The sequence below is a fragment of the Zootoca vivipara genome, chromosome 3 (genome assembly GCF_965207765.1).
Source record: "Zootoca vivipara chromosome 3, rZooViv2.hap1.1, whole genome shotgun sequence".
Classification (NCBI taxonomy): Eukaryota; Metazoa; Chordata; class Lepidosauria; order Squamata; family Lacertidae; genus Zootoca; species Zootoca vivipara.
In genome coordinates, this window is record NC_142586.1 from 1,864,510 (window position 1) to 1,974,525 (window position 110,016).

A 110,016-nucleotide genomic window follows, 5' to 3' on the forward strand; every position below is an offset into this window, starting at 1 on the left:
TTCCATTACTTTTAATGGGAAAGTTCGCTTCAGTTTATGAACGCTTCAGTTTATGAACAGACTTCCGGAACCAATTACACCCATGTTTCAGTTTATGAACGCTTCAGTTTAAGAACTTCACGGACCCGTCTGGAACGGATTAATCCACTTTCCATTACTTTCAATGGAAAAGTTCACTTCAGTTTATGAACGGTTACTCCGCGGACCGTCTGGAACAGATTAATCCACTTTCCATTACTTTCAATGGGAAAGTTCGCTTCAGTTTATGAACGCTTCAGTTTATGAACAGACTTCCGGAACCAATTGTGTTCATAAACCGAGGTACCACTGTACTTCTGTTGATGCAGCCTAGAATAGCATTCGTTTTTTTGCTGCTGCTGCATCATCATATTTCTGACTCATGTTAAGCTTGTGGTCCATCAAGACCCCTGTATACTGCTAGTAAGTCAGGTGTCCCCCATCCCATATTTGTGCATCTGGTTCTTCCTGTTTAAGTGCAGAACCTTTGTCCCTATTGAAATGGATTTTGTTAGCTTGTGCCCAGTTCTGCAATCTGTTTTGGTCATTTTTGAATTTGATTCTGTCTTCTGCACCATTAGCTACCCCTCCCAGTTTGGTGTCATTTGAAAATTTGATGAGCATCCCCTCAATTCCTTTATCCAAGTCATTTATAAAGACGTTGAACAACAACAGACCCAGGAGAGAACCCTGCGGCTTGTGACTTTTTTCCAGGATGACAAGGAACCATGAATAAGTCCTCTTTGGGTTTGGTGAGTCTACCAGCTACAAATCCACCTACACATTTTACCAGGTTCCTTGCAAGACTATTATGGGGAACTTTGTCAAAAACCTTACTAAAATCAAGATACACTATGTCTACAGCATTCCTCTGATCCCCCAAGTTTGTAATTCCATCAAATAAAGCAAATCCGATTGGTCTGGCATGACTAATTTTTGAGAAACCCATTCTGGGTTTTAGTAATCACAGCATCCCTTCCCAAAAGCTCACAGGCTGACTGTTGAATTACCTGTTCTACAACCTTCCCTGGTATCGATGTCAAGTTCCCTGGTCAGTAGTTACCTGGGTCTTCCTTTCCCCCCCTTTCGAAGATGAGGACATTTGCCCGCCTCCAGTGTGTAGGGATCTCACCTGTTCTCCAATAATTCTCAAAGATAATAGACAAAAGCTCTCAACTTACACCCACAAGCTCCTTTAGTGTCCTTGGGTGCAGCTCAGCAGGCCCTGGAGATGTGAGCTCATTTAAAGTAGCTATGCGTTCCCTTACTACCTCTTTTCCTATCTTGAGCTGCAGCTCCCTCCTTACATCTTTTATTCTGTCATCACCAGGTTGGGCATAACTTTTCTTTTGGGTGAAGACAGAGGCAAAGTGAGTGTTGAGTAGTTCTGCCTTTTCTCTGTCACCCAATAGCATTTCTCCATATTCCCCACACAGAGGACCTACCACTTGCTGGTTCTTACTCTTACTTCGGACATAGCTGTCAGAGGGTCGTCGTGGCTACTCTAGAGTAACTCCGCTTGAGTACAGTTTGTCTTTAAATACTTTTATTGTGCATTTATTGTGTATTTACAGTGCAGAGATAGCTGAAAACATGACCTCAGTCCGAACCAGAATCTGGCAACGGCGTACGTCTGTTCCTACGCCAGCAAAGTAGTCGGGGCACTCCAAAACGCCTCCCCCTTGACCTGTGTCACGGTGCGCTGACTGCTCTCTCCCTCTGAGTCTCTCCCTTCCCCCCTGGCTGCTTCAGACCCCCTGCTGCTCCCTCTGCTTGGCGAGGTGGACGTTAGGATGATGGGGGCTGGCTCCCTGTAGGGAGTCACCCTTACAATAGCCAAATAAACTTTTTTAAACAGCTCTCTATAAATTTCAAGAGCTATTGCCTTATTTGGTTTCTGCTGATGAAATACAGTATCAGGGGCAGATCTCCACTCGTTCTATGCTGTACAACTATATTGTTACCCAAGTTGAAGAGAGCACTGGGTGATAGAGATGTATGGTTACTGCCCTTGAACTGACTTAGCTAACCATGTCTACTTTACTGAAAAGTAGCAATTGCATTGAAAATGGACAATACTGCAAGAGACCTTTCAGAAAATATGCGCCTCAGTTTATTGTACAGGTAAGTATGGTCCTCTGAACCCAATGGCAGCATCAAATTAATGCATGTGCATTCTGCTCTATTGATTTGTATGCAGAGGTCCCAAATAAAACAGGATTTTTTCCTTTCTATCCCTGCACATTACACTAATGTGCAATCATGTACACACTTGGGAGTAAGCTTAATTATAATCATAGTGGCTTACTTCTGAATAGATGTGTAACAGATTTCATTAAGAATATAACAGCTGTTTTTTTTAATTCAGCTTATGACATTTATATCCCACCTTTCCTAGCTCAACATGGGTTACATTGTTCTTCCCCTCCAACTCTGCAAGGTCAGTTAGGCTGAAAGAGTGACTGGCCAATAGCCATCCAGTAAGCTTCATGGCTTCAAAATTCAAAATTGGGAAAGGAGTATGACAAGGTTGTATATTGTCTCCCTGCTTATTTAACTTGTATGCAGAATTCATCATGCAAAAGGCTAGACTAGATGAATCGCAAACCGGAATTAAGATTGCCAGAAGAAATATCAACAACCTCAGATATACTGATGACACAACCTTGATGGCAGAAAGTGAGGAGGAATTAAAGAACCTTTTAATGAGGGTGAAAGAGGAGAGTGCAAAATATGGTCTGAAGCTCAACATCAAAAAAACTAAGATCATGGCCACTGGTCCCATCACCTGCAGGCAAATAGAAGGGGAAGAAATGGAGGCAGTGAGAGATTTTACTTTCTTGGGCTCCTTGATCACTGCAGATGGTGACAGCAGTCACGAAATTAAAAGACGCCTGCTTCTTGGGAGAAAAGCAATGACAAACTTAGACAACATCTTAAAAAACAGAGACATCACCTTGTCGACAAAGGTCCACATAGTTAAAGCTATGGTTTTCCCAGTAGTGATGTATGAAAGTGAGAGCTGGACCATAAAGAAGTCTGATCGCCGAAGAATTGATGCTTTTGAATTATGGTGCTGGAGGAGACTCTTGAGAGTCCCATGGAGAAGATCAAACCTATCCATTCTGAAGGAAATCAGCCCTGATTGCTCACTGGAAGGACAAATCCTGAAGCTGAGGCTCCAATACTTTGGGCCACCTCATGAGAAGAGAAGACTCCCTGGAAAAGACCCTGCTGTTGGGACAGATTGAGGGCACAAGGAGAAGGGGACGACAGAGGACGAGATGGTTGGACAGTGTTCTCGAAGCCACCAACATGAGTTTGACCAAACTGTGAGAGGCAGTGGAAGACAGGAGTGCCTGGCATGCTCTGGTCCATGGGGTCATGAAGTCGGACACAACTAAACAACAAGAAGCTTCATGGCGGAGTGGCAATGCTGATCTCCCACACCCAACACTCTAACTAATAAATTACACTGGCTTTTTTCAATGGTGACAGACTTGCTCAGGACAAATTGTAGAGGCAATTGTATTAGTTGTAGGTTCTGTTGTTACAAAATATTAAGGTAGCTTAGAAGACTGACCTCGATTTATGGTACAAGAGCTCATGTCACCAGCAGCATGAACTGATGTAAGTTCTGACGCCATTTGTTTTAGGCGTTTAATGAAAGCTGAAATGAAAACATGTCGTCTCAGCTGAAGCAAAGATGTGGAATTACCGACAGACGAGAAACAGAAATTACTTCCATTCTTATCCAGAAAACCCTTTGGCTTGTCTTCTGTTAAGTTTGACTTTGAGTTTGAAGCTACCATGGCTTGCTGCCTAGCATAACTATAAACGTTTTTAAGTGACTGATCAGTTGAAATCAAGAATGGCAACTTTGGTTTCTGTGGCAATACTGGCTTCTGCAGATTCTACATGAGGGATGAGGGAGTGGCATCCCTCCTGGCTGATGGAAGTTGGGAATTCAACAGCTGCAAACTACTGCAATGCACTCTGTGGGGCTGCCCTTGAAGACTATCTGAAAACTGGTGGTATAGAATGCACTCACCAGGCTTCTGAGCAATACTGTAAAGTGGGATCACATCTCACTAATGGAAGCGTATTTACTTACTGGGTCCCATTTCAGATTCTGACTCCAATATATAGCATCCTGTATGGCCTGGACCAAAGTACTTGGAAAAGGACCCTGGTCAGTCCAGGCCTTAAAATCTGGGAGACTCTGCATATGCTTATCTACAACTGTGGGCCTTCTTTGTTGTGGCACACGACTCGCAGAACTCATTCCCAACCCCCTTAAGTACCAGCATTTTGTTGCCAAGTGGAAATTTCTTTTGTTCCATCCAATATCTGAGCAGGGGTGGGCAGAGAACAGTTTTGTTCATTGTAATACTCTATACTTTGAAATTAAGTTTTAATGGTTTCACTGCTGTAAAATAATTGATATGAGATTATACTTCTATACACTGCCCTTGAGATGAAGGGTGGTTTAGAAATTTAACCAACCAATGAATAACTAACAAATATACATTGGAGAACCACTGCTTTCCCGAACCTGATGAACATTGTAGAGCAAATGTTTTTAAATAATCTACCATTGGGCAACTTCTTATACATCTCTTTGTCTGAAATCTCTGCATGCCAATCAAGGAATCCTTGCAAATTGCAAAGGGATTATGGGGCATGCCAATTACACCATAGTGTGTATGCACAAAATACCTTCTATTCCAGGCACCCCCAAACTGCGGCCCTCCAGATGTTTTGGCCTACAACTCCCATGATCCCTAGCTAACAGGACCAGTGGTTGGGGAAGATGGGAACTGTAGTCCAAAACATCTGGGCTGAAGTTTGGGGATGCCTGTTCTATTCCATTGCACCTGCAGGGGAAGAGCCAGGTCCACTGTTACTAATCTTTTCCTGTGGAAACCCATAATTTTGATTACCCTCAGCATTCCTTACGGTGTGAAAGCTACCAATGTAGCAAATATTCCAGAACGTGACGAAATCCCCAAATGTGAAACTTTCAGCATACCGTATTAAAATTGATTTGTTTTTATTCTGTCTTAACGCTCTTCAGTTTTAACTCTAACAGTATCAATTGTTGTAAACTGCCGGGGGGCAGGGGCGCTTTGTTTAGCTATAAAGACAGTGTAAACAAGATATGCCTTGAGAATTTAAGGTTTTATTAATTTAAGTTGACAAGTATACATGAAATGTAACTGGGAGTTATGCAGATGTCCAATGAAGGAGCTGCATTCCAAACTTGCGACACTGTGCTGAGCTGCACTGTCTGTTTCTTTAGTCATCTCATCGAGTATTCACCTGCGAAGAGAACAGAATGGTATGGAATGACACATTTAACCATTACCTTCAGATGTCTCTGCATCACCAACATTATTCTGTATCAGTTTTTTATCCAGCATTAATCTACACTTTCACTAAGTTATTTGTCTCATTTCATTAAATCTGAACAGCAACTTTAGTTACAAATGCAGCATGTTAACTTGCAGTTTCACATCATGATATAATAGGAATTGTCATTTAACATTTGCTAACTGCTATGAAATATCCATTTGTGAGAATGTTAGCCTTTAAGTGTAACTTACCACATCATCAATCTTAAGAATACTGCGGACTGTTTCTGTCGCTAGGGTCAGAGCACTGATAGAAACCAACAGAGGCTGGACCACCAATTCTTCCAGAATATTGGAAATTCCACCCTACAAATTAAGAATGGAAACGTCAGTTTATAAACAAATTATCAGCATAAATTACATGAAATTATGTATCTCAACATTTTCATTCTGGGGAAATGCACTTCTGCCTCATCAGTTGGCCAATCAACTCACTTAATCATATTCACAACCAAGATTACAAGTGTTTTTGAGCATGCTGTACATGATCTCAGCTTGTAGGAAAGAACAAATATTCTTGTGCAGTAAGTATATGAGGCACTGATGGCATACAGCCAAGGAATATATTTAATTATACTAATTCTAGTTGAAGTAGCCTTAAAATAATCAAATATTTTATAGTGCTGACCGTTAATATTTACCATTTTTAATAAAACCGCAATAAGCTGTGCAAGCAAGTTATATATAATTATTTTGTAACACCAGTAAAATGTCATAATAATAATAATAATAATAATAAAGACTTCTCAGTTGTTACATACAGTAGTAGGTTTCCATCAAAGATTAAATTTCACAACATGAAAATAAAAGCAAGCCACTTTTTCTGTTGCTTAACTCTGGGCAATCAAAAGGTCACTTTTGATGGATCTACAGACAGAGCCAAATATTTAATTCTTGGCTCCTTGGATCAGTAAGCCCCAACAATCAATTATCTCTAGGTACATTCCACTATCAAGCTTCAAAAACCACACTTGACATTTTTCAAACATACAGGTAAAACTCAGAAAATTAGAATACAGTATCATCGAAAGTGCATTTATTGTACTTCCGGTCTACCACCAGCACTGATCGGCGAGGAATCCTTAAACTCTGATAATCCTGGCACTGTGAGGGAGGGGGGAGCTGCGAGAGCGCCGCGGTTCCCCGATAAAAAACCCCCGATTGAGCTTTCTGGGGACGTGAGAGCTCAGCTACACCCAAAAGTGACTCCTCTGCCCCCCGGTAAGCTCTTTTAAGAGCCCCGAGAGCGAGCGGAGTGCAGAGTCACGGGCACCATTTTCGAGCAAATCGCTACCCTCACAGAGCGAAGCTCCGAGCCAGCAGCGGAGGAGCAGTGGATTTTTCCCAAAACAAAGGATCTGAAGACATTGGACACCGTGGGTAAGGGAAAGAAATTTTAAAAAAATTAAATTGAAAGGAATTGGCCACGGGAGGAGAGGAGTCTGTCTCCCCCATTGAGAGAACGGTGATGCAGTTAACTTGCCTGCAGCCAGAGAGTTTGACAAGAATTTAATAACTTCCAAGGACGGGACTTAAAACCTTCCCCCTGAGGCAGGGTAAAGGGGAGAAGGATTAATTACATTAAAATCCCTGTAAAATTTTTAAGTTGGACTGAGGAAAGCCCCCCGGGAACTGGAGTCGGGTCCCTGGAGAGATCAGCCAGCCGCCATTGTGACATCACAATAGGAAAGAATTTGTTTACCTCTTTGAGGCTGAGAACTGTTAACTTTGAAGAGAACGCAATATAAGGCTGTGTACAAGAAGGTTGACAATGCTCTTTTCAGAAATGGATTCAGAATTCAGCAAGATTTTTAAAATATGAACAAGAATTAAAAATGAGAGTTGAGAACCAGATCGGACATAAACTTTGTTGCTGAGGTTTGGAAATATGAACAGCGCCACTTCCTGCATTGTAATCTGTGCAGTCCCCATGGAATTTGAGACGAGCAGGATGACAGTAGACACATCATCATCTGGCTCTTTACTTTGTGGACTTTCAAAAACTTCTGGAACTGGTTTTGGATGTGAGAGATGAATTGCGGCAGAATAATATACAGATTCGCAAAATAAGACAGAACTGTGTGGAATGTGAAGGTGGATTGGTTTCAGTAGAGAATGAAGAGAAGCAAGATGAACAAGCACCAGCTGGGGACAATGTAAATGACTTTACAGAAGAGGAGGAAGATCCATCAGTCCTGGACAATATAACTGAACTTAAAAAAGAGGAAAAAGTATGGAATATTGTTCCCCCAGTGGGAGAGGGGGAAGAAGACTTATGTTCGATTCAAGGAGTCCTCAAAGAAGTACCAGCATGGAATAATGTCCTCCCAGTGAGTGAGAGAGGGAGGGCAGGATCCATGCTGGGGCCTGAGCTCAAGTGGAATAAAAATTGAGATACGGCTGAAAAGTGGAAACATAGCTGGATGGTACTGTGAGTTAGAAAATTGGGGGGGGCAGCAGGGGACAAAGAAGGGAGAGTGGTGGATAGGTGGCAAAAAGTGGGAATAGGGTGAGAAGCAACAATGGGTTATTTTCTGATTAAGATGGTCCGAAACTGGAACGTTTTATGGAGCTGGTTGATGCATCTGGGAGACCCGAAGTCCAGGGGAAGGCGGGGTAGAATTAGACAAAAGTGGTTAAAGTTATTCTGATAGAAGAAATAATATTCGAATGTATGGAAAAATTTTGGGGTATAAATTGTGAGGCTAAAGGAAGAATTAGAGATGGATGGGAACTCTTGGCGCAGGCTCTGGCTCTGGCAGGGGCTCTGGCTCTCACATTCGCTCCATAGCATGCAGCGACTTTTTCCCTTCCATTTTAGGAGGGAAAACATGCATGTTATGGTCCGAAAAATGCAGCAAATTCTATGGAATAATATACAGTAATATGTATTTGTTTTGTCTCACCACTTTGCATCTTACCTTTCTGACATTAATTCCTGCAGTTCTCTCCCCTTGTGCATGTCTGTTTCTCAACTCAGTCACAGTAGAAATAGGATTAAGGCCTGCATTTTCAGCCAGGGTGGATGGAATTATTTCCAAGGCCTCTCCATAAGCACGTACACAATAAGACTCCATGCCACTCAAGGTGCGAGAATATTCATCCAAGCGTAAGGCCAACTCTATTTCTGGTGCTCCACCACCTGCAATCAGGGCTCTGAAATTAGAATTTTGCAGTTTGAAAATGTTAACAAAAGGCATTTGTAAAGTTGAATGGTGACTTTACTGGTCTATAAATCTTATCCATTACCTTTTCTTTACCAAACAGCGTATGACGCATAAAGCATCATGAATTGAACGTTCAGCCTCTTCAATTACTAGTTTGTTGGAGCCACGGACCACAATTGTTACCGTTTTTCCAGGGCTGGCACAACCTGTAATCTGCAGGACAAAAACAGGGTCACTACAATATTTAGAGAATTAACAGCACTGCTCCTATGGACAGCCCTGCCCAAAGAGAGTCAATAAAGCTTCCCCAAAGGCCATTCGGGATCTCATTGAGCAGAAAGAATTGACTTCAATGTCCAGACAATCCCAATGGAGATGAATAAAGTTCTTGATCAGATGGATAGAGGATGACAATCATGCATGTCCACCTAAAATACTGTGTGGTGCCTGCTTGGGGCTGCTCTTCAGATTGTTGGAAGCTTCAACTGGTAAGAAATGTAGCAGTCTATTCGCCTATAGGGCTGTATCAGCAGAAGCTTATTACCCCAGTGTTCCATTAATGGTGTGTTGTACAGGCTAACAATGTTATAAGTGGCTTGGCCCATCACAAATTAGAGATGACTGTCTTCCCCAAGTCCCGATACAATCTCCTGGTACCAAGAAAGGGTGGACTATGTTTTTGCCAGGTGAAGATGAGAATCTCAATGAGGAATGTTCACAGTAGTCCAAAAGTTATGAAAATACCCCACAGCAAAACTTCAGCATAATTTCTTTTGGGAATCAGCTCTATGATAGAGGGATCATTAACTCTTAAGGTGGTGAGGTTTCATTCTGTGTGGAAGGTTGTGTTACACACACATTACTATTAGTATACAAAGTCCTTGATACAGTCGTACCTCACTGTTAAGTTGAATGGAATCTATTCCGGAAGTCCATTCGATTTCCAAATCGTTCGAGAACCAAGGCACGGCTTCTGATTAGCTGCAGGAAGGTCCTGCAACCAATTTAAAGTTGCAGAACCTGTGTCGGACGTTTGGGTTCCAAAGACCGTTCGCAACCCGGAACAATCACTTCCAGGTTTGCGGTGTTCAGGAGCTAAAGAGTTCGACTCGCGAGGCGTTCGATTTCTGAGGTACAACTGTAACTTGGGACCAGTTTACCTACGAGATTGCCTTACCAAACATGTGCCCACTTGACAACTTCAATCGGTGCAACTGGCACTACTACAGGTGCCACATAATACCCCTTCCACATTTGTAATAACTCAATAGTTTAGTGTGGAACTCCCTGCCTATTTATATCAAACAACAGATGCACTTTCACTGTACAGCTGTACCTTGGAAGTCAAACGGAATCCGTTCCGGAAGTCCATTCGACTTCCAAAACGTTTGAAAACCAAATCGCAGCTTCTGATTGGCTGCAGGAAGTCGCGGAAGCCTGTCGGACATTTGGGTTCCAAGAAAACGTTCACAAACAGGAACAATCACTTCCCGGTTTGCAGCATTCAGGAGCCAAAACATCAGAGTTCCAGGGTATTCGGGATCCAAGGTATGACTGTATTTGTTTTGGGCTGTTAAAGACATTCTTGTTTATACTAGCCTAACCAAATGCTTGGTAATGATATGAAATTTTAATCTTAGTTTTTAAATTTCTTGTATGTTTTAATGCAAGTGGTCCAACACACAGCACAGGGGCCGTCTGCCACCCTTGCGGCCTTTCTGGCGGCTCCCTGAAACATTTGACCCCCTCTCCATCCCACTTTCCCAAAGCTGGGTAAGCAAGGTGCTGGGCTTTGGGAAGGAGGCATGAGGGCTCTGAAAGAGACCTAGAGTATGAAAACTTGGGTCTCCCTGTTCTAATGTACTGTATTTATTAAAATCCTGATTTTATGGTTTTATCTTTTTGTAAACCGTTTTAAGGTTTTTTACAATCAAGCAATGTATACATTTTATGAAAATGAAATGAAAATTACTTCCTCAAGTGTCATAAAGAAGCAAGCTAAATAGCTAAACAGGAGTTCTGCTTACCTTTACTAGCTTTCCAGATCCATTTAAATTGACCTCTTCTGCCAGTTCAGCAGATCCCAGCATATCCCCAGAAAACTGATCAATATGAGCAACTGGCTTAGTTCCAATGGTCTTTTCAAAAATAAATCAACACAGGGACCATAGATTAAAAAGGTATGATATAGTTCAACATGCTATACTTTATACGCAGGCTGCAATCCTATATCCACTTACCTGGGAAGAAGTCCCATTACATTTGGTGGGACTTACTTCCGACTACTCATGTATAAGCTTGAAGTAAGACAGTTTACAGCTGCATCTTCATAAGCAAGATGACACATTACTATTTCCTTGGGAAGAAGTGAGACAAATAGAGCCTACTAATTATTTCACGTATTGCTTCCTACCACAGCCTACATAAAAGTGTATAACAAATTCCAAAGCAGCGCCAATCAGTATTATGACAAATTTCAATTACTTTTTGAATCAAATATTCACCTACAGCAGAACTAGTTAACAGCTCCTCCTTACCTTACATATAAACTCAATGTCTTCTCTTTCAATATCTTTAATCACCATTATCTTCATTTTATTCAAGAAATGTAGTGCTAGATCACTTAGAGCATCCCTGAAATCAACACAATGAATGAGCTAGAAAATCAACCAGAGTCACAGCAGTGTTATTAGTAATGGGCAAGCTACTCTGATCAGACTCAGAATTTCCTAAGACCCAGAACACACCTTTATGTATCTGGGCCCAACTAGATGTCATTATTTATCCTGGGCCAAACTGGATGTCATGAAGTGCATCAATGGTTTGAAGCTTTTCCTAAATCTCTCCAAAAGGCTGACAAGCCCCCCCCCCCCTCTCTCTACTTCCCACTTTACTCAAATTGCTGCTTCAGCAGCAGACTAGAGCAGTGTTTTTCAACCACTGTTCCGCGGCACACTAGTGTGCCGTGAGATGTTGCCTGGTGTGCCGTTCCGAACGCAGGCGGCGGGCGGCGCCCAGAGGCCCGGCGAGAAGCACCTCCCCAATTCCTTTGTTGTCGCTGCAGCGGCGGCGAATGCGCACGGAAACTCCTCGGCGAGCCGCTTCAAACTGGCCAGGGCGCTAGTCCCTGGCGTTGCGTCAGGCCGCTGGCAAGTCAGGAGGTTCGCCCTCGCTGAGGAAAAAGCTAACGCTCTCTTGAGCCGCCGCCTGCCTCGCTCGGAGTTCCGAGGCAGGCGTAGCCGGGGCTGACTCGCGTCTTGTCAGGATCCTTCGCGCACACGTGGCCGCCCCTCCCACCCCCTCAGAAGATGTTGTAGTTTTGGCTTGTCGGCCAGCCGAAAAACAGCGTCCCCGAGCGACGTCCCTCCTAGGCCCGCCTTCCCCTTGTCTGTTAGAAAAAGGAGGAGGAAAAGGCCCGGCCCGGGACAGCAGGAGACATCAAGGCAAGTGGCCTTTTTGTTGCCTTTGTTAAGCAGCACAGCACCAGGGACTGGGCCAGAGGCTTTGGGCTTAGCAGGTCCAGATCTCAAACCACTGTCAGCTTGGATACAAAAAGCTTGAAGTTTCATTGTTATCATATACATATACTTTCTTTGTTTTTATTTGCTTCCTATTCAAGAGAATTACTTTATATTTAGTCAATATAGGCACAGAGTTAAAAAATTTAATGTTTTCTAATGGTGGTGTACCTCGTGATTTTTTTCATGAATCAAGTGTGCCTTTGCCCCAAAAAGGTTGAAAAACACTGGACTAGAGTGTGTTATTTCAATTACCTGATACAGTATAATAGGTGGTTGGAGCAGACATTCAACCACATGTGTGTGGGTGAAATCTGACAGTTGGTCAGAGCTACACAGGTGGCTGAATGTCTGATCCACTGGCCAGATTCAGTTGCCTGCCCCTGGTTGAAGGAATAAGTTTCAGAGCAAGTCTCAAGACTTGCTCTTAAGCTTTATCACACCGTGAACAATTTTAATCCCAAATATCTTCAACAGCAAGCACATTAATGGAATAAACATACCGCAGAATAGATTTCTGAATGAGCAGCACATTGCATCCTGTCTTCTTAATTTGCTTCACTAAATTGAGAATGTAAGCTCTCTCTTCACGCAAGACTCTGTCCATTTGAGTGTAGTCAGAAACAACAATTTGGTTATCCATCTATCAGGAGAAGAAGCATAATAAAGCTTAACTAAGCATCTAAATCAGAGACAGACATTGTGGTACAACTCCCACCATTCCTTACTAATGGCCATGCTGCCTGGGACTGATGGCAGTTGGAACCCAGCGACATATCAGAGGAAACATGCTGGCTACCCTTAATCAAAAATTTTTTATGCAGCATAGTAATATATAACTCACTGTCTACAATCAAAGTATTCAGTTGCAAGCTAAGCAGTAAGATGTCCTCTTAAGCTTAGTTTATAGATGAATATGACACTAATGACCGTTTCTTTTATGTTAAGACCTCTTTTTCAGGCTTAAACTGAAGAGATACAGGCAGTTCAGTAGTGGGCCAATAGTTCCTGCTGATTGCTGGCATTCTCGCAAAGAACGCTAGCCAACAAGGCCCTAATTTGGAGCCTCTTGTGTTCTTAACAGGAAACCTTAACAAAGATTTGACTTCAGTAGCACCTTAAAGACCAACTAAGTTTTTATTTTGGTATGAGCTTTCGTGTGCATGCACACTTCTTCAGATACACTTGAAACAGAAGTCCTTGGACTTCTACACTTGAAACAGAAGTACTTGGACTTCTGTTTCAAGTGTATCTGAAGAAGTGTGCATGCACACGAAAGCTCATACCAAAATAAAAACTTAATTGGTCTTTAAGGTGCTACTGAAGGAATTTTTTTATTTTGCTTCGACTCAGACGAACACGGCTACCTACCTGTAACTAAAGATTTGACTGTTAAAAGCAAAAGTGTTTAATATCTGATATGCTGTTGGATCACATAAAATCTATGTAAACAACCAATCATACAAGTCAGCCCACCCGTTTTAAGTTTTTTACATGTAATTCTATTCAGAAAAATAAAATAATGTAAGTTGCAATCAACATGTAAAGATAGCTCATAATGATGCAGACATAACAAATTAAACAAAGCAACTTACATCTGTCTTTGGAGCTGACAAGCAAAATTGAATGAGACCTATCTTAGCTTTTTCAACTCTGGTTATACCACCATTGGACACTTTCTGGGTGAGGACCAGTCCTTCAATCAATTCACAGTCATCAATTGTTCCTCTAGAAAGAAGTATTGAAAGAGTAAGCTAGCACAATAAAAATTAAAAATAAATAGGTTACAGAATTTGTATTTTGAGGTTACTACTTACCCAAGCTTTTTAACAATTTTGATGTCTCTAAGATCTACACTGCTAGCTGTATTTGGATCTATCACCTTCATCACAGCTTCCACACTCATTGGAGAAAGCAAACTAGAATACTGTGATACAACCTGCAGGGATTTAGTGAAGACCCACATTTTACTTTGGATGTTTTAATTGGTTTTGCACATTTCCATAAGAACTTCCACCAACTGATCTGAATTTCAATCTACCTAACAGTTACATTAAATTAAACAAAAAAATTCTTCCAATAGCACCTTAGAGACCAACTAAATTTGTTATTGGTATGAGCTTTTCATGCGGCTCGATGTGGTGCCTTCCACACTGAAACAGAAGGGTAATACCCCTCCCCACCCTCTCACTATATATATAAGGTTCTGGTGACTTCTGTTTCAGTGTTATCTGAAGAAGTGTGCATGCACATGAAAGCTCATACCAATAACAAACTTAGTTGGTCTCTAAGGTGCTACTGGAAGGAATTTTTTTATTTTGTTTCGACTATGGCAAACCAACACAGCTACCTACCGGTACCTGTAATTAAACAAACAGAGATCAACAGTTTGTATTGTTTCTTTGTAGGACTTATAAATGAAGTAATTGGCATGTTGTTTTCTTAATTTTTCTTTTCTTATTTAAGACAGAACCAGAGAGCAGTATGGAGGTTGCAATTTCCATTCTGAATCTCTAAATCAGGCTTCCTCAACCTCGGCCCTCCAGATGTTTTGAAACTACAATTCCCATCATCCCTGACCACTGGTCCTGCTAGCTAGGTATCATGGGAGTTGTAGGCCAAAAAACATCTGGAGGGCCAAGGTTGAGGAAGCCCGCTCTAAATAAATCTCTGACTCAGCAACACAATTTTAGTGGTGAAGGTAAAGAGCAGCAGAGCAAGATTTAAGTGGAAAGAATACTCTTTTCTGGCCAGTGCAGCTGGAATTCTCACTATTAAAAGGCAACATTGCAAGTAAATAATGATGCCACAAGCATTCAAAGGATCCTGCAGAGGGAGCACCTCTCTTTAAATGCTAGTAAGCAGGATCAGGGCACCACCATAAAACATTCCTCTCAAAAAATGCCTGGCAATTATTGAAGCGTTCCTGGTATTACTGTAAGGAGGGTACAAACTTTGGTCTCACTTATTAGTTAATACAGTTGCATGCAATTTACCATATATTTAAAGCACGAGCTAGACATGTTGTTACCACATACGTCACAAGTTACCCACCTTAGAGTTCAGTGCAGTGGCTGCATTGTTAAGTAGGGTTTCTCTGTCACTCAGCTCAACAGGCTGCCCCATGCTGGTCAAGATCTCAGTACCTTTATCCAATGCCTTCTGGAATGACTCAGAGATGATTGTGGGGTGAATTCCTAGTGAACAGTTTAATTTAAGTTTATTCAACAACACTTAAAAACAAGTCATTGGGGTGAAGTTTCCAGTTGAATTAGCATATAAAATATGCTTTGCAATACTGCACATTAATATAGCTCACATCCACTTATTGCCCTTAATCCTGAATATTAAACTGGTTGACAAATGAACTCTAGCAATAGAATTCCAAACCTTCCACTGCCTTGACTAAAAGAAAACACTAATCATCCATTTTAGCTGGACCCCACCCCCATTATTTTAGAGAAAACATGCATGAAAACACACTTTAGGCCCATCATAAAAACGATTGTTTCTTTTTCTAATTAAGATCCAATTCCTTTAAAAAAACAACAACCCCAAAACCCTAATAAAATTATAATAAAGTTTGCTGGAATATTTTCCTTCGTCATATCCTGATCTATCATCATCATTACTAACCTCCCAAAACTTTGTATCACTGAACATATACAGTCATACCTCAGGTTACACGTTTTCGGGTTGCGGACTGCGGGAAACCCGGAAGTACCGGAACCAGTTACTTCCGGGTTTTGCCGCTTGCACATGTGCAGAAGCGCTAAATCGCGCCAGTGCAGACACGGCAATTCAGGATGCAAACGCTGCGGGTTGCGGACATGCCTCCATCATGGATTACATCTGCAACCCGAGGTTCCACTGTACACAAAAATCCATTCAGGGGGGAGATATGTTACAATTATCACAGGTAAGTAATAGTGCCAATACAAAAATTTAGATACATCCAATAGTCATATGTTAGGAGTAGGGCTGGGCAATATTTGATTTTCAACATGGTGATACAGTGGTGCCTCTCTAGACGAATTTAATTCGTTCCGACGGTCAATTCGTCCTACGAAAAATTTTCTTGTGAGGCACCGTTTCCCATAGGAATGCATTAAAAGTTAATTAATGCGTTCCTATGGGCTCTGGGGGACTGGCGGCAGTGGCAGCGCTTGCTCGCTTGGCTCGCGGAAGGCAGGCAGACAGGCGGCAACAGCCCCTGCCTGTCCTTGCCGCCTGCCTGCCTGCCCTTGCTGTTGCCGGTGGGGGGAGAGGAACGAACGGAGAGAAAGCTGTCCTTTCTCTCTGTTCGTTCCTCTCCCCCCCCCACCAACAGCAAGGACAGATCCCAGGACGGTTCGGAAGCCCTGTCAAATGCCGCTCTGTCAGGCTAGGCGGCGGGGGGGGGGAGCGGAGGAACGGATCGTTCCTCCGCTTCCCCCCCTTCTTCCCGCACTAGTTCCCCTTTGTGTTCCGCTGGTCTCTGCCGGTTGCCCCTCACTGCTCGCGGCAACCGGCAGAGACCAGCGGAACACAATGGGGAACCAGCTGCAGCGTGGGAAGAAGGCAAAGGAAGATCACACAGCTCATCTTCCTTTGCCTTCTTCCCGCTACAGTTGGTTCCCCTTTCGCTAGAGGAATACCCTGTAGGTTTTGTGGTCAGAGGTTTTTATGGCCACGCTTCGCAAAATGAAGCGGCGGCCATGGAAAACCTCGTCGTCTTGCAAGGCAACCTCCGATCGCAAAACCCATTTGTCTAACGGAAAATTTGTCTAGCAGGGCATTCGTCTAGCGAGGTACCACTGTATATCACCAGCTAAACATTGTGATACACTGATATATCATACTGTCAGAAATAAGGATAGAGCTATGTAGAGGCATTGGCTGGCTTCACCCCCCCCCGGCATATATTGTGATTTTTACATGGCACGGACACACAATATGATTCACAATATATTGCCAGGTCAAAAACTGTGAAACTGATATCATTATATGGACTTCAAACTGGCTTTGGATATATCAACGTATCCAAAAAATAGTAAGCCCAAAATAGACAACCACCTTCCCCCTTCCCTCCCACAGACCAACTAGTACACATACTTCGGTAAAAGAAAACATGTATGCTATACTTAGGACTACACAGGTGTTTACATCTTCAGTTTTCAATTTCAATTTCATCCTTTTGCGTCTCCATTTATTTCATATGCCAAAATTACCTATGTATTTTTTAAAAAGTGAAACCTACCTTTCTGAAGGAGTCTGGAACAAGCATCTAACAGAGCTCCGGCAATGACAACAACAGAAGTAGTGCCATCCCCAGCTTCAATATCTTGCGCTTTGGATAACTCCACCAGCTGTGTGTTGCCAAATGTTAAAAAATAATTATTATTTACCCTAAATTGCAAGAAAAAATGCAAGAACCAAAAATAATATTCTGTGATCAACAGTATACTGAATATGCTGCAAAACCTCACTGCAGTAACTCTGGAGAAGTATTAATTCAGTTGACGCAGCTCTAGCTTACCACATTTTAAGTAAATTGAAGTCAATACATATTAGCATCTAATGAAATCTCTCAACCAGTGCTACCGTAGAAACTGAGATTTGAAAGCTAGGAGCTAAATGGCACCATAAAACTAGGTTATGGGTGCAACAACGGAATGTCTAGGCACTGTTTTTATAACAAGAATACAAAGCTGAAAATGAATGAACTGCAGCTAAAATAGTGTTCATTTTCCACATGGTCTAGTCCAGGGGTCGGCAACCTAAGGCCCGTGGGCCGGATGCGGCCCAATCACCTTCTCAATCCAGGAATCAGCATGTCTTTACAGGAGTAGAATGTGTCCTTTTATTTAAAATGCATCTCTGGGTTATTTGTGGGCCATAGGAATTTGTTCATTCTTATTTTCAAAATATAGTCCGGCTTACCACATGCGTCTGAGGGACGGTGGACCGGCCCACGGCTGAAAAAGGTTGCTGACCCCTGGTCTAGTCCTTCCCCTGCCTACCCCCTAATATTCTTAAGAGGGTCTCTTCTACAGTCTTCAGAGAGTAGCTGAAAGTGGGGAGGCAGAAAAAGGTCCTTTCTTTCTCTGCAGTTTTAATCTGAAATCTTGGGTGCAGTGCTGCCCCAGAGCTCAGAAACTGCTCGCGCTAATGAAATTCCCAGTCACAAAATGCACCTAGAACAATGAGAGTTTTGAACACCGCTCTCAACCCTATGTTAGACCATTAAGCCCAGAACATAAGATTATCTAACTGCACCACTTGAAGAAATGTTTTTAAATATTGGTTATGGGTGATACCTAATGTCATACTCAGAGTAGACACAACTGGGTTTGATTTAGCTGTCACTCATCAATTATATGCTCTTCTTGTCAAGGGGCACTCTGGTCAAATACTGTAATAATTTAATTCATGTTACTCAGCCTGAAAATCCATTGTAACAATCTGTCACAATGAACATTAAATTTTACCTAGGATGTTCTGGCAATCGCTATTTGTCCATTGTTACTTGGAATGGTACACCAATAACCCTAATTCAGGTTTTTAAAAAAATGTTTATCAGGCTTATGCATTTTACAATTAATGGTTTTCTGTGACACTTTTGCCAGTTGTCTTTTCGGGAGGGGCTGTGTAATGTCCCAGATTCTGAAAAAGGATCAACATTATGTGTACTGAATCATTGTAACAGTCCTTCATATTTTTTTTGGACAGATGCCATCAGAAGGAAGAGTTCCACATATAGCTGCACAAAATTCTGGACCCAATGTTGTTTTCTACAAACAAAAGCTAAAAAATTTGGAGGATTATATGTGCATGATTTGATGCCACCTTGAGGACTGACAGGAAATTTTATTTAAATATGACTTGCCATTTTAGCTGCAGGGTGAAGGACCTGCATCTGCTTCAGAATTGTTGCACCATCATTTGTAATTGTTACATCTCCTTTGCCATCTTGGATCTGAAAAAAACACAAGTGTTGTAGACCAACTCATGAAAGAGAAAAACAAAACCAAGGGTGCATGCTATGCTGCCTGATTTTGAAAGGCACCATGTACCAAATTACTACGCTAAAAGCTTTGGCTTGTACCAGCAGTGCCATCTGGCAGCGAAGATTGAGGGGGCCTGATGCTACATATACACAAGGCATGCTTGTGATGTTACATGTGCAACATGTGACGTGTGCTTATGACGTCGTGAGAAAGCCAGGCACTGCTGGGCACATCCCAGTCGGGAGGCCAGGCACCGCACCAGAGCACCCCGTAAATTGGGGTGGCTGGGCCCCCTCCCTGAAAATATTGAGGGGGCCCAAAAATTCCCAGCCCCTATGAGCCAGCACCTCTGGCTTGTGCTGAAGCTAAGTGAATGTATGAAAACTGAGACAGTGAGGAGGGCTTCTCCAGATGATCACAGTGATCTGGTCTGTTTGTAAAGGGCAAAGCTGGTTCCATCAAGTGTGACAGATACATGCCCTTCAACATCTAAGCACAGCTACCTTGGAGCTCTGATTAGGCTATCACTCCCCAAACATATTTAAAGATGTAGATCTGTCATTTACATTTCACATGTTTATGGTGGGAAAAACGGAAATATTTGCACCAATTACAACTGCCGCAAGAAGCATTAGGTACCCTCTTTGCTATAAAGGTCAAGAACACAGTTTAATCCCACCGTACTCTTTTCCAGGTCCTCTTTATTCTTCAACCCAAAGGATATGCCCTCCCTTTGGACTATTCAAAATCCTGAAGCATCTTGCCACTCAACAACCTCACTTTGTTTGCATTCTCAGCAGAATCTATTTATGTTTGTCTGCCTGCATAGTTAGTGCTAACCAAAATAATTCATTCCACTCAACACGGAACCTGCTCCATGACAATTGAATCATAAAGCCTTTTCCCCACAAATGAAAAAGTTTATGAACAATAAATAACTTCCCAGCAGCTTAGAAAATGGATTATGTAGAATTCATAAGCACCATTAAAAAAATTGCTACATGCACAATATGCTAGGCATACACTCAAGACATACCATTTTATCCATTCCCTTTGGTCCAAGGCTTGTCCTAACAGCATCTGCGACCGCTAAAATAAAAGTGAAAATGTAATTTTTATTTTCCAACAGACATTGGAATGAACCAGGCAGCAACCACACATGGCAGATCCCTGAAGCTCTGATGTTCATATAATTATTCTACATTGGTTCTGCTGGCTGTATAGGAAAGCCTAGCCATGGACACCACTAACTGATGTAATGAAGCTAGTAGAAATGCTACCCCATGCATTCCTTTGGGCTCTGATCCCATTACAAATCTATCCCTGTCTGGAGCCAAACTCAGCCTAGACCTGGGAGGTGATGGAGGATGGGACTGAAAGCACCACTACCTATGGGAATTTCCCTTCTCTCTGAGGTCAAGAGGAGCTGTTCCCTGCAGCACTTAAAATGTATTTGTTGACATCCTGAGGCATGTCAGGTTCCCAAACAACCTCATGATGCCCCCTAAATTTATTTTCTTCACTTATGCTTAGGTGCCTTTTTAATTCTTCCAGTTGTCAACAGGCCTTTCCAGGTATGCATGCACATTTTATGAGATTGGCCAGTTCTTTATGATTTTGTGATTGGTGAATTCTTTACAACTTTTTCTGCTTTCAGTCTTCTTACATTTGTCCTGGTTTTATGTTTGTTGTACACTGTTTAGATGTTTTCAATATACGTAAGTTAACCCTGTCATCTCCAGCCCAATACGTGAAGGCACCATGGTGTCCATGAAAGCCTTCCTCAGTCCTCTGGGCTGTTACTATCTTATAATGACAACTCTCTTACACAAAATACAGGAATGCCTTTCATAAAAGGTGAAGCATATTTCAGATCACTGTAATTCTATATTAGTATTTGGGGGGTCCACAGTCCACCAATATGTTCAATTGTATTTACAGTACTTTGTTCTGATAGCCAAGATACATAGAGTCAAACCTCGGTTTGCGACCGATTCGGTTTCCGACCACCGCGGGCCCGGAAGTGTTTACATCCGGGTTCTGGCGCTCGGATGTGCAGAAGTGATCTATCGGCACTTTGCGCTCGCGCAGAAGCATACCTCAGGGAGCGACGAACTCGGGGAGCGACCAGCTCCCCGGAACCAATTGTGGTCGTAAACGGAGGTATGACTGTACTTCCAAATTATTCATTATGATTGTTACAGCATTATCTATGTACATGGTACATGCAGTCTCAAACAGTAAGCGAGCAAGGGCCTGATTTCTGAGTAGGTATGCACATGAATGAGCAACACAGAAAGTGTCCCGTCCCTCCAATAGCTTTTATTCAGCAAGCTGTGTTTGCACTATTAATACTGTAGTGTTTCATCTTTGGAGATCTTCTGGCTTTGCAGAGATGCCTCCTTTCCTTTCCCCTCACACAGCAAAAGATTGACTTCAGCAATCTTCAGCATGGTTACCTTTGTGCTGATCCTAACACCATAACTTACTAGTTCTCAAACTTTCCTCTGGGTCAAACTTTTAGAATAAAAATTTGCTCATGCCGATTCAAGTTTTTTATTGATAAGAAATGCATTGCAAACAAAAAGAAACTGCTACCAGTGCTTGATTTATAACATAGAACACGACCCCTTTAAAATAGGAGCATGAGACATCCAGATACTGTAGTATGGAACAATGCAGAACATGAATCATTCCCAAAATAGTGATTTGATTGGCAACTGTAAGAATAGGATGCTAGATTATTGATCCAGCGAGGCTCATATTACTATTATTTATTTATTTATTTATTTATTAAATGTATATACCACCCTTCATCCAAAGTTTCACAGCACAATATTTAATCAGTACAAGTGGTACATTTGTAGCTGAAAAATAAGTAACTTGCATCACAATGTAATTCTGCACAATCACTGTCTAGGATGCTTAGTTATTATCCTACTACTGTTATTATTATTATTATTAATTAAATTTGTATACCGCCATGCATCCTAAAATCTCAGGACAGCTCCCAGCATAAAAATACAGAATACAAAGCACAGAATAAAAGCAAGAAGAAAAACGAAACAAAGCAATAATCCCCTATGTTCCCAAGCACGTTCAATGGATTCTGCACAGCGCCAATACCATACACGGTGCCACCTGCAAAGAAGGGAAGGGGGAGCCGCGTCCGCAGCGCCTGGCAACGTTGGCCGGTCCGCGAACGTGCCAACAGGCCCCTTTTTCCCGAGGGGTGGAGGGACGACGAAGGGCGCGGCGCGGCCTATGAACCCCCCCCCCTCGCCCCTTATCAAGAGACAATGGCGCATTCCGCTCACTCTTCTCCCCCCCCCCACCGCGCGGCCTGGGGACAATGGGCGCTTCCCCGGCCTGGGCCCGCAACATTACCTTTCCCCGCAGAGATGTTGCTGAAGCGGATCTGGGTGGGCTTGTCCCTGTCCTGGTAGGAGCCGCGGCTCCCGCCGAGGCTACGGCTGCCCGCGCCCACAAGGCCGCCCTTCGTGCCCGCATTCTCCGGCATGACTGACCCCCGGATGCCCCTCTGGAGCCCCCGATGGAGATGGATTGCGCTGCCTCCCCCCGCCCGCCAAGCTCCAGTGCCAGCCCCAACCGATGCTTCCTCGCCGACACGAAAGTTCCAGAAGGCGCCGAGGAGCAGCCGGGGAAGAAAGGGGCCTTTCCTGCAGTCGCCGAGAAATACGTCATTCACAAAGGCTGTCTATCACAACTGCCTTTCCTCCGGACCAAAAATAAATTTATTTATTTTTAAAAATGGTTTGCTATGGTATAACTCTGGAAAAGAGAAGCAGGAGCACGTAAGAACAGACATCTGACAGAAGCCAAAAACATTTACAAACGGGGACGAATAGGAACTGGCGAGTGCGATAGGCACCTACAGGCAGCGCTGTTCTGAATTCTGATCTCAGAGTGCAAAATGTAATATCGTTTTGCTGTTCCAGAAGGCTTTTAATTATTGCTCTCTTGGTTTTATTTTAGTGACGCTACCTCTGTTACTGATGTTTATTTGGAGTTCATTTGTTGTAATTTTTAAATTTTTATTATTATATTTATATGTCACCTGGAACTCCCAGGAGCTCAAGGTGGCATAAGCAGTTTTATTTTCCCAACAACCCATTGAGGTAGGTTAGGCTGAGAGACAGCAGCTGGCCCATGGTCATCCAGTGATCCCTGGTTGAACAGGGATTTCAACCCTTAACTCCCAGATCCAGCCACTACTGCATATTTTTATACTGGATCTGTTGTTCTTTATCGCTTTGAACTCACTTCGTGAAAAAGGTAGATGTAAGTGTTTTAAATAAAACAAATATTGACTTTACCACCCTGTGATCCTCAGATGAAGGGCAGTATATAAATTTAATCAAACAAACAAACAAACAAACATATATTAAGCTTCACAATGCATGAGACTACAGGTTCCTGACCCCAATGAATTTACAATCTGTAGACTTACTACTTTTACAACATAGCATATGAAATTCTCCTTAGATAAAGTAGTTAAGGTGAAACTGCAGATTGGAGCAGGTTGACACATACGAGAGACTTTGTCAAATGCAGGTTTACTTGAACATATGCCCCACTGAAATTGGTGGGATTTCTGGGTAAACATTCACAGGTAAGGGTAAAGGGACCCCGGACAATTAAGTCCAGTCGCAAACGACCCTGGGGTTGCGGCGCTCATCTTGCTTTACAGGCCGAGGGAGCTGCGTTTGTCCACTTCAGCAGACAGGTTTTTCTCCCGGCTCATGTGGCAAGCATGACTAAGCTGCTTCTGGCGAAACCAGAAGAGCACACAGAAATGCCGTTTACCTTCCTGCCGGAGCAATACCTATTTATCTACTTCCACTTTTTTTAGCGTGCTTTTGAACTGCTAGGTGGGCAGGAGCTGGGACCGAACAACAGGAGATCACCCCATCGCAGGGTGGTTTAACCCACAGCGCCACCCACATTCCCTCTAACATTCACAGGACTGGGCTGTTAAAATTCCAACTAATCATCCAAGTGCCAACAAAACATTTTGAATTCAGTATATGTTACCAATAAAACATTTTCTGAAGGTAGTTTTTGGCAGGCGAAAATGCATTGTTCCACTGTTTCATGCTAGTACACACTGTTTGCTGATCATGGGACGAAAAGGCAAGTTATTACCATAATGCAACAAGAGCAGCGTGTGATCCTGTCTGATTTGCTAATACACTGAATAATAGACTTAGATATATAAATTAAATGTGACAAGAGAGAGCACCAGTATTTTCAGTGATAATAACAACTATCAGTGAAAAGGAGACAATTTCCTTTAAACATAGATCCACAGAGATATTTCAACAATGCAGAGAGAGATTCATGTAAGTTTACATGGTTATGAAGAGTTGTCTATTCCTTACAAACATATTTTGAATGGAAATAGATGTGTGTTAGTAGCACACCTCTTTTCACATCTATAAAGAATGTTGCCTATGTCTCTTCATTCATGAGTCAATAAGAGTAGCTCAAAAGGAAATGTGTTCTCTACAGTATTTTTCAGATAGGGGGAATCTATAAAATATGCCCTCTCCTGCATAGGCCACTTTGAGGGTTGCCTCATCTGGTCTTATAGGGAGGCCAGCTCAGCACCTAGCAAGAAAGTTATTGTAACCAGTGCTTTTTTCTGGGGGGACACAGGGGTATGCACACCCCTAAATATATTGTGAATCTAAGTTTGGCCTTATCAAGGAGCAGTATTTCAATGAGTAGGACAATGAGAGTACAGTGGACCCTCAGGTTACGTACCTCTCTGGATACGTAATACATATTTTTCCGGGTTTTGCCGCTCACGCATGTGCAGAAGCACTCTATCATGCTGCGTGCATGCGCAGAAGCAGCACCTCTGGTTACTGATTTTTCAGGGTGTGCACGGCCCCCAGGACAAATTAAATTCGTATCCAGAGGGTCCACTGTACCCCTAAATATTTTTTTTAGGAAAAAAGCACTGATTGTAACTATTAAATGGGATCACGGTTACAATGTGCGAAAATAAGAAAGAGAGCAAGGACCTGAGGAGCTTCTTTGCTTAAGATGGAAATCGCGTTTCCCATGTGACCCTAGAGCGCATCACAAAGCCTTTCTCCTGCTACTTGTGACCTTTCGCACATTACACCGAAGCACTCCCCGTTCCCATGCACTGTGCGGTTAGTTGGCTTAAATAATGTCCTGTGTTTAAACTTCCAGACATGCATTAAAAGGCCATTGTGTGTAGATGGTGGTTTCACCGACGACGCCCCACGGCCATGTCAATGGGAAACCTGCGTTGAAGAGAACGCCTTTACTTCAGTGCTTTTTATTTATTTCATAAAATGAATGCAGCGCTTGATTGTTTAAAAAAACACTCTATAAAAAAACCCCTGCGAGCTCAATCGTGAAAAAAACAAAAATGTTTCCGATGTTAACGAACAACATGATTTATTGTTTCGCTGCCATTGTTATTACTACAGCGACCAGCAGGGGTCACCACCGAGCTGGGTAGGATCGCCCGGCTTACGGCTTGGTTTGTCCCCGCCCGGCCGCCGTCCGAACAAATCTTCCAGGCTGCGGCCTAGGCCCTTCGGGAAAGATGGCGGCCGTAGCGGAACGTCCTCTTGCGGAGGCCGCCGCCAAGCCCTTCCTGGGGCTCCTGAACGGCATCGCCCAATGCACCTTCTACGGCAACGCGGAGATCACGGAGGAGCTGCTGCGGGACCAGCTCTACCCGGAAACGGCGCCGCAGGAATTCCGAGCCTTGCTGGCCAAGACGACGGGGGTCGTCAAGGTAACGGGGGCGGGGCCAGCGGGCGATTTAGAGTGCCGGACAGCCAATGAAGCGGCCCGTTGGGGGATTCCGGGCGGGCTAAAGGAGGGGCGGCGCAGTTTAACAGCCAATAGCTTCGAAAGAGGATTAGACAAATCTGGCCCTGTGGTGTAGTGGTTAGAGCGTCAGACCAGGACCTGGCCGACCCGGGTTCAAATCCCCGCTCGGCCATATGAAGCTCACGGGGGTGACCTGGGCCCAGTAGCCTAACCTACCTCACAGGGTTGTTTGGGGAGAACCTCCGTTGGGATATAAAGGCGGTGAATCAATGAATCAGTTGCGGTGCTTCTGGATATCAGTTGCTGGAAACCACCGTGGGAGGGGAAGGGGCTAGACGGGGGTCCCACTGGCCTGATCAGGATAAGCGCTCTACTTGGGTTCCCATGAAACAGCATGTTTGGCTTGCTCTGCGTCCGGAAATTTCCAGACCTACCCAGACGGAAATCGCTCAAATCCGGACGTACGGGCAACCTTAAATAGCGTTTCTTCGGCGATTTTCCTGTAAAAGTCGCTGAAAACCTTCATTTCTTGCTGCAAATTTGCCAAAAAAGCTCAACAATTTTTCCTACCCCTCCAACCCTAACATGATTGAAAAGCCCGAGTTGGGATATCTTTCTAGTTGCCTTTAAGTGGTGAGCATTGCTCATAAAGAAAGTGCCATGTAAAAAAAACAAAAGGGGGGGGCGGTTCCAGATTATGGGGTGGCCCTGGCAGCATGCTTCCATTTGTTTGTTTATTACATTTATATTTCACATTTTGGGGCCCCTGGGTGCCGGATGGTGGCGATTCCTCAAGGTGTGGACTTGGGGGTGGGGGAGGGCTGGAAGGCCAGAGGCGGCCCCTGAGGCTGAGGGTCTTCACCCATCCTGAGCTATTCTTGTTGTGAGCAGTGCTGCATGGCAAAAACTTTCCATGGCGGTAAAAATAATAATCTGTTTCATAAAGTTCATTAGTAGCAATGAATGCATGCCAACTTCAAATAAATATCAGGCAGACTTGGTAGTTTCAAAGTGTTTAGCTTTGTTTACTAAACACAAGTACAATAAACATGCAAAACTTGCTCACTCTTTAGCTAACTTTTCCCAGTGCAAATTACTTTTAATTCATTTCCCCCCCTGGAAAACACACATCACTGTTGAGGAGGTAGGACAATTGTTTAAAATAATTTTTTCCCCATAAGAGTGCTTCAGGCTATGTGAAGGATGCAACTAGGACATTCTACCTCTGATGGGTGGATAAAAATTAACATAATTCATTGTTAAATATGTTGTGAGTGATTTTACATTCTCTTCTGACATTGCCAAATGGTAGGGGCCTTCTGATTTCTTTCCATTTATGTAATATATTTCAGTTTACAAGTCTGCACACATTATATTTTATGTTTATTGTTACCTGTCCGTCCCTCTGGATGTTTCCAGTTTAATATGTGGCAATAATTTTTTCTTGGGTCTGGTCTTCTCCTCCTCCCCATAAATCCATGTTGCTCACTTAATCCTTTTCTTTTTGTGTGCCTTCTTTGAGTCTTACCTTCCTTAACCCCACCCCCATGACTTAGCAGTGTGTGGGCAAATACCGTTTCTGCACTGGCGTGACTGACAGAAAATGAATAAAATATAATGGTGCTGGGAAACGTTCTGTGGTGTAGGAATGTCTCAGAGCAAAAAGATTTAGTTCTCTTGCAAGAAGAATTAGTAATGCTGCATGTTAGGCCTGCAGAACACCTTTTTGGAAACATTTCCCAAAGAACGTAAGAAGGGCCCTTCAGGATCGGACTAAAGACCCACCAAGTTCATCACTCTGCTCTCACAATGGCAAGTCAGAGGCCTCAGGGAAGCCCCCAAGCAGAGCATCAGCAAAATAAGCCTCTTCCCGCTGTGATCTGTAGCAACTGGTATTTCAGAGGAATACCTTTTCATGAAGGTATTGCATTTGCTCAGATAGTGATCTGATTTGCAGGTCACATTATTAAACCCTAATAAAATTAGAATCATAGAGTTGGAAGAGACCACAAGGGCCATCCAGTCCAACCCCCTGCCAAGCAGGAAACACCATCAAAGCATTCTTGACATATGCCTGTCAAGCCTCTGCTTAAAGACATCCAAAGAAGGAGACTCCACCACACTCCTTGGCAGCAAATTCCACTGCCGAACAGCTCTTAGTGTCAGGAAGTTCTTCCTAATGTTTAGGTGGAATCTTCTTTCTTGAAGTTTGAATCCATTGCTCTGTGTCCGCTTCTCTGGAGCAGCAGAAAACAATCTTTCTCCCTCCTCCATATGACATCCTTTCATATATTTGAACATGGCTATCATATCACCCCTTAACCTTCTCTTCTCCAGGCTAAACATACCCAGCTCCCTAAGTCGTTCCTCATAAGGCATCGTTTCCAGGCCTTTGACCATTTGGGTTGCCCTCTTCTGGACACATTCCAGCTTGTCAGTATCCTTCTTGAACTGTGGTGCCCAGAACTGTACTCCAGGTGAGGTCTGACCAGAGCAGAATACAGTGGTACTATTACTTCCCTAGATCTAGATGCTATACTCCTATTGAAGCAGCCCAGAATTGCATTGGCTTTTTTAGCTGCTGCATCACACTGTTGACTCGTGTCAAGTTTGTGGTCTACCAAGACTCCTATATCCTTTTCACATATACTGCTCTCAAGCCAAATTAAACTGTGATTTAATGTGAATGGGCAGCATGTTGGCACTTGCCGTTCCAAGGGCCACACTTCTCTTCTCTGCTCTTGTTGCTACCACGCCAGGGAAGAAACAAGCTAGAATCTGCCTGTGAAGCTGGGCTCATGGTTTGTTTTCCCCAAACAAATGACAAGTGGTAAGCCAAGAAGCAAACTTTGGCTTCTGCTTGCATTGTGTTTGGAGACAAACTAACTACGAGCCTAGACTTGAATGTACAGACAAGCCAGACTCTGGCTTGTTTCCTCTCTAACAGGGCAGAAGTGAAGCGTGGACTTTGGAACAGCATGCTGCCTATTTACATTAAACCATAGTTTAATTCTCTTTCCACTTCAGATGCTGGCCATCTCATTGACCGGTCTGTTTACCATAGAAATTGTAACTGGAATAGTTGGTTGTCAAGCAGTAATGTCTCCTATATTTCAGACTGAAACTTCACATACATCTGCAAAAACTATGGATGTATAGTCTAGCCTTGAAAGTTGAAATTATTCCACTTTTTATCCAAAGTATACCATCCTTCTTACTGAAATAATTTAAGCAGAGGCTACTTCACTTTCTGCCTCTAGGTGGCAATACAATATCAGCTTCGATACCAATATTGGTAGGTGGTTCATAGTTCTTGTTTTAAAATTCAGTACTGTACTTAAAATTCATGAATATGTATCATTTCTTAGTCAGAACATACAAAATATATTATGCTGCTGATGCAGTGTGACTTCTGCAGCATTTTGTTATTTCACTGGGTCAATATTAAACAAGTTGCATAAATAATACGGTAGTCGTAATTAAGCTACAGTATAACAATTCATTAAAAGCTTTTTTAGCCTGCGTTTTCATCATGAGAACTGCAAGGTGGGCTACAATGAAACAAAGTTAATTGTTAAAAACAACAGTTTTTAACAGATTAAAACCATAGAGCAGGGGTAGGCAACCTCAAGCCCATGGGCCAGATGCGGCCCAATCGCCTTCTCAATCCGGCCCACGGACGGTCTGGGAATCAGTAGGATGTGTCCTTTTATTTAAATTGCATCTCTGGGTTATTTGTGGGGCATAGGAATTCATTCATTCCCCCCAAAAAACGTAGTCTGCCCCCCCCCCATGGTCTTAGGGACGGTAGACCGGCCCACGGCTGAAAAAGGTTTCTGACCCCTGCCATAGAGTTTGTGCAGTGCCAAAAGCCCACAGAAATAATAAGGGGCGGGGTTCAATCTGTAAATGTGATAGGCAAAGCCCCCAGTGGCCATCGTTCAGGAGGGCATTCCACAATCTAGATGCTGAAACTGAGAGGGCTGAATCCCTTGTGCCCACTTCTGACTTGGATGGTGGGACGTAGAATAGAGTCTCAAGGCAGGCAGGCTCCTCTGGGTGGAGGCAGTCCTTCAGATAGCTAAATCATAGAATTGCAGATTTGGAAAGGACCTTGAGGGTCATCTAGTCTAACCTCCTACAATGCAGGAATCTCAACTAAAGCATCCATGACACATGACCATCCACCCTCTGCTTAAAAATCCACCCATCCTCCAAGGAAGGAGAGTCCACAACCTTTTGAGGGAGTCCGTTCCACAGTCAAACAGTTTTTGCCCTCAGAAAGCTCTTCCTGGTAATTAGTCAGAATCTCCTTTCTTGTAACTTGAAACCAATGGGTTTGGTTTCATTGGTTTGAGTCCTACCCTCTGGAGTAGGAGAAAAGAAGCATGCTCCATCTTCCATGTGACAGCCCTTAAGATGTTTGAAGATGGCTATCATATCTTCTTTCAGTCTCCTCTTTTCCAGGCTAAATGTACCCAGCTCCTTCAACCGTTCCTCATAAGGCTTGATTTCCAGACCCTTGATCATCTTGGTTGCCCTCCTCTGCACACATTCCAGCTTGTCAACACCCTTCTTAAATTGTAGTGCCCAGAATTGGACACAGTATTCCAGGTGTGATCTGACCAAGGCAGAATAGGGTGGTATTATTACTTCCCTTGAACTGAACTGAACATTATAATTCTGTTGATGCAGCCGAGAATAGCATTAGTGCTTTTTTTGCTGCTGTACCACACTGTTGACTCATGTTAATAAGCTTGTGGTCTCCTAGGACCCCTATGCCCTTTTCACATACACTACTGGCAAGTCAGGTGTCCCCCATCTTATATTTGTGCAGCTGGTTCTTTCTGCATAAGTGTAGAACTTTACATTTGTCCCTGTTGAATTAATTCCATTGTTTACAACCTTTACGGTTTTAATCAACATTTTGAATTAATCCTGGATGCAAACAGTTAGCCAAAAAGATGAAACCAATTGATGTTGCATGTCCCACACAGCATACTCTGGTTAATAATACAGCTTCTGCACTTTGAGAAAGTCAGAAATTCCAGGTGCATTTGAATGACAGCCTGTGTGCAGTGTAACAGTAGTCTGGTTGGGATGAGAGCTGGAGATTAATGACTTCGGTTAGGTCCATCCCAATCATTGCCCCTGAGAGGATTATAACTTAGAACACCAGCTGAAACTGTTTACAGACACTTCTGACTACTGACGACCCCTGTATATCCAGAAATGCCAGATCTAGGAGCGCTTTCGACCTGCAAGCCTAATTGTAGGGTAAGCGCAATCGCATCCAAAGCAAGCCATACAGTTCTCTCAAAACCATGCATATACAATGGTCCCTCTGGTTAAGAACTTAATTCGTTCTGGAGATCCGTTCTTAACCTGAAACTGTTCTTAACCACTTTAGCTAATGGGGCCTCCCGCTGCCACCACCACGTGATTTCTGTTCTCATCCTGAGCAAAGTTCTTAACCCGAAGTACTATTTCTGGGTTAGCGGAGTCTGTAACCTGAAGCACCTTTCACCTGAAGCATCTGTAACCTGAGGTACCACACTATTTTAATGTCCCAAGCCCATTAGGAAACAAGACACGCTGATGTCAAGATAATGCACTTCCATGTTAAGTGCATTTAAGAGTGTAGCCTAACAGAGCAACCCAAGCCCCGCTTACGCTGGGCTGCTGAGGTTAGGCAGAGGTGTTGCTCTTCCAAGCTCAGATGCCCTCCAAAAATTACATGGGCAAGCAGGAGGCCTCCTGGGGCATTCCAAGGGAGGAGGTTTCAGATCAACAGAGAAGCCATAGGGAGCCAGTGTGCAACAGGATCAGGGCCGGATTTAGGTTTGATGAGGTCCTAAGCTACTGAAGGTAATAGGGCCCTTTATATGTCCAGCTGTCCTTTGTCACAACAAATTGTCACTGTTTTTTTGTGTTGAATATATGCTATATGGTAATTTATGGGTATCTCGGACGCAGGTGGTGCTGTGGTCTAAACCACAGAGCCTAGGGCTTGCCAATCAGAAGGTCGGCGGTTTGAATCCCCGCGATGGGGTGGGTTCCCGTTGCTTGGTCCCAGCTCCTGCCCACCTAGCAGTTCGAAAGCACGTCAAAGTGCAAGTAGATAAATAGGGACCGCTCCGGCGGGAAGGTAAATGGCGTTTCCGTGCGCTGCTCTGGTTCGCCAGAAGCAGCTTAGTCATGCTGGCCACATGACCCGGAAGCTGTCTGCGGACAAATGCCGGCTCCCTCGGCCTATAGAGCGAGGTGAGCGTGCAACCCCAGCGTCGTCCGCGACTGGACCAAATGTCAGGGGTACCTGTACCTTTAATAGGTATCTAAAGCCATTTGCACATCACAAATAGGAGCCTACACAACACAAAATACTGTTGCTGTATGTAGGCTTTAATTTATTTGGTTTTTATCTGATATTTTGGAAATGTACATCCAGGTGTTTTTTTCCTTTAAATTTTTTTGGGGGCCCCAAGAGAGTGGGGCCCTAAGTAAGAGCTTGTTTAGCTTATACGTAAATCTGGCACTGAACAGCATTGACCTGGAAACAAGCCCTCCCTCCCCTCCACACACACTTTCTGACGTGAGCTATGTATGAGGCATTGGCTTCCCCATTCCACAAAGCCCCACCAGTGGAAGGGTGGAGTTTGGATGGCTTCCTAAATCTGTTGCTTTTTTTTTTTTTGCTTAGCTTATTTTGGAGATGCTAGATATTACGTTGTGCATGACTGCTTTTGTTGGCTCTCCCTCTGTATTCAGGAGTTGAGAAACTGTACCTACGGCATAATGTAACTGAATGATGCCATAGTGGTGGATTGGAAAAGGGATGACACAAATAAGAATGTTAGGGGAGCCTGCTGGGTCACTGTTCTCAGTGTGCCAACCCTAGACCTGGGGGAAGCCTTCAATTAGGATGTGAGCAGAACAGTACCTGCCCATGTGGATTTCCCAACAACTGGCATTCAAAGACATAACTGCCTCTTACAGTAGAAACAGAACAAAGACATAAATGACTAGTAGCCACTTGTCTTGCACGAAATCATTCTTCAAGCTTACATGTTTCTTCCTTCATGAGCACAAAGGCCTAAGGATCTTCCCGTTTCAGTGGGACTGTTGCATCATGTCTGAATGGGTCTAATGGTATGTTGAACTGGTAAGACTTTTGTGTGAGAAAGTGGGACAGTCTTGTGATCTGTCTTTTATGGTCCCTATGGACCGGATTCAACTAAGTACCGGTAGTTGTGCTAGAGCAGGCATGTCCAACAGGTAGATCGTGATCTACCAGTAGATCACTGGACATCTGTGGTAGATCACCAGTAGATCAGTGGCTCCCCCCAAAGAAACTTAAAAACTTTGGCTCCCCTAAAAAAGCTCAACATCTTTGCCCTGCACCCCTAAAATGACCTGAACCACCAAAACAGGGCTTTCCTTCCTAAAAAAAAAAAAAAGTTCAATGTTGCTTTCCTCTTCCCTAAAGAAGCTCAACAGCTTTTACATGGGCCTTCCTCCTTCCTAAAAAAAAGCTCAACAACTTTGACCTGAACCACCCAAAAAGGGGGTAGATCACTCCCAGTTTTTAACTCTGTGAGTAGATCGCAGTCTCGTGGAAGTTGGCCACCCCTGTGCTAGAGGGAGCCAACACAACAGAGCTTCTCCTGCAGCAGCTCCCTCTCTTCAGGCTTATTTTTCAAACAGTGCTTTTCATCCTTAAGAATTAAAATGCTTGTGATTGACCTCTGCTAATTATTGAACAGCAGTTACCAGAATGGTGCAGCTATCTGACAGAGAAACCACGGGAGTTAGGATTACATTGCAGCTGGAAGCATGAGTTTGCTGCTGCACTTTGGGAAGAACACTAATGTCATAACAATAAAGTGTAACACATACCTTCTTCATCCTTGTAGTACAGATGGCTCACTAAGCCATGACAAGACTTGTTGTTCTGCAAGAAGGTTATAGTCAGCTCATGTGATGATTTGTTTTTCAAGTTCCTTCAATTCAGAACGTGTTTCCAAGCAATGACCGCATTTCTCATTCTGAGGCTGTATTATCTTTTATATCAGAGACCTCTCACGAAGTTGACTACGGCTTCAGTCTCTCAATAAAGCTCTCTGTATGAGTTAGCACTCCAAAAACCTTTTGTGGGCATCCTAGGGGCTGCATATTAATCTGTACCTATTCAGGTCTGGATGGGATTAATACGTAGATGGAAAAACCGGTGCAGGGCATAATAAAGAATTGCCAAAGGCAAAGCAGTGAGACTGAAACATTAGCATCTTTCCTGTTGAAACCCACATGGCTTCCCCAATTTACTAAGTATGGAAATTTAGACCACAGCAGCATCGGATCATAGTCTGAAGACAAATGGTCCAGCAACTTTGCTTCAGATCTGGACTCAGGCTGGGTGGGAGACCACTTGGGAACTATGGACCAGATTCAACTAAATAGTTGTCCTAGATGGAAGCAGCACAACAAGGCTTCCCCCCCCCCACTTCCAGCCTCCGCCTGCACAATCACCCGATCATCTCGGGGGGGGGGGAAGAACCCCAGAACAGTCAGTGGGGGAGAAAGGGGGGAGAAAGGAGGAGATTGTTCTATCTGGCAAGTAGAAACGCTTGCACTGATCATAATAGAACAGCATTGAATTCCTCCCTGAGTTGAGTTTCAATGGTAGAAGAAAGAGGAAAGAAATGTAAAAAATAAAATAAGATGAAAAGAGAAGCATCACACATGGCTATTGCTGCAAGGAATAAATAACGTGTTGCTTTTCTTAACAGGCTTTGTTTTCAGACTAGTCTGTAAATAAAACATTACACAGGAAAAGTCGTGATGGTAGAACTAGCATTTGAGCCGACGACTCAAATTTTGGGGATCAGCCAAAATATTTAATATGGTGAACTATGCAGTCCTGTTATTCAAAGACTTCCAGCTTTGGCATGCCTTAGTTACAATTAATGCTAGTTAATGAGCAAACAATGCTGTCGCTCACCCTGGCCTTTGAATGGGCTGCCCAAGCTAGCTTGCCCAGTCTGAGTGTGGGGCAAAGAGCAGCTTAAAACCGAAAGAACTGACAGAGTTGATAAGAAGCGTCTGGCTCAGAAGCAGCTCTTTGGTTTTGCTGTTGCTTTGTGACACTCATTCTAATGTTGTACTGCACCTTGAAATATTTTTAGAACAGTACAGATTATAAATACACAAAAAATAATTTTATACCCTGGAGAATTCATTATTTGAAAGAACATTTGTTGTCTTCTACATTCACTACCTTTTTAAAAAGTTTGCACAGAATAGATTTCTATTTCCAACAATCCTTTGCCAACTGCCCCCCCCCCGAAGACAGGAAATAAATCACTTAAGGCCATTGATTTCAGTGGGTCTACTCTGAGTATGATGAACATGTGATATCACCCATGGGCTCTGTGACTATGCCAAGGTGCTGTGTTCCTTACTTGAATTGAATATGTTTTATTTCTACTGTTGTAGTTCCTCATTTAATTTGTGGGCTTGTACAGTATGTACTGTGCCAGTTAACTGTCTAATTTATTGATACCTACTGGCCAAGCAAAGAAATGAGAACAGCACAAAGTGCACTTCATTGTATCTTGTTGACATAAGTAAGAGCCTGTAAGAATATAGCAGTTGTTTTGCTGAATCATACCAAAGGTTCACCTTCTCCGAAAGCTCACAGACGGCATATTCTTGTTTGTCCTAAACCTATTCCGGTCTTACTGAAAGAGCCATCGTCTTCAATGCTCCCCCAGTCTTTTCTTTTTTGTTAATGTTGTTGTTGTTGTTGTTGTTTAGTTGTTTAGTCATGTCCGACTCTTCATGACCGCATGGACCAGAGCACGCCAGGCACTCCTGTCTTCCACTGCCTCCCGCAGTTTGGTCAGACTTATGTTGGTAGCTTCAGGAGCACTGTCCCAGGGGCAGAGCTAGGGGGCATAGGAGGTGGGCCGCCCTGGGTACCGCCCTGGAGGGGGTGACACTCGGGGCCGCGCCCTTGCCTCCATCCGGCAGCGTTGGAAAAAGAAAAAAGAAAAAATACCAAAGAAAGCTGCAGGGAGGCACATTTCTTTAAGAACTTGCCATAGTTTGCTGTGGTCGACACAGTCAAAGGCTTTTGCGTAGTCAATGAAGCAGAAGTAGACATTTTTCTGGAACTCTCTAGCTTTCTCCATAATCCAGCGCATTCCCTTTAACTTGGCACAACTAAAATGATAAAGTGTGCGCACTCTGAGAACACTCTGTAAATAAGACATACATTTGTGAGTCAGAAATTTAAACATCTGTTGTCTAGCTACCTATTTTTGGAAGGTGATGTGAATTCAGTTAACAGTATCACACATTTTATCTGAATTGTCCCTCTCTCATGTTTGGATTTAAATTGGATTGCCAGGTCTTGAGGGTCAACCTAAAGTTCCAGGGTGTTTAGCATATAGTATGCTTACATGTTCACAAACCTTTAGTGGTACAGTATTCCAACACTTCCTTGCACATGAAGCAGTCCTGCAGAATACCACCCTGCAGTTTCCTCATACTGTATTTCTGAATCAGGTTACAGAATGTAGCAAACCTTGAATGTCCTACTAGAACTAGATTCTAAAGCACCACCTCTACATCCAGGCGTTACATAAATCAATAAAGACTGAGCTTGTGTGCTCTTGTGCACTGCAGGGATTATTGATTGGAGCTAGGCTGCATTTTCCCCATCCCAGGCTCTTCTGCTTAAGATCTTCTCTCTTGACCTCTGAAGTACAAAGCATTACAGCTCTCTTTCTCACAAAGGCAAGGGCTTAGCTGTTTGCCATTTGGAAGAGCTCATTAAATACCGTACTTTTCTGAGTGCACTTTCCTTCTTTTCCTTTCCTTTTAGAGGCAAGAGGATTTTGTTATTTCTCTTTCAGTTTTCTAAGCTTTAGCATGAACAGGCTCATCCAACTGTATTCTATTTAAAGGTCAGTGTCCCTGAAATTCCATAAAACCTTTCTTAATGTAGTTCACAACCCTACAAAATATAGAACCACCTCCAGAGTTTGACAGGATGTTTAAAACATTATAACTATTCCCCTTTTGTTGTGTGTGTGACATCCCTCCAATAATCTCTTTAGCTGAATTATTTTATACTTAAGTATGATTACAAGGATCAAAGAGACCCTGAAACTAGTTCCTTGTGGTCTAGGAGGGCTCTAAACTTTTTTTTTTCAGTAGCGACCCTTGTGCTGTATGGAAAACTGCTTTTGAACAGGGAGAGTTAAAAGCAGTTTGTGGGATTTTAAAAGGCAGGGAAAGAGAAAAATGTACTGGTGTCTGAGATCACCTAAAGCATTTCTCTGGATGACATGCAACCCATTTGCACAACTGCTGTATCAAAAAGGTAAAGGTAAAGGACCCCTGACAGTTACGCCAGTCGTGAACGACTTTGGGGTTGCACCGCTCATCTTGCTTTACTGGCCAAGGGGGCTGGCGTTTGTCTGCAGACAGTTTTTCTGGGTCATGTGGCCAGCATCACTAAGCTGCTTCTGGCGAAACCAGAGCAGCGCACGGAAATGCCGTTTACCTTCCTGCCGGAGCAGTACCTATTTATCTACTTGCACTGTGATGTGCTTTTGAACTGCTAGGTGGATAGGAGCTGGGACCAAGCAACGGGAGCTCACCCCAGGGCCATCTCTAGGCCTGGGTCCGGTGGTGCGGGGCACCAGGCCAGCAGGGGCGCCGCTGCGCCCGCTGAGAGGCGCGGTGTAGGCCGCCCCAGGTGCGCCGGATGTAGTCCTAGGCGCGCCTCTCAGCTGTTTCAGCGGCTTCAGGAGGCGTCGCAGGGGCGTCACAACAGGGGGCGGGCAGCGCCCCCTGGCCCAGGGCCGGCCCTACGGCCAGGCTGGATGGCGCAGGGAGCCGGCCCTCTAGGCGGCAGCCGCGCTGCGCACAGCACCCACCCACCGCTCTGGGAAACGGGGCGGGTGGGCGCCGGAGGGATCCGTTGCGCCAGGGCGCCAGGTATGATTAAGACGGCCCTGGCTCACCCCATCGGGGATTTGAACTGCTGACCTTCCGATCGGCAAGCCCTAGGCTCAGTGGTACAAATAATATGCATAGGGATGTTCTCCTACTGGCTTCTCCAGTGTTTTCCTAACAGAAGACAAGCTGAGCATCTGAGCAGCCAATGGTTCAAGCCAAAGGAGCCAGCATGATGGAGTTGCGCGCCTGGTTCTGCTGAGGGTTGCCGCAACTTACCAAGAGGGGGAGGAGCCACGCATGGGGAGCTCAGCGTGGTGCAGGAGCTGTGAGAGGAGCATCGCCTGCTGTCGCCATGGGGTTCGCTTGAAACACATTCTAGCTCTTGAGGTGACAATCCTGTACACGCTTAAACCCGGGTGTCAGTAGACACACATAGCACTGCATGGCAGGGGCCTTAAATTTTGTGAGTGTCTTAAATCTACTCTGTACTGTACTCCCAATTACTTTTCAGTTTTATACAGATAGGCCAGCTTGTCTGCATGATTTTTTTATTAAATTGGGCCAAGTTGCATTTCCATCTGGCTGAAACTGCAGTTGTACATTTGTGCAGTGAAAATTGGTACAACTCTAAGAGAATGTGGCCTAATAGTTGTAGAGAAAGAAAAGACAACTGTCTCATATACCGGATAAGTTAAACAAAAGCAACATGGTCGTCAGGCAAAGCAGATGCTGGGGCCAATCAAGTCCAGAACATGGCAACCATGGCGGTTTATGTGTATTATTTCTGCCTTTTCCCTTTTTGTTAACGTTTCAGTGGGAGCAATTTGTTCTGTCTTGGAGCCGTGCAAAACAACTTGTGGTAGCTCCTGATTTCCCCAACTACTCCATTTTATTTCTTTATTTTTTGAAGTAGCTGTATTTAAACTAAGAAATCAGTTTCAGTATTTAACATGGTAAACCTGCAGCGTGGACAGTAAATGTTGTTCAATTGATCAGCCAAACAACGAGCGATATTTTTCGTAAAACAAACTAACTAACTAAAACCCAAGAAGATAATCGACAAGTTTTTGTACTTTTTGTAATCAGCAAATGTTGATTGATGGTTGTTAATTATAAAGAAATTGCATTAACTTAAATAAAGCAATTGTATTAAATTTTTGTTCTCCCCTTCCCCCAAGGATATCAGGCTGGCATGCATACGGTAATCCCCTTCTAATATTATCATTGCTTCATCCTTGGGAGGTAGTTTATGCTAAGAATGGGTAATAAATGCAGCCACAGTTGGTGTGTGTGTGTGTGTGTGTGTGTGTGTGTGTGTGTGTGTGTGTGTGTTTATTCCCCCCTGCCTTCCCAACACTGAATGTCATCACTGAAGGGTGGCGCATTGGAGCTCAGAAAGCCAGACAGGTACAACACTGTCTACGGAGCTTCTTGGCTACATCTTCCCTGGATTTCCCTTAGTCCAACACTGCCCACTAAGCAATGGCCTTTGACATTAACTGCTTGTTTTCTTCATGGAAACAATTGAAATTAAAGAAGAGAGCCAAGCTTCTCCCACCAACCAGGTGGCCCCTGACTACTGCAGGACTACGGGGCCAGGGGCAACAACCGGAGCTCCCAGGCTGTAGTCTCATTGTGACATTGCAAACTATTAATAGGTAGATATGCATGGCTGCAGAGCCTGTTACTTATGTCTAGTTCTTATGGGCTAAAGAGGGAATAAATACCAGGATTTGAATATTATTAAATAAATAATATGGGGGAATAAATATCAGGATTGCGACATCTTACTATGCACGTTATGGCCTTGGTTTGGCTATGTCTCAAGTGTAATGTTGAAGCACCATGTCCAAACATTATTATATCTAAAACTTTAGAGCAGGATGGATAAAAATCAAAGTTTTTTTTAAAAAAATCTGATTTTTTAAAAAATTTAAATCGGATTTTTAAAATTTAAATCAGATTTTTAAAATAAAATGCTTTTGGAGGAAAAATCTAAAGATAGTTTTCTATTTAAGTTACATTATAGTTCAAAAGCGATTCATCGGGAAATAAGGATTTGTTTTAAGTTTTTCATGTGTACTAAAACTCAATCTACGTTTTCATTGTTGTTTTTAAAAAACTGTTTAACCACATCAGTTAACAAGCATGGATACATACCGGTATACTGTAATGTTATTGCTTTAGTTAAATAAATTGTTTAAATTGTTATTAAGGAAATAATTATTTTTCTCCTTCCAATAAAGTACAGCATAAAAGTTGTCCAAACATAAACAGTTAACTTATTAAGCCTCACAGTAATTTCATAATTATCTGTCTATGTATTTCTAATAGTATAACCAAATCAGTAATTTTTGATATAAGTGTTAAAAACTACTCTGAAAATTTATTATTCCAAAAATGAAACCTTCATCTGGTTGTCAATATTAAGAGGATCCCAGCGAGGCTGAAGCTTTCTGGAAAAAAATGATTTAAATGCAGTCTTACTGACTAGTGAGTTAAATCGTGATTTAAATCAAATCCACCTTGCTTTAGAGTATTATTTACACAAGCTTTGAGATGAATTCTGTTTACAATTAGGTATATCATACTTGGAAATCAAATAAGTGGAAGCTCTCAAGCATAAAGATGTACTCCTTTCTTAACTGTCTGTGAAATAATACAGTATTTCCACCATCCTGTGGAGCAGTGCACATCTTTGTTCATTACTGTAGTGTGCAGAAAAAATAAAATGTGCAGTAATTGCCTACAGTAACCTCGAGTGAGTGCTGCTATGCTAAATTTAGCCAGAGAGAACTGCAACTTTTTGTCCCTCGTGTCTTCAAAACATGAGCTGACCCGTCTTCTATTTTTAGCTTTCTAAGTGAAACAAGATGAGACATTGAGGTGCAGCCCAAAGCAGCGAGCTGGTTTCCCAGAATGCTTGAAGAAATGTAATAAATAGGAACTCATGATTTTTTTTTTAATGGGAAGGTTAAGGAAGGAGAGTAATTCACATGACCTATCCAGGGCAATGAAGGTCATTTAAAAGTTCTATTGCTTTTCGTCCATTTCCCATAGGTTCCCCCCCCCCCTTCTGCCCCATTTGGTTCCCTTGAAATAGTTGCCTTTTAGACAACAGACCAAATAGGCTCCATTTAATGCAGTTCTTTTATCTGTTAAAAATGAATCCGCCTTAAGGAATATGTCCTATCTGGAACTGTTAATTCTTACATAAAGGTAAAGGTAAAGGGGACCCCTGACCATTAGGTCCAGTCGTGACCGACTCTGGGGTTGCGCGCTCATCTCGCAGTATTGGCCGAGGGAGCCGGCGTATAGCTTCCAGGTCATGTGGCCAGCATGACAAAGCCGCTTCTGGCAAACCAGAGCAGCGCACGGAAACGCCATTTACCTTCCCGCTGTAGCGGTCCCTAATTTGAAAGACCAGTCTGCCCCTGTGAGGGCTCCCAGAGATGGCAAGTTAATGTAATGTCAAAATGACATCAACGAAAAATGGGTAAAATGGGGTACATTTGCATACAATTTGCAAATGCTGATTGATATGTGTAGATGCAACTTTAGAAATACAATAGTCTCACCACAGTGTGAAAGACTGCGACTAGGCGATGATCTAGATACCTGCTCAGTCTGCTCTCCAGGCGCTAACTGCTGAAATCCATGTCTCTGCCTTCTTGTGGTTCTTTGTCTTTAAATTGTCCCTGGACCTGGCAGCCCTTCAATTAGAGGAAAACTTTAAATAAAGGACTGAGCTCTGTGGAACAGAATACAGTGGTGCCTCGCTTGACGAATTTAATTCATTCCACGGGTCTTTTCTTATAACGAATAATTCGTCTAGCGAATCCCATAGGAATGCATTGAATTTTTTTTTTGCCCATAGAACGCATTAATTGAATTTCAATGCATTCCTATGGGAAACCGCGATTCGCTAGACGAATTTTTCGTAAAACGAATTCATCTAGCGAGGCAACCTCCACTAGAAAAAAATCTTTCGTTAAGTGGAAATTCCGTTAAGTAGGGCATTTGTTAAGCAAGGCACCACTGTACATGGCTACCCTCTTGGAGCCATGTCTTTTATAATGAAATAAATCATAAGCATAACTAGGACCCTTATTCCAACTTGTAATGATACAAGCAATACAGCATTGCAGTTTCTATGTTCAGTGAGGAAGTAATGGGGTCAGCATACTTCCTGCCTGTGATCTGCATTTTTCTGGTTATGAAGATCCGTGGGTGTAAGCAAACTCCTTTTCTGCTCACACAAGTGCTGTGACCTTGCAAAGGGCTTTCAAGAGAACGCCTTTGTTTGGAAAGCCCAAGTTTTCTATAGAACAAAGTGTTACGCTACCCTTAGTACCCATTTGGGAAAGAGTTGAAGGAGTGACTAAAACCACAAATACTTTTAGGAGATGAAAGAGAGAGGCCTACACTTTAAGAACTTATAAAATATATGAACTATAAAAAGCTAGCATTAAACACACTTGCCTGCCTGGTGTGCTCTGTGAACTGTGATTTTTTTTAAAAAAAATCTTATAGAATGAAGGCAATTTTTTTCCAAAATAGATTGCTATTTTTATATTTATATTTTGTCCTTTCTAAATTGAGCCCAGCATGGATACATTTATTTAGTTGTTTATTTAAAATACTTATATATACTTCTACACCTCATGTACCCCCTACCCACCAGCTCTAGGCTGATGCTGTACTGAGGATACAGCCCATAGCTGCCAAGTTATCCCTTTTTTAAAGGGGTTTTCCCTTATGCTGAATAGGCTTCCTTGTGAGAAAAGGGAAAACTTGGCAGCTATGGATACAGCCAGGCACAACTCGGAAAAATTAACTCCCCTTCTTCATTCAATTTATCTCATCTCTGTAATGCTAGCCTGTTCAACCTTCTAATCCAGGATCTAATCCTATATCACGGATGAAATATATATTAAAAATATATTAAAATGTCCAGTAGCACCTTAAAGGTAAAGGTAAAGGGACCCTGACCATTAGGTCCAGTCGTGACCGACTCTGGAGTTGCAGTGCTCATCTAGCTTTCTGGCCGAGGGAGCCGACATATAGCTTCCAGGTCATGTGGCCAGCATGACAAAGCTGCTTCTGGCGAACCAGAGCAGCGCACGGAAACGCCATTTACCTTCCCGCTGTAGCGGTCCCTATTTATCTACTTGCACTTTGACGTGCTTTCAAACTGCTAGGTGGGCAGGAGCTGGGACTGAGCAACGGGAGCTCACCCTGTTGCGGGGATTCGAACCGCCAACCTTCTGATTGGCAAGCCCTAGGCCAGGCATCCCCAAACTTCGGCTCTCCAGATGTTTTGGACTTCAATTCCCATCATCCCGGACCACTGGTCCTGTTAGCTAGGGATCATGGGAGTTGTAGGCCAAAACATCTGGAGGGCTGCAGTTCAGGGGTGCCTGCTGTAACCAGTCTTCTAAATTTTCTTTAAGCTGCTCATATGACTTTAATTTAAATTTATTTTTGTCTTCCACCAGCAAATCACTATATTTCAGCCACTTGGTTTCCATATTTAATCTTTTATAGGCCTTAGCCTCCAATAGTGAAATCCACCTAGGTGTTTTCCTTTCTAGCAAATCTTTATATCTAACCCAAACATTATACTATGGTTTTCTAATTATATTATTTTTAAAACTTCTATGGGCCTTTATATTGTCATACCATAGACATGCATGCCATCCAAATACATTATTAAAACCTTCCAAGTCGTAATAATTCAGCATTTTCCAACATAAACGATTCTTTTAACCAACAAAAGGCTGCAGCTTCAAAATAAATCTTTAAATCTGGCAGGGAGAAACCACCTCTCTCTTTCACATCTGTTAGTAACTTAAACTTAATTCTTGGTTCCCCCCCCCTGCCAGATAAACTTAGATAAACCTTTTGACATTCTTTGAAACATTTCATATTGTCAGTACTGTAGTACATGAAGCTGAATTGTTTTTGTTTCTAAAAGCCTTTCATTTCATTGTCAAAATGGCAGCAATGGCAGCAATCTGCAATTTAGAGGGTTTGCTAAACGAAATGCCTCCATGGTTTGGCATGGTAAATTCCTGGATCACAGCCACAGCTGTCGTCAAGAAAAATTCTGTTTCTGGAAACTAACAGTGATATGCTTGTCAAACTCTATTTCTCAGAAAACATAGTGAATTTATATTTGTATTTCCTATTGTGTGTGTAGTAAGGTTGCTTTCCTTTTGGATCTAATATTAAAACCATCTTGTTGATCAATTATTCTTCCATTATGGAAGTAACATTTTAAAGTATTACTATTTTATAGAGTGAGATATGAGAAGGCAGCTGTTTGGAACAATTAGAACCATAACAGATTTATTCTAGGCTGGCTAGCAAACTTCTTTTTTTCATTTTAAGAGCCTTTAATGATTCTTTTCCCTGCTTAAATATAAAATATTCAGAGTTCCACAAATTCACATACCTGCTGGCTAATACCAAGCAACTTTCACTGCTCACCCTTCTCATGAGTGCTCCGTGCTTCTAGAAAAAGGTCTGCCTTGTGGAAGAAGAATTACTTCACGGGGTACATCGGGGCTGAGGTATGTCACCCAGGTGACAGAATTCACTGTTCTCCATTGTATGAGGCCATTAAATCAAAGGAAAATGAAGGTTGGCCTGTAACTTACTTGCATGGGGGTGGGGAGGAAATCAACTCTGAACTCAGAACCTGACAGGAAGTGGCACATTGCTTGCAGCTGCTTATCGTGTATTAAGGACCAAATAATGTACGGTATGTTATGGAAGAGTTTATGCCTTTTCTGTTCACAGTCCGCACTTCCTTGATTATATACTACTGCATTATGTTTTGGGAACTGGTTAACTGAATCCGTAATCCATTCCATGTTTCCTTCTGCAAGAATGAGGAGTGGTAACTAATGTAGTATTATTAGGGACTTGTATTCCATACCTCAGTTTTCCAAGAGGACACTAATGCAGGCTATATTTTTAATTTAATTTTTTTAAAAAATTGTCTACTGGACAATTTATTTCGTCTGCGTCAGACCAACACGGCTACCTACCTGAATCTATATTTTTTTGTGTTTTTGTTTCAGTCAATAGCTTCGGCTGACATGGATTTAAATCAGCTAGAGGCTTTTTTGACTGCACAGACAAAGAAACCAGGAGGCATCACAACTGAGCAAGCTGCAGTTATTGCCAAATTTTGGAAAAGCCACCGAGTGAAAATTCGAGACAGCCTTATAAATCAAAGCAAGTGGGAAAATAGCTTGAAAAACATCAGCTGGAGAGTGGATTTAAAGTCTCAGTCAAGACACGCTGACCAGTTAAACAACCCTGTGGCAATAGTTGAAATGGAACTGGGGAAGCATGGACAGGTAAGCAATTTTTATCTTGTTTTATCAATGCGAAAATGTTTCCTAAAGATTGGGTTCAGCAACAACACAGTCTTCCAACAATGTCAAACTTAACTGAGAAACCGTACAGACACAGATCACTGTCAAGTTGTGGGTGTCTATTGATATAATCGTGCAGAGTTTATTGTTTACTTCGGGGTGGAGAACTGGTTCTCACCAAGAGGACTGATCCTTATCTCCCCCCATCCTCTGTGGAACAAGACTGGCAGGTTTGTCAGTCACGTGACATCACAATGGTATCAGGTGAAGCACTTTAGTTTGCACAGTTTGAAATCTAGTCAAAGGCACAATGCTTTGCAAGGCCCAAGAAGCACCTGCTTATCGGGACTTGCAAAGTGCTGCGCATGGGCTTTCAAAGTCCCGACAATCAGCTGATTGTTGATAGGCTTTCCAGGCGCTGTCAATCAGCTGATCACTGGTGTCTGCAGTCCTAAACAAATGTACATTAGATGTGAATATGGTTGAAAAGTGTTTAACTTATTTTCAGGTAAATATAGGTAAAGGTAAAGGTACCCCTTACCATTAGGTCCAGTCATGTCCGACTCTGGGGTTGCGGCGCTCATCTCACTCTATAGGCTGAGGGAGCCGGTGTTTGTCCGCAGACAGCCTGTTGCCAGCATGACTAAGCTGCTTCTGGCGAACCAGAGCAGTGCAAGGAAACACTGTTTACCTTCCCACCAGAGCGGTACCTATTTATCTACTTGCACTTGACGTGCTTTCGAACTGCTAGGTGGGCAGGAGCTGGGACCGAACAACGGGAGCTCACCCCGTCGCATGGATTCGAACCGCTGACCTTCTGATCAGCAAGCCCTAGGCTCTGTGGTTTAACCCACAGCGCCACCCGCGTCCCCAAGCCTGCTTCTGCAGAAATCCTGTTCTGCAATAATTACACATGTGTGAGCCTGCTTCTACACATGTGTAATTATTGCAGAACAGGATTTGACTCCCAGTTACCTTCTGTGTAAGAAAAACTCCATGTATGAAGAAGAGAGTCTTTGGTTATTGTGATGAGAGCTTTACAATCGCACATGCAAAAACCTATTTTGAGAAATCTACTTGTCTCTGAAGCTCACTTGGCAAGTCACTCTCTCGCAACTTAGCTCACAGAGCTGTTTCGAAGTTCAAATGCTATTCTCAGTTCACTGGATTTAACCAGATTTTGGGGTGGGGGATCTGTTCTCAGCTTTTTGGTTCTTCTTGGCACCTGCTAATGTTAAACAGAAGCATGTCATGCAGCAGCACTATGGCTAACTCTCTGCTCAAGATAAAAGTATTTACTGCTTTAATATATGTTTCTGAAAGCATTACATCTCTTAAATGCATTACTTTCTTAAAATCACTTTCTCATTTTAGTTTTACACTCATCCCAAATACCGGTAACTAAAATCAGATCCTTCATCTGATATTCCTTGATCTGGTCAAAGCCAACTATAACGCCATCCTGTTAATTTTTCTCAAGACCTTTATCTCAGATAGTTTATTGTACAAATAGTTTAAGTGGCCTGAATAATTCTCTCTCCCCTCCCTGTTTCAGAATGTGCTGGCATTTGCTATCATTACCGTATGCCAGCCATTTTAGGATTGTGTTCTTAGGAAACTTGGCATTCCACAGAAACTGACCAGAGATTCCTTGAAGAGATGCTTCGCCTTGGTGGACAAACTGTGGGACTTTTTGTGAAAGGCACTATCTCAGGGGAATGTTGAGTGCATTTTGAAATGAACACTTAATGGAGAAGCAGTTAGGCCTGTATGGCACTCTTCATGACCTGAGAATGCCCTCAGAATCTGTCTCATAATCCTTTGCAATGTGTAGGAATTTTACAGTTATCTCAAAGGGGAAGAAATAGGAAGTTGGAAAACTGTGGTTGTATCAAATTTGTGTTGTTTGAGTTGCTTGCCATTACAGACTGATCACATGAAATGGTGGATTCTACATATATTTTAAGGGATATGGGTGGCCCTGTGGTCTAAACCACAGAGCCTAGGGCTTGCCAATCAGAAGGTTGGCGGTTCGAATCCCCGCGACGGGGTGAGCTCCCGTTGCTCAGTCCCAGCTCCTGCCAACCTAGCAGTTCGAAAGCACGTCAAAGTGCAAGTAGATAAATAGGTACCGCTCCGGCGGGAAGGTAAATGGTGCTTCCATGCACTGCTCTGGTTTCACCAAAAGCGGTTTAGTCATGCTGGCCACATGACTTGGAAAAACTCTGCGAACAAACGCTGGCTCCCTCGGCCTATAGAGTGAGATGAGCGCCGCAACCCCAGAGTCATCTGCAATTGGACTTAATTGTCAGGGTCTTTTACCTTTTTAGAAGCAGACTCGGCAAAGGAAGTAGCGAAGTTAGAGGTGTTAAGAGGCAGGAGAAAGCATGCAAAATGTCTTTTATAGTAGTTGTGGAAAGACTGCACGGGCGTGGAGGAGCAGTAGTGTGTTCCCATTTCCTGCAACTTTAATCCAGACTGTTACATGTCTTTCTTACTTTAGTATGACAAGTGTAATAGTGGCAATTTATTAAAAATATACTATCTCCCAAGTGAAAAATATTAGAAATTGGTCACCCTAGTGACCAGGATAAATGTAATCACTTGAGCTTTGTTCACCTTGAAAATATACGTATTAGCTGGAACAGTTATGTAACTGGATAAAGTGAAATGTGAAAAACAAAACAAAACCATAATAAAAGGGCAAGGTTCACACTGCTGAGGGAGAAGTGGAATAAAACAGATTTATTATGCTGAACCTTGTTTAAACACTGTCCATTATGTCAGTGGCTATTTTTCCTCTACATTATTTCTCTACTACAGCATCAAACACTGAACAAAAAGAAAATGTATGTTAGCAGGATACAGTTGGGAACAAGATCACCTTGAATATTTTCTGTTGCCACTTACGCCCAACCCTCACCCATCTCTGAGCCCACTTCTGGCACCTGAGCCTCATTTGTGAGAGAGGTGGCTGGGGAGTCTTTAGTGCCTCTTTCATTACTTACTCCCTTTTGCTCTTAAATTTTTCCTTTCGGTGTATGTACTGGTATGCTGTTCTTTATCCAGTTCCTTAGAAATTCTTTAGCAGCTGGAAATAAATCAAATATGATGCATCCAAAGAAAATTCAAGGTATTGCTGTATGAGGGACAGGAGGAAGAAAATGTAAATCTTTCCTGTTCACGGACATTTTCACCCCAATTTCTGGCTTTATGCACCAACTGCAGTCCTTTGTTCAGTTCCCATGTCTTCCTCCTACTCTGTCTTATTAGGTCTAATAAGTACAGTACTCCTAAAGAGGCTCTTCCTGGATCCCATCCTGCTTGATAACTGCTGCCCAGCTGCCAAAACCATGTTTTGGAGGGAAGGCGATCAAGAGGGATTTAGTGATGTAACTATGACACTATTGAATGGGATCATTTTTCTAGATGCCTTTCAATCTGGTCAAGAAAAGGAGTTGCCATTTTTGGCCCATAGTGGCAGGCATAGGTCAGCAATAAAAAACATGGGGTCAGCGAAGTTGGCTGTTTATTCAAAGTGACCCCAGTAACTCCTCCCAGTAGGTCTTGTTCCAGTGAGGCAGTTGCAAGGACTGAAGGTCCCCCAACTTCCCAACACTCTCTAAGGCTCCTTCTCTCCAGGGGCTTTCTCAAGTAGTCACAAATTGTGTCTGCACACTACCAATCTCTGCTCTGCTCTTTTCGATTCTCTGCATGTCTTAGGAGATGGGGTGGGAGGGGAGCTGGTCGCAGCACGAGGGGTGCTCCCTGGCTTCTTCAGCAGCCTGCCTCATCTCTGTCTCCTGGACCCCCTCCTCTGCCACAGCATCTTTCTGCTCACTGAACCCTGTTGCCCCTTCAGCTTCTGACACCTGTTCGTCCCAGTCAGCTCCCTTTTCTTCCTCAGGCTACTCATTGTGATCCTACCACTAGTCCCCTGGCTCTGAGCCTTCTTTCCTTGGGGGTTCCCAGCTGGTGCTCACGCTTCTCTGCATCCAGCCAGTCCATGGCACGTTGTTGTTGTTGTTGTTACAGAAGAAAATATAGCACTATTTTAACTGTAGCCAGATGTGATGCTTAAATGTAAAAGGACTACTGTACATTGATTCAGACATTCTAGACTAGTGTCTCTTACAGTCACTAGGTTGTATCCATTGTTAAAAGAGTACACCCATTTAAATTTAATTAATGGGCATGAATAACTTATGTCCATTAATTTCAGTGGGTTTACTGTGAGTAAAACTTAGTTTGGTACAGTATAACCCTCTCTCAGCTTGCATACATTTCATTGACAACTCCTGAGGGAGAACATACACCCTTATCCAAGGAACAGGTCTTTGATACAGGGTGATATCTCATTCCACAAAGTATATACCTGACATTTCACATGAATAATCACCTTAACCTGTGTGCTGTGAAACAGAAGCAGGGGTTGAATGATTCATGTTCTGGATGGCACCATTAACCTCTGTCATTGAGCTGCTGTCTTGGATTTCTGGCAGGACATGTAGGAAGACTGAGCCTTGATAGTCTTATCAATATTATTATACTGCTTTGCAAGTTTTTACAACATACTGATATGTTTGTCTGAACTTAAATGCATTGTAAAATTGAGATACGATGTGAAGAGAATGTCAAAAGTATCTGCAAATACCTTAACTGGATGAATTTGATTTGGGAATGGACTAGTTATGGTTGGTTGGTGCGAAACCACGCTCCCTCATTTAGACATGAAACTAAGCCAGGGAGTGTGGTTTGTTTCTTTCTAGCCTGAGTAGGAAGGAAAAAACCGTCCACCTCCGTGTCTTCACAGTAAACCACATTAACTTTCATTTGCCATAACATGAAAACTGAGCCTATGTGCATCCTTTCTAAACGCGGGGGAGGCTAGGGTTACAGAGGTGCTCAAATCATCTTAGCAAAAATATGTATTGGCACTTTTACTGTGGCTCCTCTCTCAGTAGCAGAAGTAAAGTATGTTTTTACCCTAGCAAACTGAGATTCATAGTACAGTAGTACTTTTTATCCATAAGTAGATGGGGAAAAGTGTGTCTGATGGAGATGTCTATTTCACCGCAATAATGAACCCTTCAAGAAACGTCAGTTACAGTATGTGTGCCTCTGCCTTCAAATGCCAAGGACATTCAGGTGGAAAAGAAATTCAGGTCAACAAGCAACCCACAGCAACCAGGTACACAAACAGGCGGTATAGAGTAAAATTATGTTTCCTGAGTGTATTTTTAATAGAAACTGTGGTTCTTAAAGACCTGTCTTGCTTCTCTTCTCTCTCCACCTTTTCCAGCTCTCTTGCCGTTTGCTTCCTGTCTGAACCTTGCTCCCCCTTCATATGCACCTGGAGTTGGGTAACCACTTTCAGTTCAAGGGCCAGATTCAAACTCATAGATATCCCTGTGCACTCCCTAAGCCAAAGTGGCCCGACTTTTCATATCAAGTGATTTTTTTCACAGCAAGAGTACTTTGATACAGAACCCGTAGGCTGCAAACTGCCTTGTTGTATGTCGGGGGGGGGGCGCCCTGACAGAGTATTATAGCCCTCCCACCTCTGTCCCGAAGCTGACTAGGCCTAAGTGCTAACTAGGCTTTGGGAAGGAGGAGGCAGGACCTGTCGGAGCTCTCATGCCTCCTCAAAGCCCAGTGCCTTGCTTACCCAGCTTTGGAAATGCAGCGCAAAGGCAGGGGGAACATAGAATCATAGAGTTGGAAGAGACCACAAGGGCCATCCAGTCCAACCCCCTGCCAAGCAGGAAACACCATCAAAGCATTCCTGACATATGGCTGTCAAGCCTCTGCTTAAAGACCTCCAAAGAAGGCGACTCCACCACACTTCTTGGCAGCAAATTCCACTGTTGAACAGCTCTTACTGTCAGGAAGTTCTTCCTAATGTTTAGGTGGAATCTTCTTTCTTGTAGTTTGAATCCATTGCTCCGTGTCCGCTTCTCTGGAGCAGCAGAAAACAATCTTTCTCCCTCCTCTATATGACATCCTTTTATATATTTGAACATGGCTATCATATCTCCCCTTAACCTTCTCTTCTCCAGGCTAAACATACCCAGCTCCCTAAGCCGTTCATCATAAGGCATCATTTCCAGGCCTTTGACCATTTTGGTTGCTCTCTTCTGGACACGTTCCAGCTTGTCAGTATCCTTCTAGAACTGTGGTGCCCAGAACTGGACACAGTACTCCAGGTGAGGTCTGACCAGAGCGGAATACAGTGGTACTGTTACTTCCCTTGATCTAGACGCTATACTCCTATTGATGCAGCCCAGAATTGCATTGGCTTTTTTAGCTGCTGCATCACACTGTTGACTCATGTCAAGTTTGTGGTCTACCAAGACTCCTCGATCCTTTTCACATGTACTGCTCTCAAGCCAGGTGTCACCCATCCTGTATTTGTGCTTTTCATTTTTTTGCCCAAATGTAGTACTTAACATTTCTCCTTGTTAAAATTCATCTTGTTTGCTTTGGACCAGTTGTCTAATCTGTTAAGGTCATTTTGAAGCCACCCCTCCCAATTGGGTGTCATCTGCAAACTTGCTCAGGATGCCCTCAAGCCCATCATCCAAGTCATTGATAAAGATGTTGAATAAGACTGGGCCCAAGACAGAACCCTGTGGCACCCCACTATTCACTTCTCCCCAGGGTGAAGAGGAGTCATTGGACCAACCCCTTTGGGTTCGGTCAGTCAGCCAATTACAAATCCACTGAATGGTAGCATTGTCTAGCCCGCATTTTATCATGGGACACCTTGTCAAAGGCCTTGCTCAGCATCAAATGTTGTTGAGGGCCGCATGTTGATTCACCCTGCCAGAAACTATATAGATTTCATTAAAACATTATTTAATTAAAAATATTTATTGCAATAACTCTTCTTATTGGTGGAAAATAATACTGGGGAAAGTGATTTTCAAGGGTCCCTGCAAATTTCTCCTCTCCCTTCTGCATGAATTTTCAATGAGCAGAATTTGACTCACGGGAACTCTGGGTTCAAGCCATTATTGGTTGTTCTGTAGCTGATTGCCTCTGTTTTCTGTTGTAATTCCTTTGCTGGGGGGGGGGGTTATTGAGGAATTTCCATTTTGTGGTGGTATTACTACTGCATATGGTTTGTGGCAGGATGTGGAAGTTCCTGAAGAAAAAGTTATAATTGTAGATTAAGCATGTGACACCATTCCTTGTTGCATGACTTCCTGTCGATTTTCTGTTTCTCACAAAACTATTGCTTATAATAGCCAGCCTTTTAATTCTTAAGCATTTGTACTTGTACAAAGTCCTGTAATTTTGTTAAGTATAGATTTGAATTTCCTTTGTCAAACAAAGAATATACAAGCAGTAAAACAGAGCCTCTAGAGCCTGTTCTCATCATTTTACAATTTCAAGTGGCAAAGCACCCACTATTTATTTTGGAAAGTTGTTTATTGGTTAGCTGTGCTTTTAAGATACCGTAAACAAATTCTGTGAGATCAAGGAGCAGGTTTTTCATCTGTGTTTAGATACAACTGGACACCATTTTTAATCAAGGTAGTGAACTGAACTTTTCAAAACTGCCCTGATTTTAACCACTACTTTCAAAACTACTCTAATTGTTGTTCTTGTTAGCATCCCTAGCATCACCAGAAATTTTAACCAATGTTTGCATAATGGTTCCTGAGAACAAGGAGAAGATTGTCTATATTTAGTAGACTTGGGTGCCATATTGAATCAAGTTGGTAGACTGAGCCTTTCAAAACTATTCTGATTTGATTTTTATTTCTTTTTGGTTCTTTAAATTCCGAAGCAAAACCAGGTGCAGGGCTGCTAGTGTTTTATAACTTATTAGTATGTTCATTCTGTGGAGCTAGAACAATAGTAAGCAGCACTTCATAGATGTAAGAATGTTTTCCTGCAAATTGCAGAATGATAATGTTGAAGTGCTGTTTGAGGATGTCAGTTAATAAAAGTGTTATTGAAAGTTAGATCTTTCATGTGATGCTTAAACAAGTAAAATGCCCACGTGCAGCTTTTTTATGCCTTGCTTTCTATGTTAGGATCGCTGTGAGGATTCATTGCATAAACTGTAATTCAAAATAATCTATTTACCCACAGATATTTCTCAGATTATTGCAAGTTTTTCAGTACTGCAACTGCAGTATGGGCTCGTGGGAGTGGGTACATTCTATGCGCCTGAATATTTGGATGGGTTACACTTTCATTATATGACCCCTGTGAAGAGTAGCCCCCGTTTTAGTTGTTTAAAAAAACCTTTCTGAAATAGCCCATGCCTTAGCTATTTTAAGATTATGTTGCTTTTCAGGGCTCCGTAAGGAGTGAATCTGTCTCCCCAGAGTCTGAAGGTATGAAATATGCACAACCAAGGCAGTCTGGGCGGAACGGCTCTGACCCAGAGACCAAGTTTGGACAAAAGTTTAAACCTTCCTAAACCCATTATCCATACATCTTTTCCTACATTTTCTTTTATATTTATGTTTGGAAGTGCCACCAACTTACTCCTCTCAGCAGTACCCAGACAATAGTAGTGGCAGTTCCAGGGGATCATACTTTTACCAAGTCCTTATGCTTAACTCTCAGCTGTGCCATACAAAACGCACCGCAAGCACAGACCTTTCTAGAACTCCTTTTCTTGAGATACATGTTATAGTTCCACTATCCTTTTCAGTTCCTCTCTTTCTGGCTCAGACTTAGCTACTGCATTGAGATGTATGTCTGCTTTCACACATTTCTACATAAAGGTCGTGTGGGCGCACGTAAAATTTTACCAGTGGAAAGGCTTTCAGTAGAGACCATAATGTGCTTGCGAGTTTTTCCTGTGTGTATTGCCTTTTGGATGTTTCACAAATAAACAGAAAAAAATGAAAAATTTGACAGCACTAATATAGACACCTAGACAGCATCTTAAAAAGCAGAGACATCACCTTGCCGACAAAGGTCCGTATAGTTAAAGCTATGGTTTTCCCAGTAGTGATATATGGAAGTGAGAGCTGGACCATAAAGAAGGCCGATCGCCGAAGAATTGATGCTTTTGAATTATGGTGCTGGAGGAGACTCTTGAGAGTCCCATGGACTGCTAGAAGATCAAACCTATCCATTCTTAAGGAAATCAGCCCTGAGTGCTCCCTGGAAGGACAGATCGTGAAGCTGAGGCTCCAATACTTTGGCCACCTCATGAGAAGAGAAGAATCCTTGGAAAAGACCTTGATTCTGGGAAAGATGGAGGGCACAAGGAGAAGGGGACGACAGAGGACAAGATGGTTGGACAGTGTTCTCGAAGCTACGAACATGAGTTTGACCAAACTGCGGGAGGCAGTGCAAGACAGGAGTGCCTGGCGTGCTATGGTCCATGGGGTCACGAAGAGTCGGACACGACTAAACGACTAAACAACAACAACAATAGTGATTCACTGCTTCCTAGTTTCAGGCATCTTGGATGTCTAGTCAGCTCCACACGAGAGACAGACGGAACATGTGACAGAGGATAAAGTGGCTGCTGTGGCTGGAGTTTGTAATGGTGCTTGAGGAAGTGAGTCACCAGATCCTGCCACATTTAATGATGTTCTTGGAAATCTCATCTCTCTCTAAGCACCTCCTTGGTGTTTAAAGTTTCATTTATTTACTTAAAGGAAATATACACTACCCTTCAGCCAAATACAGCTCCCAGGGCAGCTAACCAATCATTAAGAAGGAGTCCTTGTCCTTAAACTGACAATCTGTAGTAGCCTTCCTCCCTCTCCAGATGTTGGACTCTCATCTGCCCTATCAGCATTGCCAGTATCCAGGAATGTTGGGAGTTACAGTACAGCAGCTTCTTGAAGGCAACAGGATAGGAAACCTGTTCTATGGTATAATTCTTAGTGTAACTACAATTCAAGGTGGGTTTTTGCAGAGGAGAAGAGAATTATTAGTAAAAACCACTATTCCTGATCTGAGGTATCACCCCAATTGAAAAACACCTCTATTTCTATAGATCTATTCATCACAATATTTGTGTGTGTGTGTGTGTGTGTGTGTTTGACACAACATATATTAAACATTTTGTAAGGGTGACAACATCGGTTATATCCTGTGCTGTGAGAGGTAATGGAAGGAAGCAAATCAGTCAACCCAATCTCCCTTGCAGCTCTTAAAAGACTAATATTTTATTATGGAATCCACTTTTTGTTGGGTTTATTTCATCAGGTTGTGTGAGAGAGATAAAACTAAAGTAACACTTAAATCATGCAAAATAAATAAGACAGTTCTGAGCTAAATGTAGTGGTCTTTGTACAAAGCAGCCTCCTGTGTTCTTGGAACAGATTCTGCAGTTTGGAAAAGGATACTTTTGAACAAACGCTTGAAAATGCAGGAACAAATCTTCCTAACTGAGATCAATAAATCCCATTTCTCCATGGAGAATTCTAGCTGGTTTGCTTCAAATGTTGGCTTCTTCCTTTACTAATTTCATTTTGTCCCATGGCAGACAATCATCAAAGAGCTCTTTTAGCTTTTCTGTATGTCTGCTGGGTCACAGAAAAAATGTGGAACATGACAAAACATTTATTTTGAGGTCTTTAGACCTTTCACATGATTACCATCCCAAGTTCTGTGGGTGTGTATTTGCAGTGCTTGGCAGAATGAAAACTTGTTTTTATTGATAAAGAACTGAAGCCGAAATATGCAAACACAGCAATGCTATGTGTGTATGGGGCTGATGGCCCGTTTTCCTTCTGATAGCACCCCCTCACACCTCATATTCCACCCTCAAGTGAGTGGCATACATGGAGCATGGCACACACTGCTTTGGGTGTATTTTCCTTTGTCATGGTTTGGGTGGCATCAACGATACTAGTGACATCCCCCAGCTTCTTTTCTAGAATAGCAAACATTTCCCACTCTTTGCTCCCCCGACGCCAACCTCCTTCTCAATGTAAATGTGGAGCCTAATGTCTGTGTGGGAAAACAAGGGGGTGGTTTGGAAGTCCTGCACACCAGCGATGGGAATACTAAGACTGAACCATGGGTGTAGGCAGGGGGGCAGTTGCCCCCCTAAATCAAGTAAATAAATTAAAATGCTTAGCTAACTGACCAAAGTTTGGGGGTGCCTGCTCTACTGGATGGCACAGAGTTAAAGGTAAAGGTAAAGGACCCCTGGACAGTTAAGTCCAGTCAAAGGCGAATATGGGGTTGCGGTGCTCATCTCGCTTTCAGACCAAGGGAGCCGGCATTTGTTCACAGACAGCTTGCTGGGTCATGTGCCCAGCAGGACTAAACTGCTTCTGGGTCAATGGAACACTGTGACGGAAACTAGAGCAGACGGAAACACCGTTTACCTTCCCGCCACAGCGGTACCTATTTATCTACTTGCACTGGTGTGCTTTTGAACTGCTAGGTTGGCAGGAGCTGGGACAGAGCAACAGGAGCTCACCCCGTTGTGCAGATTCGAACCGCCAACCTTCTGATCGGCAAGCCCAAGGGGCTCAGTGGTTTAGACCACAGCACAATGAGGATGCAACAAGTATGTTTTATTTGCTGCCTTCACTGCCACTAGGTACAGTGTTCAATTGCTTTCAACTGGAGTTTTCCGCCACTCATGTTTGAGCCATTTCCCAGCTTGTTTCCTCACCCTACGCTCTGGAATATACTAGGGGGCCAAACAGGCTCCACAAAGTGGGAGGCAGCTCAGGGGCTATTGTGTCAACAGCCTGAGCCATTTGGGTGTTCCCAGGGTCAGCCATGGCTTTGACAGGAGCGCCAGTCATATCAGCCAAAGAAAGCCAAAGTGCTTCCATATTTGAACCAAAGATACGCTAACTTTAAAGTGGGAAAGCTTCCCCCCTCTTTTTCATGGCATAGGGAAGGGAGCACATATGTTTTTGTGCAGTCTACCTAGCAACATACCCATGAATCTTTCTGGTCTACTGATTTCATTTGTATTTAATCCTGCGGTAGCAGTTATCCTGTAGTAAGAAAGCTGTAATCTCTTGTTTCTTTTACATTGCATATAGCATTTTGCAGTTTTGTTCAGATTTTAAAATGAAGCATGAATGTTGATTAGATCTGTTCTGTAGACCTTTCTATATTGAAAAAGGCAGCACTCAAGGCAACTCTCACAGAAATATAAAAATAAATAAAAACAAAATTAAAAAGAGCATTAAAACATGGCTGACTTCTATATGTTATACAAAGTAGTGGAAAGCTTGAGGCTTTTCTGAAATTGTGTGCTTTAAGCTTGCCATGTGTTACAGAAAAATTGATCAGATAGTTGCTGGAAATTTGTCTGATGCCAGTTTAATAAAGTGAAAGCTTTCCACAGTGTCATCAAAATGGGCTTTCAACAATCAACCTTTCAACAGATTGATTGTAATTAAAGGATTTAAAGTGAGTTATATATATTAAAGGATGCTCTATAGTCACATGAGGTGAGAGAGATGAGAGTACTGTATGGTCCAAGCCAAATATTAAGAGGATTTTTGCCAGCTGGTATGAACACATGGCTGCTAATCATGAGAAAAGATTTAATCTATATTTTAGGGGAATTTGTTTTCTAAAATTATTCTTTCCAATTAATTATGCAACCAAGTAACAAAATCCTATTTTCTAGTAGGACTCTAGTTTTGTCTAGCATCTACCCAATAGGTGAAAATTTAGCAGCTGTCCCTCGCGTTGAGATGAAATGATAGCAAAATCTTCACCAGTTACATTTGTACATGCTGACAGGAAAAAGAGGACAACCACATCCTTAGTTTGGCTGAAAGTTGAGATCCATAGTAGTTCACTTCTCTCTTTCTGAATGACAATGCAGTTTAGGGACTTCCGGTTGGTCGCGGCGCCATTGAAGTCGGAGATTCTCTCGTCGGAGAGGACCTCGGCGCTTCAAAGCAGGGGGCCACCGTCCCAGTGAGACGGACTCCCGTGAAGAACTCCAAATAGTGCGTTTTGGAGGCAGATTGCTTGGTGGACATCAAAAGCGGGCTCTCCCCTCCCCCGGTAAGGCTGCAATTTGGAGCCCCCGAGAGTGGGGGGGATTGGAGCTGCGGCGCGGCAAGCACACATCGCTAGCTTTGTCCTTCAAGGGAACCTCAGGATGCGGAGCTACAACGCACCCTCTCCTGATGGCAAGGTTCTGCAAGGACTTTCCCTTGAAGATACCATCCAGAGGCAGCAGGGGGGCCTTTTGCCTCGTGTGCCAAAATGTCTTGGGCCGGCCCTGCTGTTTATCATACAATCTGAACAATTTCAGGCACTTTATATGCATTACAGCAGAAGCATTGGAATTGATGGCCTCCGTAGGATTGTTGTAATGATTAAAGGTTCGCCATTATGTGGGGAGGGGGGCAGTCGCACAGGTCCTTGGCACGCAGCATCTGCCTCTAATGGGATTCTGCATGAGCAACCTTGGTACGGTTAGGACCTTTAAATGTTACAGCAGTGCTGTGGGATGAACCCACGAGTAGTGGTATTAAATTCTCGAGAATAATCTTTTGGAGAATATTCTCAATTAATGAAGTGTGTACATTTAAAGCAGCTGTATAGACGACACAGAATTTACAGTTTGTGGAGAATATTCTCCGGAGAATTTTCTAGCACATCACTACCCACAAGAAAATCAGCACCCACACTGCTGTAGGGCACCAACACAGGGAACTGACTACAGCAGGTCATTTTGATACACTTTGGCCCCCAGAAGCTACTATTAGGCAGCTTGGTAAGCAGCTAGTAACTCCATTTAAAGCTCTGCAAATGTGATGTTTGTAAAACTTTGGGAAGATGTATGTTTTCATTGGATAGATTATGTATGTTGATAATTTATCATGGGCTACATCAAGAGAGGTTAGTTTTTCTACTTGACAGTTTCTCATATCTGTAATGAGTAAGGAGTATGTACTGGGAAGATCCGCCTCTTTTCAAAATAAAATACTTTCAACATGTGTATACATCTGTTTAAGGAGCTAACAGAAATCACTGGATTAAAGCTGACCGAAAGTCCAGAGGTAGCATTATTATCAATTTATGATGGGGTGGAAGGTTCACAGGCTATGAAGGACTTGCTCACAAATTTATTTACAGCTGCACGAATTATAATAGCTAGGAAGTGGTAGGGGCAAGCAGAATATAAAATGGAAGAAAGGTATAAAGAGGTGTGGGGTATAGCTATTCGTGATAAATTAACATGTGCCATTAAGGTAAGACGGGGGAATATGCAGAAAATGATTTTGAGGAGATATGGAGGGTGTTTGTAGAATTTGTACTGTTAAAATGGAAAGGGTCAAACCATCGCAAGAGGTGTTGAAATTTTGGGAGGTTGGATAGTTACAATGGAATGGTCTCGGTGGTGGGGTGCACATTTTTATTCTTATTTATTTATCATTATTACTTTGTCAAAATAAGAAGAAGAAGAAGAAGAAGAAGAAGAAGAAGAAGAAGAAGAAGAAGAAGAAGAAGAAGAAGAAGAAGAAGAAGACAAAAAAACAAACAAATGTGTATATATCTGAGTTTTACATGTGCTCCGTGATTTTAGGAAACAGACTGCAGAGTCCTAACAAATAGTTTAATGAATGCTGTTACTTTGATGACCACTAGCTTCAGAAAAGAATTCAACAAATTCATAGCTGTTATACATGATAGCTAATTGAAACTTTGTGTACAAAGACAGTAAATCAATCTCTCTTTCTCAGGGGCACTGGGGCAACCATACGTAGATGGCGGCATTCGGTATTGACATTCTTCTCCACTTTTGACTATGTTTAGTGGGGGGGGGGAATGGCTACATTCTTTGAACCTGAAGTTTTATAACCTAAAGGTATAAAAGCCAACTATGTTTTCACAGTGATTAAATGTGAAGTTGCCTGTGTTTTTGAGCCAGTAGACACATTTGGAATTTTGAAAAAGTGGCCACAAAATGGGATGAGCATGCTCCCTTGGCCCCCATCAGAAGCAGGGAAAGAGGCTGACAGTATATTAACCACCACAACACTTATGTAGGGAGAACAACGCTTTGCACCTCTCTGTTCTGAACAGAAATGAGGGTGGTTGTCCAGTCCAGGCATGCAATGAAATGTGGGCATGTTAAGTCACTTCATTTTTCACTTTCCAATGTTTCTATCCTCAGCAGGCTGCAGCAGAAATGAGAGATTTGAATGCAAGAAGTGTAATTTCCAAAAGTTCAGTGAAAGGTTTGAGAAGAGGGTTTGTTAGAAAACTTAAGCAATCACTAGTAGATGATATTATAAAAAGCTATGCAAAAAATAGCTTAGTAAACACAAAGACAAGAGAGAAAAACAGACATGGTAAACTTGAAGGACAAAGTGTTCAAAATGATTTTTACTGTATTGAAATAATTTCAGTTGACTGATGAGAAAGACTATACTGTAGAAGGATTTTTAAAGGAAGTTATTTTCAGGAGATAGCCATTGTTACTTAAGCAAGAGATTTAGAAGAATAGAACACCCACAGACTTGAAAATAATAAGCATCACTCTTCAGAGCACTTAGTGCACAGGTGGAATTCAGGAGGTCTCCATTTCATATCTTGTGTTTATGAAGTGTTTTGCCACAATGGGATCCTAACTGGTGTGTCCCAGGATGAATGTTATTGTAGATAAGCTGTGTCCTAACCCCCTTTCATAGGGTTGGATCCAGAGTGGCACTCAGTGGAACTCTTTTAACCAGATTCTAAAATTCAAAGAAACCAATATCCCTTTTAAAAATAGCTTAATATTTAGTTTTGTATGCAATATTATACATACACTTATTTATGTCATACTTTATATATCTAAAATGACAAATTCATCTATTTTATATAGATTCCAATACAAAAGAAGCTCCATTCAATTTTGTTGAAAATTTTATTTTGCCTGCATCCTTCCATCCCATAGTTGCTTATATCTCATTACTTTATTAATGATCTTTATGTCCCAGATCTTCCTCTTCCATTGGTCAATTGTTGGTAGACTATCAGTTTTCTATCTGATAGTATCAGATTGTCTTTACTATCAAATAACACTCTGCAATCAACATGTGTGGCTAGAACAAAAGAGTCTCTTGCTGTACCCGATGCTGTTTCATCAGCCTTAAAACAACTGAGAGCCTCAAGCTCAAAGCAAAATAAGCTACAATTCTTGTTTCAGATGTAACACTAAGCCACAGACTGTCATTTGTTTCATCCATGCAATAGCAGTTTGCAAACTGAGAAGAGAAAACCACCCAGAAAGGCACATTCATTGTAAACTATTAATTATGCTTTACTGTGATATGTGAAGTGGGGCACTGGCCAGAGTCTGAGCTTCCAAGTATATAATAGGCAAGTCATGGATTTAAAGCTTCTTTTTTGTTTGGATTTTGGATTTTAAGCTTCTTTTTTGTTTATGTTTTTCATCCTCAGAACAGTTTCATAAGTTCAGTTCACTTTCTTATCCATTATTGAGAAATCTCTAGAAGCAGAACTGTGGTTATAACTATCACTTGTCAATTCAGGCATTCAGCCAAGCAACAGTTTGCAAATCACAGTTTCTGTGTCTGGTTTCCTAGCTGATCACAAACCTTAGTTTGTCAATATAGATCCACTTGCAAACATGTCCCTCTTGAAAAGCAGATGTTTTATGAATACAGACCTGGACCTCCTTCCTGGCATAGAGGATAATTAAATTGTTGTTCTCTTCCATTGTCTTATGGATAAAAAAAATTGGTGTCAAAGAAGAAGGCAAACTTCATTGTATTAATTTCCCAAATTGAAATATTGCTGTTTGTATAAAAGCTTATTCTGGGAAGGCTGCTTTTCAAACATGGTGCTAAAAGATGTTTTGATGTGCCCTGTTTTATTGGCTCAATTTCTTTAAGACACTGAAAGAACAGTATTACAATGTAGACCCCATACTTTAGCTGATCTTACTTTGTGCAACAAATTATGAATTATATGTTTAATGAAAATACAGACTATAAGCAAGGACAACAGGATCTGTGTGGGTGGGCCCCTAGGCCTTTTGTTTGCTGTGATATTCAGCACAGGTTTAAGAGAAAAGTCTGCCCACACAGATGTCTCTGCAGAACTGAAGCTTCCACAGTTCTTTCTGTACCTTTCATTTTTTTTCCTTGTCCTTTTTCTAGAATATTTCTCTCTAAAGAGAGCTTGGAAATACCATTGTTGACAGAGAATATCTGTGAGAACAATCTTCACAAAGGATCTAGGAGTCTTGGTAGACCACAAACTTGACATGAGTCAGCAGTGTGATGCAGCTGCTAAAAAAGCCAATGCAATTCTGGGCTGCATCAATAGGAGTATAGCATCTAGATCAAGGGAAGTAATAGTACCACTGTATTCTGCTGTGGTCAGACCTCACCTGGAATACTGTGTCCAGTTCTGAGCACCACAGTTCAAGAAGGATACTGACAAGCTGGAACATGTCCAGAGGAGGGCAACCAAAATGGTTAAAGGCCTGGAAACGATGCCTTATGAGGAACGGCTTAGGGAGCTGGGCATGTTTAGCCTGGAGAAGAGAAGGTTAAGGGGTGATATGATAGCCATGTTCAAATATATAAAAGGATGTCATATGGAAGAGGGTGAAAGGCTGTTTTCTGCTGCTCCAGAGAAGCGGACATGGAGCAATGGATTCAAGTTACAAGAAAGAAGATTCCACCTAAACATTAGGAAGAACTTCCTGACAGTAAGAACTGTTCAACAGTGGAATTTGCTGCCAAGGAGTGTGGTGGAGTCTCCTTTTTGGAGGTCTTTAAGCGGAGGCTTGACAGGCATATGTCAAGAATGCTTTGATGGTGTTTCCTGCTTGGCAGGGGGTTGGACTGGATGGCCCTTGTGGTCTCTTCCAACCCTATTATTCTATGATTCACTAAAACGTGCTCAGTGTACTGTTGCTGTATTTTTAATACATTACATTTTCCATTATTTACTTTATATGTTTATTTAACAAAATATATTGCTTGGCTGTAGAGAGAAACTCTAACCAACAGTTAAAAGCTATAACAGATAAAAAGACCTGCCACCCTCTACATACCTAGATAGGCTTGCCAAAACAAAAATGTTTTTAAAAGGTAAAGGTAAAGGTGCAGGTGTCAAAAAGGGTTCAGCAAAGGCACCTGTCTGGTGCCAGTAGGTAGGGAGCCCCAATATGTGGGTTCCAACAGGCTTTTTAGAATTGACCGCTTTTAATGAATGGGCTGGTGCCATGCTGTTTTTACTGTTTTTCCTGTAATTATTTCATGTTTTTAAACATATTTTAATATGTATATAGTTTTAATTCTGTTAATGCTTTTTTAAATGATTACCCCCAATATGTTTTTAGCTTTTGATGCTTTTATCTGTAAGCCGCCTTGAGTCTCGTCAGGGTAAAATGCAGGGTATAATAATAATAATAATAATAATAATAATAGCCAGTGCTGGTCTCTAAGCAGAAGTGAACGAGGCTGAGACTAAATTATGCTTTTTCATTAGCCTGTTTCAGAGCTTATTCATAACCCCACAACCCAGTGGTTTTAATGCACTCTGACGAAAGATACTCTGAAACATTTTCACTTGTGCTTTGCCTAATTACCAGACAGCAAAATGTGCTGAGGATTTTTATCATATTTTAGCTTTATTTTTTTAATCTCGCATCTGCACAAACATAGCTGTACACTCAGCTATTAATTTTCTAGTTACTGGGAGTCCTTATATAAGCTACTATTTTACAGCCTTTGTCTCCTCTCTGGGGATAATGTACAGTATATGAAGTATATGCATGCTTTGCTTTGCTTTGCTTTGCTTTGCTTTGCTTTGCTTTGCTTTGCTTTGCTTTGCTTTGCTTTGCTTTGCTTTGCTTTGCTTTGCTTTGCTTTGCTTTGCTTATAGAATCATAGAATTGTAGAGCTGAAAGGGACCACAAAGGTCATCTATTCCAAAACCCTACGATGCTGGAACCTTTTGCCCAGTGTGAGGCTCAAACACACAACCCTGAGATTAAGAGTCTCGTGCTATACTGACTGAGCTATCAAAGGATTATTATTATCATTTTAATGTCTGTCCCACCATTCACCATAAGGTCCCAGGGGGTTACAACAATTTCAAATACAACATCAGGATGAGTCCTAAAAGCACACATCTCAAGCTGCAAAGGCCAGGGTAAAGTGGTGTGCCTTTGGCATCTGCCAAAAGCTGCATGTCTGTGGGGAAGGAGTTCCACAAGTTAGGGGCTGCCACAGATTGCCCTCTTCTGAGGGTGGCAGAACTACCAAGAGATCTCCTTTGCATGTTGCCGTCAGAGAGGAGAGGGTCTGTGGGAAGGAAATGATCTTTCAGATTTCTGGGGTCTAAGTTGCTTTAAAGGCGAGTGTGAGCACCTTGAATGGGGCCTGGAAACCAACTGCCAATCAATGCAGCTGTTTTAAAATAGGGGTTATACGAGATCTACAGTATATCAAACCCCAGTCCAGTTATGGCTTCCTTGTGTTGGTCGTCAATATTTCTGTTATCCCATAACCTGCTGAGTCTTTTTTTCCTGTTTCTCTAGAGCACGGGTGTCAAACACAAGGCCCGGGGGCCAAATCCGGCCCGCCAGACCTCGTCATGTGGCCCGCCGAGCGCCCCAGCCAGCGGGACCCAGCAGTGGGACCTTGCTGCTTAAGCGCCGCGCCAACAAAGCGCCGACAAACAGCTGGGCCCGGGGAAATGCTTTTTGCCCCTGGGTCCCTTCGCGCTCTTTTCTGGCGACCCCCCCTTCCCTTCCTTCCTTCCTCTCTCTCGTTCTTATTCTTTCTTTCCCTCTCCTTCCTTCCTTCTTTATCTCTGTCTTCTCTCCCTCTTTCTTTTTCTTTCCTTCTTTATTCCTTCTTTCCTACTCTTCTTTCTCTCACCTCTTTCCTTCCTCTCTCCCTCCTGCTCCCTCTTTTCTTTCTTTCTTTCTTTCTTCCTTCCTTCCTTCCTTCCGTCCTTCCCAACTTTCTTCCTCTCCCTCATTCTTATTCTTTCTTTCCCTCTACTTCCTTCCTTCTTTCTCCCTTTCCGTCTTCTCTCCCTCTTTCTTTTTCTTTCCTTCTTTATTCTCTTCCTTATTTCCTACTCTTCTTTCTCTCCCCTCTTTCCTTCCTTCCTTCCTCTCTCCCTCCCACTCCCTCCTTCCTTCCTTCCTTCCTTCCTTCCTTCCTTCCTTCCTTCCTTCCTTCCTTCCTTCCTTCCTTCATTCCTTCCTCACTCCCTCCCTCTCCCTCTCCCTCTCCCTCTCCTCAGAAACATAGGATGCTGCTTTATACTTCTGGCCCTTAAACCCTGGAACCAGGAGAGCAGCTCCAGTGAGTCAACCTCAGCCAGTCCCTTTGGTGAAGGGTGGTGGCTCACTGGCAGAACATCTGTCCTGCATGCAGAAGGACCCCAGCACCTCCAGGTACTAGTAGCTCTGCAAAGGTCCTGCATGAAACCCTAGCGAGCCTCCACCACCCAGTGCAGTTACCAAAAATCATTTTTCAATAAATTGTACAATAATTGTACATTTGAATATCTACTTGCCATTATTCTGACTATGTTTCTGCTTTCAGAGCTAGTTATTACTTACATTATTACAAAAAAACAGTAATAATTGAATGCAGTGACAATAATTTATGATAATAAAGAGTGGACACATAGTCCTACAGATACAACCGGCCCTTTGAGGGTGACCAAACTGCTGATGCGGCCCCCGATGAATTTGAGTTTGACACCCCTGCTCTAGAGTCACATGCAGGGGCTTATTCCAGTGAACTTGTGCTATAAGGTGTAAGAGAGGAGTTTGCTATGCAGTACAGTTGCTTTTCAAGTTCATTAATTACGATCCTCACAAGAGCCCTGTTGGTGGTGCTGCCTCTGGATAATGCCTGGTTGACCCGTGACAGGGCCTTCTCTGTGGTGGTTCTGCTAGTGGAATGCCCGCCCTGGTGAGCTTTGTCAGTCTCCCTCACTATTAAAAACATTCCTGTTTACTCAAGCGTTTGATGGCTAAACTATGGCATCTATGAAATTAATAACTGCCACCCTGGGCTCCTCCGAGAGGAAAGGGTGGATAATAATAATAATAATAATAATAATAATAATAATAATAATAATAATAAGGGCCCTCGCTCCTAGGTTTTGGAGGTGTCTTCCAGATCTAAACCAGATTTGCCTATGCTAGCCTACTGAATATAATGGGATTTAAAATACTCCTTTTCTTTTTTCTTTCAAAAATGAATTGCTATGTGGTTAGCAGTTTAAAATAAGCATTATTGTTACATACATACATACATACATACATACTGTTGTGTAGTGGGTATTCAGTGATTTCAGCCCGGTGCAGATAAGAAGCTGGAGGCGAGGATCTGGTACAACATCTCTTTACTTCAAAGAACAGGTCAGAGCCAGAACACAGGAATGGGGAAAACTGGGGCTTATATAATAACAGAGGACTAGCAGGGAAAAGATACCATACATTTTGGCGGGAACCAATGGCACGGATTCCCTCTCGCGGAAACCATCCGGCAGAGGAGCCAAATCCTGCACCGTGAACCAGCAAATGATAGACGTTCCCGCTGGAACTTGTACACTCAATACAATAAACTCTATATTACAATACATACTTGGCTGTGCTATTACTTTAATACACAGCACATGGTTTTATTTGTATGCCACCTGTCCACAGTTCAAACCATGAACAAGGCAGCTTACAACACAGAAAAATATATATAATTGCACCATAACCAAGTAGTCAGACAGTAAAGAAAACATTTAAACATACCGGTACACAACCAAACTGAAGAATTTCCACATAAATTGATAGGATCTGAAATCCAGCAGTAACACTGTTGTTTCTGTGTGCCCTTCACAATGGGCTGCAATTCAGTTTGGAGTTTGGAGTGTGAATGAACATGCTTGTAGCCTTGAGAATTACCAGTTGTATTAAACAATTAATATTTACAACACTTTTATGTTTAAGCAACCCCAGTATTTTGTTTCAGGGAAATGCATTTTGTAATGCCAGGTTACAAATCAGAGTTAAGGTTTTCTTGGGCTGGTTCAAGCTCCACAAAGCCAGGAAACTGGAAGTTAGGCTCCCATGACTCCCCCCAAAACAACAATATCTACACAGCTTTTGTATTCTATAGTGAAGAGACTTCAAGTGCAATACTGGCTTGACTCCCCAGTGGCTGACACAGCGGGGCTCTTTGTGTGCGACAAAATGGAAGTGAAGCCAAGGCATCATGGTGTAACAAAATTAAGCTGTGCCTCTTCTGCCAGAATAATTTTATTCAATTCTAATGTGTGTTTGTTTACTTAAATGGGAGCAGCGCTACAAATGCTTATTTCAGCTTTGAAAGCATTGTCTCTGTAGATTGCCAGCAGGGTTACTTGCTTACAGTGCCTAATTTAACTGTTGGCTCTTTTGAATTTGTTTTAGTTTTAATGCCTTTCCATTCCTACACAAAATGTTCCATCATGTTTGGCTTTAAAGATAAGGAAGGTTACTGACAACCACTCCAGTCAGGGAAAATTATCTGTGTTAAGTTGAACACCTTTCAGAATCTCTGAATCTTCTACCTTGTGAAGAATAAGGAAGGGTATTCTGCTCGATTTATATCAGTAATATTTGTTTTTCCTCTTACGTCTGCAATGCAAAAAGTACTTAAATGTTCATATGATAGAATAAAAAACAGTAAGTTTTTCTTTCTGGAAGAGGTGAGAACTTTAATTTTTTTTAATGAAGTTTTGGAAAAAAGAGCGACTGCTGCCGTGTCGTCGGAAAAGGACAGTTAGAAAATCAGGGACCAACTCCTTTTCTCTAGTCTAGTGTGATACTATACAGTGGTACCTCGGTTTGCGACCGCAATCTGTTCCGCGGAGGCGGTCGCTTGTCGAAGCGGTCGCTCGCTGAAGGCACGCTTCTGCACGTGCGTGAAGCGCCAATAGAGCGCTTCTGCGCATGCGTGAGCTGCGCAGATCGCGTCTGCGCATACGACACTGCGGAACCCAGATGTAAACACTTCCGGGTCTGCGCCGATCGCTCGCCGAAGCGGTCGCTCGCCGAGGTAGGTGTAAACTGAGGTTTGACAGTAATAGTATATTAAATGCTTCGCAAGTTATTAGCAGCAAAACTCATTTTTCATCAAAAATTATCTGAGGTATGTAGCTAAAAGATCTACTATTGTTTCCATAATTTACAGTTCTTTTTTCAAGCAGATACAACATCAAAAATAAAAACTACTTCTGTCATCTGCCATAATTGCAGTCCTTATAGTCACACAAGTTCACATTTTGTTGCTGCCCATTTGGAATACTTAGCTAATAGCTCACAGATACTAATAGTTTCAAAACCATGTCCCATCCATTAAAATCCACAACAGGGTGGGGAGGTTAAAGCCCAAGTAATTCAATCTAAGTGTTCTTGTGCACATACTTTCAGACTGCAAAGCACTTTACTTTATCTAGCTAAATAAATGGGCCTGGTGGTATTCCTTCCACTTCTAGAATCTGATAAGGATTCCACATTTTACTCATTCCTCTCCTTTCCCTTTCTATACAAATGGCATTTTTAATTGTTTAAAGAACACAATGAGCATGAAGAACCTTTCAGAGTAAAAAGAAGAGCAAGCTTTACCCTCCTAGAAGCGGCAAAGGGAGTTTTCTCTCCTTGGTACAAATAGTGAAACTATCCTAGAAGGTTACTTTCACCATTGTGTAGAAACCGCTCGATGGCATATGTAAGCAAGAAATAATAGGTGCTCTTGGTTCAAATATAAGAGAGAATAATGAGAAGACTGAAAATAAATGACATTGATATGTAATTAATTTAGAATGGTAAAAGGAAGCAGTGTGTAATTATATATAAACCATAATTGAGTTTTAGGATTCTATGTCAGAGGATGTCATCAAAGCTGAACTGGGCATAATTGCCTTATTGGTCCTCATTTACTTCAAAGAATGCTGTGCAAATATTCACTCAGCTATTGCATAGCTAAGTTCCTTCTCGGGACTTCTGCAGCAAACTTTATATTATTAATCTTTCAAACATCAAGGGTACAAATTGTATCTTAATTACTTTGACTTCTTTATACAAATAATTAGTAGGGGTGTGCACCAACCACCAGATTTTGTTTGAACCCCAATTTGGTGCTTTGGAAAACAGCCTGCCTCGGTTTGATGTAGCTCAGAGTCTAGCAAGCTATTTTTTTTTTCTTTTTAACAGAAGTGGATGACGGTTGCAGAGGGCATAAAGCTTACCTACCGGTAATTACAGGGGCTTTTGTGCTGACCACTTTTAAAGTTTTGGATGTGTGTGTTTTAAGGAAATGCCTATACTTTTTAATCTTGTCGCAGAATTGAATAAAATTAGCATAAAGAAGGCTGATTGCCGAAGAATTGATGCTTTTGAATTATGGTGCTGGAGGAGACTCTTGAGAGTCCCATGGACTGCAAGAAGATCAAACCTATCCATTCTGAAGGAAATCAGCCCTGGGTGCTCACTGGAAGGACAGATCCTGAAGCTGAGGCTCCAATACTTTGGCCACCTCATGAGAAGAGAAGACTCCCTGGAAAAGACCCTGATGTTGGGAAAGACAGAAGAAGAAGGGGACGACAGAGGACGAGATGGTTGGACAGTGTTCTCGAAGCCACCAACAAGAGTCTGACCAAACTGCGGGAGGCAGTGGAAGACAGGAGTGCCTGGTGTGCTCTGGTCCATGGGGTCATGAAGAGTAGGCAGGGGACCCATTCTGAAGGCAAGAAAAGTAACTTGCAAGAGCTAATGTTAGAGTTTTATAGTCAACGAAAAAGGAAGCATTGTGGAAAATTGGTCTGAAAAGTGAAGACCTGAGAGGGGTGACACTGAGTAAGAAATCTGCCAAAATACAGATAAATAGGGACAAACTTTAGTGCTAGACACTTTCTAAAGTTGATTTTGGGGGTGGGGTGGGGAATTACTTTCTTGGTATAATAATTCCCTCTGATTACAAGTTTAACCTATCCATCACAATGAAATTCTCCCACTGCCCACATTGGTGTTTGCCCTCCCCTGCCCTCGTCACTTGACTATGGCAAGCTCTGAGACTTTACTTTTGTTTTCAGCAAACGCTTCATCTGCAACGTTATTTGATGCCAGATTGCCAAGGTGTCAGCAAGTGCTTCCTACTTCAATTCATGCCACCTCATACAGAGGTGGAAGAACTGATGCAAATAGCGTCACACTCCCCTTGAGACTACTCAATCAATCAATCAATCAATAACCTTTATTAGGCATGACAAGTTCAGAAGCTTCAGAACAAAACCTTGAGACTATTCATTCCATTCCTTTCCGTGGTAGAAAAGGGTGCTCCACTGAGGAAGTGGAGCCCTTTGCCATTATGTCCCTCTTTTCCTGCCCTAGGTAATCTTGGTGGGCCCCTTGAGATGGGGAATGTGTGGTGAGAGCCCTGCAAATGTTCTTTTGCTTGCTCACTCGAAATATATGCAAAGCATAAGTACTGAACAGCTTTGGTGTAAACAAGATCAACCTGACAGATGAAAATTTTTACTGCAGTATCTCCATGAGATTCTTCATTGAATGAGATGAGATCTTCATTGAGAATTTTCTGATAGTGTTGCCACCATACATTTCTGATTTGGATGCAATCCAAACCCTAAAGGATGCAGACAATGGTCTCCATATGTACCGGTACATCCTGGACTACTTCTTGTTTACTTCTATATTTCATGAAATATAGTTACCCTATGCCCCTGACTCCTTTATGTTTAAAAAACCTTTAGTGTAGCATTGTTTGGTGGCCAATGTTTAAGAAATAAAGGTCTCAAGTCTCTGTGCACATACCAAGTAGCATAGTGCTCTGGAATATGTCATTCTTCTTGTGTTTAGATTATTACCTTCTGTTTCATGGTCTTTCCATGCTAATGCTGCAAACTTTTGAAGATGATATTTTAACAGTTTTTATTTATATTGAAACATCCAGCTCTAAAAACTAGCTAATCCAAATCAATTATGGATGAACCGTGTCCTAGCAACACAGAGCAGGGAGTTATTCCAAGCGATTATGACAAAACTCCCTTTTTCAATAATGTAGAAAAACACAAGATGGAGAATCACCAATGTGAGGGCGTTCACTGGCACTGGACTGTTTGCAGCTGCCTTATAGCACAATGCTACACATCTCTACTCAGGGAATTGCTCCCTATAAACCTTAAAAGCCATGTTAACGAACAGCATTTCATGTTACCTTCCTGTGTGACCATTGTAGTGTACTTAAAAATTAATACATATTTGAAATTTGAAACACGCAGGGCAAAGGTAACTTTCCACAACAAGTGGTTGGGGATAAATGCATCAAAATACAGCATTTCTCAAGAAACTATAAGCAAAGTGTGGAATGTGGCTAACAACATGCTTACATGACTTCATAAACTAGTAATGGGACCGCGCTGCTTACAAAGTAAACTGGAGTGTGTGCACAGCCAAATCTCCCCCTCCTCTCTTGATCGCATCTGCTCCCCAGTTGTAATCTCTTCTGCAAAGGGCTGAAACATCATTTCACCACAGTCTCCCCCCCCCCCCCCGGAGGCGGAGGGAGTAATGAGAAAGAGTGATGTGGGTATCCCTGTACCGTAAATTGAGAGGGTTGGCTTTCTTTGTCTGCAAAGGAATTGCAGCCAGTCCCACTGAAATTAGGGAGGCAAGCCAGGTGACAGGGTGACAGCACTTCTGACCGTCCACCCTCTGCAGCTTCCATTCTTCCCTCCCAGGAGTGTGGACACTTTTCTTCCCTCTCCACTGTCCTTATCTCGTTCTTCCTTTGCGCTTGGAACACATGGATTCCTCTCACTGAGTGTTTGAAGGTTCCCTTCAGCAAGAAGCAACGTTTTTGTATTTTTAACAGCTGCACAACTGGCAGAAATTCAACAGCAGAGTCTACAATGTTAGGCCAATACTGTACTAATGGGTTTTTTGTGTCCTCCTTTGTTATCGTCTTCAGTGATACATATTTTCTTTTCCGGCAACACATAAGGAACCACCCTACTTAAGACTTTGTTTGTTCTGAATATTGAAACCTGAAGAAAGGGACAGTTCATAAGCTTGTGTACAATTGTTTTTAATGACTAGCAACGCCAATACTATTATTTGTATTTCTCAATCTTAGAACCCAACATGAAAACAAAGGGGCATTGTATGTGCTTTTGTTAATTTCACCATTCATTCCAGCAGGACTTGTATAGGAAGAATTGCCAGTGGATTCTGCTTATGGTGGGTTAGAACGTAGCTTTCAAATTCTTTGTATGCAATACTTCACACATACCAACTGGAGCTGAGCCTGGAAAGGTTAACTTGAGTGCTGGTAAATAATCCTCCTTTGATTTAAGGGTTATAAATGATGGATTGAAAAAAAACGTAATATCATAAAAGCAGTGAAATTAAATTTACTGCACTGTAGCAAACGGAAGGCTTTCCTGCTGTTCTTGGACTTGCTCCAGTCCCTTCAATTTAATCTCCAATAGGATATGATTGATTCTACATTAGAAGAATTAAAGAACAATTCCTCTTGAAAGACGGATAACTTTCCCCCTCCTCCTATAACATAGCCTCTTAAATCATGTAATACCCAACTAATTATGGGAAAGCAAACAAAAATTCTGGATATCAAATGCTTCTCCCATGGAAGGAATCATAGATTTTGATGCTGCCATTCTGTATCCACTTACTTGGGAGTAATCTAATTGACCTCAAGGTAGACATGCATTTGTTTGCACTGTACATGTCAGAATTATATTTACAGTGGTACCTCAGTTTACAAACTTAATTCGTTCTGGAAGTCCGTTCTCAAACCAAAGCATTCTTAAACCGAAGTGTGCTTTCCCTACTGAGGCCCCCCGCCACAAGTGTCCTTCCACCGTTCAGCTTCCGTTCGGCTTCTGGGGCAAAGTTTTGTGGAGTTTGTTCACCGAATAGTTCATTAACAGGGTTGTTCATAGTCAGACGTACCACTGTATTGAGAAATTATAATGAATAGTGATTTGTTCTTTTCTTTTGCTGCCAAGATTGTAGTGCATATGAAAACAACTGGGCCAATAAGATTGTTCTGCATCTCATTAACTTTGAAATTATCCAGCTTTTATTTGGTGATCATAAATTGTTTGAACCTCACAGGATAGGAATAGTCCTTCAAATAACGTTTTGAGTCCTGTAATTGGATTCAGTTGCAGTGGATGCAATAGGATGTTAAATAATTTTATACAACATCCTTACCTAACTGCACAATGGACTAGTTTGTCTCTTCTGAGATTGCCAAAGTTGCTCTTTTTATATAAAATCAGCAATGTCTGTTTGCCTTCGTTTGATGCTACTCATTGTATGTGATCTGTGTGTGCTTAGCTGTCATACTCAGCTACAAAAAGCAAGACACAGTCTTTTTCAGGGTCTACACACATTTCATATTGGTTTTTTACTTTCATTTCTATTAGCAGCAATGGCTTTGTAGCTACATCTAGGCAAGTCCCGTTGAGGGAGAAATCTTAACTGAACAGCAACTAACAAGGTCTCTTGAGACATATATATTCAGGTGAGCAATTTTTCACTCTCAAGGTAAGAGAACACATTTTCCAAAGGCATAGTCAAATTGATTTAAAAGCACCTTTTTCAGGTGATGCTTACTGCAGCCTATATTCTCCAAAGAAAGCAAGACCACTGCACATGGTACACCTGTACAAAGAGGGCCTAGATAGTCTGTATCACTAGTTCCTGAACTTTTTGGCCTTTACAGAAATACTCTTACCTACTGTGTGCCTCTAGCTTCCCCTCACTTGCAAGCATCTATATGAACAGCCATCTTCCTGCAATACCATGTGCACAAATCCTCTTCGATCAGGCATAGGCAAACTCGGCCCTCCAGATGTTTTGGGACTACAACTCCCATGATCCCTAGCTAACAGGACCAGTGGTCAGGGATGATGGGAATTGTAGTCCCAAAACATCTGGAAGGCCTAGTTTGCCTATGCCTGTCTTAGATAAACATCTCTGTTGCAGTGATGGGCTGTATCCAATGCTAGTCCTACTTAGAGGAGGCTCATTGGAATTAGAATGGTAGAATTGGAAGGGACCCCAAGGGTCATCTAGTCCACCCCCTGCAATGCAGGAATCTCAACGATGAAGTCATGACCATTAACCTCAATATGTCTAGGGCTAGCATTGGATACAGCCCAATGAATTTATACAGGCATCCCCCCACTTACACATGATCAACTCACATTTGACCATGTATCCGCAGTGCTGGGAAGTAAATAGATTCAAACCAGGAAATTGTGGGGGAGAGCTGGTGAGTCCTTGTGGCTTGTGAGGACAACCCTTCACAGAGCCAGTGTGGGGGCAGAGGAAGCTCCAAAAAGACTGCAGGCACAGCGAGGCTTTTTTTAGGCTGCTCAGCCTCCCTGCCTAGCAGCTGACATGCACAAGTAGCGCAGAAGCAGCCACCACTTTTCCATGCATTCCACAGCCTCCAGCCGGCTTAGAAAGACAATCATGTGGAAAGAAAAGACTCTATGAGAAAAGCTGAAAATTGTTCATGTTATATTTGTTAACCGATATGCTAAATATATTATAGTGCCTGTCCGAAACTACTGAACTTTCATCACCCAAGAGTAACAGCGAGTTATGGGGACAGATTCAGGCGTCCCTAAAATATGATTTAGCAAAGGATGTTTGTGTCCTTCAGAGTACAGTACTGTTAAATGTCACTGGGAAGAATGTAGGAGGCCAAGCAACATGGCAGGGGGAATGAAGATGCATTCTGAAGGCTTTGATAAGAAACATATTTGACTGCAGCAAAGCAGACAGCACTTATCAATCTGCGCAAGCAGATCTGACAGGCTTGACAAAAATAGCCTTTCACATTTCCTTGGCTAGGAAATAGGCTAGACTGTGAATCATGGATTTTATTGGCTGCATACATTTAAAAAAAATTCCCTGCTTATAGTTGTATCTGTACTTTCAAAAAACCTTTGGGCAAAGTGCCTCACCAAAGGCTTCTGTGGAATCTTATCAGTCATGGCATAAGAGGCAAAGTTCTCTTGGGGATCAGGGCCTAGTAAAGTAACAGGAAGCAGAGAGTGTGGAATATGGGATAGTTCAGTGGGTAGAGCATGAGACTCTTCATCTCAGGGTTGTGGGTTCGAACACATTGGGTAAAAGATTCCTGCATTGCAGGAGTTGGGACTAGATGACCTTCACAGTCTCTTCCAACTCTACAACTCTATGATTCTGTGCGGAGGAATAAATGGAGAGTGGAGGGATATAGAAAGTAGAGTCCCTCAAGGATCAGTTTGGGACCTGTGCTTTAACTTGTCCATAAATGATCTAGAGTTAGGGTTGAGCAGTGAGGACCCCAAGTATGTTGATGTTCCTAAATTGTTCAGGGATTAAAATTGTTCAAGGACCAAAAGGACCTCTCAAAACTCAGTGAATGGGCAATAAAATGGCAAATGCTACTCAGTGTTAACAAGTGTAAAATGATGCACACTGGTGCAAAAATCCTAATTTCACATACATGCTAAACTGGTGAACTGGTGGTGACTGACCAGAGTGAAACCTTGGGGTCAATGAAGATGTCGACTCAACATGCAGGAGCTGTGAAAAAGGCAGATTCCATGCTAACTATCATTAGGAAAGGAACTGTATATGAAACTGCTGCTATCATTATACAAATATATGGTGTGACTGCATTTGGAATACAGTAAGCCCGTAACTTATGCACATTTAACTTGTGTGCATTCAGCTTTATGTGCATGGCAAAAAAAGTAGAAAATGACTTTGGCAATCCCACCCACCATTGAACCCAATGTGTTTTCACTATACACAATTTTGGCTTTAGGTGTGATCCCTGGAACATAACCCTATGTTGTGGGCTTGCTGTACTGTGTACAGTTCTGGTTGCCTCATCTCAAAAAAGACATTGTAGTCGGAAATGGTTCACCGAAGGGCAAATAAAATGATCAAGAGGATGGAGAAATTTCCCTGTGAAGAAAGGTTATAGCATTTGGGGCTTTTTACTTTAGAGAAAAGACAAATAAGAGGTGCCATGACAGAAGTATATATACAATTATGCCTGGCATAGAGAAAGTGGATAGAGAAAAATTTTTCGCCCTCTCTCGTAATTCTAGCACTCATGGACATCATGTGTATCCGAATGTTGGAAGAGTCAGAACTTGCCAAATACTTAATAACTATGGAATTTGCTTCCACAAGAGGAAAGGTTGAGGAAAAATGCTTTCAGTTCTAACGTTTTTCTCTTACTGTGAGGGTTTCAGGCCAAAGGAGAGAATCAAATCCACTCCCCAACTCCCCCTTTTTAAGTTGAGTTTCACCCAAGTAAGCATTTCCCTAGAACAGGCTTCTTCAAACTCGGCCCTCCAGATGTTTTGAGACTACAATTCCCACCATCCCTCACCACTGGTCCTGCTAGCTAGGGATCATGGGACTTGTAGGCCAAAAACATCTGGAGGGCCGAGTTTGAAGAAGCCTTGCCCTAGAAGATTGGTTCCCCTTCCTCCATCTCCAACCTTTTCAACAGAAAAACTTTTAGTCTCTTCCTCACCCACTTGCTAGAGCAGGGAGGACCTGTTGCCACAACTGCCAACCAGTCAGTTTTGCTGGAGGCTGATCCTGAAACAAATCTCCCCTATGACCATTATGACTCTGTGCTTTTTCCTCTCATGTGGAGGGCAGTTTCTCAGCTAAATAAGCATGGCTGCGCCTGAACCAGCCTTATATGTATAAGAGATTTGGAACAAAAATCTCCTTAGGTTATATATCTGGCCCTCCATTCCCAGTGTGCTCATCCTCGTTTTTCTTCTCTGTTTTTAATGTGAAGTTTTATGCCAGAAAGGTTGTTTTCAGTTTTGGTTTCACTTGTTTCTGTTAGAAAAAAAGACTGCTAGCATGAAACAGTTCAGAGACTATTTAGATAAAGTATGTTAAACAAAAACCTGACTGGTTTTTTGAGGTGGGGTGCTGCTGTTGCCTATACATTCCTTCATAGCCAGAATTGACTCAGCAAGAGGGTGTGTGTGTGTGTGTGTGTGTGTGTTTTAAATCCCTGCACATACTGTATATTTTTGGTTTGACTTGTTGAAAAGGCTGCAAATTCTTCACTATAACTTTGACTTACAGACTCTTCCTTGAAAGACACAAACAGATAGCTCCATAGCCCAGTTTAAAACATATTAATCCTCATTAATATGTATAACATTCAGCCCGTGTCTTTCAGTTTACATTAAAGCAGGTTCTGTAACGTTAATGTATGTATCAGTACATATTTATCCTTTTCTTTTACAGTACAGCATATTTGTAAGTATCAGTAGTTCTGACATGTAAAATACAGTAGTTTCTTTGCTCTTCTTGCTCTCAGTGCTGAGGAATGCCCAACATGCTCCTCTGCCAAAATAAGAATGATCTGATTAACAGTATTGTTGCTTGACTGGAGCTGGCATTCTGGGACAGATAAAATATATATCCTGTAACTAGTTTGCAAGGCGTCTGGTTTGGGTTTCAACTGTCCTGGTATTGCGATTTTCAAACAACACAACTCTGAAGAGTTCCTCGGAAGCTTATCAGGGGCTCTTAAATGAAAAGATGGGGAATGGTGGGCAAAATCCACAAAGTGCAACCACATACTGGGGGTATCTGCTGGAGTTTAACAGCAGTTTCTGGGGCAAAAATGAAGCCCAAGAGGCTGGCTGTGTGTGTAATGTATGCTAGAAACCGCTTCACAGAAACCGCTGCTGCACCCAAGGGATTTATGTCAAACTAGTATCATGAAGCCCGTTCAGTAAACGGGCGCTAGAATGTGTGAGAGGAGCGACACCTCTTTATTGAGGCTTTCCCTGACTGTCAACTGAGGCGGGGGGAGGAGAGAACGCATGCGTGGCCGATGGCCCGACCAACCGACCCACTGACTGACTGCTGAGGTAACCCAAGCGCCGCCAACGGCCTTCCAGCTCCTGCTGCGGAGGCGCAGGCACGTCAAGCGGGTGGGTGGGGAAGGAGAGCGGCGGCGGCGGCCGTGTGAGGCACGGCACGGTGGGACCCGGCCGGGGAACCTCGGTGAGAGCGAGTTGCCATGCCCACCAACTTCACGGTGGTGCCCGTGGAGGCACTCGGCGGCAGCGAAGAGGGCCCCGGCGCGTTCCCCTGAGACCCGCGACGGCGGCTTTCTGTCCCCTCTCACAGCAGCGTCCGGCTCCCGCTTTCCTCGCGCCCGCTCGTATTTGCTGGTCAGCAGCACGCCAACCGCTCAAGACCTGAGCCGGGTGGCAATGTGAGAGGGGAGTGCGAGGGTGAGCGGCGGTTGGCAGAGGGGGGGTGGGGAGAGCGTGTGTGTGCGCGCGTGCAGTCTCTGCTGTCCAATCCCTGTGTCCCTGGGGCACATGCGCATTAGCGTGGAAAACGGGACACACGGAATCTGGACGCAGAGACACAGGGACTTTATTATATAGGATGTACTGTATAGGCATTCTTCAGCAGACAATTTGATGCAGAAACGGTTTCTGAATGTAGGAAATTTGAAAGCTAACCTTCATGTATATTAGCTTTATGTAAAAAAACAATGCCTTATAAAATAGGATGGTCGCTTTCTTACACTGTATTGATCATGTAGACCATGTGACAAGCTCTATCCTTGACGACTCTCTGTGTGCATCAGTAATCTATACCACTTCCTGCATGTGATAGATAGTGGGACCATGAAATCTTATGCTGCAGCAAATTGGTTTGTCTTTAAGGCCCCACAGGACTTAAGGCCCCCACCCTACTGCTGCGCCTTTCGGGGGTGGGGGCTGTGTTGCTGTTACATACTCATATAACTTTCCTTTTGGAATAAAAATCAATATGGATATTTCCTTTCATCATACTGTTTTTTTGTTTTTACTGTTCCACAGTCATTATTCCAAAGCATTTCTGTGAAGGAAAAAGTCTAGTTTGGAACCAGTCCACAGATGTTCTCATCCAAATAGTCTTTCTTGCTCCTGATCTTTTTTCTTTGTTAAGTTTCCAGCATTTTTTCCTAACATTAACATCTTCCTTCCTTCTTTGTTCCAGGAATCTGAATTTTTGACTTTGGAATTTGATGAGAGCAAATTGAATCAAATGATGAGGAAGCTTTCGGAGATTGAAGACAGCATTACTTCTCTGACTCAATCAAACTAGCTTTTGAGTTAAAACTGTGTATGGCACAAAATATGTTTCAATTCCTGTTAATTCCTTTGGTTGGTCATCATGCTTGTTGTGAAATATTTTAGTTCATTCTTCTGTCATGTAAGAATTGAAATAAAGATGACAAAAAAGTAACTCAGGAAAAACATGCATAGACGCTTGCAAAGATCATTCCACCCATTAAAACAAAAGAATGTAATTGGATTAAAATAGAGTTAATAGCAGAGCCCTGCAGAACAACAGGAGGTATTGCTATTATTCACTTTTTTTTATCCAGCAGTTGAGACCAGAAGAGAGCTCCCTTGCCTCAAATGAGAACAAAAAAATTCCTTCCAGTAGCACCTTAAGGTAAAGGTAAAGGGACCCCTGACCATTAGGTCCAGTCGTGACGACTCTGGGGTTGCGGCGCTCATCTCGCATTATTGGCCAAGGGAGCTGCCATACAGCTTCCAGGTCATGTGGCCAGCATGACAAAGCTGCTTCTGGCGAACCAGAGCAGCACACGGAAACGCTGTTTACCTTCCCGCTATAGCGGTACCTATTTATCTACTTGCACTTTGACGTGCTTTCGAAGTTCTAGGTTGGCAGGAGCCAAGTTTGTCATTGGTATGAGCTTTCGTGACAAACTTAGTTGGTCTCCAAGGTGCTACTGGGAGGAATTTTTTTAATTTTGTTTCAACTACGGCAGACCTGTAACTCAAATGAGAACGAATGTGAAAGTGAAAAGAATGGAAAGTTATACGTAGAGTCGGTATTCGGGAACGAAGACAAGAATCCTGGTTCAGATGTGAAGACCACTTCAGACACTTCTCTTAAGCTGGCACTGCAGCTTGCATGGCAAAAGGGCAGGTGCATACCCCATTGTTGCACATAATATGTGGCACAGGTACTCTAAACAGGCCTTCGTGTGTGCATTCTGGCTCAATTTCTAAAAACACTCAAGCTCCCCCTTCTTTGGGGGGAAGAGTTGTGTGGCTTAGACCAATGCACAGATTGGTCCGGGGGGGGGGGGGCGGCTAGTTACATTATGTGCCAGTGAGGCCTAGGCCTAGTCCTCTCTCCAGTGAGTTGTGGCAGTGGCTGCTATATGACAATAGCCCAGGAGAAAATTCCCAGTAGTAAATTCCTACCGTATATTATTTCCCTTCATATTCAGCAGCAATTTGTTTGTATACACAAAGAGTTCATAATTGGAAACCATTGTCAGACTGTCAGACCCTATCAGGGAAATTAAGCATGAGTGTATTTTGGCTACTTCAAGCACAATGTATGAAAGTTCAAAACCCCATGCTTGAAATTATTATCCAGTCATTTGAAAAGCCCAAATAGGTGTAATTTCAGATGGAGAGCAAATTAAAGCAGAAAGACTTTTCAGCATGAACTGTTACATCTGTAGAGCAATGCCTCGTGGTATTTTACAGTGCATATTGAAAATGTAAAGAGTAGGGCAAAATATTAAAGTGACATGCATATATGAACTCCAGAACCTCTCAGGGGTTACAGTATTGTTGCTTGCTTTCTGCGGATGGATTTGATGGTGGGGGTTTGGGGGGGGGGTTCCTTTGGCTGGGTTGCTATTGGGATTTTTCTTCCCCCTCCTTTGAGAACATCCTTAAATATTTTAACTAATTTATTCAGCATGTCAAGTGGCATTTCACCTTGGCATTGGCTTCCTTACAAGGTTCAAATTGCTCCCATTTCTCTGTGGGGCTATCTGCCTCAAGAGGAGAACTGGTTCTTGCCCAGGACCCCCATGTGTGGCCCCATTCCTGCTTTTTCTGACAGTAGTGTGAGAAATAATTTGATGCTAGGTCCTAGTTCTCTTGCCCCTTCCTCCACATTTTAAATAATATTTTAAACAAAAAAACAAAACATTGCTTATGGGGCAGCCGGAAATACATCTCTTCCCAGAAAACCTGGTTTTCCGAAGGACTACTCCTGGATACCAAACCACAGTTTGATCCTGGTTTCATTGTCATGAACACGATGTGATGGTTAGTGGGAACATCTGCTCCTACTCTACTGTCCTTCTTTGCCCACAAGAGAGGAAGAGAGTGAAAAATTCGCTTTCACATTGGAGCAGCCTGCAGTTCCACATTATGCACAAGCTCAGGAACTAACCCAATTTAGTTTAATCCCTGGTTTATATCATGGGTGAGGAATCTTTATCAAACCTGAGGGTTGGAATCCACCGGGAGCAACCTTACTGGAGCCGCATGGCAATAGTATATGGGTCCAAAAGCAAAGAGTAAGGTGGGTCGAAAGATGTGACTCTTATCTTTATCTATGATAGACTTCAGTCCAGCCATGCAAAAGTCAGCAGTTTCTAATCACACACACACACACACCTCCAGGCAAGCAAGAGGCATTATAGACAAGATAGAGAAGCTTAGATTAACCCCACCCCCCCAGGCATGAGATCCTACACCTTTGATTTAGGTGATGGACTGAATTGGTCCAGGAAGTGGGGCAATGCCTTGTGAAATCCCAGGAACTAAATGACGTGATGAGTAGAATTTCTAGTTTTTCAGGCATAGCTCCTTGGTCTTCCTCATAAGCAGCAAAATAAACAATGCAACATAATAAATGGTGTGGGTTTCCTTAATCTGCACAAATTAGACAAGATTTAAGGTCCTCCCTCCCATACATACATACATACATACACATCGGACAGAATATAAGGAACCAAGCAGCACACATTCCACCTCTTAATCGCATCCCTAGAAAACACATGCTGCTTCGTCATAGGACAAGTGCACGATATGCCAAGAGTGCCCACATGGGCCCCACGTGAGCAGATGTCCTTGCAAGCCAAGCCCTCAACTGGGCCAAGTATCTGAAGGCACCTTCCCCGTCTCATTTACTTCTCCCTTCAGCATCACAACGATGTCTGGCCTCCTGTCATGCAATGATGTTTTATTTCTGTTGCCACGTTTTTTGTAATATTAATGGTTGGTGATATGTGATCTTGCCTAACGAGTCAAGAACACTAAAACCACGATCCAACTGCCAAGCCACTTGTGACCTTTGATCACAGAATCATAGAATTGTAGTGAATAATACGGAATGCTCAAATATAAATTGGACAGGAATTGTTTTTTGAACTGAAGGACACAGTTTAAATGAGCTACATCATGTCAAATTCTTCAGTGAAACCAGTGGATGGAGCAGTCTGGTGTAAATGAAAGTTGCAAAGAAACTCAAGGCAGGTGTCAGGAAGTAGTATTTTACACACTACAAAACTATATGAAATAGCTGACCAGAGGTTTGCTGAGGCAGGAAAGTCCAAATCATTTTAGGAAAAAAATGGATGATATCATGAAGTAACTGAAAAATATTTCTATAAGTCATAGAATCACAGTTGGGGGGGAACCCTGAGGGTCATCCAGCCCAACCCCCTGCAATGCAAAAATCTCACCTAAAACGCCCCTGGCAATTGGTCATCCAACCTCTGCTTAAAAACCTACAAGGAAGGAGAGTCCACAACCTTCCAAGGGAGACCATTCCACTGGTTGAACAGTTATTACTGTCAGAAAGTTCTCCCTGAAGTTTAGTCGGAATCTCCTTTCTTGTAGCTTGAAGCCCTTGGTTTGGGTCCTAGCCTCCAGAGCAGGAGAAAGCAAGCTTGCGCCAACTTCTATGTGACAGCCCTTGAGATATTTGAAAATGGCTATATTTGAAGATGGTGGCTGGGGCAACCCAGTCAGATAGGTGGGGTGAGTACTATTATTCAACCAGACCTTTGGTTGATTGACATCCTATGCCCTTTTAAAACGTTTTGGCGGGGAATGATTACCGTAGGTTGTTTTTGTTTTTATTATGTATTTTGTGGTTTTCTTTTTTTCTTTTTCCCTTTATCCTGTGAACTCCCCTGAGACCTGCAGGTATAGGTCGGTATACAAATTTAATAAATAATAAAATAAATCATCATCTTCATCATATCCTCTCAGTCTTGACTTTTCCAGCCTAAACATACTTGACTCCCTCAACTGTTCTTCATAAGGTTGGTTTCCAGGCCCTTGATCATCTTGGTTGCCTTCCTCTTCACATGTTCCAGCTTGCAACATCCTTCTTAAATTGTGGTGCCCAGAACTGGACACAGGACTGCAGGTTTGGTCTCACCAAGGCATCATATCTGTGCAGGAGGCATGGGGAGTAACTAACAAACAAAACCTGAGGCCTTTGGTTTAAAGTAACCATTTTGGCATTCTGCTTGCAAGTTTGCTTTGTTTTTAATGTAAAAACTCAATTAAATATTGAGATATACGAATGACATTTGTTATGTCTGTTCAGCACACAATTTTAAGTTTCAAGTCTGAATACCAGCTTATCACCAAAATCCCCATCTGCAAAGCAGTAAGGGAAATGCAAAATAGATTTTATATTAAGTGCTAAAATAGATTTTATATTAAGTGCCAACAGTCTGGTTCCTTTCAGTTCAAGTGAAAGCCTCTCTTCTGCATAGGTATGACTTCTTGTAAAAATTCCCTCAGCTCTGCCAGTCTAGATTTCTGAAATGCTGCCTTGGAAGTAGGTACTGGACTTCAGCATCTTGAGCAACCTACATTTTTCTTCCAATACCTCACTGCTACCTTATTTGTACTTTTTCTTGTGTTGCATACCAGCCTATCTACAGGGCACGTGATGTCTGCAACCTTTGTACCAGGCTGACACGGTAACTAGATTCTGCACCATCACACTGTCAGTTAAGCATTCAAACCAGTTTCTTTCTGGTGGTCATTGTTCATAGCTGAATAGTGGGTTCAGCACCTCTTTCCAGAAAGTTAGTAATTGTGATAATACAAGAAAATACAATATGCCACATAAGCCACCTCCAAAATTGCTTGTTTACTGCAATTGATATGTTGCCTTCTGGTGGTGCTCTAAGAATGAAGGCTGTAATCAAAGCTATAAACGCTGTAATTTAGCTTTACAGAAAATTACAGTTCCTGTTAAAGAAACTATGCACTACAGTGATTTGACGTGCATATATTAATTAGATGGGTTTCTGGACACACTTAAATGCCATGTTATATGTATAAGCATCTAGTTTTTGCCAAGCACTAACATAGAATACCTTCACAGTTTAAACTGTTTTTCTGAACTGTTCGTGCAGTTAGGCTGCTTTCATCCTGTAAACAGCTTAACTCTGTTCAGGATTGTAACCTTAGTTTTTCTCTCCTACCAGCTTTTTGTGGCAGTTCAAAATAATCTGCTTTGTTTTTAATCTGCTTCCATTGACAGCTGTATTGAACAGTATCATTTACTTCTGATTTACGCAGATAAAGTTGAATGCAAGGGGTTGGAGGGGAAACCCTCTTATTTTACTACAAAGTTTGTGTGTTAAAATATTAGGGGCTCTATTCTTCTTCTCCCCCGCCCCATTTGTTGGTCTGAAGCTTAGAAATTTCAGCCAAAACCTTTGTAATCTTCAACTTTGTCCTTCCTTGACTATATCAACTTTTCCGCAGCTAAAATCATCCCATAGTTTATTCACCCAACATGGCACTTTGTTGACTGCTACCTTGCCTCTTCTTGTCCTCAATATTAGGCATGGAAATGGCCCTGGAACATGTTCACCTTGAGCTGTTCTGTGGCTGATATTGGCCATGGGAACATATGCACCATCTTTTGTTATCAATGGATTTCACAGGCATAACACAGTTACAAGAATAATTTTCCAGCTATGAGTTTGGGTTTGGGGGCTAATAATAATGTAAAGAATGTTAGTCATACTCAGAGAAGGCAACTAAAGTCCATTCATTTCACTGTGTCTACTCTGAGTAGAATTGAGTTGGATACAACTCACTGCCTACTCTTTTAGTCTTCTAGGATGTTCTGCTCTGCCTGCAAGATGACTTTCTGTTTTCTGCCCTTTTCCCTAATGCATTTTATTTCCTATTTTTTGAAGCATAAATTTTTATCTGTTAGTGGAATGTAGTTGCTTTAAAACTCTGGATTTTTGAAAGCAAATATTAAAAGTACTGGTACACAATTATCACTGCTTCACTGTGAGGGGTTTTTTATTACTTGAATAAAAAATAAATCCTAAATGCCTCTTGGATTGCTAACAGGAAACATTAAAGCATATCCTTTTGACTGATGGATCTAATGCATTTCCCCTAGTTTACACTTGTTTATTTCTTGAACTTTCCTCCGCTTCCCCGCCTGCCTGCCCCAACCACTTCCAGGCATTTTTGTGTTAGTGTGTTTTAAATATTTAGAAAGAGTAGCTTAATTTAGCTGAGGGGAGTTACAGTCATTTCTAATGAGAGCCTTTTAAGGATATAGTTTCATGGGAGAAACAGGAAGATTCTGGGGTGGCTCAGTGATCCTTCCCAACCAGTTGGTGGAACTAATTCACTTTCACAAGCTTTATAATGCAGAAGTCATGTGGATGGTTCTGAGATGGTTCTGCAATGCCAGAGGAGAGAAAAGATGACAGTAACTCAAAACAACTGACTTCAACAGACATTAAGGAGAAATGCAGTATTTAGGGTGTGTATCTCACTGACGTTTTCCTACATAAATCAGAGGCCATAAACTTCTAAATAAAAGATGTCAGGGCAAACAGGGAATATCTATCATTTTCGTGCTCTAAGTGTGAACTCTTGGAGGCATTTGGCAGTTGGAAGCGTTGCTGGACTAGAGGATCTGACAGGGTACCTCATCATGTGGGGTGGCTCCTGACTGAGGCTTCCCTAAAGCATTCTTCACAGTTTCTCCTGTGATTGTTACCTTTTGAAACCGTGGACTTGGGTGTTTCAACCAGCTTTCTGTTTCGCAAAGATGGAATGTAAAAACAACGAACAGGGAGTAGTTCGAGCTGAAATAATATTGAGAGGGGAAAAGCTGGCCAGTTTTGTGGAAAACATTCTTCATTGCCATTACCGCTCCCTGCTCAGGCTGCATAGAATCACTTCAAGTGAGAGAGATAGAATCATAGAATCATAGAATCATAGAGTTGGAAGAGACCACAAGGGCCATCCAGTCCAACCCCCTGCCAAGCAGGAAACACCATCAAAGCATTCTTGACAGATGGCTGTCAAGCCTCTGCTTAAAGACCTCCAAAGAAGGAGACTCCACCACACTCCTTGGCAGCAAATTCCACTGCCGAACAGCTCTTACTGTCAGGAAGTTCTTCCTAATGTTTAGGTGGAATTTTCTTTCTTGTAGTTTGAATCCGTTGCTCCGTGTCCGCTTCTCTGGAGCAGCAGAAAACAACCTTTCTCCCTCCTTTATATGACATCCTTTAATATATTTGAACATTGTTATCATATCACCCCTTAACCTTCTCTTCTCCAGGCTAAACATACCCAGCTCCCTAAGCCGTTCCTCATAAGGCATCGTTTCCAGGCCTTTGACCATTTTGGTTGCCCTCTTCTGGACACGTTCCAGCTTATCAGTATCCTTCTTGAACTGTGGTGCCCAGAACTGGACACAGTACTCCAGGTGAGGTCTGACCAGAGCAGAATACAGTGGTACTATTACTTTCCTTGATCTAGATGCTATACTCCTATTGATGCAGCCCAGAATTGCATTGGCTTTTTTAGCTGCTGCATCACACTGCTGACTCATGTCAAGTTTGTGGTCAACCAAAACTCCTAGATCCTTTTCACATGTACTGCTCTCAAGCCAGGTGTCTCCCATCCTGTATTTCTGCCTTTCATTTTTTTTGCCCAAGTGTAGTATAGTACTTTACATTTCTCCTTGTTAAAATTCATCTTGTTTGCTTTGGCCCAGTTGTCTGGGCCCAGATGAGCTATCTTTTTATCCCTCTGCTATATTCAAAATCAGTATGCCTAAATGGTCCTTTTATCCATTTTATTTGCATAGGAGTAAGAACATAAGAACCAGGTGTGCCAGCTTGACCCCATGACCATGGGTGCCAGGGGTTGTGGGTGCCCAGCCCCTTCATGTGGAATTTGGTGGGTGCTCAGGCACCCAGGACCCCAGGGAGTTGGCACCTATGATAAGAACTCTGTTGGCCTAGGTCCATCTAGTCCAGTATCCTGTTTCCCCCGCTAACCATTTGGATGCTACTGGGTAGCCCACAAGCAAGACTGGCTCCCCACTAACTGGTGTTCAGTGACCTGTTTCCTGGATATGGTGTTTCCAATTGGCTGTCATGGGTAGACTGCTCCTTAAATTTCTCTAATTAAACAGAGCACTTCATTTTGTCAGCCTTGCATTTATTCCCAACCAATTTCATTTGGGAACCCTAAATTCTAGTGGTATGGTCAGGGTAGGGTCAGAGAGAGAGAAGCAGTTTTCTATCCATTCTCCCCACCATTGGTAAGAGACTGTGGGAGCTTATAAGCTTGCTAACAACATCTTATTCTGTTCTACATCATTATTTGAATTCTTATAACACTTCATAAAACAGATGTTGCTTATTTTATTTTATGAGACTACAACTTCACTAATCCCTGACCACCAGGGCCTTTTTAGCCGGAACACAGTTCTGGCACCTCTCAGGTGGGTGCCATTGCCATTATAAGAGAACAAGGAATAATAATAATAATAATAATTTTTTATTTATACCCCGCCCTCCCCAGTCAAAACCGGGCTCAGGGCGGCTCACACCAACAAAATTACAACAAAACATAAAAAGCAATTAATTAAAATACAGATTAAAATACAGCATTAAAATTTAAAATGCAGCCTGATTTTAAGTAGTCCATAAATCCAAGCCATGAGGGAGGAAAACACAGGGGTCAGACTAAGTCCAACCCAAAGGCCAGGCGGAACAGCTCTGTCTTGCAGGCCCTGCGGAAAGATGACAAATCCCGCAGGGCCCTGGTCTCCTGTGAAAGAGCGTTCCACCAAGTTGGGGCCAATACTGAAAAGGCCCTGGCCCTAGTAGAGGCCAATCTAGCCACCTTATGGAAGGCATTCATGGTGAGTTCCGGCACCTATTTTTCTATAAAAATAGCACTGATAACCTCTGACTATATTGGTTGGGGCTGATGAGAGTTGGTCCAATATCTGGAGGGTGCAGCTTAGCCACCCACCATAGGGACTGACAAATTGGCTCCATCACAGCCTGTTACTATCTCTAACTTATTTCACAGGGTTATTTGGATTAAGGGGGGGGGGACTCGCTGGCTCTACCTCGAGCTCTTTGGAGGACTGATATAATTGGCATCCATCTGTCTCAAGAGACAATGGCGTGTGCCTCTGGAAGTGAAGCCAAACCGCTGCATTAGCAGAACCAAAATGATCTCCCCAGGGTGCATGTCTGGCCAGTATGTCTGGAGGTCCTGGACTGCCCAGACGACAAGGCCCCCTCTCGGCATCACTTATGTGGTCCAAAGGAAAGCAGAGCGATGTGTATGGGGTGTTAGGGGAAGGGTAGAACCTCAGGAGAGGGACACATCATGCTCATTCTGTGGTAGTTTGTCCACCTTGGTCCCCACCCTGCCCTCAGTGCTCATCTATGGCTCATAGAAACTGTCAGAATGCAACAGCGGCAACACCCTAAGGAACAGTTTCAAGTAGCTGGCTAAACTTGGTCAGAGTAGCCGATGGGTCTCAAACCCTTGGTGAGTTAGGGACTTCCCCTGCATGCTAGGACAGGCTGCAGTAGATTGAGCAGACAAGATCAATAGCGGACTGATATAAATATGATAAATAAACAATAAAAAGTGTTGGTCATTATTCTGAATGCATTAGCATATAACTCTCTCTCTCTCTCTCTCTCTCTCTCTCTCTCTATATATATATATATATATAAAACAACACACACACACTATACACACACACAAACACACACACATTACACACACTGTATATTCCTGCGTATAAGACTCCTTTTTAATCCAGGAAAATATTCTCAAAAGTCGGGGGTCGTCTTATACGCCAGGTCTTATTTCTTATGCAGCGAGTATATCCCAAACTCTATATTTTAACTGGAAAAGTTGGGGGTCGTCTTATACGCCCAGTCGTCTTATATATACGTGTGTGTGTGTGTGTGTGTGTGTGTGTGTGTGTGTGTGTATAACACCCAGTCGTCTTATATACGCCGGAATATATGGTATGTGTGTATGTACACACACATATACTGTATATGTATACATACCATATCTTTGGGGCCAGGGCTTGGCTGGCAATGGAGAAATCTGCCAAGCAGCTTTCACACTAGATTGACTCTAAGGGGAATTCATAAAGAATGACACTTTTAGCCCGTGCTGGCTGGAGGCTCTGCTTTTTTCAATATCTGCTTTCTCATATGTCTAACATCTCTCATCACTAATTGTGCCGCTCCTTTACACGTTACATAATACTGCAGTGCTGAAAAAGCTTTTGTTTGCTAAAAGGGTAGAATTTCACAACGGAGGTAAAACACACTAAGAAGGAAATGGTTATAATCTCATTCCAGTAGAAGATCCTTCTCTTTGCAATGCCTTGCCCACCCCCTTCTCCATCAGCCGTCTCTTCTCTGAAGTGGTCCTCAAGATTCTGAATACAATTGTAATTTGCACATAACAGTCTCTTCCGTGTATTAGATTTTGAAGCCCTGCCGATTAAAACAAAAAAATATATGGATCTCCAGCTTTTAAAATGCGCTGTTGCAAGCAAAGGTGTAGCAATAAGTACGCTCAAAGGAAGATATCTGGATATTAAAATGACATTGTCTTATCCCATCAGTTTCCCTTTGGAAATGTATTTGCCTGCCAGGAAATGGAAGATTCCAATGTGCAAGAGAACAAGAAGTGGAATATAGTAGAAAGAAGGGAATGACTGGGTTGGGGAATAGTCAAAGGCAGAGGAGAAAAACATTTTACATTAAGATGGGTGCAAAGGGGAGTAGCATTTGTGTGTTGGAGGGATAGCAAGGAGCAGGAATAGGCCCCAAGGCTGTGGGAGAAAATAACGGCTATTGGAGGTGGTGCAAGGGAATCTAATGGCTGAGTGACAGGAACGCATCCCCCCCCCAAAAAAAATAATTCCTAACACATTTAAAGGGAAATCCAGCTAAGCTTTGGGAATGGCTGCCAAATCAACTGTATCAGCCCCAAATGATGATGTGGGGACAGAGGTTCCCTGGATGCAGGGCTATATTTTTGTTAAAACAGTTCTGGAAGCAGATCTTTGCTACAGATAATACTGATATGGATATTACTGGTCAGCCCAGCTCCCTGATCTGGGGCTTCAATCTATCTGTGCCTTATAGGGAAATGGTGGTGATGCTATTAGGAGTGGCATGTATTGAGATTGCACAGCACTGGACATACAATATTTATCCTTTAACAGGTTGATGGCCTGTGTCTGATCTACTGCGCTCTCTAAACATCCAAGCCTCTTGTCTTCTTGGGAGAAAAGCAATGACAAACCTGGACAGCATCTTAAAAAGCAGAGACATCACCTTGCCAACAAAGGTCCATATAGTTAAAGCTCTGGTTTTCCCAGTAATGATGTATGGAAGTGAGAGCTGGACCATAAAGAAGGCTGATCGCTGAAGAATTGATGTTTTTGAATTATGGTGCCGAAGGAAACTCTTGAGAGTCTCATAGACTGCAAGAAGATCAAACCTATCCATTCTGAAGGAAATCAGCCCTGAGTGCTCACTGGAAGGACAGATCCTGAAGCTGAGGCTTGAGTACTTTTGCCACCTCATGAGAAGAGAAGACTCCTTGGAAAAGACCCTGATGTTGGGAAAGTTGGAGGGCACAAGGAGAAGGGGACGACAGAGGACAAGGTGGCTGGACAATGTTATCGAAGCTACGAACATGAGTCTGACCAAACTGCGGGAGGCAGTGGAAGACAGGAGTGCCTGGCGTGCTCTGGTCCATGGGGTCACGAAGAGTCGGGCACGACTAAACAACAACAACAACAACATCCAAGCTAGCGTGCAAGAGTAGTTTGGTGTTTTTAAAAGAAATATCATTTTGACACAGTGTAACATAACATTTTAATGTCAACCTCCATATATATATATATATATATCTCCCATCCCCCTTGTTACGTAGTTGAGAGGTTATGTATCCCCAAGTTTTTGAGTGCAAAAAATTTCAAATCTGCAATTACTTTTGTGCTTGGTCAGTCTATGTTTGATGCAGAAGCACATAAACTGCTTTCGGAAAAGAATTTTAATTTTACCTTCTGACAATGTCAGGTAATGCATAAGAATACAACTGCCAGTACTTGGCAATTTTTAAAAAATGATTTCTGTGCCATTTTACACAAATTTTACTTATGGTACCAAGCAAAACTAAATTATATTAATTTGACCCAAACATACTTTGCATTTCCAAGTCATGGTACAATTTTTTAGCACCTCTCGATTTTGGAATTTGAAAGCTGAAAAATCCAGCACCCCCTAAAGCCCATGGTGCTGTTTCAGGGCCTGTTTGCCACGGCCCCCACTGTCTGTTGCTCTCTGGGTGGCCGTTTGGAGGGCCCCTGGCTGTGGGGGGCCCCGACTTTGGCCCCAAGCCCTCCTTGCCTTTGCAGCAGCTCCCAGCCTTGGAGAAGCAGGCCCAGCTTGTTCTCCCTGGAGGTGGGGGGAAGGGAAGAGGCTGAGCCGGACTGGTGGGCGGCTGTGCTTGCGCCTGTGTGGAAGAGGGCGAGAGAGGTAAGGGGATATGGGGGGCAGAAATCAAGCAGCCATGGGGCTTGAAGAGGGTCAGGGAATGGAGTCGCTGTGAGCGGGGACGTTGTGGGGGGGGGAGAGGTGAAGGGAGAATACTGAAGCATCCTGGAGGCGGGAAGGGGGACTGGAAATCTCCGTCTGCAGGGCAGCCATTTTGTGGCAGTGCTTGAAACTCCAAATTTCCGATGTCGCCCCGTGGGCCCAAGAAGCTTTCAAGGAGCCTTCAAATTTATGGCTTCATCGTGTTTTATTCCCTTCCCGCACCTAAAGCCTGTTAACGTCGTTCTGCTCCCGGTATATCAATGCAGGTAGCTGGGAAACGTTGGTGGCGCTGACTTTCCATTCCTGTAGTAGCCCAGGGGTAGGCAACCGAAGGCCCGTGGGCCGGATGCGGCCCAACAGCCTTCTCAATCCAGCCCACGGACGGTTCGGGGATCAGCATGTTTTGACATGAGTAGAATGTGTGCTTTTATTTAAAATGCATCTCTGGGTTATTTGTGGGGCATAGGAATTCATTCATTGTTTATTTCAAAATATAGTCTGGCCCACCACATGGTCTGAGGGACGGTGGACTGGCCCACGGGTGAAAAAGGTTGCTGACCCCTGCAATGTGCCTGTGAGGTTGAAAAGGTCATGGAAGGTGAGAGGGGGCTGGGGGGGGATCCCTCTGTCAGTTTTCTGCATTTGAGGCCTTGTGCTCTCAAACTTCCTCCACAAAAATATAAATAAATATAAATAAAAGAGGGTCAGAAATAAGAAAGCACATTCAATTCGCACACCTTTGTTTATGCTACAGTACAGATAAGGAAAAATAATTCAGATTGAAACACCGTTATATATTGCACTGCAGATCAGATCATCACAAGACATTAGCATTAGTAAAAGAGATGTCTGCAAATGTGACAAGAAGGCTGGTAACATCAACCATGCCGTGTCTCCAGGCACTTGCAGACAACCGCAATCGGGGCCGGATTTAGGTTTGATGAGGCCCTAAGCTACTGAAGGTAATGGGGCTCTGTATGTCCAGCTGTCCTTTGTCAACAACAAATTGTCACTGTTTTTTGTGTTGAATATATGCTACATGGTAATTTATGGACCTAATGGGTATCAAAACCATTTGCACATCACAAATAGGAACCTACACAACACAAAACACTGTTGCTGTATGTAGGCTTTTTTAGCTTTTATTTTGGAAATGTACATTCAGCTTTTTTCCCTTTAAATTTTTTGGGGGCCCTAAGCTATAGCTTGTTTAGCTTATACGTAAATCCGGCACTGACCGCAATGCCTGGAGACAGGCAATCAAATTGTCCATCCATAGCAGTGACCACAGGAGAAATGACCCCTGGTAGCAGCACAGAGAGAAGAAACGCCATCGTCCATCTACAGCAGCCCAATGGGACGCCTTCATCTGCCCCAGCTGCAACAAAACAGGTCTCTTCCCACATTGGTCTCTACAGCAGGCACTAAAATCATCCAACAGCTTGACCTCACCACCAGAAAATACACTCCTCTATCATCTCCCAAGATAGACAGATTCCAACCTCAGTACTATCCAGCCTCAAAATGCAGGAAATTTTGTTCCTGACACACTTCCTCCTCCTCCCCATTCTGCCTCCAGTTCACCATCCCTGCACTTACTGCAGCACTACAAATGCATACCACACCTTTAATGTTTAAATGCAGAATAGTTGTTGTTTTTTAAGCTGCTGTTCCTGCCATTGCTACTATAATAAACACCGCCGACAGGAGATATTTTCAGACTGGAAGAAAGTAAAAAGATGAATGGAAGATTGGCATGCTGTTCTTTGGACACATGGCTAAACAAATTAGTACCTGTACTGGATCTGGGAGTTCAGAAAGTAGAAGTGGAGGCTTGTTCAGCCTGCTTCAGTTCCCTCTGAGAGATCTGCACGCAGAAAGAAGCATTCTGTTCACCATGGTGGACAGATGTAATACAATTCTGGCAAGACAGAGGCCTGTGGATGATTGGTTATGCTGTATGAGAAATATGTAAGTTTCCTGTTCTCTGCAGGAGCATGTTTGTAGTCTGGGAGGATTCTTTGATCCATCAATGTCATGGAGGTCCAAATGACTAGGAATGCTTTTTACCAGCTTCAAGCCATGTGCCAAGTCCAACCATTCTTGGATAGGGATTTTTTTAGCTACAGTGGATGATGCACTGGTGACCTCAAGACTGGATTATTGCATTTTATGTGGAGCTCCCCTTATGGTTGGTCCAAGGAAGCGGCAGGCAAGTGCAGAAGGCAGTAGCATGACTTCTAGCTACTTCTGCTTTCCGACAGTATAAACATGTATGCTGAGGGAACTGCACATTATGCTACTGGGCCACATTTAGTATTTTGCCACTAGTTTATAAAACCACAAACAACTTGATCTGAGGGATCCCTACATTTCTGTCCTGCCACTGTGGTCATCTGTAGACACCTTCGTGGTACTGCACGCACCAGAGAATCTTTCTGTGGCTATACAGGTTAGGTCAGCAGTTGGGATTCTTTATCTTTAACCAGATATTTATCTCCCCTCCACCCTGCAGGCCCACTTTGACAGATGGGTTGAGACCTGTCAAAGTTGCCCCATGGGGCTGGAAGTGACCAAACAAGATTGAACTCCCCACACACCAGCTGATGCACAGAGAGCTCAGGCCTGCTTTCTGCAGGGATCAGCTGTATGAGCCACAAATCTATCTCTGCCTGCGCCACGTCTGACATGGCATATGATGTGCGCACTAGATTTAAGCCTCCTAAGTATTGCTAAGTATTGCTCCTAAGTATTAAAAAGGGGTGTGTGCTGTGCTGGACTGGAGCTCAAGACTCTGCTTCCACTACTCTGTTCCAAGGAATGAAGCAAGATTTAAAATGCTTACCTCTTTCTCCAAGGGGTCTGCATTGTGTGAAGAGTACTACTTTTGCTTTTGGCCATTAATACGATTCTAAAATCTGTAAGCCCCTTCATGGATCAATGCCTTGTCGTGGCGAAGGGGCTTGAATAACTCAGAGAAGCTATGAGCTATGCCATGCAGGGCCACCCAAGATGGACAGGTCATAGTGGAGAGTTTTGACTAAACGTGATCCACCTGGAGAAGGAACTGGCAAGCCACTCCAGTATCCCTGCCAAGAAAACTCCATGGACAAAGACAACAGGCATATAAAAGTTATGACGCTGGAAGATGAGCCCCTCAGGTCGGAAGGCGTCCAACATGCTACTGAGGAAGAGCGGAGGACAAGTACAAGTAGATTCAGAGCTGATGAAGCGGCTGGGCCAAAGCCGAAAGGACGCTCAGTTGCGGATATGCCTGGAAGCGAAAGGAAAGTCCGATGCTGTAAAGAAAAATATTGCATAGGAACCTGGAATGTAAGAACCATGAGTGGAGGTAAGCTGGATGTGGTCAAAAATGAGATGACAAGAATAAATATCGACATCCTGGGCATCAGTGAACTAAAATGGAAGGGAATGGGCGAATTCAGTTCGGATGACTATCATATCTACTACTGTGGGCAAGAATCCTGTAGCAGAAATGGAGTGGCCCTCATAGTCAACAAAAGAGTGGCAAAAGCTGTAATGGGATGCAATCTCAAAAATGACAGAATGATCTCGATACGAATCCAAGGCAGACCTTTTAACATCACAGTAATCCAAGTTTATGCACCAACTACCGGTGCTGAAGAAAATGAAATTGACCAATTCTATGAAGACCTACAACACCTTCTAGAAATGACACCAAAGAAGGATGTTCTTCTCATTACAGGGGACTGGAATGCTAAAGTAGGGAATCAAGAGATAAAAGGAACAACTGGCAAGTTTGGCCTTGGAGTTCAAAATGAAGCAGGGCAAAGGCTAATAGAGTTCTGTCAAGAGAACAAGCTGGTCATCACAAACACTCTATTCCAACAACACAAGAGACGACTCTACACATGGATATCACCAAATGGACAGCATCGAAATCAGATTGATTATATTCTCTGCAGCCAAAGATGGAGAAGCTCTATACAGTCAGCAAAAACAAGACCTGGAGCTGACTGTAACTCAGATCATCAGCTTCTTATAGCAAAATTCCAGCTTAAACTGAAGAAAGTAGGAAAAACCACTGGGCCAGTAAGATACAATCTGAATCAAATCCCTTATGAATACACAGTGGAAGTGAGGAACAGGTTTAAGGATTTAGATTTGGTGGACAGAGTGCCTGAAGAACTATGGATGGAGGCTCGTAACATTATACAGGAGGCAGCAATGAAAACCATCCCAAGGAAAAGGAAATGCAAGAAAGCAAAATGGCTGTCCACGAGGCCTTACAAATAGCGGAGGAGAGGAGGCAAGCAAAATGCAAGGGAGATAGGGAAAGATACAGGAAACTGAATGCAGATTTCCAAAAAACAGCAAGGAGAGACAAGAGGGTCTTCTTAAATGAGCAATGCAAAGAAATAGAGGAAAACAATAGAATGGGGAAAACCAGAGATCTGTTCAAGAAAATTGGAGATATGAAAGGAACATTTCGTACAAAGATTACCATAATCAAGGACAAAAGTGGTAAGGACCTAACAGAAGCAGAAGACATCAAGAAGAGGTGGCAAGAATACACAGAGGAATTATACCAGAAAGATATGAAGGTCTCGTACACCTCAGGTAGTGTGGTTGCTGGCCTTGAGCCAGACATCTTGGAGAGTGAAGTCAAATGGGCCTTAGAAAGCATTGCTAATAACAAGGCCAGTGGAAGTGATGATATTCCAGCTGAACTGTTTAAAATTTTAAAAGATGATGCTGTTAAGGTGCTACACCCAATATGCCAGCAAGTTTGGAAAACTCAGCAATGGCCAGAGGATTGGAGAAGATCAGTCTACATCCCGATTCCAAAGAAGGGCAGTGCCAAAGAATGCTCCAACTACCGCACAATTGCGCTCATTTCACACGCTAGCAAGGTTATGCTTAAAATTCTACAAGGCAGGCTTAGGCAGTATGTGGACCGAGAACTCCCAGAAGTGCAAGCTGGATTTCGAAGGGGCAGAGGAACCAGAGACCAAATAGCAAACATGCGCTGGATTATGGAGAAAGCTAGAGAGTTCCAGAAAAACGTCTACTTCTGCTTCATTGACTATGCAAAAGCCTTTGACTGTGTCGACCACAGCAAACTATGGCAAGTTCTTAAAGAAATGGGAGTGCCTGATCACCTCATCTGTCTCCTGAGAAATCTCTATGTGGGACAAGAAGCTACAGTTAGAACTGGATATGGAACAACTGATTGGTTCAAAATTGGGAAAGGAGTACGACAAGGTTGTATATTGTCTCCCTGCTTATTTAACTTATATGCAGAATTCATCATGCGAAAGGCTGGACTAGATGAATCCCAAGCCGGAATTAAGATTGCTGGAAGAAATATCAACAACCTCAGATATGCAGATGACACAACCTTGATGGCAGAAAGTGAGGAGGAATTAAAGAACCTTTTAATGAGGGTGAAAGAGGAGAGCGCAAAATATGGTCTGAAGCTCAACATCAAAAAAACCAAGATCATGGCCACTGGTCCCATCACCTCCTGGCAAATAGAAGGGGAAGAAATGGAGGCAGTGAGAGATTTTACTTTCTTGGGCTCCTTGATCACTGCAGATGGTGACAGCAGTCACGAAATTAAAAGACGCCTGCTTCTTGGGAGAAAAGCAATGACAAACCTAGACAGCATCTTAAAAAGCAGAGACATCACCTTGCCGACAAAGGTCCGTATAGTTAAAGCTATGGTTTTCCCAGTAGTGATGTATGGAAGTGAGAGTTGGACCATAAAGAAGGCTGATCGCCGAAGAATTGATGCTTTTGAATTATGGTGCTGGAGGAGACTCTTGAGAGTCCCATGGACTGCAAGAAGATCAAACCTATCCATTCTTAAGGAAATCAGCCCTGAGTGCTCCCTGGAAGGACAGATCGTGAAGCTGAGGCTCCAATACTTTGGCCACCTCATGAGAAGAGAAGAATCCTTGGAAAAGACCCTGATGTTGGGAAAGATTGAGGGCACTAGGAGAAGGGGACGACAGAGGACAAGATGGTTGGACAGTGTTCTCGAAGCTACGAACATGAGTTTGACCAAACTGCGGGAGGCAGTGCGAGACAGGAGTGCCTGGCGTGCTATGGTCCATGGGGTCACGAAGAGTCGGACACGACTAAACGACTAAACAACAACAAGTATTGCTAACAGCTAAGCTAAAGAAGGCCTCCTTCTTTAGCTCAGCTGTTAGTAGGGAGAAAATGCAGTATCTCAAGTAGTGCTAGAGTGATGGAAAAGTTGCACTTGGCCAAATGTGCTAATGTTCACTTCAGAGGCAGAAGCTGAGAAAGGAAGGCAGGGAAAGGCAGCAAAGACACCTTTAGCAGAATAGTTGCCTGCTCTTGCCTCCTGGTTGGCTGGGGACGAGCTAGTACGGTAAAGGAAAGTATTTGCCTTTTGAGAAAATATGGTGGCAGATATGTGAGACGGTTGGCTGGGAGCACCTTCCCTGATCCTCTTTCCTGAACTGATCATCCATTGATAGAGCTCTTCTCTGACGTTTTCTGGTGCTGCTCTGTTTTACATTATAGTGAAACCAGGGTGTTCTGTCTTATGACAGACCCTGGGCATTTTATAATCCTAATTGAATAACCTTAATGGAATTAAAGTAGCACTAACAGGATGTTCTTGTGCATTCAGTACAGTAGATCTGGTTCTCTGTAGAAGATTTCACTTCTGAAAGCTTTTTCTGTCAGACAGCTTTGTTTTCAGTTGTATTTCTGCCTGATCTGTCTTTTTGTGCGTGTGCAAAATTCCACCTTTTTTCCAAGAATGCAGCTTGCTCCACTGTATTTGGCTACATCTTTTATTTTGCAACAGTCAAAAAGGTCAATTGAATCTGCAGCATTTTTGGTCAAGAGGCAAATTCAGTAGAACCACGAGGTCAAATGGCATTAGAGCTAAGCTGGAAAGACCCTTCCTTTAGCTTCCATACTCAAGGCAGAGAAATGAGGTGGTCAATTGGGCCATTTTTTGTGGCAGGAAGTGAAACTACCCTAAAACATTTCAAGGGGTACTTCAAGATATAGTGCCGTTCCATTGTACCCAGCCACTCCCACACCACCCCCAGAGTTCTCGTTCTCTCTCTTTGCTCTGTAGAGATGAATGGGGACATCATTCTTAGCCACTGAAACTGTACCAGGTTGGCCCAAACTGGTTTGGCCCACCCCTACTGTAAATACAAATTGAAGCAAAGATTTTACTATTGAACAAAATACATAATTTTATCAGATGCTTGAAGAAAGCACCCCTTTTTGTGGTGATTAATAAGTGGGAGGGGGGAATACAGTTTTCCCCAAAGCCTGTGAGACCATGGTGGTTTGAATAAGTGCCTGAAATGTGATTTCATTCAAATCACCATTTGCATAGCGCCCACGGCATCACTGATGTCACAGGCACAGCTCCTCTTCTACCCGATGTTTACGCCATGTTCGGATAGAAACACCAGACCCCAGGCCCAGTCTGCTAAGAGGCGTTTGCATGGCATAGGAAATGCCCATAGTTCAAGGCACAATGTGAAGAAGGTGGTTTAAAACTATGGCCATAGCTAATTTTACTTTGGGAAGGGATTAATCAGTAGTGGGTCAACATTGCACCTCACTCTGCCCTCCCAACAGAAGATGGCTGGCCCCAGGTGCTGCTCTGTAAACCAATACCTTTTGTCTCTGGGATAGAAACCATATAGTACCTGGGTAATACAGGACAGGGGAAACCAGTCTCTGATCCCTAATTGAGAAGAACTTGTTATACAGTACTTTTGAAATTGGCTTGCATCATTTTCAGACATTGCCTTGAAAACTTCTCTTTGAGCCTCCTGTTTATATGTTGAGGCTTCTACCCTTTCCTCTAGTGTTGTACAGGGGATATATACTGGTTCATATGCTGGCTTCTGTGTCCCTTTTGAGAGTAGGGTAGCCATTTTTATGTTGTGTACAGAGGGGATCTGCCTCTTGCAGAAATGCAGTGAGCACAGCCGTTTCTGGCACTAGAGATGCAGTGGTAGATTCTGGCCTGCCCATTTAAGGCACAGAGTCTTGGCTTGTAAAATGGCAGTGGGGGCACTATTTGAGTGCCATGGCAAACGACTCATACACACTACATCAGGGGATGTTTGTATTTGTCCTATATTGAAAAACAGGTCACTTATAGGCCGTGGGCCCTTTTGGTGGATACGAAGAATTGCAGATAGTGGCTGACCTCTGCAGAATGGTAGTTTTTCCACTACCTTGTCATCCAGCAATACTTTTCATCAGGGCTGGCAACTGAGGCAGACCCCAAAATGGTGTCTCTCCTCCTTGCCAGGGAAGAAGGGGTAAGGGAAGATCAGGAACAAATGGGGAAGAAAAATTGATATTGGGATCTGCTGCCTTGGTGGATCCTGTTGCCTGAGGTGGTCACCCACCTTGTCTGATGGGTGGGCCGGACCTACTTTAATTTCCTTGGGAGCATACAGAAGCTCTAGTCTAGAAGAAAGATTCCAGGAGCACTGTGACAGATTGGGAAGGATGGTGAAAACATGCTGACAGCAACTCCAGAAAAATGAATGTGGCCCTCTTTTTTAGCACTGAACAAATAAGTATTACCCTTACGTATCTGAGCTAGCTCACCCCCTCTCCGCTGACCTTTTTGCATAGAAGCAGAGGCTATTGCTCAAATGCCTTGAACTACATAGATGTGTCTACACTGATTTAAAGTTTCACATCAGAGTGCTGAGTTCTTTCACAAATGAATACTGAAAATATGTGACTGCAACCCCTGGGAAAGGTTGCCTGCCATTCTTCCTATATTGTCAAGGACTGTGTACACACTAAAGCTTTAAAACACATTCCAAGCACATTCTTTCCCTCAAGGAATTCTGGCCACTAAAGTTTGCCAGTCACAGAGTTACAATCCCCAGCAATCCTTAACAAACTAGAAGGCCCAGAATCCTTTGAGGGAAAGAATGTGCTTTGAATATGCTTTACAGGTGTTGTGTATACCCAGCCCTTGACAATGTGCAAAGAATGGCAGGCATGCTTTCTCAAGTGTTGCAGTTGCATAGTTTTCAGTATTCACTTTGGAAATCAGGAGAGCTGGGTCTGCTTCCATCCCTGCCCTGATAAATGTCCTAAATGACCTTTGGCAATGCTTTCTTCTTGTTGTTGTTTAGTCGTTTAGTCGTGTCCGACTCTTCATGACCCCATGGACCATAGCACGCCAGGCACTCCTGTCTTGCACTGCCTCCCGCAGTTTGGTCAAACTCATGTTCGTAGCTTCGAGAACACTGTCCAACCATCTTGTCCTCTGACGTCCCCTTCTCCTAGTGCCCTCAATCTTTCCCAACATCAGGGTCTTTTCCAGGGAGTCTTCTCTTCTCATGAGGTGGCCAAAGTATTGGAGCCTCAGCTTCAGGATCTGTCCTTCCAGTGAGCACTCGGGGCTGATTTCCTTCAGAATGGATAGGTTTGATCTTCTTGCAGTCCATGGGACTCTCAAGAGTCTCCTCCAGCACCATAATTCAAAAGCATCAATTCTTCAGCGATCAGCCTTCTTTATGGTCCAGCTCTCACTTCCATACATCACTACTGGGAAAACCATAGCTTTAACTATACGGACCTTTGTCGGCAAGGTGATGTCTCTGCTTTTTAAGATGCTGTCTAGGTTTGTCATTGCTTTTCTCCCAAGAAGCAGGCGTCTTTTAATTTCATGACTGCTGTCACCATCTGCAGTGATCAAGGAGCCCAAGAAAGTAAAATCTCTCACTGCCTCCATTTCTTCCCCTTCTATTTGCCAGGAGGTGATGGGACCAGTGGCCATGATCTTGGTTTTTTTTGATGTTGAGCTTCAGACCATATTTTGCGCTCTCCTCTTTCACCCTCATTAAAAGGTTCTTTAATTCCTCCTCGCTTTCTGCCATCAAGGTTGTGTCATCTGCATATCTGAGGTTGTTGATATTTCTTCCGGCAATCTTAATTCCGGCTTGGGATTCATCTAGTCCAGCCTTTCGCATGATGAATTCTGCATATAAGTTAAATAAGCAGGGAGACAATATACAACCTTGTCGTACTCCTTTCCCAATTTTGAACCAATCAGTTGTTCCATATCCAGTTCTAACTGTAGCTTCTTGTCCCACATAGAGATTTCTCAGGAGACAGATGAGGTGATCAGGCACTCCCATTTCTTTAAGAACTTGCCATAGTTTGCTGTGGTCGACACAGTCAAAGGCTTTTGCATAGTCAATGAAGCAGAAGTAGACGTTTTTCTGGAACTCTCTAGCTTTCTCCATAATCCAGCGCATGTTTGCTATTTGGTCTCTGGTTCCTCTGCCCTTTCGAAATCCAGCTTGCACTTCTGGGAGTTCTCGGTCCACATACTGCCTAAGCCTGCCTTGTAGAATTTTAAGCATAACCTTGCTAGCGTGCTTTCTTCTTACATAAGAGGAAAATAACGCTTACCTGCTCCCCAGGCTGCTTAATGCATGCATACTAATGCAGTACAGTATGTTGATCGTGTGTCTTTCTTTTTATTGCTGTAACAAAGTGCAAGAATCTTGTTAATGTTATGATTCTTTAGCCTTTGGTAAAGGGAGATTTGCATAGCAGTTGGTTTGGGGTGGGGGCTGCCAAGTCAATATTCCAGTGGTACCTTGGTTCTTAAACTTAAATCATTCTGCAAGTCCGTTCCAAAACCAAAGTGTTCCAAAACCAAGGCACGCTTTCTCATAGAAAGTACTGTAATGCAAAACGGATTAATCCGTTCCAGACTTTTAAAAACAACCCCTAAAACAGCAATTTAACATGAATTTTACTATCTAACAAGACCATTGATCCATAAAATGAAAGCAATAATCAATGTACAGTGGACGCTTGGTTTGCAAACGTGATCTGTGTGGGAGGCACGTTCGCAACCTGCAGCATTCGCAACCTGCGTCTCTGTGCGTCTGCGCACGCGTGGGTCGCGATTTGGTGTTTCTGTGCATGTGCGCACGCCAAAACACGGAAGTAACCCGTTCCGGTACTTCTGGGTTCGGTGCAGAGTGCAACCCGAAAAGACACAACCTGAAGCGGCTGTAACCTGAGGTATGACTATACTGTACTATAAAATAAATAAGACAGTATTGTAGATGATTAAAAAAAAATCTTACCTGCACTGATGATAGTCATTGGATGGGGGGCTTTTATCCATTTCTGCAGTCACATAATCAATCAATCAATCAATCAATCAATCAGTAGCTGAACTGGGTTCCACACAGTTACAAAAACAAATTAACTGAAAAAAGCCTCTAAAGCAAAAATGCTCAACAAGGCACCACCTTGGGTGTTTTTCTTTTCTTTTTATTCAGTTCTGTGAAGGCCATGTCCCTCTCTTTTCAACCCCAAATTTCATTTCTACCTTGATCTTTTCCATAAAACAAAACAAAACAAAACACAAGGATAAACAACAGTGAGGCATAATGTTTAATTGGTTTTTTTTTAATTGAATTCTGTGCGTTTAGTTTAGCTTTCTACATCTTTCTTCAGTTTTTGTTGTACGTTGCCTTGAGTCCCTGTCAGGGGAAAAGGTGGGATATACATAAATATAAATTTTCTGTGAATAAGACTAGGGGTTTTTTAACCAAAAAATTGGGACTCGTCTTATACACGGGTAGTGCTGAGGGATGTTTTCTCACAGAAAAATATGGTAATAATAATTTGCCTACCTCAGTATTTTTACATATGAACTGGATTTCACACTTGACTTTGAAAGGGAACTTGGAAGGGTATCTCACAAAAGCTAAAACAATCTCTGTTCTTCCCTTCTGAACTCAGCTTCTCTGGCTTCAAGGTGATGATCCATGTTCCGAAGTGTAGCCAGATAGCAACTGCTGAACCCTCGCTTGACAAGTTTCCATGACTTCTGCGTAATGTTTCCACCCCCCAGAGTGAGACACACATTGCCTGGAGAGATAGCATGACAGGACTGTAGCTTTAAAATGAATGTGTTCAAATTCCCCATCCACCAGTCACTTCTCTGTATAGCCTTGGGGAATTCACTTAACCTCTTTCTGTTTTATTTCCTTACCTGTGAAAGAGAGATGGGTAAGCACAGTACTATCACTGGGGAGCCAGTTAATAGCTTAAACGGGTTTGCAAGAAACAAGCCCTCAGCCAAAAAGACCCTACTTACTTCAAATTAGGGGGGTTATTTCAGGATAAATGGGGTCCTTTGTGGCTGTTATCTTAAGGTGAACACCACACTTCTCTGCTTATGAAAACAGAAACTACTCCGGAATGAGTAACGGTTCATTTGGTGCCTCCTATCTCTTCTTTTTCTTCTTCATTTCAGTTTCCTTAGCCAGGGCCAAAATATATGATGTGTGGGGCACACAAGGTTCAGCGAGAGAGAACAGTGAGAGCACATTCTAGCAAAAGAATCTGATCATTGGAAATTTAAAAAGGGACGTGTAGTAATAATAATAAAGTGCCATGATTTGTGCACTTAGAATTAGAGAGTGACAAAGGACCCTTGATTGTATGTGAAAAACAAAAGCACAGTTCCTCGTTGCATTCCATTTGCATTTAACATTTTTATTATTTAGAGTCCATTTTAAAAAACTAATTTATATACCACTTGACTGTAACAAAAAACTAAGTGGTTTATAAAAAGGTTAAATAAAGCATTAAAATTATCAGTGACAACAGTTAAAAACAGGTATTTAAAAACATTCACAACTGTCAGAGGGTCGTCGTGGCTACTCTAGAGTAACTCCGCCTGAGTCCAGTTTGTCTTCAAAGACATTTATTGTGCTACTTATTTACAGTGTAGAGACAGCTTAAAACATGACCTCTCATCCCGAATAAGAATCCGGCAATGGCGTAGTCTGTTCCTATGCCAGCAAAGTAGTCTGGGCACCCCAAAATGCCGCCCCCTTGACCTGCATTGCGGCACTCTCCTTACTTCTTGTGCCGGAAGGAGTGATGCCCTTTCAGCTTCCTCCCTAAGCGGTCAGTGCCCTGGCTCTGCAACATCCCTGAGCATCTGCCTGCATCCCTCCGCCCTCCCCCTGAGCTTTCCCATTGTTCCTCCCTCTGATTTCTCTCCTCCTCTGAGTCTCTCCCTCCCCCTCTGGCTGCTTCAGAACCACTGGTGCTCTCTGTACTTGACGAGGGAGGTGGACGTCAGGATGATGGGGGCTGGCTCCCTGTAGGGAGTCACCCTTACAACAACACTATTAAAATCAACAGTAGCTGAAAAGAGATAAAACACACATTATCTCTACATGTCTGGATAGGCTTGTCTGAACAAAAATGTTTTAAGAAGGTTCCAAAAATAGAACATTGCACTAATTGAGTCTTGAAGGCACCAGTGCATGAACTACTGTGGCCGAGGTTTTCTTGTTCAGGAATGGCTGTAACGGTCCACCAGTCACAACTCATAAAAGGCACTTCTAGTCACTAAGGCTAAGGGACGCGCATGGTGCTGTGGGTTAAACCACAGAGCCTAGGGCTTGCCGATCAGAAGGTCGGTGGTTCGAATCCCCGCGACGGGGTGAGCTCCCGTTGCTCGGTCCCAGCTCTTGCCCACCTAGCAGTTCGAAAGCATGTCAAAGTGCAAGTAGAGAAATAGGTAAATAGCGGGAAGGTAAATGGCGTTTCTGTGTGCTGCTCTGGTTCACCAGAAGCGGCATTGTCATGCTGGCCACATGACCTGGAAGCTGTACGCCGGCTCCCTCGGCCAATAGAGCGAGATGAGCGCTGCAACCCCAGAGTTGGTCAGGACTGGACCTAATGGTCAGGGGTCCCTTTACCTCAGAATTGGTCCTGCGGAGATCCCTCCGTGGGCCGGATCACACTGGATCGCCCACCCGCCCATGATTTCTGGTGTCTATTCGTGTGCAGATGTGATTTCCAGTGCTGCGGAAGTGAGTCCCTGCGCCACGCCGGTTTAGCGCAGCATGCCGGGACTCGCCAAGTGGGCGGCTCAGTTCTGGGGCGGCTTGTGGGCCTGTTAAATGGTGTCCATTGGCCACTTCCGGCCCATGGGCCGCATGTTGCCCACCCCTGCTTTACCTTACCTTTAGTCACTAAGGCTACCTGGGCCTCTAGTGACAATACTGGATCTAGAAGCACTGCCAAACTGCGGTCCTGTTTCTTCAGGAGGAGTGCAACCCCTGTCCAGACCAATTTCTGGAAAACAGGAACTTTGATCTTATATTTGCTCTTATTTTGTTTGGGGGTACCTGTTTAAGCATTTTAAATACAGACCATATATCTGCAGAGGTGTATGGGGTGGTAGGGAAGGGGTAGAACCTCTGGTGGGAGACATGTCATGCTCCTTCTGGGGTAGTTGGTCCACCTTTAGTCCCAAACTTGTACTCAGCTCTCATCTGTGGTTTCTAGAAGCTGATCAGCATGCAACAGCAACAGCAACCACACCCTGGGAACTGGTCAGCTAAACTAGATAAGGGTAGCCGATGGGTCTTAAACCCTCAGTGAATTAGGGACTTTCTCTGCATACAAAAGACAGGCTCCGGCAGATTGAGTAGACGAGACCAAAAGTGGGTCCAACGGCCAAGAAGGCAGTTTTCTGCATGTGGTGTAGAGGGAAGTGAGGGGCAGATGGGGCTCATCAGCCTGAAAAGGTAGCCCATCTAAATGAAGGAAAACTCTGATCCTTAATCTCCACTGCCTTGTCAGATATCTTGGGGAGAAGAAAGACTAAGGAGTAAACCCTAATATCCAGAGTGGAGTCCCTAAACTGCCTGGATGGTGCCTTGTATGCCTTCTTCCAGTAACTCTTGCAGCCCAACTGATGCCAAATGTATTGCTCTGCTTTCCTTTGGACCACATCAGTGAGACTGGGGGGGGGGACTTGTCGTCTTGGCAACCCAGGACTTCCATACACCAGTGGCGTAGTTAGGGGGTGTGGGAGGGGTTGATCGCCCCGGGCAACACTGGGCCTGCAGGGCACCCTAGCTGCCGCATCCCTCCTAGGCACCTTCCAGTAGGAGAGCGCCTGGGAAGGATACTCTTTATCTTGGCACTCAGACAGTGTGTTGCACCAGGATGTTTTGTTTTGTCTTGGTTATTTGATATTATATCAAATAGGAATTAGCCAATGCCTTTCTTAATGGACATATTAAATGAAGAGCCCTTTGACTATATATCTGAAATTTGGCAGGTGTGCTTCATTGGGGGAGGGGGAGGGAAATGTCTGAAATTTTGTGTCAGCTGGATGGAAAATATGTGTTTCTCCCCTATATCTTACCATCTGATTGAAGGTTAGTGAAATACAAACGAGAATCCAGCACATGATACTTCTTTCAAGATCTTCTGACTACAATAAAGTGTTTCAGATACTAACCATCCCTCAGAGTTTCTGGATTAAATGATATTTTTAACCAGAGCCTTGTGGCTTCCTCAGACACTCCTTAATGCTATTACAGATAGTTCTTTCATTATGACCATCTTAGGAAAAGGGGAACTTTCTTTTGTAAAAAGGGATCTACATCAGACTTCGCTAATCTTGAATTGTATCTTTCTACCATTGGAGACATCTTGTAAGTGGAGTTCCATTCATAGGATGCTCCTGCTGGTGGGAAGGCATGAGGCAGGCATCCCCAAACTGCGGCCCTCCAGATGTTTTGGCCTACAACTCCCATGATCCCTAGCTAACAGGACCAGTGGTCGGGGATGATGGGAATTGTAGTCCAAAACATCTGGAGGGCCAAAGTTTGGGGATGCCTGAGGCAACATACACAGTTTCCTTGTCCCTACAGCCCCTGAAAATGTGCTCAGTAAGGGGAGTTGCAAGCAGAGGGGAGAATCAGTGAAAACTGCCTCCCTTTGTCCATTTGTTAGAATGACATTTATTTCATCACAAAAAATTTACCAGTTTTCATAATTCACAATTCCAATGATTTCAATTAGAGACTCTACTTCTACAGCCTGGAACATTTCTGAACTTTCTGATATTGTTGACATTTGTGAACATTTGATAACGGGATATTAAGTTTTCCATTCTGAAATGACTTATTCCAGAAATACCTGCACAGAAATTACAGCTGCCAGCTGCTTTGTGAGTGCAGAGTAAAGGGGAATTATCTTGGAGGACGGGGGGGGGGGGAGAATACCCATCATTAATTAGTATAAATATTAAAATTCCTTCCAGTAGCACCTTAGAGACCAACTAAGTTTGTCATAGGTATGAGCTTTGGTGTGCATGCACACTTCTTCAGATACACTGAAACAGAAGTCACCAGACCCTTATGTATAGTCAGAGGGTGGGGAGGGGTATTACTCAGAAGGGTGGTGGGAATGGGTGATTGGCTGATAGGTGTGGTAAACCTTTTGACGACTGTTAACAACTGCAATTGGTCTTACAGGAAAAAGCAAGGGGTGAGATAGCTAAATATAGCTTTATCATGTATAATGAGATAATAATCCAATGTCTCTATTCAGACCAGGTATCTGTAACTAGTATAAATATGGGTAACTATCAGCTTCTTGCCATCTATTTATGGTAACTTTATTCCTGCCTACTCCTTGACGCAAGATTAACATTGAACATTTTGTGGTTGAGTCATGAAACAATCAGTGGTGCCTCTGTTTAAACAGTATGAGCAGCTGTTTACTAGCTTAGGAAAAATGATTGTACAGTTCCAAAACCCATTATCCTCAGTACTTGTTGCATTAAAATGTATTTAGATGGACAACCATGTGTGACAAAGGTACACGTATTCCTTATGAGGTAGGTGAAGCTGAGAGCGAGAAGCAGCCACCACCCACATTATATTACCCTAGTCTGAATGTGTAAGAATTTAGACCTCTTCTGTGGAGAAGATCTGGGCCAGTTTCCTTCTGTTAACCAGGTAGCTTTAGGCACAAGTAGCCAACTGTGGGTGAGTAAGACTGTGGGCAAGCAAAACCTTATCCAGTCAGCTCCAGGTTTATCATTAAACTTTTTATTAAAGGCTTCAGAATAAGCAAGTAGCATGAAATTTAAAAATAAACAAGTGATTTCTAGCTAACCTCACCCTGATATAGATTCTAAGCTAGGTTTGATAAGTTGGAAGTAGAGTCCCTTCAGGCGCCATGTAAAGAAGTCATTGCAGGGTACACTAGAAGGCATTCAAAGGGATGACAAAAGCACCAGGGAATATCTCATTATGTGGAATTAAATGTAGCCCAAAGTGAGTATGCACGCATGCCTAGAACAAGGCTGCCACCTTGTTCTCTCTGCATGCACCCCCTTAACCTGTGCTGGAGGTTCCCCAAAACCCTACAGGACAGATTTAGGGGATGCAAGGGGGGAGTCCCATTGCACAAGTGGACCTCATTCTGTGTACACATCAACTTAAATGAATCCTGCCCATTCTTTTTCTCTCTGGAGATCCAAGAAAAGGGCTGGTCAGGAAGAAATGAATGATGAATCAGGGGGAAGCCAATTCTTCTTGGGACACCTGAGGTTCATCATGTACACAGAGGGGAATTGACCATTAACACTTGCCCACAACCAAGTAAGCTGATAGAGTAGGTATGAATGGTAACAGTCTCCCCTTGGTCCCTGTCCGATGAGATTAACTAAGAATAAACACGACCTTGTGTTTATTGGGTGGGGTGGGGAGATGCTCAAGATGTGTCTTGTTCATTATAACGGAGTAGAAAGTTTCTGGACTGAGATAGAATTTCCTAAAGTAAATAAAGTCTGACCGGGTTTGTATAATTGAGGCCTGGGAGTCCCAGTAGCCAAGTCACCAGTTCCCTGCAAGTTTGGGTCAGTATAGGGGATGGCATGAAGCTGGTATCCCCTTCTATTTTTCAGATCACTGCCATTAACTATGCCATTAACTATGCCATACCTTCTCCACCCAAAAATAACAGCAGGATATTCATACTCCTCTCACACCTACCCCCACCCATGCTCAAACATATCCCGCCATGCTCATC

At 42.9% G+C, this 110,016-nt stretch overlaps 2 protein-coding genes and 1 long non-coding RNA gene across 3 annotated transcripts; 1 reads left to right on the forward strand and 2 right to left on the reverse strand.

The window, feature by feature from the left end:
• Positions 1–5,180: 5,180 nt before the first annotated feature.
• CCT4 (chaperonin containing TCP1 subunit 4) lies at positions 5,181–22,763 on the reverse strand. The gene is made up of 14 exons (XM_035110433.3): positions 22,494–22,763; positions 20,143–20,195; positions 18,986–19,075; positions 17,357–17,465; positions 15,172–15,314; positions 13,935–14,056; positions 13,713–13,845; positions 12,621–12,760; positions 11,137–11,233; positions 10,627–10,737; positions 8,682–8,812; positions 8,354–8,588; positions 5,625–5,738; positions 5,181–5,340 (listed from the first exon to the last, which is right to left on the reverse strand). Exons 1-14 carry the CDS (start codon positions 22,624–22,626, stop codon positions 5,326–5,328), a joined length of 1,626 nt encoding a protein of 541 aa, XP_034966324.1. The 5' UTR covers positions 22,627–22,763; the 3' UTR covers positions 5,181–5,325.
• Positions 22,764–25,701: 2,938 nt separating this feature from the next.
• Positions 25,702–79,611, forward strand: COMMD1 (copper metabolism domain containing 1). Its single transcript, XM_035110435.3, has 3 exons — positions 25,702–25,908; positions 45,002–45,283; positions 79,350–79,611. The coding sequence occupies exons 1-3, from the start codon at positions 25,714–25,716 to the stop codon at positions 79,455–79,457; spliced, it is 585 nt and encodes a 194-aa protein (XP_034966326.1). The 5' UTR covers positions 25,702–25,713; the 3' UTR covers positions 79,458–79,611.
• On the reverse strand, positions 30,784–44,470 carry LOC148686124 (uncharacterized). The gene is made up of 3 exons (XR_015948814.1): positions 44,371–44,470; positions 41,532–41,626; positions 30,784–36,202 (listed from the first exon to the last, which is right to left on the reverse strand). It is a non-coding gene; the product is annotated as an uncharacterized LOC148686124 (long non-coding RNA).
• Positions 79,612–110,016: the final 30,405 nt, after the last annotated feature.

Bases quoted from the DNA above. Each gene is read 5' to 3' on its own strand.
- CCT4 (XM_035110433.3), bottom strand. From the start codon at position 22,626: ATGCCGGAGAATGCGGGCACGAAGGGCGGCCTTGTGGGCGCGGGCAGC. The intron at 10,738-11,136 runs GTAAGGAGGAGC...ATTTTTGAAAAG, and splicing joins ACATTGAGTTTATATGTAAG to ACCATTGGAACTAAGCCAGT. The intron at 5,739-8,353 runs GTAAGATGCAAA...CTTAATTTGTAG, and splicing joins CAGGAATTAATGTCAGAAAG to GGTGGAATTTCCAATATTCT.
- COMMD1 (XM_035110435.3), top strand. From the start codon at position 25,714: ATGGCGGCCGTAGCGGAACGTCCTCTTGCGGAGGCCGCCGCCAAGCCC. The intron at 25,909-45,001 runs GTAACGGGGGCG...TTTTTGTTTCAG, and splicing joins AGACGACGGGGGTCGTCAAG to TCAATAGCTTCGGCTGACAT. The intron at 45,284-79,349 runs GTAAGCAATTTT...TCTTTGTTCCAG, and splicing joins AACTGGGGAAGCATGGACAG to GAATCTGAATTTTTGACTTT.